This window comes from Malus domestica, chromosome 15 (assembly GCF_042453785.1).
Source record: "Malus domestica chromosome 15, GDT2T_hap1".
Taxonomy (NCBI): domain Eukaryota; kingdom Viridiplantae; phylum Streptophyta; class Magnoliopsida; order Rosales; family Rosaceae; genus Malus; species Malus domestica.
This window is the reverse complement of record NC_091675.1, coordinates 54954899-55099077: the sequence shown is the minus strand read 5'-3', so window position 1 is coordinate 55099077 and position 144179 is coordinate 54954899. Positions and strand designations below refer to the sequence as shown.

The window sequence follows — 144179 nt, the reverse complement described above, 5'->3', positions numbered from 1 at the left end:
AGATGGTCAAATAAATATTTGACTTTTTAATTAATTAAGTATACATCCCAATAAATGAATGGATGTTTGGACGGATGGAAGGATAAATGAAACGGTGCCAGTGGACCCTCGTATGTTTTCTTGATCGCGATCAACCTGTCAAGTCACCTTCCCAGTCTTTTGTTTTTTGTCCTCACATCCTCTGTTTGATCGGGTTTTGTATCAGTGTATGTATATGTGTCCGTAAAATGACAACAACAGGGTATCTAATCGCAACCCCCCACACTCACTGATCACCGCACAAAATCAATGCAGTCCAATTGCAGAGGTGCACTAGTTATTAGTCGGCAGATATTTACAGTTATCATTGATAAATAATTTATAAAGCTACGCCTGTACGTACATTGATGTATCTTAAAAGAGAAGAGACAACTACTACTACTGTGCACGGAATGCTTCCTCTACTGCATGCACATATATGTATGGCGATGAACTTGGACGTACGGATATATAAAGTAGTGATTTTAACTGACAAGTCTTTTTGTGTTCCAATAATTCTGCAGTTTTGTTGGCCATATGTGCATCCATTGCACTGTGCAAACACATATTTCAACAGCAGGTCTGGTCTTCCTAGTGGGGATCTCGTCACCGCGGTTGGATTGCGACTGCTCCAAGCTGTTGACTTTGACCACTGGTATTACCAAACTTCGATATATTAAATGCCATTATGATACTACCAAACTTCACCGATCCCTCCCCTTAGCAAAACTTGTACAATCTTTAATGGACAAAGGTTGGCTGTTACAAAAAAGCAGAGCTTCTATTCTTACTCAACAACAACTTGATAAGTGTTTAAAAAAATTAAAAAATTAAAGCTTGAACAAACAACTTGGATACTTATCAAGTTGTTATTGAGTAAGAGCAAAAGCTTCTACTTTGTTTTAAGCAGTCAAGCTTTGTTCATCTTTAATATCCAAAATATATTGCGAGCTTAGGGTTTTGGATTTCAACCAATTTGTTTCGAGTTTGAAACTCTCCTCTTATTTAAATTATTATAATAATTTCGAATTTTTCTCTCTTAATAATAAATTTTAAAAAATAAAAATAAAGAAAATACTGGGATTACAACCATACTTACACCTCTTACATCAATTGCACCGATGTAACGATGTTGTTGGCTATTACTATGCGATCGACGTGCACCCTCACTAGTAACATTCCACACCTTTTTTTTTTTTTCCTCATTTTCTTTATTCGCTTTTTTTTTTTTTTTTAAAGGAAAACTAATGAAAAGGGTTTGAAAACATTGAGTTTTAATGATAAGGACAAAATAAAGGATAAAGTGAATAATATCATGACTTACTTTTTAGTGTAAAAATGTGGTTTTCGTTAAAATAAATAGTACCATGAGTTTTTCGTTAAAGTTCATCTTTTTTTTCCTTTTTGAAGGAAAAAAAAATACTTACAATGAGGATTTTCTCTATAGATATGTCCGAACTTGTCAAAATGTAACCTGGAAGTAGGAATATCAATCCAAATACAAAATTGGCCATAGATATGTGCCAAATTACCAAAACCATATGTGGTCATGTTAGCTTCTCTGAAAATATAGTTAATCAAAAGAAATACGTCAGAATGATTTTAGTTTTAATACCATTGGGCAATTTGTAATAAACTCCCGCACATGTAGTTGTGTTGGAAAATATTATTATTTAGATTTATTTTAATGTTTGGTATTTTGGGTTTAGCTCATTTGTATTAGAGTTTCGTTTCCTTGTCTATTAGGGTTGCGTTAGTTTTTTATATATATGGTATTTTGTAACTCTATAGTAGGAAATCATTCACAATGTAACCTCTTGGGGTTTTGTAGCCGTTTCGGCATTCTCGTTAGTTTAATAATAATTTTATTATCATGTAATCTCGTTCGTTGCGCACTCTGATATTCAACTTGGTATCAGAGCAGGTTTGATCATTTGGCATTTAATCGGCTTGTTTGATATCCGTTTGTCTATCGCCTTCGGGATTTAATCTGCTTGTTTGATATCTGTTTGTCTATCGCCTCTGTTATCTCTTATGGTTCTAGTTAGGTTCATCAAAATTGTTTCTTATTGGTTTCTTTTTGGGCTTGGATTAGTCTCTTCCGCCTTAAAGCCGAGATCCCCCCGGCACATCTGCACCAACATCATAGCAGCAAGTCACATCACCAACCCCACCACCACCTTGAACCATGAACCCAGCTGACCTGCACCAGCATCGCCATCTAAATCTGCACCTGTTGAATCTACATCTCCCACCTGCCTTGACACTAGGGCTTGCATTTTCAACCCAACTCGTTAACCCGACCCGTTAAAATTAGTATTTGGGTGGGTGATAAACGGGTCGGGTGGTTAACGGGTCAACCCGTTAATCACCCATTAAATAACGGGTCAGTTTAGGTGAACCCGCGAAACCCGTTAGCCACCCTTTAACATCCGTTAGTAAGGACTTATGTGTAATTTCAATAGTTTACAAAACCCTCATGTTCCTAGCTCTCTCGCTAATTGCTAGTCACTGCTTCGCACGCCGTTCGTTAGTTCTCTGAGACTGAGAGATCGCTGTGCTCCGGTTATCTCCCTCATCTTCTTCCCTCAAACTGCCTCGCACGCCGTTCGTTAGCTCTTTGAGACTGAGAGATCACTGTGCTCTGGTTATCTCCTTCATCTTCTTCCCTCAAAATTTTTACTGAACTCCACCACTCTCTCTCTGGTAAGCTCTGATTCCCTTCCACCTTTTCTTTCATTTCGATTACTTTTCGTTTCTGCAGATTAGACTCATTTTTTTTTTCTCAGATTTTACTTGTGCTTGATTTTAGGTGGTCTCTGCAGATTAGATTCGACCCTTTTCAGGTTTTTTTTTTTTGTTGTGTTTTGGATATTGGGTTTTGCTTTTTGTTCATGGGTTTTGTGTAAAATTTGTTCATTTGTATATTCTCCAATTAAAATTTCTATTTTTGGGTAAATTGGAGCTGTTAATTCACCCCCATGAAATTAAAAGTATTGAGTTTGCTGTGTTTTGGTTGGTTTTTGGATTGGAATTGGGTTGTTATTTTTGCATTGTGTCTGTTGCTTTTGCATTGATTAGGTCTCTGCATTTTTGGGTAAATCGCAGGACTTTCTTGGATTGATTAGGTCTCTGCATTTTTTGGGTAAATCCAACAGTTGAGATAGGATGCAGTTGAGTTTGGAAGTCAAGTGTCAATAAGATTTAAGAGGGATATTGTTTCCCTGCCTGTTTGTGCATATGAATATGTAATAGAAATATAACCAAGAGAGTAATACAACGAGAGTAGGAATCAACGAACCAACTACTGGAATCATCAGGTCTTTATGACATTATGATTCCCAATCATTGTCGAATGCAGCTGCAAGCAGGAAGGATTTCTTTTACTTGACAAGTAGCGCGAGGGGCTGTATGGTTGACGATCTCAATTTCTCTAAACTTTTTATTCATTTTCATGCATCTCAATTTGAACATATTCCTTTCTTATGTATATTTTATTTTGAATGACTGTCATGATCTCGTTATCACTTTTTTAGCAGAAAACATATTTTCTCTATTGTGATATCTCTGTCTCTAGATTTAAGTTGGCTTACAAAACCGTGGTCTAAAAATGATGAATACGTATAAATGTGAGTTTCCGACAGCCCCATCTGAGGTTCTTTTAGAACCTCTATACTATATATAGAGCAGGTAAGCTGACAGCCAGCTGCTGACTCAATTGATAAATTTTTCCTTTCATCGATAAATTTTAGAGAACCGATTATGTTTAACGGAGGACTATTTGCTTAGTAATATAGTCACCTAGGCACTGCTAAGAAGAGGAATTTTTTTTGCTATGAGATTAAATTAGTTGGAGATAGAAGATGTTTCGAGACTCCAAACGTTTAGCATTTCTGATCCCTTATTAAAATTTAGTCTGGAGTTTGTTGGCGCGAACATCAAATATGAGGGAGGGGTCATCTCATCAAACCAGTTTTGTTTGCCTTATGTGATGTTTCAACGATGATTCCTATCATTACATGTCAATCACAAGGTGTATGGTGATTCTTATGGTTTTCATGTTAGAAAAGTAAGCTTTAAATGACCAATGTATTGGCTTTCTTTCCAAGCAGATACAAGATATGGTCAGAATTCTTAATATATAGATTGAATATTTGCTACTAATGTCATGCACATTGGTCTTGATTAAGTATGGTATGTTTTTTAACTTGTTCTTTTAAAGACATTTTTCTACGTAATCTGCATGTAATACTATCTTGTTAAGCTAAGGCACAATGTGTTAAAGGCTATATAGGTGATGAGTGAAGTGTAGTTGGAAAATGGCTATTCTCGTTCAACATTTCTCCATTTTCCTTATTGTTGTGTTCTTTATTATTGCAGTTGGAAAATGGCAACAAAGTACATTGTAGGATCTACCAAGTTTGCTAATTAGAATGCTGCTAATTTTGGCTTGGGAGGATCAACCAAGCAAATATCAAGGAACTTATCAATGGGAGTGTACTTGTAATCAGGATATAATTCTGAGGCCTCTAAGTTGTTTGTTGTGAGTTCAATCCTCATTTAACCTTTGATGAATACGCTGTAAATGATTGCCGCACGTACATTGTCTGGGTGAGGAAAACACATCCCTCCCGGTCATGTAAGTATTTACCGTGCCATGCACTTGTTCTCCAGTTGGTCGGTTGGGAATGGACCCATAATCTAATAGTTAAAATGCAGTGCTTCTTCTATTTGAGTTTTGTAGAAGTCCAGATTCTGTATGATCACAGAGGAGTTGTTTGTTAAAACGCCTCTTGCTCATATGTGTTTAGTACTCGGCATTAGGGAACCCCTTGTTTTTAGCGTGTGGTGGTAAAATATAGTAGCATATACTTAAAATAAGTTTTGCACACATGAGTTGACTTTCCTAGTAGCAGTTATTTATTTAGTACTATTTTTTTTTAACTGATATTGAATTTGTGATAGTTGAAGTAATGTGAGGAAAACATATTGACTGGATGAAATGTGTAAAAAATTAAAAAAAAAAAAACAGTAACGGGTTGGGTTTGGGTGACCTATTAGCTTAACAAGTTGGGTTTGGGTGACCCGTTAGCTTAACGGGTCGGGTTAAACACGACCCAAACCCAATAAACCCGACCCATTTACAGGCCTACTTGACACCACCTTCATCTACACCGCACCGTCTCATCAGCACCCTATCCGTTTTCTGCACCCGTCCGCAATAATCGCACCGTATCCGTGCCAATTGTTCTGCAATTTGAAATGGAATTGATTGCTGCATTGTATTATGTGATGAGGAGAAGACCCCAGGTAAAAAGAAAAGAAAAAAAAGGACAAATACAAAAGGGAAAAGTAAATTTGTTGACCTGTGAGGAGGATTGTTTTGTTGGACCATTTGTTGCATATGCAAGAGTTCTGTTGAACAAATGATCACTCGAGTGCTTGGATTGGTGACCACTTGAGTGATGTTGTGAATATGGTAAGTTGGATTTTTTGTTTGTTTGTTCGGAAATTGGCATTGGCATTAGTATTGGTATTAACATTGACGTTGGTATTGGCATTGATATTGGCACTAGCATTGACATTGGCACTAGCACAGGAATTTAGAGTCTTGCACTTTGCACCGATGGAATTCTGTATAGGAATTGGCATCAGAAGTTAGCATAACAAAGCTTGCATCCACATCGTCTGTTGGGAAACTCATGTCGTGTACCACCATGAGTTTGACAAGAGGTATTGGAAAATATTATTATTTAGATTTATTTTAATGTTTGGTATTTTGGGCTTAGCCCGTTAGTATTAGAGTTTTGTTTCCTTGCCTATTAGGGTTGGGTTAGTTTTTTATATATATGGTATTTTGTAACTCTATAGTAGGAAGTCATTCACAATGTAGCATCTTGGGGTTTTGTAGCCTTAGTTTAATAATATTTTTATTATCATGTAATCTCATTCTTTGCGCACTCTAATATTCAAGTAGTTGTGCATGTGGTAGTATGTGAGTTGAAGGACGATGTTGATGCCGATGTCCTCTGTCTCTCTAGAATCTTCACATATGCTTCTTACATGGTGAATTATAAAAAAAGGTTTATATGAGGCAACCTCAGGATCTTATCATTGTTCAACATCCAAATCACGAGTGTAAGTTGGTCAAATCACTCTTATGGACTTAAATAAGTACTAAAGGCTTGGAATTCCTAGTTTACTAGTCATTTGCCTTCTCTTGGATTTCAAGCTTCTCAATCAGATTCTAGTCTATTTGACAAACATGATGGTGATGATATGATAGTGCTATTACTGTATGTTGATGATATTACATTGACATGTTTCAATTCTTCCAAAGTGCACATAGTTATTCAAAATCTCAGTGAGGCATTTGAACTTAAGGATATGTGAAAATTGAAGTTCAATACAAGGAGAATGAAGACATATTTGTGAGTTAAGTTAAATATGCCAAAGGATCTAATTCAGAAGGATGACGTAAAAATTTCACCTTGCTTTTTACCAAAAATTCAAATTCGTCAGCCAAACTTTATTCCACCAATTTTTTCGTCAAAAATTAAACTAAGTTGACATGTTTAATTGACCTTTGCCCGGCTAGCTATCCTAGTTTGCCCGACCAAATTTTAAGGTTATGGACACGTGTCATGTTATAACACTAAGAGTCTTCCTTTTCTTCCTCTTCGCGTGGCGCTGAGCTCTCTCTTCTCTCTCTGCTCTCTCTCTCTACCAAGGAAGAAAATATCGGTAATATCGAAAATATCGGTAGTCCGAAAACACGGAAATATCGATGGAAATATCGGTAAAATATCGATATCGATAAAAATTACATGGAAACCACGGAAATTGTAAGAAAAACTTGGAAATTTTTATTGAAACTTTGTAGGATGTTTATTTAGTCAATTATATATTAGTTTATCACAAAAAATTGGAAATAAATGCATTGCATGATGGATTTAACATTATCAAGTTGATTATATAGCGAGCTGACAAACATTGTAAGTGTAGAAAATATGTAGTAATTAATGAAAGAAGTCTAAATACACCATAATCATTTATATATAATGAATTAGTACAATATTTTACACTTTAGTACCACATAGAGTTTCTATGAGGTTCAAATTTTTCACTATCTTCATCATCTCTACGTGTAGAATGAGTGTATTGTGAAGAGTAGTTATCAAATGATAAATCCCCAAAATAGTTTTGCATGTAATTGTTAACATGCCACCCATATGGATCCGAGATTGGTTGAGGTTGTCCATAAGAAAAATCATTTGAAGATTGAGTCTGGGATTGTTTCCATGAGTCGCTCGATTCCATCCCAACAGGAATGGGATATGAAAGGTAGGGAAATGGTTGGTTATGAGTATAACCATAGTTACTACTTCCCAATTCAACAGAGTCTGAAGTTCTAGATAACGAGTCATCTTCTTGACTTGACAAAATCCCCTTGCCTCTTTCTCTGCGAGTATAGTCTTTCCCTATGGCACTAATTCCTGGTCCTGGCCGCCTACTGCCATGGTCATCATCCTGTGTTGCATGCGTGAAGTTTGCCTCACCAGTGAAGGGGCTCATATATCCGGGAGGTGGTGGTCCATAATAGTTTCCATATCCACCACCACTACCTCCAGCTCCACTATGTCCTTCATCATTCCCACCTCCGGTGGTAGGTGTGTCTCCTGATCTTGTACTAGAGCTATCATTAGTATCAGCACGATGTTGTGGTTGTGTAGGATTGGAAGAAGGTGGAATTCCAGTGTTTCTTGGTCTTGGGCGCAAAAGTTCTTCCAAAGAGTCAGCGCTGCTAGATCCCACCTCCTCCTCTAATACTCTTTCTACATTTATCCCTTCATTACTTGCTTCTTCAGCAACTTTGGGAGCTGGGTTGCCTTCATCATCATCTAAATGAAGAGGTCTAATCCATTGAAAAAGTTGGTTACCCTCTGTATCATCATCTTCACCAACAATATCAAACACATCTAGTGGGTCCCCACGGTCAACATGATCTATTTCTGCTTCCTTATCTCGAATTTGAAGCTTCATGTTGTAGTAGCAATAAACTAATTTTTCCAAGCTACTATGAGCCAACTTATTTCTTTGCTTTGTGTGTATGAGTGCAAATGTGCTCCAATTTCTTTCACAAGCAGATGAGGAAGCTGTTTGTGATAATACTTTGATTGCTAACTTTCTCACAGTTGGTGCATCGGTCCCATACATGATCCACCATTCAGCTACAATGAAAAACAATGTTGATAAGCCTAATAACTCCAACAAATTCTATTATAAACTTAGAGTGAAATATGTTTATACTCACTAGGAGACATATTTGTTCGAGCAGCAACTGATGTTGGTTCTCCAAAAGTTCTTCTTGCATTTTTAAACCATGTTAGCTGAATTCAATAAATCGTGTTAGTTTAATCCAACAAAGTAATTATTATAATTTAAGTAATTGTCTACCTCATTTCCAAATTGGCCAACTGCTGGTGATGCAGGGTCTAATTTAAAGTATATTTTATGTACAGCACGTATAAGGTTACCATCATCTCCAACACCGGGTTTGTATTGGTATCGGGGATTCAAATAATATGTTGTTCAAAGAAACACATACTCTAATAAGAGAAATAATACTTATGCAACTAAAGAAACGAATTGCAAATTATGACATAATTTATACCTGCTGCATGCAAATCGTGGTATAATGTTTTATACCATCGGTCTTCAATTATCTTTATGACCCACCTTGCACCATGTTTTCTTTCCAATTCATCCTTCACTACACGCATCAACTCATATACTGCCCCCATAGTAGGATACACCTCTGTGTCAACGATCCGTAAAACTTTGTAAAGAGGTTCAAACACTTGGCACACATGTTCTGATTGAGTCCAAAATGCATGATCAAGCACTATACTTTCCACCATACGACCTGTATTTGAGCGGCTCAAATTGTGGTTGGCCCAATCGTCACTAGTGAATAGTTGCTTCAACCCTGCTTTCTTCTTGAGTATGCTGTCTAATGCAATATAGTTGGTGGCGAATCGAGTGGTAGCTGGACGAATAATTTCTCCTTTGTAAAATTCACGCATCTTTGCCAACAACCAACCGTGATTGTAAATATAATTTGTGATCGTTCTAGCTCTTTTGACCACAGTAGCAACATTCTCTCTCTTCCCCATTGCCTCAAACATGAGATCAATACAATGTGCTGCACATGATGTCCAAAACACATTATGATGCTTCATTAACTTTTTTCCAGCTTTGACAAATGCAGAACCGTTGTCGGTCACGACTTGGACAACATTATACTCTCTCACCTCCATGATTACATCCCTCAATAATTTGTAAATATACTTGTAATTCTTTATATGGTCTGAAGCATCAACAGACTTCAAAAAAATTGTCTTTCCCTTGGAGTATACCATGAAGTTGATGATAGACAATCTGGTCGGGCCGGTCCATCCGTCACACATGATTGTGCAACCATTAGTTTCCCACTTTGACCTCAACTTGTTAACATACTCGCCAATGTCTTTATACTCCATATCCAAATATTTGTTTCTTATCTCATAGGGAGTGGGAGGTTGTACTCCAACACCGGCCTGTTGACATCCCACTACCATATTTTTGAAATGATGTGATGATGCCTTCACAGCAGGGACATTTTCATAGATAAAGAACTTGCTAATTAGACGCCTCATTCCCTCCTTCACATTACCTTCAGTGAAATAACTCCAAACACTCTTTTGACATGCTTTGGATGACTTATATAAACTTGGGGCTATTGGTGGTGTTGGTTGTGATTCTCTAAGACTGCCTCCCCGTCTCATTTGTGCACCACCACTTGTCCCGGAACCTTGTTCTCTATTAGGAATTTTATGAAGGTGTTCTCTTTCCCATGCTGACTGTTTGGAGGCACGTAATGCTTGTTTCAAACTGCGTCGTTCTTTAGGTCCCATGTCATCATCACATTCGTCCTCATCGTCATCATCATCACTGTCAAGCTCTTGGCCATAGACTTCTCCCCGTAGCCCAACTCGAATATTTTCCATTCCCTGTGTTATCTTTTCCTTCTGCTGTTTTTTATTTTTTAATAATGTGCTGATGAATGCCTTCACTTCTGGGGGGACATTATCGCATCGTTGGACATTTTTTGCTGGATCTAATCCACTAAGATGGTACTTAAGTCGTGTCACTCCGCCACTCTTCATTACCCGACCACAATATTTGCAAATTGTGCCATGTTTGTTTCCGTCTATTGGGTATCCATGTTCCCAAGCTGGATCACGTTTAGTAGCTCCACTGGACATCGTAAATGTACCTACATTTATTTTTCAGGAAAATTAGACAAATATTTTTTGGCCAAAAAATATAGTAGTGATGACGGTTATATAAGAGAACCTAAATAATAAAGTTATTCTACAGAATAATTAAATATGAAGTAAAGAAAATGATTGTAAAAATTTAAGTAATTAAAAAAATAATATGGAATAATAAAACCTAATATTAATGAATAATAATCCAATTTGATAAAAAAAATAATCCTAATATAAATGATGAATAATATTCCTTTTTGATAATAATCCTAATATAAATAATCCTACTATAAATGATGATAATTATGTTTCATGAAAATAATCCTAATATAAAACATAGTGATGAATAAAATTCCTTTTTGATAATAATCCAATTTAATAATAATCCACTTTAATAATAATCCAATTTAATGAATAATCCAATTTGATAATAAAAAAAACCTAATATTAATGAATAAAAATCCTATTTGATAAAAAAATAATCCTAATATAAAACATAGTGATGAATAATAATCCAATTTGATAATAATCTAATTTAATAATAATCCAATTTAATGAATAGTCCAATTTGATAATAAGCCAATTTAATGAATAATCCAATTTAATGAATAATAATCCAATTTGATAATAATCTAATTTAATGAATAATAATCCAATTTGATAATAAAAAAACCTAATATTAATGAATAATTATCCTATTTGATAATAAAACCTAATATTAATAAAATAATAAATAACATGAAACATATTAAAATTATCCTAGGGAATAATTATACAACATTACTTAATTACTTAAAAAAATTAACATGTAATTGTTAACATTACTTAACTACTTACAAAAATTAACATGCAAGTATTAATTACTTAAAAAAATTAACATACGAGTCCACACAAATTTATTTGTTGTTGTATAAATTACAATAATATAAATATAAGTTTGTAAACTTACCTTAAATATGGAACCCTTTGTGTTCAAGCTTTGGAATGGAGCTGGAATGGCTTTGAAAATGGTAAGGGAAATAAAATAATAAATAACATTAAACATATTAAAATTATCCTAGGGAATAATTATACAACATTATTTAATTACTTAAAAAAATTAACATGTAATTGTTAACATTACTTAATTACTTACAAAAATTAACATGCAAGTATTAATTACTTAAAAAAATTAACATACGAGTCCACACAAATTTATTTGTTGTTGTATAAATTACAATAATATAAATATAAGTTTGTAAACTTACCTTAAATATGGAACCCTTTGTGTTCAAGCTTTGGAATGGATCTGGAATGGCTTTGAAAATGGTAAGGGAAATAAAATAATAAATAACATTAAACATATTAAAATTATCCTAGGGAATAATTATACAACATTACTTAATTACTTAAAAAAAATTAACATGTAATTATTAACATTAATTAATTACTTACAAAAACTAACATGCAAGTATTAATTACTTAAAAAAATTAACATGTAATTGTTAACATTAATTAATTACTTACAAAACTAACATGCAAGTATTAATTACTTAAAAAAATTAACATGTAATTGTTAACATTACTTAATTACTTACAAAAACTAACATGCAAGTATTAATTACTTAAAAAAAATTAACATGTAATTGTTAACATTACTTAATTACTTACAAAAACTAACATGCAAGTATTAATTACTTAAAAAAATTAACATGTAATTGTTAACATTAATTAATTACTTACAAAAACTAACATGCAAGTATTAATTACTTAAAAAAATTAACATGTAATTGTTAACATTACTTAATTACTTACAAAAACTAACATGCAAGTATTAATTACTTAAAAAAATTAACATGTAATTGTTAACATTACTTAATTACTTACAAAAACTAACATGCAAGTATTAATTACTTAAAAAAATTAACATACGAGTTCACACAAATTTTTTTGTTGTTGTATAAATTATAAGAATATAAATATAAGTTTGTAAACTTACTTTAAATATGGAACCCTTTGTGTTCAAGCTCTGGAATGGATCTGGAATGACTTTGAAAGGGGTAAGGGAAATAAAATAATCGAAAAGGCTCTGAATGGCTATGATACTCGACCTCTTGAAAGTATGCAGCTTTGAAAGAATATCACAATGGCTCTGATACTCCACCTTTTAAAACAATATCGGCACACGGTTTTGAATGAAACCACCATCCATGGTCTGAAAAGAATACAAATTATAATTGTAAAAGTGGTATGAAATTGCCAAAATAATTGTAAAACTTGTCGGGAATACTGAGTGAGTCTGTCAATTGTCAAAATAATTGTAAAACTTGTCGGGAATACTGAGTGAGTCATGTGTCCTCCTGACAGGAGGAACCCACACACACACACACAAATGACACAACGCACGCAACCACACACGCACACAACGCACGCACACAAACATCACACACGCAGACCACGACCTCAGTCTCTCTCTCTCTCGATCCTTCTCGATCTCTCTTCTCCCTTCTCCCACACACACACACACACAGAGATCTCCGGTCTCTCTTCTCCCTTCTCCCAAACACATACACACACACAGAGATCTTCGATCCCTCTTCTCCCTTCTCCCAAACATACACACACACACAGAGATCTCTCGATCTCTCTTCTCCATTCTCCGATCTCTCTTCTCCCTTCTCCGATCTCTCTTCTCCCTTCTCCCACACACACACACACACACAGAGATCTCTCGATCTTTCTTCTCCCTTCTCCGATCTCTCTTCTCCCTTCTCCCACACACACACACACACATACACAGATCTCTCGATCTCTTTTCTCCCTTCCCCTACACACACACCACGACCTTCTGCTCCTCAGTCCGACAATCTCGAATCCCTCTCGATATCTGGGTGTCACCGCCGTTGATCGTGGCTCTGGCGAAGTCAGAGTTGGTTCAGTCGTCTGTGGCGGTGCGCCGCTGAGCAAGGAGTTGGATCAGTCATTTGGTTCGTCTTCGACTCGAAGAAAACAAGTTTTCAGGTGAGATTCCATTGAAACCCTAAACCCTAAACCGACATCACATATGTTGAATTGTTTATTACCTCTTGCATGCGTGAAATTTGAAGTTTATATGTGAAATTGAAGTTAAAAATCGTGTTTTTGCAAGGTTTTTGGGACGAAATCGGCTAGGGAATAGGCACACCGTCTCCGGCGTTCTTCTCTGACGTTCAGCTCGGAGTCTGATTGCACCGTTCAAAAAAATATCGCGATATTTCCAAAATATCGCGATATTATCGATAATATCGCGATATTTGGACGAAAACCATTCGGATACCAATTAAAATATCCATGTCCCGAAAAACCGATAATATCGGCGATATTTCGCCGATATTATCAGCATTTTCTTCCATGCTCTCTACTCATTCTCTCTCTCTGCCAGCATCCAGCTCCACCCCGTCCTTCCTCCACCTCGAGAAACCTTTTGCTCTCTGTCCTTCCGTCCTTTCTCTGAAAACTTTAAGTCCCCTCTCTCCCTTTTGTTTGTAATTTTAATATTTGTAAGATAATTTATAGGATTTGCGAAATTAGGTGAAATTAAGAATGTGAAATTAAGATTTGTGAAATTTTAAGATTGTAGGATTAAAAGTAGGATTTTATGATTTGTGAAATTTATATGAAAACATGGAAATTTGTGTAGGAAAATAGGGAAATTTGTAAAAAAAAAATGTAGAAACTTGAGCAATTTATGTGAAATTTGTAAAAAAAAAATGTAGGAACTTGTGAAACTTGTAGGACTAATGGTAGAGTTTTAGGATTTGTGAAATTTATATGAAATTTGTTGGAAATAGGGATATTTGTAAAAATTATACAAAAATTGGAAAATTTGTAAAATTTGTACAAATTTATAGGAAAATAGGGAAATTTGAAAATTGTAGAAATTTGAGAAATTTGTTTGAAAATAGGGAAATTTGTAAAAAAAAAAATGTACAAATGTGAAATTATAGGAAATTTGTGAAATTTGTGAAAATTGTAGGAAATTTGTAAAATTTGAGAAATTTGTTGGAAATATGTGAACATTGTACAAATTATTATGTTTCGTCTTCATAGATGCCATCACAATTGATCACCAATGGTCGCCGCTCTACCTTCGCTTCGGGTTAGATTGACTCGACTACAGATACCTAACAGCCACTGCCGAGTTGGCAGCCGGCCTTGGTACATCTGATGCATCGTGGGTGCCTCGATCCATCAGGCGTGTTTACAATTGTAGACGACATGAGCCTATGGTATTCCCATCCCACCCTATTGACGTTGCGGAGGCCGATTTAGCGGCCATGCGATCGTAGGGAGATAGAGAACTCCTACTCAGGAAGAAGACCAAAGTATGGAGGATCTATATAGGCTTGGCCTCCAACCGGATCACCCGCTTATCGCGAAACAGGATCGTTGTCGATTACAGCCCACTTCATCAGCAAGCAAGCAAAAAGGTCAGCAGCTTGTTGACTCATGACATGGGTGCCACCATCTGCACCAAGTGCCCCATGCTCAACCCCTCATGGAAGAAGCTCTCCCTCAGGTGCATGACGATATGATGAGAAAGATTTCAGTGAAATTTTAATTTATGATATTTGAACTATTACTTATTATGTTTTTTTTTTAACTGTTACACTTGGTTTTTATTTTCTTTCTATTTCAGACCAACTTCTCCATTAATATAGAGTACCTAAGTACGAAAGAGTACATAAACCGATTGTGGGCTAAGCGGAGAGTGAAAGTACGAGCTGCATATATACTACAAGACTTATGCTCCTGCTAAAGCTCATACAGATCCACCCTCGAAGTTTAAGGAGAGATTGACAAGTGAGAGTGGTTGTGCGGTCATTTATGTAAGTATTCCGTTCAAAGTTTTAATTTCAAAATTCATTAAGCTTACAAATTTTGAAATTATGATCAATAATCTTAATTGGTTTCTCTTTTTTTTTTTAGGCTTCTATGTCGCAGAAAAATGTCGAGTTCTTCGTTATGGGACCATGATTTTCCAGGCCAGGAGTAAAACTGATCCGAATATAGTTACCTAAGAAGTTTGGTCATGTACTCACTAGCTCCAAGTAGAGATGTACTAGATGGAGTAGATGTGCCACTATAACTCTACTCCGGGGCACTAGGCAGAGTTCTAGTGACTCTGCTAGATGACCATGATTGTTTCGCAAGACATGTGATCTGATCTGAATATAAATACAATCAGATCCTATAAGTCTTTGAGTTCCTACAACCAAGTAGTTGGTTGCGCTGCAAGTAGTCACAACTCCTAAAAGCATGCAATATCTACTTTAAGATATCCTCTAGGATTCTCCCGGCTTAGAACAAGGATTCTATCCTAAAAAGGTTTCCCTTCCACGATTTAAATACACACATCTAGGGTTCATATATAGTAATGCAATCTAACCACTTGAATTCTCTTGCCTATTGCTTGAGTCTAAAATCATTCACTAAGTTAATCGTCGGAGAACCTTTGGTTGGTACACCCCCTCCCCGGGTCCTAGGCTTGTTCACGGTTGTTTCACTATTTTGTAGGTTGCTCGGATTTGCGCTTAACCACCGCTCACGAAGGTATGTGAATTTGGTTCTAACACTCGCCAACCTCTGCTAAAAGCAACCAAACACGCCAATTGACGAACTAACACCTGATCCTAAGGTCTCTCTAAAGTTGTTGATGGACAGGGTTAGGCAACGGAAAGGCAAAGAACTCCAAGGTTTAAGGGCGAGTAGGGTACGAGACCTCGGGGGATCTTCTTCATCCAGTTGTCATACTACAAGCGAGACATCTTCAAGACTATAGTAGTTGGAGATTGAGCTAGCAGTCATGTGCTACCGAGAAAAAAAAAGCGCCAATAAGAAGAAGCTAAGGAAGTAGCCGTCTACCAACGAGAGAAGGGCCTTTTGCAGTACATTGCTGGGATAGCCCAACCAATGTTAGCCTCTGACATTCACCTTCCCGATCTTCCGAGCGACCTTTAACCGCCATTCCACCAGCCACCTTAGTAGTTGTAGTTAGTTTAACATTTTTTTACATACAATTGTAAGAATATTTTATTTTAATATAATTAAATAAATTTCTTTAATATTGTATTTATTGTAGCTTTTTAAATTATCATAATTAGATTAAACCTTAAATCCTAAATGGTTTAGGGATTGACCCCCAAATATTGTTTTAATTTTGAATTTTTACAAATATCTAAACACTTTGAATGGTAAATACATTGGTTGAGCATGTATTGTATCTTTTTTTTTCTTTAAATTCATTGTTTGACGAATATTTCATAGGGAAAAATTAGAGGCAATAAAAACGTATTTGGCTCGACAAATTTGTTTCGTTCGGAAAGAGTTAGGTTTTTTTATTTTTTTTATTTTTTTATTTTTTGTGTTTGCATTTTTATATGCAGATTGTTGCAAGACTTCAAAACAAGTTTCCTACATGTGATAAGCACATGCCTACAACACGCCATGAAGTGGGGGTATTTGTAGACATGTAAATTTCGTTGCATGCAAATGATACATCACAAGGCTCCACGTGGCATATGACTCATCACAAATGGACAAGTCATCAATGACATGTGGCACAAATCAAGCAAAGGAAGCCCAAAAACATTTCTAAAATGCGGCAAAGGGGAAGAAATCTCCTAAAGTCAGCAAAGGGCCCAAATTGCTCCCTAAACCGGAAAGAAAGCTAAAGCATCTTCACAAAAACAAGCAAGAATTGAAGATTGCTCACAAAATAGGCAAGAAAGCCCTATAATTCGGCCAAGCAAGGGAAAGTGATTGAAAACAAGACACAAAACATGCCTAAATTCTCCCATGGACGAATCAAGACACAAATTAAAGCCAAATCCACCCAAAGGCATGGCATTGGAAGTTTATAAATATGAGGTCCCAGGACAAACAAAGGGTTGACAATTTCTACATTCAAGGCTAAAATTCTCACAAAAGGAGAACCTCTGCCAAATATTTGAAGACTAATACGCTGCCAAAGCTCTCTTCGAAGAATGCATAACCAAAGCTAAAGCTTTCATTTGACCGAAGCTGAAGCACTCCCTTGAAGAATCAACAAGCACTTGTATCGATGCCTTCAAGTTGCAAGCTCAAAACGTGTAACGACGTTCGATTCAAGATCAAGTCGCCATGACTCTTGAATCAACAAATTCCTACATCAAATCTACCTTTGCCACATCCCTAAACCTGAGGTGAAGACCATCCACACATTGTTTCAAGCTCAAAATTTAAAGCAATCGTTTAACCGTTCATCCGAGATCAAGTCATCGCGACCCTTGGATCAACAATCAACCATCTACATCAAATTTGAAGACTGAATCAGAGTAAAATTGTAAACAGAGATTGTAACCCTACAAATTCATTAATACAAATCTACTTTGTACACATGTTCTCGTTTCATTCCTTACAGAATTTTCATGTTTACACATTAATTGATAACAAAAACAATTTAATTTCAAATAACTATGAAAATGTACGTACAACAAGGAAAAAAAATTAAGTACGAATGTTAAAAAAAATAAATAAAAAAAAAACTACAAAACGAAATCAACACTATCAAGTCCATCGGTCGGTTGTGTTAGGTCAAGGGCCTGGGAGGTTGAAGGTGTATGAGTAAGAGGTGTGTAGCGGCAGGGATGTTGAAGCCAGACATCTAAAGCGTGGAGATGATTTTGGCCATCCTAGACTCCTGGGCAGCAATATAAGCATTCTGGGTGGCGATGTTGGCAATATGGGTTGCAAGGTGGTCATTTTGGGCCGTCACCTGCTACTGGAGTTCCGTTACTTGCTCTGTCAAAGATGTGACCTATCCCGAGGTTGAGGTGGAAGAAGAGGCTCCCATCTTACTATGACGGGCATTTTATATGCCCTAATACACCTTCCCTAGCCTAGGACGGAGTTTTCTGGTACAAGGTGTCTGTCATGATATGAAGACTTGCATCTTAGGGGAGGAAAAGACACCTCCTCAATTGGGGTGTCAGGGGGGAGCTGGGAAGCTAACTCCTTAAGGACAGTCTGGCTCTTCTCCACCATAGTAGCTTGTAATTATAAAAAACACGTTAATTAGTACTTGTATAACATTTATTTAAAATGAATAATAATTATAAATTTAAGAATTACAAAAACTTACATGGACCTCCTTCGTCAACTCATCCCCAGTCCACACATACACCTCCTTGAACGTATCAACCTCAGGAAACTTCGACCATGTCTGAATTAAAAAACAAGAACAAAATTTTTATTAGTTCTATAATAGAGAGTAAATCTAATAATTTTTTTTAATAAATGTGTTTACTTGACGTAGCTCCTCCATCCTATAGGAGAAGCGTCAAGAGCCAAAGCCGAAGTGGTGGAGAAGTTTCTTCTTCAACCTATTTATTACGTTGGCCATGTATCTTTTCTGTTAAAAAGAAACAAACCATTTTAGTCTCGATATTATTTACAAATTATTCAAATAAATTAATAAACATATTAAATTATTAATAAAATATTATTAACATAAAATAATATATATAATTCACTTATGAGGTATTTTTCGTCCTGAAAATGAGTGTAGAGCCACACCCAATCTTCAAGGTGTTTCAGCAACTCCATGGGGCACCCCTATTGTAGAGCGACAACAAGATCCTCCTATGTCTCGAAATGCTTTTGGAGGTCGCTCTTCCATTGAGTGAATCGACCTGTGAAAAACTCTTGTATGTACTTGGATTGATTCACATCGAGATCCTAGAGATCATAGTGATGCTGCAAATAGGAAAAATATTAATGAAGTTAAAATTTATTAATTATCACTACTTTATTAAAAATTTAATAACAAAAATCTACAATCGGTACCAATAACTCATGAAGAACGGAGGCCTTGGTCTTTATCCTTACGGCTCTCCAAGACTCCCGCTGCATTGGGCAGTGGTGACACACAACAAAGCCAATGTCACCCACCAAGCAGTTGTGCTGCTTCTTTGTTGTTAGCCACCCGATGTCATCCATCCCACGTGATCTTGATCAGCTCTTATGTGGTGCGCGTGTGCCGTGCCTATGAGTCTGCATGGCCCCTAGTGTTTTTACGAGCTGCAAAAGCAAATAAGTGAGTGTTAGAACAAACTAAATAATCTACGAAAAATTGGCCAGAAATTCCTTTAAAAGTATAACATTTCCCAAAACCTTCAAACAATAAGACAACAACAATTCACACATAAAGGGAACAATTCACATATCAAACCAATAAAAATGATTAAATTTAATAGTTGAAACTAAATAGTTAGGACCTATCTCAAATCCCTCTCCATCTTCGGTGGAAGCTATTGTAGACTCCTCTTGCTCCTCGCCACTCCAGGGCTGTCAATGAGACCAACAAACGCTCACTAATGGATGAGTCACTGAAGAAGCCGATGACTCCAACATAGAAGGCATCGGGGGCTTGGGCGGAGGTGACGAAGACCTCGATGTCAGGGCAAGTGCCGGTGGAGTGTTGGCAGCAGTAGTAGTAGATGGGCGAGGTGTCGGAGGGGACCTACTTACTGACCGATGCTGCCTAATCAACTGCGAAATCTACAAAAACTAATTGAATGACAAACATTTAAAATAAATTTTAAAAATTGAACCCTAAAATTATGAATTTAACACTAAACTTATAAAATTAACCCGTTACTTATAAAATCAACCCTAAAATTATAAGATTAGCACTAAAATTATACCTACAACTAAAATCTTAATCCTAAAACTAGCAAATTAAACTAAAATGCTAAACCTAGGATTTAAAAGTTAGCATATTAACAAAGGAAACTAATTTAACAAATTAATCCTAATAAGTAATACTTAATCCAACTTATAAAATTAACCGTAAACCCTAATGTTATATATAATCCTAAAAATATAAAATAATCCTAACACTAATATGTTAATCCTAACATTATCAAATAAACCCTAAAGTTACAAAATTAAAACAAAAAATTATCAAGTTAACCGCAAAATTATAAAGTTAACAAATTAAGAAACTGAAGTAATTTAAAATGTTAACATAGTAACAAATTGAAATTTTTCCAAATTAAACGTAATTTGCAAAAAATTAAGAAAATTAACAAACTAAACCCTACCCAACCCCCACCCCACACCACTGCCCCCCACCACCCATCCCTAATCCCCACCCCGAGCCTTAATCCCCAAATTGCCAAAATCCCCAATTTCTAAAATCCCTAAACCCCCAATTTAAAAAATCCCTAAATCTCTAAATTGACAAAAACCCCAAATCCCCAAATTGACAAAATCCTTAACCCCCAACGCCTAATTCCCTAAATACCTAATTAATCCACAATTAACATAACACAAATTTTGCGCTTAGAGAGGTGAGAGAGAGTTCGAGGGGGAGAGAGAGTTGAGAGAGAGAGGTGAGTTTGAGGGAGGGAGGTGAGTTCAAGAGGAAGTGAGAGTTTCTGGAAAATGAGAGAAAGAGAAGCCCTCTGTAACTCTTAATACGATACACTTTACCCGAGGAAGGTGTTTGTCGTGTAAAGTCAACATCCGTCATGCTTATTTAAACAATTTTCTAAAACCCACCCAAATTTTGGTAAATTTTGAAGAACCTTGAGAAGTGTTTCTGCACCAATTTTGAAGAACCCAAATTTTGGTAAATTGTGTTGCCGAAGTGTTTCTGCACCAATTTATGTCGAAGTTTCGAGGAGTTGGTCAGCAAAGTTGTCATCATCGTCATCGTCAGCTGGATCTCAGTCTGAAATATCATACACCTTTCTAAGATCAATCTTCTAAAGAACTTTCCATCTCCTCTCAACCTTTGGGTCATCGATGTAGAAAATTTGGTTAGCCATCGTTGTCAAAATATACAGGTCTTCACTATACCAACATCGGTTAGTGTTCACCGACAGTAAATCATTGTCCCGCTGAACACTCTCATTCCTACAAAGGTCTATATCGAACCAATGACACTTAAAAATGATGACTTGGCAACGATCTTGTAAAGCAATTGCACAACACTTATTAGTTTGCCATAGAAATCAATGTCTACAATATCCCCGTTCCTGGTACATGTCCCCTGCTGTTTTGAGTACACAGCTTGTCATCGTAATTAACTCCTACTTTATGTCGTTTACATGACATCCTGACTACAGTTCCACACTTAGAGTTCGATAGCCAAATTGTATAATTCCTCAGTGTACATGGGGAATTGGTTTCCTTCAATTTCTTCAACTAATTTATAACAAACATTCAACATGTTGGTTTTACCAAAATTTAAAAAAAAAAAGTGACATGGTATTATATTTTTCAAAATAACCTTAAAGAAAAACCTAAACAACTTACTTGTTCATGAAACCAACGAGGAAACAATTCACGGTACTTCACAGCATATAAATGCAAAGGATGTTCCCACTTCATCAACTCTTCATGCTCGTCCAGGTACTCCATTATCTTGTCACGATTATTAAGTACAAACCAATAGGCTACCTGCATGTCCCTTTCGATGAACGAATAACCTCGTACTGGTTCACCTGCTATTTGGGCAAAAACCAAAAGTTTTTCCTTTCGCACACCACCGTCATTATTGCACTATGGTCGATTGAACGTCATCTCAGCATCTTGTAGGTACATAGCACAAAAATTTTCATTCAAGCTTCACCCTATTCTTTACACTTTTCTTTAACTCACCAAGTAGTCTGCAAAAATAAAATTGTTATGATTCAGATAAGTTAAATCATCAATCGATCTATAATTAATAAATGACTAAGGATATTATACCTTTCTATTGCAAACTTCAATCGATAACTGACGGGCCTGGCAAGTGAATCATCAAGTGAATCATGCTTGTAAAGAAAGATGGAGGAAATATTTGTTCAAACTTGCATAGGAATTCGACAATGTCAGCGTGTAACTATTGAACATTGGAGTTTCGCAACTCCTAGAAGATAATTGAGAAAAAAATTCTCGCCAACAACATAATCAGCTTCACCACATCTTCTAGTAAGAGGTATCGAATACCAACCGGGAGCAGGCGTTGCAATATGACATGACAATCGTGACTCTTCAATCCAAAAAATTTGCTACTGTCGATGTTTGCTCATCGGCCAATATTTGAAACATACCCATCTGAAAACTTTACGAAGGATAAAAAGTTTAAAAATTCTTTCCGTTTTTCTAGTTTTACCGCAAAAGATGCTAGACCCTTTCTGGCTATCTCACCTTCCTTCGTCATCCATAAACGTGGCTCTCTTCCCATTCGCTCTAAATCGATGCGAGCTTTGATCGTGTCTTTCATTTTTATCCTCAACGTTTAATATGGTTCCAACCAGTGTATCAATCACGTTCTTCTTAACATGCATAACACCGAGGTTGTGACGCAGTTTTAATTTAGACCAGTACGATAACTCAACAACATACTCTTGTGTGTCCAATTTATATGGGTGTCTGGTCTGGTCTTAATTACCAATTTGCCAAACGAACCAAATTCCAAACGATTCAACCATGCCAAAATATTATCTCCGGACCATTCTCTATGTCTTGGTTGAATCTATGTTTCATTGAAGAATGATGTCTCATTCTATCACCACTCGTGGTTCCACAGCAACCATATATGATGCCCTTGGTAACAAACTTTCCCCGCATTCCAAGAAGACGTTGCATCCTCCTTGCAAACTAGGCATGCTAAAGAACCCTTAATACTCCACCCGAACATCATAGCATATGTGGGAAAATCATTTATAGTCCACATCATTGTTGCTCATAAGGTGAACATCTGCCCAGTTGCTTTAACATATGTCAAAACTTCGTTTTCCTATAAATCTTTCAACTCATCGACCAACAGCCGCAAATAAACATTGATAAATTTACTCGGATCCTCAGTTATCAACATAGTCATCATCATATATTATTTCTTCATGCATTTCCAAGGCAGCAAATTATACGAAATTACAAAGATTGGCCAAATGTTACGATTTTGGTTTAGAACACCGAACATATTAAATCCATATGTGGCAAGTCCCAATCCTACGTATGCGCCTCTTGAGCAAAATCGGGGTACAACCAATCAAAATATTTCCATGCCTCGCCATCAACAGGATGCCTTATCAAATCGTCATTTACCCGTCTGTCCTTATGCCATCTCATGTTGCTAGCAGTATGTGTCAACATATACAAATGTTGAAGCCTAGGCTTTAGTGGAAGATAACGCATAACTTTTTTTTGAAATCTTCATCGTTTTATTTTGAGCTGTCATTTTAAACCTCGACTCTTTGCATACAAGGCATTGATCAAGCACTTTATTCTCCTTATAGAACAATATACAATTATTTTTGCACACGTGAATTTTTTCATAGACCAATTCCACACCATTCAACACCTTCTTCACATTTTTATGATCTTTAGGCAAGCAATTGTCCTTTGGAAGCATCATCTAGAAAAGTACCAAAAAAATAATCAAAGCACTAGTTCAGCATACGAAAGTTTATTTTGTCATGCATCAACTCCACAATAGTTGTTAGTACCGAAAAGTCATTGCAAATAGGGGTATAATTTTTGTTTGGCATTTTTTAATGGTTTTTCATAATTTTCGAATGCTCCATTATCCATGATTGGGGAGACGTCATATCCCCCTTCCTAATCCAAATTTGTCAAGGAGTTTGGAAAAGCATCATCTAAGATATCCCTAATTTGTTTGTTTGGATCCACATAAGATTTGACAACTGATCGGGTCACGTATGAAGATGAAGCATGTACCAATCATTCCCCATGATGATTCTAAGTAGTATACGTCTCTATCATACCATGTCTTACTAAATGGTATTGAACATTTTCATAATACTCAACCACTGAATTGTTACATTTCCTACACAGACACCATGTAACCCTAGGTCGTGTGCCATTGCGAAATCAATAAATAGATTTATTTCATCTAGGTATTCGTCTGCACATTTGTTAGATTTTGTATCCACTGTATCGCCTACTAAAAAAATAAAATAACAATTATAACATGTCACTTTATGCCTCCGGTAAGGGTCATATCCCAATTAGGGATGCACACCTATGTGTCGTATTTTACGACTCTATCATATCAGATTTCGACGTCCGAAAATTTGGCAGCATATCCCTGTAGTTCTTCAAGTGCAGCACGTACGTACTAATTACAGTCGTAGCACTTGAAGAACACAAAGACATGCTACCAAATTTCTCACTATCAAAATCTAATCCGTGCACCGCAAACTACAACACATAATTATGCATTCCCAAACTGTCTAAATAATGGGACCATTCAAGGATTAATTGGACCGCAGTCGTGCTTTCGCATCCATGCGCGAAATCAAACTAATTCTTAAACGAGAATATAAGTTTTCATGACAAAAAAAACATTTTTTATACAACTCGTACAAAAATGTTTGCATACAAATAAATATATCACATAAATGCTAAAAAAAATAAATTAACTACAATTAATGTTAATGAAATAGTTGAAGAAAATATACCTCCTAATTCATTCCTCAATGATAGTTGTATAAAAAAAAAAACCTTATACACAACAAATTTATGTTTGTTAGTTTCATTAAAAAAATATTCAAAAAAAAATTGCTTGCCAAATGATATAGGTGATGAGTAGTGGGAGAACAAGAGGCGGTGAGCTAAGGGAGAGGAGAGACAATGAGCTGAGGGAGTAGAGATGCAGAGTTGCAATGAATTTGTAGTTTCTGTCTCTCTACGTTTGAGAAACTAAATTAAAAGGTCATCCTTAGCGCCAAATATGTGCTCCTTTACCGCATTTTTACCTCAACCTTGTGCGACGAACATGTAGCTGCGTAAAACATATGCATTCCCACATTTTGGCACTGCGCCAACTCGATGATCATTCCTCATGTTTTCAGATAACCTTTCCGCGACTATTTCGTTTCTTCGTCATGCTATTATAACGACAAAATTCGACATTTGTCGCGCAAACCGGTTTTGAATGGCCGATTGAATTTCGTCGCACAACAATTAATTTTGTTTTTTTTTCCTTATTTAAAAATATTTATTTTTCATTCATTAATTTATTCATTTTAAACCACATAAATATTTAATAAAGACATTAAGAAACCGAACCAAAATAAATCAACAAAATTTTAAATTAAAGCATTCATGCATATTTAATTAATATAATCATTTATTACAACTTTATTTCATTCAACAAAATATTAAGGGCATATTAAAAAGTACCATTCATAAATAAAAAATTAAAAGTCAAATGTCATTATTTTTTTTAAATGTCATTATTTAATTAATCATAAAATAAAATAAAAAACAACAATTATATTCTGCCATTGTGGTTCAGGTATTTGGTGCAGTTCTGTCTCATGTTCAGCATCAAACTTCCACTCCCAGAAAGAGAACTTGAATATGTTGTCAATGCACTTCATTAGATTTGGTCACTTTTGTCAATGTCCGTAATGCAAAAACTAATAAATTATAAATCTCACTAATATATTAATTTAACGAACATAATTATTATTTAACTAATTAATTAACATGTACTTCTAACTCATCAATCAAGTGCGTCTTTCTCCTCAGGGACGGCTCTCCAAGACTCTCAATCCACACCACACTTGTCAAACATTAATACCCCAATGTTGCACGTAAACCTGGTGCGCATATCCAACTTCTGAACTCCATTAAATTCTTCGGAAGTGATTTGGTAGCGGCTCCCACCAAAAGTATATCAGACGCGGGGCACAACTCTCTTCTTTTTTGTGTCTACCAACAAAATATAAATTTAAAATAGTAAAGCAAAATATGTACTTTATACAAAACACAAAATTTAGTATGTATGACCCTTTCCAAAAAATTCACCCTCGATTCTAGGGGTGGGTGCGGTTCGGTTTGGTGCAGTTTTAAGTGAAACCAAAACCAAAACCGCAAGTTTTTGCGGTTTGGTTCGGTGTGGTTTTGAGGCTAAAACCGAAATAAAATCAAACCATTTGGTTCGGTTCGGTTTGGTTTTAAACGGTTTTGGTTTGGTTTCATTGTTTGAAAAAAACTATTATGGTTACCTAGTTGTATCTCATTTCGTCCAATTCAATAAAAAAGTTTTGGTATTTGAACTTTTGACATTAAAAAACAAGTCCTTCGATAGCCCAAGTGCCACCATCGTACTTAAATTCAAATAACAGCTAGAATTGTAATCCGGAAAAAAGTAAAGCATTTCCAAAATGAATTGTGAAGAATAGGGACAACAAAATTGCATATTTAAAGGAAGTTTGGGGACCTTAAGCTTCGTCACGCAAAACCCTGCACTAAATATTGTATTGATTCCTCTAATTCAAAAGCATTGATTCCTCTGACTTAGAAAACTGACCGTCTGGCGTAAATGTTGACACTTGTTCGTCGCGCATTGTTTGATGCCAATAAAGGGCTTACCCCCAGTTTTTGCCAAGCGTGACGGGGTGGTTTATTCATCATGCAATGCTCATTTGCGCGACAAAACCTTCTGTCTCGCTATGTGCAACAGTGGCTTAGTTTCATCACGCAAAACACTATTGCGTGATGATTTTTTCTCCGTCGCATAAAGTGCACAAATGATTTTTTTTCGACTAGTGTAAGCACACCCAACCACTTATCAACCCAAAGAGAGATACTATGTCCATTCTCAATCACCCAAGGATAATTTTGAAACAAAATATGGAGAATGGAGTTTACGCTAGGCCATATAGATGATATCTTGTAGCTAGAAGAGCAAAAATGACCATGTAGCTGAAACCGCTCTTGAATAGACGCTTCATGGAGAATCAGAGATGAGAACAATCCATCCAAGCTTTAAAAGAGACGTATCATTTTGAGAGGGAAGATATCGTGAGCCCAAACAACTCTCCTTTTTCGATGCACAAACTTGAGACTAAGAAGCTGTTACAATCTATTTTGTCATCACTTCACCTGACCAAAAGAAGTTACAAGCATAGCACAAAAGAGACTTCAACAAGGAAAATGCCATTGGTAAACAAAAAAGCTATGCAAAAGCATGCTCAGAAAAATTGATTGAGTTAGCTGAACTCTGCCTGCCATTGATAAAAGTTTCCCCTTCCAACCTGCTAACTTAACATTAGCTTACTTAGTTTGGCTTTGTATAACTTACTATATCTCACCCAATTCCCCCCCCCCTTCTTATTCTTGATTCCAAACACAAAGGCAAAGAATAGTGTGAATCTTACGAATATTGTGAAGGGGTCAAAATGATTAATTATTAAGCTCTTTATTAACACTACTACGTTTAACTATTAGCACGAGGAAACAAGTTGGTCGCACAAAGTGTATTTCCATTGCACAAACATCTGCATGACAGAAACCGCATTGCGCAGAATCCGTCACATAGAATCTGTCGTGCAAAGATCGTGAAGAAAGACTTTGCGTGACGAATAATATATTGGTCACAAAGAAAAAGATGCGATGATTTGGCCTTCGTCGCACAAAATGCCAGGATACATACATGGGACAATGAAATCTGGTTAGTCGCTAGAATTATGCGAGACAAAGACGTTCATCGTGCAAAAAGAAAAATATTAAAAATTTATTTAAAATAAATATAAAATGTGTGTACAAGGAAAATGTTTAAAATGTAAGAGAGTAAAAAACTAAGAAAAGAATGTGGAATAATCGACGTGGTCATCATTAGGAGGCGGCTGGAAATCTTGGGGCAATAAGGTCTCGAGGGTAGGGACTGGCTCAGAGGTCGAAGGGGCAGAGTTCTGGGCATGCTCGGGTTGGAGGGGCTTAGACGTCGACGGGCAATGAAGATCCGGAAGACGAATGCCGGACTGACTCAGGGCATGTACGATCAATGACGTCTGGCTCTTATACAAGGTGAGCTCAATCCTAAGGCTGGCCACCTCTGCTGTCAAAGTTGTCACCTTGCCCTTCAACTACAATGAGGAAGAGGCTCTAGGTTTCCGTTGCTGGGCATTCCCCATCCCCCTACAATACGTCCCAAGCCTCCACCCAAGAGTCTGATCCAAGGTCTCTGTAACAATCTGAAACCCCACATCCTCAGAGGGATCCACAGACTCGAGCGGAGTCTCGGGTGGAAGTCAAGAGGCGGACTTCTAAAGAACCAACGGCCTATTCGCCATCATCGTCGCCTATGTAATATAACATGAAATATTAATAATAACATTCAAATAATGACCATGATACTTGAATGCGTAAGATAATAATTACAATTGAAGAATACTTACTTGAAATGACTCGGCCAACTCATCCCCGGGTCGAACATAAACGTCTCCAAAGACATCGATCTCCGGGAATTTTGAACCCCCCCAAATAGAGCAAGATAAAAAAAAAATGTTGGTACAAAAAAAATCAGATTAAAAATTGAATATGAAAAGCTTTATTATTACCTACCGCCGTGCCTCCATCCTATATGAAAAGGGCCTCAAACCCGAATGGTGGAGAAGAGTCTTCTTCCCCCGATTGATCTTGTTGGCTTTCGCCTTCTTTTGTTATACAAAAAATGAACGTATTAGTTCTAATTAAATGCAATATAATAAAAACAATAAACATTAGTAAGAAACGTATAATACTTTTAGACTTAATATAAAAAAAATGTACCACATAGCCGGGCTCCTGAAAATGACTACAGAGCCACACCCAATTATCTTCCCAATCCTCAAACTCCTTCGGTCAACCCTCCTCAAGAGTGACTTACGAATTATCAAATATCTCAAAATATTGGTGCAGTTTGTTCTTCCACTGCTTGTACCGTTCAACGAAGAGCCTGTTGACGTACACCAACATATCATCGTTGAGGTCATCGAAATTGTAGTTCATCTGCAATGTACCAAATTAATTACATACATTAAGTAATATAAATATATAAAATTTAAAGGAAAAGCAATAAAAAGGCAGGATATTTACCGACAAATATGAGCGCACCTTCGTCCTCACCTTGTCTGGCATCGCCTTCCAAGACTTCAATTGCATAGGGCAATAGGTCTGAACAACGTGACCAATGTCGTGGGCCAATGCGTTATGCTGCTCTGCCGTTGGTGTAGCCTGATGCCAGTTGTCGTATCTGATGTGATATGTTCGTTGGTCACTTGAGTAACCTTCGTCGTCTTTAACTGGCGATAATGTCCCCGGGTATTTTTCTTTGCTGAAAAAATAAAAAACAGTCAAACAAACACAACAGATTAAATCAAAATTTCGACAAAATCTCCCCTAAATTTATAACAATTTCCCAAACCCTGGACATTATAATGAATAATATATGATATCCAACAACAATCACAACAGTTGAATGCTTTAGTAGTGGATGCCAATTGAAATATTACATAGTGTATATCTAGTTTGTAACCTATCCAGAATCAAAAGCCAACTAAAAATTTTAATCTCATGAGGAACATTTAACTTCCACATTCTATTAAGTAACTCAGTTTTCAAGTTGTTTGTTGTTACATTATGTTGAATTCAAGTTGCAGGTTCGACAATATCATTTATATAAAACACTGATAACAGAATACCGCAAATTTTATTAGCAATATAAATATTGACAAAATTTAGCGTAAGAGATTTATTCGAGCAGTTATTGGAAATAAAATGACAAACTTTCAGGTTCCAATGCTTAATTGATCTTCCTATATAAGATGGAACAATCTATATGGAGAAATCACCAAGGCACTATAGAAAAAAAAAATCAGTTTTCAGCGTTTATCACATGTTTACCTTGTTGGGACCCCGAGGCATTAGTCATGGATGCCAATGTTGTGTCGGGCGTGCCGGGTCGGTGATGACCACGCTTAGAGCTAATAGGTAGTGCCACTTAAGAGGCTAATGACGCCGACACCTGGAAGACCCAGGAACCAACCAGATCGACCGGATTAACCGGCTTGTGGTCCATTTCTGCTGGAGCAGTGGCGGCTGAAGTAGGGAGCGAGGGAATCGAACGAGGTGCAATCGTCACTGCCTTACGACTTCTAATAAGCTGTGACATATGCACAATTAGAACATAATAAATTGCTCTGTGAGCTATTGGTTGTACAAGCAACTAGTCATAATCCTACTAAAACTTCTATAGTATTTATTTGATTAATCATATAAGCTTATCCCATTTATATTAGAAACTTTAAAAAATAATAAATAAAAAGAATAACACTGAATCAAGGACATAAGAAAAATTCTAGTTCTAATGGAAATTTGTGCAATAAACTTTTGTGTTAAAGAAGAAAACAGTGTATCGATTATGAAAAAAAAAAAAGGCATATAGGATTTAAGCCACAAAAGCCTACTTACTAGATGCATCCAAGTAAATCAACCATTTATACCTTGAGGAGGTTTTTAGGGGAAATGCTTACACAAGACTTTGAAACCTAGCATCATAGTAGTTTGAATTAAAATCAAGCAATTACAATAGTAAAAACAAGCAAACTAAACCATCAACTCCTTAAATTAAAATCAGCATAGTAGTTTGAATCTTAGCATTAGAAAGATGGAATGTCAGATCGCCAACTAAAATGACCATATTAACTGGAAAATCGCCAACAAAAAGTAGCAAGGACTTCCCTTTATTCTCAGTGTAGAGAAGTATGCTTCATGTATGACAATAAGTTGGATAAAGTTAATATAAGTATTAATTCTCTGATTACAATTCTAGTTCTGAAGCCTCAAGATGAAATTCGTACATAATTGGGAGAGTTCCACTTAATTAGACATACCTAATAAACACAAGTGAGAAAGAAGAAAGCTCACTTTATACTTTTTATCTTTTTTTCTTGTTAGGGAAAAATGTGCATAACACCGTTGGGTGTGATCATATAACGATGCACAAATATAACAAATGATGAGGAATAAAGCAACACGAAACTTTATTAAAGAAGCAACACGAATATGAACATGTATTTCATCCTTGTGTTCAATCAGTTAGTAGTATTCTTTGCCCAAGTGTTCAATCAGTTAAACTGAAAATATGACAATGCACGGATATGACAGCTTGTAAAACATGTATTTCATCCTTTTTGATAGGATAGCAAACCTTATTAAAGAAAGCAATTGCAATAAGAATTAGTTCGGAATCAAATCAACACAAAACAAACATAGCATCCTTATCTTTACCCCAATATACCTAAACACTAAAGCAGCCCTCTCTAATTATAATGCATAATGTAGTGGGACTCCGCACATGTTTGTACAATTCGTACACAAATGAACAGAACGACTCAATCACTACTGGAAAAAAATCATAACCACAGAAGAGTTTTGACCATGCTTAATAGTAGTAGCATATACTATATTGATTTCAGAATTAGTGATAGGCTCAAACTTTAACTCATCCAATCAATAATTACATTCCCAACAACCGACATCAAGAATTTTAACACAACTTATGCTTATTTACAATTTCAAAATCAACCTGTAAGTTTGATAGTGCTTGAACCATAAAACACCATTGAAATGTACAACAAACATCTCCCAACGTCCCCCTCAAAACAGGTAAGTTGAATTATAGCTCGAATATAACACTGTTACTGATGTTATCTTCACCGAATCTCCACTCTACTTGACAAACACAAAAATCATTATATCTCAAACTACTGTCAAGAAGACAAAATTTAAAAGAAAACTTAAATAAACCCATCGAATGAACAAAATTCAAGATGAACCAAGGTGGAAATTAAATGTGCAGTTAAATAGATTCAACTGGTTTGTGGACTTTTTGTATGTATGGCCCTTGCTTTATGTGTTGGCTAGTGTATGAGTGAGTGAGAGAGAGATTTCGGCTACAATGATTGTGTAATAAAGAGTAAACACAGTAAAATAAACACCAACCACATATATTTAGCTCAAGATTGGGGAAGACAATAGTAATTCGAGTGTACTGTCACAACCCAAATCTCTAATGTACAATACAAGTGAAATTTTTGTTTCAGATATAACATGTGTGAAGAATGCAACTTAGAAAAGGAAAACAAAAACAACAATAGCAATTCAAAATCAAACAAGAAATTGACCACAATAATCACTTTTTGTGCTTATAGGATTCTTAACCAATATCATGTTGAAAAGATTTTTATTTAATTTTGTATCGGAAGCATAAACCTACAAGATTAAAGACAGATAAAGCAAATTTACCAAACTAAGAATAACGAAATATAAGAAAATCATATTCCCCTACACAACTAAGAATGTTTAGTACATACTGAAATTCAGGTTCGTAGAGAAATAATGAATTATTCAGGATGAAAACAAATTTACCAAAACATATATAATTTAATATCTCATACTCTAGAACCCTAATTCCTAAATTTACTAGAGTTAAGTAAATTGAAAATTACATCAGAGAGAGACGGTTGTCGGAGGAGGAATAGAGAGGGCTGTCAGATGAGAAAGAGAGAGGGATGTCGGAGGAGGAAGAGAAAGTGCAAAGGAGAGTTAAGGGAGATGGTTGTCGGAGGGAGAGTTTACAGAGATGAAGAGGTGAGGAGAAAGTGTTTGTGATTTCAGTTTAATCTCGAGGTTCTTTCGTGAAGAATAGAAGATATTTGTTGTGCAAAAAAATTCAAATTTTCACAAAATTATTTTCATGCCTGCCAGAAAGTCAAAATTTTCAGCTCCTTGAGCAACGAAAAGGAAATTAATGGTTGCGCAAATATATTTGCGCGACGAATAGTTTCTTGTTTGTCACGCAATAAGCTGAAAATTTAATTAACACGAATCAATTTTTTTTTAATTTATATTTATTCAAATAAAAACAATTTATTTATAACATAAGATAAATAAATTACAAAAAAAATCATTTAATATGCTTTACATAGCAAGTCACAAATAAATTGCATTATTCATCATCCAAACTATAATAACTTTCGCTATCATCACTTTTGGTCTCCTAATCCTCCTCCTCAATAGGTACGTCACCATCATCGTTTAGGCCTAATACACCATCATATCGCAAAAGATTACTGAGGTCAATTGTAATTGACTGAATCGGTATTTCGATTGAAGCCACTCCTTGTATCCAAAACGGTTCTTGGATAAGATTTGTATCTCAAAGTGTTCCGCATCATTTTTCATTGAAGATTCTAAACGTTTGTCAGCAACATTGCCAATGTTGTCGTCAGTAAGATCTTGTTCTGGTATAGCATACACATTCCTCTTATCCATATTTTGAACAGCTTTCCAACCTCTACCGGCTTTAGGGTCATCTAGATACACAATCTGTTTTGCCATGTTTGCCAAAATGTAAGGGTCGTCATCGTACCAAGTTCTGTTAGTGTTCACATATAGTAAGCCATGGTCGATTTTAACACTTCCCTACCTATTTGGGTTTGTATCAAACCATTGACACTTAAACATGATCATTTGGTATCGATCTTTGTAAAGCAATTGCACAACAGTTGTTAGTTTGCAATAGAAATCATTGTCCGTACTTTCGCCTCCACCTGGGACATGGACACCGCTGTTTTGTGCACACAACTTGTCATCTCGTGCAGGCCCCAAAAACTTAATGTCATTTACATGGCAATCCAAGAACAATTGAGTGAAAATCGGGCAAAACGCCAAGTTATATAACTCTTCACTGTAAGTGGGGTAATTCGATGCTTTCAATTTAATCACCTAATATTATACAAAAACATACACCTGTTAGTTTGAGAAAATTAAATACTACAATATATATGTCAAATACAAAACATTTATAACTTACATATTCGAGAAACCACTGTGGAACAATTCTCGGTATTTCTTGGCATACAAATGTGATGGATGGTCTCGCTTCATCATCTCTTCATGCTCATCTAGGTATGTCATTATCTTGTCACAATTGTTCAGTACGAACCAATGCGCTACCTCCATGTCATTTTTGGAAAACGACTCGCCTCGTACATGATCTCCAAAGGGTCGTGCGCATTGGGCAAAAATAGAAAGTTTCTCCTTTCTCACACCTCTGTCATTATTGTGCTGCGACAATTGAAAGTCGTCTCCACATCTTTTAAATACATTCCACAAAATGTAAGTGACTCATATTGAACCCAAGCCTCTATAATTGATCTTTCAAGGTTCACCCTATTGGTACACTTTTTTTTCAGTTCCCCGAGAAACCTGCCAAAATAAAACAATACGATACTAATTAGTAAGCGTCGGTTAATGATGAATAAACAAATGATGAGGATTATATACCTTTCTATTGGATACATCCAGCGATAGTTAACAGGATCAGCAAGCAATGCCTCTTTGGGCAAGTGAACCATCACGTGGATCATACTTGTGAAGAAAGCTGGAGGGAATATCATCTTAAACTTGCATAGCACTTTGACAATGTCATGGCACAACTGATTAATGTTTGTCTTTCGTAACGTTCTTATCGTCAGTTGGGAAAAAAATCTGGATTACAACATGATTGGCTTCATAACATCTTCCCGGAATAGGTGTCAAATACCCACAAGAAGTAGGCGTTGCATAAACACATGGCAGTCATGCTCTTTAGTCCAGCAAATTTACCCCCATCAACATCCACACAACGTGTGGTATTAGAAGCATACCCATTGGGAAACTTTACAGACAATACAAACTTTTAAAACTCTTTTTTGTCATTCGGTTTCATGGAAAAAAATGCAAGATCCCTTCTGGCTTTATCATTGTCCGTATTCATCCATAAACCCCACCTTTTGCCCATTCTTTCCAAATCAAGACGAGTTTTGATCGTGTCATTTGTCTTGCCTTCGATATCTAGAATGGTGCCCACCAATGTGTCAAATACATTTTTCTCAACATGCATAATGTCGAGGTTGGGTCTTAATTTTAGTTTCGACTAATACGGGAGCTCAAAAAATGTAGACTTATCCATCCAGTTCTTATGTGTAGAAGGTTTGGTCCTACTAAATATTTTCCTGAACTGAGCAAAATCCAAACGGTTAAGCTGTTCCAAAATCTAATCACCTGACCATTCTCTAGTTCTGAGGCGATGCTCTGTTTTCCCTTCAAATTCTTTATCCTTTTCCCGCCACTCGTGGTCTCATGGCAACCATCTACCATGACCAAGGTAACAAACTTTTCCAACATGCCAACCAGATGTTACATCATCCTTGCATACAGGGCATGCCATATAACCCTTAGTTCTCCACCTAGAAACCATTACATATGTGGGAAAATCATTCACATTCCACATAACTGATGCCCGCAAAGTGAACATCTTCCCAATGCACTTATCGTACATGCGCACACCGTTTGTCCATAAATCATGTAGCTCATCAACCAACGACCTTAAGTAAACATCGGTTGACTACCAGGATTCTCAATTATCAAAAGAGTCATCATCATGTCTTTTTTTTTCATGCATTTCCAAGGCGGCAAATTATATGGGAATATGAAAATCGGCCAAGTGCTGTGGTGTTGGTTTAGAACCTCGAACAGATTGAATCTGTCGGTGGCAATTCCTAATCTAACATTCTGGGGATTGGTAGTAAACTCAGGGAACGTTCGATCAAACTCTTTCCATTCCTCCCCATCTGCAGGATGCCTCATCACATCATCGTCTATCCTGTTTTTCCTTATGCCATCTCATGTCGGTGGCCTACAATCGCTACAACCTAGGTTTCAAAGGCAGATAACGCATGACTTTTTTGTGGGATCTTAGTCATTCTATTCTGAGATGTCATTTTGAACCTCGACCCATTGCATACAGGGCATTTATCCAATGCTTTATTCTCTTTGTAGAATAAAATACAATTGTTTTTGCAAGCTTGAATTTTTTCATAACCCAATCCAAGACCATTCAACACCTTTTGCACATGTTTATGGTCTTTCGACAAACAATTGTCCTTCGGAAGCATTCTCTTGAAAACCCCCAAAAGGCAATCGAAACACTGGTTCGACATATGATATTTTATTTTTTCGTGCATTAGTTCCACAATGGCTGTGAAAACCAAAAAGTTCTCGCACCTCGAGTATAACTCTTGGTTGGCATTTTTTAATAGTTTTTCATATTGTTCGAACTCTGCACTGTCCATTGGTGTAGGCACGTCATCTTCCCATTCCTGATTGGTGTTTTTCGATGCAAATGGAAATGCATCATTTATAATATCCATGACTCATTCATTAGGATCCACAATAGGTTCAACATTGTCCACTCTTGTGGCATTTGAAGATGAAGCATTGTCTAATTGTCCTCATGATGGTTCCAAGTATTATAGGTCTCAACCATTCCATTACTTAGAGCAACTCCACCCATAGAGCCTTTCCCCCTGGCAATCCACTATTGAATCCACCATTTTGAACAGTAATTGCCTTTAATGAATAGTAACTGCCATTAATGAACAGTAATTGCCATTTGCATCTCCACCCTTGAAGCCCTCCCCCTGGCAATAGGCAATAAAATATTTTTTTTTGTTTGTTTAAATAATACAAAATAAAATTATTTGTAATTTCGGATAAGATTTTTTAAATCGTTCTCGTTGCGCCACGTGTCTTTTTATAAAAAAAAACAATTATTTAGCGATGGATTTCGATAAGATTTTTATCCAATGTCATCGTGCCACGTGTCGTTATTTTTTGAGAATCTTTGACGATAGATTTTGATCAGATTTTAACTCGTTCAAAATTGCGCCACATGTCATTATCCGAAAATATAATTATTGGAGATCGATTTCGATAAGATTTTTATCCAATACGATCGTGCCATGGTCATTATCTTTTCAGAATCTTTGAGGATAGATTTCGATCAGATTTTTAACGAATGATGGCATGCCACGTGGCCTTATCTACAATCCAATCCTTTCTGAATCGTCCATATAATCCACTTAACCATTCTGTGGTGCTAGGATCATCTTGTCTTGTTGTGCTAGGACCATCTTGTCTTGATCTCGCTTCTCTTGCACGCCTCCTTTGCACCACATCCGCTTTCTCCGACTGCCAAAAATATTTAGAATTTGGAGACATCCCTTCTAAACGCGTGTTCATAATGTCACAATCTCGTTGTGCAATTCTTTCTTCTCTAAGCAACTCCCTTTCTTTCCTAAGTAGATCTCTTTCCCTCTCTTCAGCTTGAAATGCTTGTTGAATAGCTGCAGCTTTTACCTCATCTCTAGCCTTGTCAGCCTCATATTTCGCCAATTCCCGCGCCAACATCAATTCACCTTGACGAGCAAGTTCTTGCATGTACTTTCCATAATCATTCTTGGAAACACTCCCTTTCCTCTTTGAAGCCTTCTTACCTAGAGGCCTAATTGGATAACGGGTCGACCCCGACGCTTGTTCAGGAATGGGCGTTTCAGGCACTTCTTCTCCATCTTCTTCGTCAACATGGGAGCCATGATCGGGTTTAGAGTGTGGAGGGGTGCTGTGTACAAAGGTGCTGTGTAGAGGGATGATGTTCATGCATACTTCTGGACCAACAGGCACAACTTTGAATTTAGGACAATCTTTAACAATATTCCAACATTCCCACCGGGTGAATGATTTGTTTCTTCATTTGATTTTGGCACCATACCATGCTTGTGCTTGAAGTTGCTACAAATAATAATATTGAGACTATTAGGTAACAAATAAATAATAATAATAATGAAATTAGGTAACAAATAAATAATACAAATAAATAATAATAATGAAATTAGGTCACAAATAAATAATAATAATGAAATTATTAGGTAACAAATAAATAATACAAACAAATAATAATAATGAAATTATTAGGTAACAAATAAATAATACAAACAAATAATAATAATGAAATTAGGTCACAAATAAATAATAATAATGAAATTATTAGGTAACAAATAAATAATACAAACAAATAATAATAATGAAATTATTAGGTAACAAATAAATAATAGAAACAAATAATAATAATGAAATTAGGTCACAAATAAATAATACAAATAAATAATAATAATGAAATTATTAGGTAACAAATAAATAATACAAACAAATAATAATAATGAAATTAGGTCACAAATAATAATAATAATGAAATTAGGTAACAAATAAATAATACAAACAAATAATCTTACCTCATCCGCATAATTTGTCCCACTTCGAACATTACTACTAGCTTGTGTCAAGGCATCTCTCCACGTACTAAAGGAATGGCAAAGTATTTTCCAACGACTGGACATCGATTCTTTGGTTCTTTTCCCACTCATTTGCTCAAGAAATTTGGTATGAATTAAACTCCACATTTCTCGCAATTGCATCTCATTACCCGTAAGGGAATTATGAGTAACTTCAACCCAGCTAGTGCACAACGCAACATCTTCAAGAAGCGACCAATTTGTACCTGCATCAGTAGTCATTTTGTGGAAAAAAAATTGGATGGAAACTTTGAGAGAAAGATAAGAATTTGATTGAAATTGGTTGAGAAAATATGAAATTGTGGTGTAAGGTAGATGGAGAAGAAGTGGTATTTATAGAAAAGTAAAAACAATTTTTTACAATTTTTTTTTTCAGATTTTTTAAAATTTTTTCGGATTTTTTCCATTTTTTTTTAATTTTTTTTCCAATAATTAATTTATGCCGTTGGATTTAAAAAAAATTTGAATTCCAACACTCCAGATTGTGTCACGTGTCACAACGATAACTTTTCTTAATTTTAAAACTATTTTTTCTTTATTTATAAAGCATATTAATATCGACCGTTGATCTCAGATCGAACGGTTGATATTAAATCAGATTTTTTTTACCGTTGAGATCCAACGGTCCAAATGAAGGAGCCGTTGAGATCGAACGGACCGTGGGAAGCCACGTGGCTTCCCAACGGTAACTGACAGCTGCTGCAAGTGGCCTGATTTTTCTGAAAAGGTGTCGGGCGACGCGCCCCCACGCGCGAGTGGGGTGCACGCGCCTGACAAAAAAAAAATAAAAAAAGGGTTGAAGCTCGGGCTGCTGGGCTATCACAAATTGACAGGCCCCTTGCTCGGGCCTTCTTCAAGAGCTCGGGCTCTTCATGGCTGGAGGTGATTCACAGGGCCTCGGGCCCTTTCTTCTCCCCTGTCCCCCGGGCTACCAGCAAGGCTGGACTTGCTCTTACTAAATGAAATCGAACATTTTCAATTGTGTCCCTTAACGTGTTGTTACACCTCCTACAAAGACATGTGTATGTGCAAAGTCAATAAAATCCTCAATTCCATCCAAGTATTCGTTCACACATCTATTCGGGTTATGTATCCACATTCTATCCATAATTCCCGCAACCACAATAACAATAAAACAATCATGACAACCTCATACAAATGATATTGTCACCTTATGCCTCCGGGGCCCTATCCTATTCAGGAATGTAAAGTTATGTCACGTAATTTACAGCTACATCAGATTAGATTTTGACGTGGATGAATTTCGGCAGCATCTCGATACAGTTCTTCAGATGGACAACATAGATATGAAATACCTATGTGCCACCCAAAGAACATATAGAGATGACACTGAAATCTCCACAACTGAAACCTAATCCTTCAACCATAAACTACGCGCCATAACTGTGCATTCCCAAATTGTTCAAATAATGGGACAATTTAAGAATCAATTGGACCACAGTCATGCTTTCGCATCCATGTGCGAAATCCAACTAATCCTCGAACCAGAAACAAGGTTTTACTAAAAAAAAAAAAAAAACAAGTACGAAGTTAATTACAATTAACTTCATACATCACAATACATATTTGTACGTCACGTACAAATTTAACAACATAATATAAATATGATTTCACAACACAATATAAACATAACAACATAAGTTCAACATAATTTAATTAATTTTATATTTTTAAAAAATAAAACAAAGAAAATACCTTCTCCATCATTCTTCACCAATAGCTAATCACACACAATATCCCTATAGACAACGAAATTCATACAGTTAGTATGAATTTACATTAATACTTTTACCCCAACAAAAAAAAAACGCTTACCAGATACACCGAGATAGCTCGATCGACCTAGAGAAGAAGATGGAGGGAGTATTAGATGATAAAATTGAGAGAAAATGGAAGTGACAGATGCCGAAATGAAGAAAAACAAAGGGGAGGAGTGCAAAGGCTAAATTTGCAGTTTTACTACAATTTTGCCTCTGCACAGCTGAACCCATATTATAAAGTTAACTTTTGGACAATGATTTTGCGCGACGAACATAGTCTTCATCGTGCAAATACCCTTTGCGCGACTAACAAAGTATTCGTCGCGCAAATACCCTTTGGCGACTAACAAAGTATTCATCGCACAAATACCCTTTGAGCGACAAACAATTTTTTCGTCGCACAAGTTTACAATTTTTTTCCCTTTACTTTATAATTTATTATTTTAATTTTTTCTCATGTTTTTCCGTTTTCTCTTTATGTAATGTAAATTTTTATTTTAATCTAAATAAAAAAACTCAAATCTAATTAAACATTACCAAATTAATTAACAAAACTGCTTTATTATCCCAAATACATATTATAATTAATGTAAATATTAATATTCATCCACATAATATAAATTTATTAATTAAAATAAATATAAAGTCCACAAAATCTTATTTAAAAAAAATTACAATTCAACTTCAATCCTCCTCCACCGAGGCAATAGCACCTTGTTCCGCATCCCACAACACATCAACCTTCCACTACTGAAATGCTTCTTGAAAAGCCCATCTAGATACTTCTGCTGCTTCTCATCGGTTTCATCAATATCCCAATGAATCTACACTAATGCCAATAAGAATAAATTAGTTATTTAAAATATACTACTTTTTAACAAAAATAATTATACATTATTTAATACAAACTTATCGATAACTCCCCTAGCATGGACTTCTTCAACTCCACAGGGACCTTTTTCCAAGATTCAAACTCAGCAGAACATTCTCTCCACACGAAACCCCCAATATCATACCTAAGTTTGGCCTACACGTCAGCCATAGTTTTGTCTTCAAAATAGGGCACTTGCTTACGTCGGTACCTCTCTACTCGCAGTATAACTTTCCTATCGCGACAACTTTCCCCAAAATCGGCCATTGCTTTTGAAACAAAAAAAAATTGAAAATTAGGGTTCTGAAACTGTGTTTATATAGCACTCTGCACACTTTGTGAGACTAACCCAGTCGTTGCGCAAAACGCGTCATAATTGCACAATAAATGGCAGCGTTTGAATGCAATCTGATCGTTTCATTTATTCGTCGCGAAGTATTATTGCACAACGAAAATTAGTATTCATCACACGAAGTATTCTTGCACGACGAATATTGTCGTCGCGTAATATCTTTAGCGACGAATGTGAATGATTGTAATTATGAAGTTTACGTAAAAATATGTTTACGTAAACTTCATAATTACAAACAAATATTCAGTTAAATATTTATTCTAAAAATAATTAATACCTTAAATAAATTGAATTAATCCATTTAATTATTTAAAAAACCAAACAGGAAGTAAAGCCTAATTAAGTCCAAATACATAACTTACAAAAAAAAAACCTTAAATTTAATATTGTCCTCAAAAACATAAATTTAAAGTTACTGTTTCGATGGTCCTCCATTCTGCTCCACGTCATCACGCCATCGCTTGAAACCTCCCTTCAATGCCTCCTCCATCAACTTCATCAAATCTTCGTTCGTATCATCATCAAGAGTATGCTTACATTGTTACACATATATGCAAATAATTAATTCCACCATATAACAAAAAATGTCACAAAATTAATTATTCATCCATCAATAGTATACTTACTAATAATTGATCCATCATCGCCTTCTTCACATTCTCGGGGACATATTTCCAAGAACACCACTCGGTAGTAGGACAATTATTCCGCATGGCTAGACCTATCACATGCGCGAACTCCACATGTTGCCTCATATCATACGGGTTGGCGGGCACGCTATGATCCTAGTTTTTATCATCCATCCCAGCATGAACAGAATTGTGAAGAATAAGGAGAGCAAAAACGCATATTTATAGGAAGGTTAGGGCCTTTGCGCGAGAAGGCTTTGTCGCATGAACCTTGCGTGACGAAGGTCTTTGTCGCGTAAACATCTGCACTAAATATAGTATTGATTGCACTAATTCACATGCACTGAATGGTTTGACTCAAAACTGACAATAACTTGAGTGACAAAGCCTTTGTCGCACAAAGGTCCCCTACTTCGTCACTCAAGGTTTTCACGCCAAAAAAATTATCCCGTATTTTTCTTACTGACTTTGCGTGACGACAATAAGTGTTCGTCGCAGGAAGTATTCATGCACGACTAATTTCTTCGTAATGCAAAAAAAAAAAAAAAAAATTCTTTCCTGCCTTTTTTGCACAATGATGATGTTTTTTCGTCACGCAAGTACCTCTTATGCGACGAAAAATGTATCATCACCCAAGCTGTTTTTCTACTAATGTAACTTACAAACTAATTATCACTTAATCAATACATTGTGCGTATATTTTACCTAAAATTGTGGAGGTCTCTGACGGTGAAACTTAGCATTAATCATGCATGTAAGCCTAAACCCTAAAAGGTGCATGACACGCATTATCATATTTTCTAACGTCTTACCTCTCGTTGGGAGCTTTTTGACATACATTGTCATGTAGTTGTCAAACTTAAAATGCAGTGGTAGATATACATAACACTCCTATGACCTTTGATTCTTTAAGAGGAAAGAGGGGAACAAAAAGAGGAAAACAGTACATATAGACTGTAACGTGATTTTGTTTTTGTTTGTTTTATCGGGTAGCTGGCAGGACTCGAAGAGCAATGACAAATCATGAGCGTCCTGTACGAAAGCAGATTGGGCAGACGGTTAAGCCAAAACCCTAGAAAAGACATGCAGCCCCGTGCATGCATTTTCATTCTCATATATATGGTCGGTGATTGATGCGTTTGACTTTAATTTTTCATTTATGTTTATGCATCAAACAAATAGATGGTTCATTATTATGAGTACTTGTTAAAATCGTTGATTGTTTGACACATATAGATAAATGATCTTCAAATTGAATTATTTTTTGCATGTATATATAGTTGTTAGATAATGATAAAGAAAACGAATGATCTAATTATTATGATCGTATGGTAAAAATACGTTAATCGTTAATAGATGAACAAGTAAGTTCCCTCGCAGAAGAAACACAAACATTATCCTAATTAGAATTTGTTGTATGTGTATATATACACACATACATGTATACATAAAGACCAAGTTGTGGTTTGTATATATGGTTTGCACAAATATGATATATGCATGGCTCTCCAGAATCTCGGTGGTGACATGCCCATCCAAAGAAGCGGGTTGACAACCGCCAAACTGGTCCAAACCACAAGCCACGAGATGCCTGTGATGTCAAAATTAATGATAATGTACCCTCAGTCGTCACTAGTCAGTCCCAAGAAATAACCCCGAATGGGTCCATGCTCCATAAGGTGGCCCCATAACTAAGCATCAGCTAGTTGCAGGCGCGCAAAGGCGCAGCCGCAGGCCTAGCTAAACCTAACCTAAGCTAGGAGCACATAATATGTGGAAGATGAGAGAGATCTAGCCACTCACTTGTAATCGATTTGTATCCTCCTCGAGCCCTCTTTTACTTTTGAGTCTTTCATCCTTTCACACGGAATGCGCTAGACATATAACATTTTTCTATCAAGTTTGTATATGATTGTGGCTATTAATGTGTATATATCATTTCAATTAATGAATTTATCTCATTAGAAATTGGTTATGTGAATCTTATTTGCCACATTATGTGATACATACATAATTAGTAAAATGCGGAACGAGTACAGTACATAAAAAATATGTCCATGTATTGTTCAACAACTTTGCTAAAAAAATATTTTGAAAAACTAAACATTTTTTTATTTTAATATTTAATTATTCAAAATGATCTTCTTTTTTCTATTTCATCACTAAAACGTTAAAAAGACGTATAGAAAATGAGAATTTTTTATGTATTATTGAAAATTGTGTGAAAATAATATGTATTAAACATAAAAAGTATGCGCATACGTGTATAATACACTGGAGTTCTATGTAATTTAACGAATTATTAAGACATGTACAAAAAATGAAAGTATTTTGAAAATTTATGTATGTACTTGTTTAATTCGTTTATTATACATAAATTTACTAATTATGAATACATAAATATAGTATAAAAATATAGTATGCCTATCATTACTCTCTATATTATAAACATTGTATGTAAGTGTGATTGTGTAAATTCTATATTAGATTTGATACTAGTTATTCTTCCCTATTAGGACTTGTATTCCTTGGAGGAGAAGGATTCTTCCCTCCCTTATTACTTTAATAAATGCATTGCGTAGTGGGAATAACACATCATCTACACAACCCTACAAACACATCTCTCTACTCTCTCTCTCTCTCTCTGTCATGCCCCCTCTCTCTCCCTGTCAGATTAAAATAAGCCACAGCACGCTCCTACCTCTGCGTTTAGGAATCTGATCTGGAAGTTTTCTGCATCAAACCAATTCACCAATATCATCACGCAATTAAGTTCTTCCAAAACAACAATTTTTGTCTCGATATTTTTGCAGCCTTAATAGCATGAACATTCACCATAATGCATGACCCAACTTTTTCGAATTTTAGATTCTACATAAATTGTGTATGCATTATATCCATAATTGTTGAATTATGTGAATTGATATTGCCATGAATTGCATCAAATATATGTCCATGCATTGAATTATATGTTGAATATGCAATGAATTAATCTAGAAATTGAAAAGAAATTGAAAAAAAAAAATTAAAAGTAAATTTATAAGGTTCTTCGAACCAAAAACCCAAGCCAACCCACGGAGCCATCAACTCCACCTGGAAAATGGGACACCTATGGCGTCAGACCCATAAACCCTAACTCACCTGCAACGAGACCACGGGCTTGCTGTGTGTTTTTCTAATTCAATACACAGTGTCGTGATTATGCACCAAAATCATTGAAATTCCAAAAGAATTTCATCGAATTTGGGTGAAATTCGAGATTGAATTTCACGGGTTTTTCTTTCCTCCTCACCGACGTTGAGGTATCTCCCTCCGTCACTAGGATTGGCTCGCCGTCGAACCCACAGTTCTGCACCGAGAACCATGTCCCAAAACTCAGCCACCTAAAATAGCGATGCCGGTCTCCTTCCCTGGTGACACAATCCAGCACAGCCTTGGGGTATTTTGGACTTGACCCAAGCCCACATGAGCTTTGATTCTCTCGGCATGCATCACAGAGCCCAATTGGGCCTTTGTAAACTCAGCCTACGACAACAATCTTTAGGGCTACAGTGTCATCGTGCAACGTATAAGATTGCGTCCCCCTGGGTTCATCTGCCCCCGCATCGCACCAAAGCCCAGCCCTTATGTTAGTGCACATGTGTCTGCACAGCACTGGATCAACCCTTGCATGGGCTCTTGCTAATTTGTGCGTTTAGGCCTTTTATCACTAGGCTTATGTCTGCAGCCCCATTTTGTGTGACGCTGGGCCTACCTGCAACTAGGCCCGTGCCCCTTCTAGCCTAAATTTTAGGCCTAGGCCGCATGACCATAATCACTTAGCCCACCCATGGGCTTTGGTCCACTGTTTTGGCCCCGTGTTTAAATTGCCTTTTTTTAGACAATTTGGGCTTTATAATATTTCACCTACACTTTAATTTTGGCCCGAGTTCCAATAATTCAATTATAATATAGACCCTGAAGATCTATTTGCATATTTACTTGTTGCATATTTTTATATATACATTTGTGTTTGTCTGGAAAAACATATGAACCTGAAGTTCATAATTCTTTTGAAACCCAAAGTTTCCAGAAACATGTCTTAATTCGAAAACCTGAAGTTTTCCTTAAAAACATCACCCATGAAAACTCGAAGTTTTTCCATGAAACTTTAAACCAATATATGTCTGCAAACCAAGTACCTTGCTGAGGAAGATCCACGAGCACTTTGGGTCTTTTTGGCTGATCAATTTGATCACCAAAATGACATTTTCTTACCTGAAGTAAAACATGACTGGCAGCATTTACGCTTCCAAGACTTTCTGTGAATGAATATAATTCTGAAGTTAGTCGAATCTGATCATTTCTCAAGTTTTGTAATGAGAACTCGACTAAAGATGATCTCTTTGAGAATACCTATTTGACCTTCTCTACTACCAATATTGTCTTGCAACAACAATATAGAGCTCAAAAGTTCACTAAGTTTTCGGATTTGATCTATGTTTTACTTCTCGCTGAAAACCAGAATCAATTGTTGATGAAGAATCATCAAGCTCGACGTAATGGGGCGACTGTTATGCCTGAAGCACACTATAGCACAAACCAGTGAACAAAATGCCAACGTAAACATGGTAGGGGCGGCCAGAAGCCACCCCATCAAGGTCAACAGAGCCAATGTCCATCTAGGGTAGGAAACTGAGCTCATAAGCATTCTAACCTCACTCCCAAAGCCCTGAACTTCAAGAATAAAGGTAAAGCACCTGACACCATGGATGCAAACATGTGCTATCATTGTGGTTCAAATGACTATTGGTCCCGTATTTGCCATGCTCCCCCTATTGTTGTAGCTGAATATCATTCTCGTCATAAGAAGTTTGAATCAAACTTTGTGCAAGTGGATGGACCGAAAAATACCAAAATGGAGGTTTCTGATTTTCAAGAGATCATTACCCCTATGGAAGATTATAATCTTAGACATGAACTATTTTTAGTTGATTTTAGAACCTTAGGGGCCGAATTCCACCTTGTGGCCGAACCCCCCCCCCCTTTTGTTTTTTGTTTAAGTTTGAACAATTTTCCTTTATATTTGGATTATTTGTTGGTGATTTGTTTTTGGATATTCAGTTTTTTTTCATTACCACCCTTGAATACTTAAATTATTTTGAATGGATATTTATTTTTGAATTTTATGCATGTGACTGATTCAAATTAATTTTTAGGGCTAAACTCTGTTTACTACCCTCATATTTCATGGTTTTCAACATTTAGTACATCAAGTTTTTTTCATCCCAGAGTCATACCTAAAGTGTTAATTTCAGGACAATCTCATACATCTGTTGGTCAAACTATTAATTATCCCGTTAAGTGATGACGTGGCGCCCATTGTCCACATGGGCGCCACATCATCACGTAACAGAGGAATTAACAGTTTGACTAATGGATGTATGAGACTGTCCCGAAATTAACACTTTAGGTATGACTCTGGGACAAAAAAAAATTGATGTACTAAATGTTGAAAACCACGAAAGGGTTGTAAACAGAGTTTAACCCTAATTTTTATTTCTAGGTATGACTAGTGGGAAAGTTAGTTGTCAGGCAAATAGTGCAACCACGCACACCATTTTGCATGAACGCATCTATTTCACTAACTTTGTACCTAAGAATGCACCTCTGACAACCCTCTCAGACTCATCCAACTTGATCGAAGGATACGATAAGGCATGTATAATGTTGTCCAATGGTACAATCTTAACCATTGAAGAGGCACTTTATTCTCCACGTTTCGGCAAAACGTTGTTGAGTTTTGAGGACATTAGAGATAATAATTACCACATTGAAACCTATGTAGAAAATGAAGTTGTATTTCTATGCACCACTTCCTACGAATATGGCCAAAAGCATATTCTAGAAAAGATTGAGAGTATCTCGAGTGGTCTGTATACTACAACCATACACCCTATAGAAAGCCACTATGTGGCCATCTACCTCAAGGACCGCGCACAAAATTACACTTTGGCATAATCGTTTGGGACACCCTGAACGAACAGCGATGCACCACATCCTTAAATCTTCACACAGGCATCCATTAACCCGAAGTTATGTTCGATTCAAGGAATCGCATGTCAAACCTGCTCCATGGGAAAGGTTATTATTAAGCCTTCGTAGGACAAGATTCGTTCGAATCTTCCTATTTTTTCTACAAAGGATTCAGGGGAACATTGGTGGATCGATTCACCCTCCATGTAGACCATTTAGATATTTATGGTACTGACGCTTCCACACGTTGGTCACACGTGTACTTGTTGTTCACAAGGAACGTTGCATTCTCCAAACTATTAGCTCATGTTATCAAGCTCAGGGCTCACCACCCTGATTATCTAATCGAACTTATTCAATTGGATAATGCTAGAGAATTCACATCTAACACTTTTGATGACTATTACATGTCGGTTGGGGTTAAAGTTGAACATCCAATACTCCATGTTCACACCTAGAATGGCCTGCCAGATGCATTCATTAAGCGTTTATAAATGATTACTCGATTGTTGGTCATACGTACCAAACTCCTGATCGCTTCTTGGGGCCATGCAATATTGCACCCAGCCATCTTAGTCCATCTGAGGCCTGTTACTTACCAAGACCCGACATATTGCATCTGCGTGTTTTTAGTTGTGCGGTTTATGTGTCGATTTCGCCCCCCCTTACATACAAAAATAGGGACCCAGCAAAGATAGGAATCTATGTCGGATATGATTCTCCTTCAATTATCTGTCACTTATAACCTTTGACAGTAAATCTTTTTATCACTCGTTTCATAGATTGTCACTTCTATAAGACAGTACTCACGTCATTAGGGGGAGATAAGAATGTCACTGTTCCTAAAGAACAACGCGAATTATCGTAGATGACTCCCATTTTGTCTCATTTAGATCCCCGCATTGCTTAGTCTGAAACTGAAGTGTAGTGCATATTAGATCTTCAAAGCGTAGCTCAGAGCATGCCAGATGCTTTCACGAATCTAGCACGAGTGACAAGATCACATATTCCAACTTTCTTGGATGTACCAAATTTACAATGGACTTCCCTCATAGAGGCCCAGGATGCCACTTTGGCCAATCCACGTACATTACTGGCTTGCCAATCCTCTGCCCCTACACAAAAGCATGGCAGACCACTTGGTTCAAAAGATTCACACCCCTAGAAGAAGAAACCCACAACACAAACTGTTGAGCCTATTATGAATTTGACTATCGCTTACTCATTCTATCTAACTCATGAGAAAATTATAGATTACGAAAGCATCCTTGAACCCGATAATCATGAGATTTTGGGCCATTATGCTAGCTTGGATGATGTTTAATGTAGAAATAAGATGACTATCGACGATGCATTAGCATATGCAGTAGTTACTGAGATCATGTTGAGCAATGACATTGAACCCCGTTTCATTAATGAATATTGACGTAGAACTGATTGGTCAAACTGGAAACAAGCAATCTAAGTTGAACTCAATTCGCTTGCAAAATGTAAGGTATTTGGACCTGTAACCCCTACTCTTCCACATGTGAAGCCATTTGGCTACAAGTGAGTTTTCGTTCGGAAGCATAATGAGAAGAACGAAATTGTGCATTACAACGCTCGTCTTGTTACGCAAGGCTTCTCATAATCCCTCGAGATTGACTATGACAAAACTTATTCACCCCTTATGGATGTGATTACTTTTCGCTACCTTATCAGTTTGATAGTTTCTGAAAAAACTGAGTATGCAGCTAATGGACATAGTAATTGCATATCTATATGGGGATCTTGATACGAAAATTTATATGAAAGTTCCTTAATGACTTAAATTGACTGGATAAAATTTTTCCAAACCCCGGAACACATCAATTATGCTAAAGCATTCACTCTACGGTTTAAAGTAATCCTGAAGAATATGGTATAACCGTTTGAGTGAGTATTTGACTAGTCAGGGATATGTGAACAACGAATTATGCCCTTGCATGTTCATTAAGAAGTCACAATCCGGCTTTGCAATAGTTGCAATTTATGTCAACGACATAAACCTCATCGGAACTCCTGAAGAGCTTAAGAGAACTGTCTCGCACCTGAAGTTAGAATTTGAGATGAAAGACTCGATATTATCTTAGTCTTGAGATAGAGCTCCAATTGGATGGAATCTTAGTACATCAATCGAACTACACCCAAAAGGTGTTGCATCATTTTAACGAGGATAAATGAAGCCTTAGAGTACTCCTATAGTCGTACGATCGCTAGATGCAAAACGAGATCTCTTCAGTCCAAAGGAGGATGATGAAGAGATTTTGGAACCCGAAGCTCCTTATTTAAGTGCGATAAGCGCTTTATTATACTTAGCTCAATTCATTAAACCCGACGTCTCCTTCCCTGTTAATCTTTTGGCAAGATACAGTAATGCACAAACGCCCAGACACTGAACTGGTGTTAAAGACATCTTTTGTTACCTTAATGGTACTACAGATCTAGGATTGTTCTATCCTTACGTATCCTCGAGTGATTCTGCATCCCCCTTATCTCGAGTTGATTTCCGCCTTGTTGGTTATGCCGATGCATGATATTTATCTAATTTGCACAAGGCACGCTCGCAAACGGGTTATGTCTTTACTATTGGAGGCATCGTAGTTGCCACTTCGTCTAACCATGCTGAAATTATCACCTTACACGAAGCTACTTGAGAATGTTTATGGTTAAGAGTAGTTATGGGCCATATTCAAAGCTCATGCGATCTTTACCCCGTCGTTGATGTCCCAACGACGATCTATGAAGATAATACAGCATGCATCGAACAGCTCAATAAGGGTTACATCAAAGGAGACAACACCAAGCACATTGCGCCAAAGTTCATCTTCTAACATCAACAGCAAGAGCATCAAAAGATTGAAGTCACGCAAATCCGTTCACAAGACAATCTGACCGACCTCTTCACCAAATCACTACTGAATGCGGTGTTTCAGAAGCTTATTTAAGGAATAGGTATGTCAAACTCAGGGGAAGTATCCTAAAGTATACTTGCTTGATCTTAATGTACTTTTTTTTCCTACTATTATAAGCATTTTTTCTTTTGGGTTTTTACTACCTAACGAGGTTTTGACGAGGCATCCACCTTGGGTTATCTCTGATGACATCCTATATATGTTTCATTTGACTTTGCATTCTCTCACGCATTTTTCCTTAGACTATGGTTTTTGTCCCTACTTGGGTTTTTACCATAGCCATTGGGTTTGTTGTGAGACTTAGTTCCATATGCAAGTTCCTACTTTACTTGGGATTAGCGTGTTCCCAAAATCAGTGCCGATGAGTCGACTTCCTCAACTATACATGATGCTAAATCTACATGAGTATTTACACACTCAAAAGGGAATGTTATAAACATTGTATTTAAGTATGATTGTGTAAATCCTAGTTAAGATTTTATACTAGTTATTCTTCCCTATTAGGACTTGTATTCATTGGAGGAGAATGATTATTCCCTCCCTTATTACTATAAATAAAAGCACTATTATTCCCTCCCTTATTACTATAAATAAAAGTACTGCGTAGAAGGAATAACACATCCTCTACACCCTACAAATACATCTCTCTCTACTCTCTCTCCCTGTAGATTAGAATAAGCAACAACACAATATACATACTAATAATAATACATTACAATTGCCATGAACATTTACATATAGAGGATATTTGGGTTAATCTCAGTTTATTACCCTAAAGTTTCTTGGTTTTCAACATTTCATACATGAAGTTTTTTTCGTCCCATTCGATACCTAAAGTCATAATTCTAGAATCAAGCTTCCAGTCAGGAACTGACTGCCTAGAACTCCTTGCCTGATTACTTACCTGACATTGCTCTCGAGTACTCATCTTCAACATCTTATGCTTCCAAAGAAGATACCACATATGCCTGAGGAACAGATAGGGCAAGTGAGAAGGATACAAGGAAGCATGTGGAGACAAGTGTAACAGAACACGTACCGATACATCCACTACTTTGTCAATAGAAAAAGTATCACATATCATCAGGGTCGAACATACTCTAGATTTGATGGACTTGTTTTGACCCTCAAATTCTTGAGTCGGCCTTATACTCTGGAGGAAACCAGAAAACCCTCCAGCCCAATTCAAGAATAAGCATGTGGAAAGTTACTTCTTCAAAAACAAAAGTATCTCATATCATCTCTTCTCAATTTGCTTCTCCTTATCCTTGTTGCTGTTTACGACACAAGGAGAAGGAGAACAATCAATCGAAAACCGAAGTTGAACCTCCGATCCAGGTTGCTTGCTTGGAAGTCCGATTGCTTACCGTGTCTATTACCTCATTCGGCAAATCTCCTAGCTCGGCGACTTGGGGAACTCCTACTATAGGGTTTGTATCGCACTTGACTAAGCCCAAAACTACAAGTAAGCTTCAAGTGAAATTGATACATTACCTTGTGCATCTTCATCGGTTAAAGATACCACCCCTGGATGGAGGAAAAGTACTTCCAGAAAAGATGCCACATCTATATATGAAATAGATAAGGCAAGTGAAAATGATACCACACTTCAGTACTTAAAAGTTTCGTGATTATTCAATGGCTTGGAGCTTGCAAGTCCCCAACCGAGGAGCTTCCCTCACTCGGGAACTTAGGGGAGCATTGTTTGTTCCATACTTGACCAATCCCGAAACTACTGAGCACCGGTCAATGTTATACCGTCAAGGACACATAAGAGTTTCCCTCCAACCAGAAGGCTAATCAAAGCACGACACGTGTCGACATCAGAAGCCAATCATAGCGCGACATGTGTCAACATCAGAAGCCAATCACAAAATGACACTTGTCAATATCAGAATGAAACTAGAAACTCTCTTCTATAAATAGAGATCATTCTCTCACAATATTTTCTAATGTCATTTGTACTAAATCATTCACTAGTACTCACTAAAGGAGAGCTTGAACCTATGTACTTGTGTAAACCCTTCACAATTAATGAGAACTCCTCTACTCCGTGGACGTAGCCAATCTGGGTGAACCACGTACATCTTGTGTTTGCTTCCCTATCTTTATCCATTTACATACTTATCCACACTAGTGACCGGAGCAATCTAGCGAAGGTCACAAACTTAACATTTTCTGTTATACCAAAGTCCTCACTGATTTTGTGTATCAACATGGGTATTACAAATTAAATAAAGAATTAAATAAATAAATAAAATGAAATAATAAAAATAAAAACTTTTCTCTTCCCCTCCCTCTTCTCTTCCGGATCTCTTCCATTCCTCCCTCTTCACCTCCTTGACCTGCCTTCTCCCTCTCATCCACCCTCTTCACCCCCTTCCATTCTCTCTCCCTATATCAACCCTCACCCACCCCTTTTTCTTAGAACCATTCAAATGACACCCTATATAGACCATCCCAATCTTTTCCCCTCCCGAAACCCTCGCCAATCACCACCCTATTTCCTCACACCCTCTATCTCTCTCTAGAACCTTCATTTTTCTCTCTCTAGAAATGATAGGTTTAGGAGTGGTTGTGGTGTACGGAAACAACGCAATCGCTAAAAGCAAGAAGTCATCATTCTCCGTCAAAGTGGGCTCGCCCAAATGTTCCGCAAGAATGTGATTATGAACATCGTCAATGACCAACAAGCCTAGGTCGTGGAGGAGGCCAGCGCATGTGCCATCATGGCCCTAAAGCTTGTTCCCACCGACATTCGCGACCAAGGCGGCATCGCCCTGATGTCCGACCCGCAACTCATCAAAGAAATCAAGCAGGCTATGACAATCCCCACCATGGCCAAGGCTTCCGATCAAGGCATTGATCTCTTCGTTGGTGGCGAACTTAGCAACGCCATTGATTTGGATTTGGAGGGTCTAGATTTAGATTTTGAGGGTTTGGATTTGGATTTGGATTTTGAGGTTTAGGGTTTGGGCAATGGCGGTGATGAAGGCGATAGGGTGGCGTAGTTTAGGTTGGGGTAGGTGAAGGTTGATCTAGGGAGAGAGAATGGAGGGGGTGAAAAGGGTGGTGGTGGAGAAGGAGGAGGTGGGTCAGGGAGGTGAAGACGGAGGAATGGGAGAGATCGAGGAAGAGAAAAGTTTTTTTATTTTTAATTGTTTAATACCCACGTGGGCCCATATTGACATGTGGCGCCCAGTCATTGTCCATGTGGGAGCCACATCATCAATTATGGAGGTTCTGATGGAAAACTTAACATATGTATGAAATGTCCCAGAATTATGAGTTTAGGTACCAGACTGGGACTAGAAAAAAACTTCATGTACCAAGAAACTTCAGAGTAGTAAACTGAGATAGCAGATGACGACGCGGTGACTCCCATAGCATGGCGATTCGATGTATTTAATTTTTACAATAATATTTATATTTGTACGTAGCGAGCTCATGACTTGCAGTTACCTAAGTTAAGGGCCACATGCAATTTGACTCTATACCACGTACTAGAAGAATTCACCACGAGAAACATATTTCTATATTTATATATTCATATGCATATTAATCAACGTGTAAGTTCATAAATGACTAACTGAAAATAATGTTAAATCCAAAAGTAATGTTATATCATGATGATAAACCTTCTGACTTGGTGTTTCCGTCCATCATGCATGTAGGTGAAGTCAATATCTTATATGTGTATCTGAGATTCTGAAATATCTAAAGCGTCAAAAGGAAAAAAGAATCATAAAAATAAAGTTAAAAATATATAAACAAAGAGGTGAGAAAATGCGAGGTCAATGGTATGGATCCGGAAGAAATTAAACAAGTGGGCAGCTAGTGCTACACCTTTCCAGTAAGGACTAACTAAGGAGGACAATAAGACTTCATACATATATAACAGAATGTAAGATTAATTATCCGAATAGGGAGCCAAATGGTCGGTCCATCCTGAAAATGACTCGCACGCATGTTTATTATCTATTATAATACATATTATAGTATTAGGTTATGTATATTATTAATTCGTGGCATTAAGACAAAGTCAATGTTGATCGGCTTGGTGATGTATATGATATTGGAAGTGGGTGAAAATTATAAGCCTAACTCTTCATTTTTGTCAAATTAAGCTCATCACCTACCTCATATTTGATAGCCTGTATTAACAAATTGGTAACCAAATCTTTATACCTATGGATTCTAGTTGGAATAATAGGCCTCTTACCACTGTGCTTTTTGCTGATTCGTTAGCTAGGTTTGATCAGCTTCTTCCAGTACTGTATACAATGATAATAATCAACAATTCGTTAGCTAGGTTTTTTTTTTTTTTTTTTTGTCGAAACATTCAATTTATTAAATTAGTAAAGATACAATTTGTGATGCAAGAGCCCAAGAAGCAATGTTTGAGGGAAACTTGATAAGAAATAAGAAAGTACATTGCCAAATGCCACAAACCTTGCATATTAGGCTTTACTTCTTTAATATTAAATGAGGAGGTGGCAGAATGTATTGTCCAACATTAGATTATCTTATAACCGCTCTCTTTTTCAACGTTACATCTTAGAAATTGGCGTACTTCATTAGTTACTAGTTCTTGGAATCCATACAACTTTTATTAAAGATAATTAAGTAAATTCATTTAAGTAACTTTGTACCAACATGACAGAGGGGGCGTTGGGGCTAGCGAAATGCGCAGTCGCACAGGGCCCCAAATTTGAAGGGACCCCCAAAATTTTTGCCATCTAATGTTATGTAATAGGGAATTGTTATTAGCACTCCAAAAATCTCATTTGGCACTCCAAACTTTCTATAATTAGAAAGAAAAATACACTTGTGAGAAGTGTAAAATGAGATTTTTGGAGTGTTAATAACAGTTCCCATGTAATAATGTTATATATTTAGAACATTGCTTCTGTTAGTACTTTAAAATCTCATTGTGCATTCCTTATAAGAGTATATTTTTTTTTTCCTTTCTAAATATAAAAGGGTAATGCTAGGGAGACTAAATTTGTAAACTAAATGATGAGTCACTAATAAGAAATGATCACGTTTATCAATGTTTAAGTAATAATCCAATCATCAACTTACATGTCAATTAATTTATAAAATTTTGTCTACAAATTTGGCATCCCTAGCATCACTCAATATAAAAATTTCGAGTACAATGAGATATTTTGATTGTCAATAATAACACCCTAAAAAACGATAGTTTTCCAATTTTATTATATAATAAGGTTATATATTTAAGTGAACTTTAAAGTTAGTGTGTTGAAGTTTTTTTTCATGTTTGGTTGTTTAAGATTGAACTGCTTTTGATTATCTAGTGAAGGTTATGTTTGTAACTTTTTTATTTATAATTAATGACATTTATAAACTTGCAATCAGTGAGTGCTAAAGTTTATTTTGATTTAAGTAATTGTTTTCTAACATCAATACATTGCTTTACTTTTTTTAATACTATTTTAAGGAGAAGCCCTTTTATAAATTTGGCACATGGTTTCCAAAATCTCATAAACGACCCTGCAACATGACTATAGAAATTTTACTATATATGGATATGATTGTTATCGTTCAAACTAAAAGGTCGAAAGATATATATATATATTTTTTTTTTCTTTTAAAGGGTATGTATATACATTGCAGCCTCCCAAGGATCCAAAGAGTCAAAGTGATCTTTCTCGAAGGCGGGCATCATTAGTTTCTTTCAACCCATTTGAGACTTGGAAAGAAAAGGACAAAAGTAAGCGCGCCAGTCATGTCACTTGTATGCCTAAATGCACGGTTCCATTCTTCCAGATGAGATAACAACACCTCTAATTCCAAGAATTCTTCACTTCTTCACGCGTTCAAATTTGTTGGTGTGTCTACTACTATCCAGAGTAACCTTAATTAGCCCTTTCTTCTTTTTTCTTGGATTCCACCGGACCCATTTTATGATGTATATAGGCCTCTAATACGACACAATTTGGCTTTTACATAGCAAAGCTAAAACCAAAGACCCAAAAAGTTATATTTACAAAACTTAATTGTAAATGACTGGCTGCATCCACTGGAGAAAAAGAGATGGTGATGTTGACGATGACAGGATTGGATGAGAACGAGGAGTCATCATCATCCAGTGAATTCAAAACTTGTCAACAAATTAAAGTTAGCTTCTAATGTTAATTTAGCAAATTTTTGGACTTGGACGAACAAACGGTAGGTATAAAAGGATGTGAGACCACTCCTACATTCCCTACATTTGTCTTCAAAATCTTATTCATCGATTTTTTTCTTACAATTATTCGTTGATTCTCATCACGTAACGTGTGGTTTTCCATTTTAGATCTTGTTTATCAATAACTTTGAGGTGGCAGAGAGTGGAGTCTCACTTTTGAAAAAAGTTCCCTTAGCATTCATTTGAATTAGAATTCAAGAGTAACAACTATGCAGCAGAAGTGAAGGAAGAAGCAGAGAGAGCTAGGAGGACAGCACGAAAATGGCAGCTGTAAAATATCTTTTATTACAGAACTTAAGTGTCGGTCATGGAGCAGGTTTGGCATGCAATGTCTTGCTGGAACTCGCCTAATCTTCTGGTTAGCGGATGCTCGTGAGAAGATTTGAAGATACAGCGCATCACAACTTGTTAATGGTATCCCAAATGGTCATGCCAAAGAAAAAATTGGTGTACAATCTCTAATGTGGGGCTGGCCACATAGTGGTTCTCTATGGAGCTGATGGTTGTAATTTACAAGCCACTCAAGAGACTCTCCATCTTCTCTAGAATACACTTCTGGCCATATTTATAGAAGTGATGCACAGAAATTCAACTCTGTTTTCTACAAAGGTTTCAACGCGATAATTATTGAAAAGGGAAAGATGTGCTCAAGCATGCGAATAAAGCTCTTCAGATTGAAAAATAAAGAAATAGTTAATATATTCAAGATAATTACATATTTACAAAATATTGTCTCAATAGCTTATCACAGTTCAGAAATTCATATACGTAAGGGCCCCGGCCGAAGGTGCCTTAGGTCATATCTCGAATGTCTTTAAAGCTCAACAATGTTCTTCTGGAACTTGGAGAATAAAGAGACTCTTTAATGGCCAATTTAGTGCCATTTGACAACACTATATAGGCCTATATGCATCATTCTATCAGGTTGATGTGCCTGAGAGGATTGTTAGAGGTGCATTCTTAGGTACGAAGTTAGTAAAATAGGTGCATTCATGCAAAATGGTGTGCATGGTTGCACTATTTACCAAACAACTAACTTTCCCACTAGTCATACATAGAATTAAATTAATTGAATTAGTCACTAGCATTCATAAGTTTAAAAACATAAATTTAATTGAATTAATTATTCAATAAAATAATCCATTAAACTTAATATCTAAAATTAAGACAAACACCAACAAATTATCCGAACATAGGAAATTATTCAAAACTTAAACCAAAAAACATAGAGAGGTTCGGCCACATAGGGAATTTGGCCCGGTAAGGGTAAAATTCAGCCAGTATATGAGCCCATGTCTAAGAATCTAATCTTCCATTAGAGCAGGTGCCTCCTGAAAGTGAGAAACCTCAATCTTTGTATCCTCTAGTTCCTCCACTTGAGCAAAGTTTGATTCAAACTTCTTACGACGAGAATGATACTCAACTTCAATCTTGGAGGGAGCTCGAAAAACACAAGGCCAATTGTCCTTCGCACCACAGCGATAGGACATCTCCGCATCCATGATATTGGCTGCTTTGCCCTTATTCTTGAAGTTCGACGCCTTTGGACCAAGGTTGAATGCTTTGAGGCTCTATTTCCTCCCTTTGATAGGCATGCACTATGTTGACCTTGGTGGGACGGCTTCTAGCTGCGCCTAGAACAATGGTTCAGTAGTCAATTCTCGTTAATATGTGTTTCAGGCACAACGGTCGAGCCAGTAGGTCAAGCTTGATGATTCTTCATCAACAGTTGAGTCTGCTTTTCAACAAAAAATAAAACTGAGATTAAATCAGAAAACTTGGTGAACTTTTAAGCCCTATATTGTTACTGCAGAACAATATTGATCATAGAGAAGGCCGAATATGTCTTTTCCAGGAGAACTTGTTCAATCAAGTCTTCGTTACAGAACTCAAGAAGTGATTGGATTCGACAAACTTCATAATTGTATTCATTCACGAACTTAAAGACATGGAAGTGCAAATGCTACCAGTCGTGTCTTGTTTTAGGCAAGAATATGTCTCTTTGGTGATCGAAACGATCCGCCAAGCGACCCATAAAGCTTATGGATCTTCCTCAGTGAGGTACTCGATTTGTAGTGCGTCGTGCATGTGTCTTTGTATAAAGATCATGGCGGTGACTTTGTCAACTTTGCCAACCGCGATATCCGTCTGAACTTCTATGGTTGCTCTAGGGCTTTTAGCAATTCGGTGGAGTTTCATCTTGGACTCACTTTAGGTAGTTTCTTCCAAATACCTCTAAAACGGTAAAGTCGAGTTTGTTCAAATTCGACATATCCCTAACACAAAATAAATGGACAAAATTGTGGTTAGTACAATGGAGACAAAATTATGAATCCATCCACATAGAAGTAGAACATTCGGGTTCTATTAGACATGTATTGGTTTAAATTTTCATGAAAAACTTCGGGTTTTCAAAGCTTATTATTTGAAACTTCGGGTTCGAAACTGTATGAACTTCAGGCTCATGTGTTCCTACAAACGCAATGTATACAAAACAATATGCAACATATAAATGAATGTAGTTCTTCAAGGCCTACGATAATAATTTTATGAGTTGACAATTGTTTGTTATTGAGCTTCTGCCAATAAACAGTGATGGGCAAAAATATTAAAACCCAATAATGCCTAAAAAATCAAGCATTGAAATCGATGGTCCGAAAATTGAACCAAAGTCCATATGGAAAACTATTTGAACCGAAAAGCCCAAGCCTAAAAATTGGGATGGGTTTAACTCAGGCTATGTGGGGCAAGAAGAGGTTGCAAGCCCTTCGTGCGGTTTTAGGTTGTAGGGAGCAAGCCCATACGGGGCAGAAGGCAAACAAATCCCACGGGGGGTGATCTGCTACATAGCAGAGCATGGGAACACCATAGCCACGAGCTGGTATTCACGGCCCTAGCAAAGGGGAAGTAGTGAGCGGGCCCAAAAAAAGAATCTCTTTCACTGCAAGTCGAGGGGATAAACACCAAAGCCTAAAAGGTTGGTGTTTGAACCAAAAAGAAACCAAGCCCATCTAGGCTCGAGATTGGACCAAAGAACACCCCAATGTTGCTAGGTGAAGTCATCGGATAGGGGAACCAGCACTGCCGCTTCTAGCGGCCATGTTCTGGGTCGAGGACCTTCGGTGCAAGTTGGGGTTCAACGAAGAACCTCGAGTGTGACGAAGAAAAGGTATCTCGACGTCCACAAACCAAAAACCTATGGATTCAAAATCAGGGTTTCGAGTTCCATTGAGATTCTAAAAAATCTCGATCAAGTCTTCGTCGATGATGACTGCAAGTCATCAGAGATGGCTCGACATCACCAAAAACTGGTGAGTCACGGTGTTTTGGGTCGACTTGAGGTGAGATCCACATTGATGGTTGCAACACTGCCAAAACGGCATCGTGTCTCTGGTTCTGGTTTTGGAGCCTAATTGGCTCCATGGTCTTAGCTTGCTCAACAGTGCAGCTTCGAGCGATTGCTCGATGGGTGGGTTTTTCGAAAACCCTAATTTTTTAAAAAAGTTTAATGCAATTTCAATCAACAATATCAATTCACATAATCGCAGTGTTATGAGTATAATGCATAGACAATTTATGTAGATTTTAAAGTTCGTAAAACGTAAAGTTGGATCATGCATTATAATGAAGGTTTGTGCAATCATGGTTGGAAAAAAATGTTGAGATTAAAACCATTGTTTTTGGAAGAACCTGATTGCATGATTTTATTGGTGAACTAGTTTGTAGCAGAGAATTCCCCGTTAGATTCCTTAGCGCAGTGAATGAACGTGATGTGGCCTATATTTAACTGAAAGGGAAAGGGGAGATGCGGCTTGAGAGAGTATGGTGAAAGTAACTTTAATGGGAAAAATAGAGATCATGTATTTCATAAAAGTAACTTTAATGGGGAATAAAAACATGACCCCGAATAAGAGTTTGCTTGCAAACAAAGACGTGAAACTACAGCATAATCAATTAATAATCTCAGATATAGCAATAAAATGAAAGGGGAAGGATCTATAGAAACCAATACTCTAGTGTTAGAAGATCATATGAGAGATGAAATTCTCAAATCAATTGTGGGATCAGAAAATATGACTCTACAAAATATTTATACGAACGGATTTGAACTTAGATTGCAAAAGTTAATACTAATCAAACTAAGATACAAGTCGCTTGTGATAACTCAATTATTATTAGATTTTGGTTTAGAATTATTATTATTAGATTATATACTGTAATTTTCAAGATATGAATGTACAAAAGCAACAAAACAACAACCACTTTATGTGATTATCAGACATAAGAAAAAGAGAATGGTCACGGGTTCCTCTTGACTCACCTATGCACTCAGCATGTCATCATAGATAACTACGTATAATAAAAACATATATATATATATATATAAACACACAACCTTACATGCATATAGAAGTATATATACTTCTTTTGAGATTATGAATCTCATATCGGAAAAAGAAAGGACTTTATATTTGTTTATAAGTAGTTGAGTTACTTCTCATATAACTAATTGTTTTATGGTGAAATCTTAACTTTCTCCATGGTATAAGAGCAAGTTGTCACATATGTGAAACCCAATGACTACATGTACTTCATGACACTCAATTTTTATTGTCCACGTATTAAGTTTGAAATTCGCCACACGTAATGATGCATATTGAAAGTACGAATTTCATATTAAAAATAAAAAGACAAGAACTCATATTACATGTGCTTATAAATAGTTGAATTGCTCTCTATATTGCCAATTTATTTACCCACGTAGCCAAATGTTTTGAGGCCTAGAATATATGAAACGTATCTATGAGTCAATATATAATTGTAAGTTATCACCCACATTATGAACCTCCTTATATATACATGTTCCAACCCCAACCTATAATGCATATGCATGCGTTACTCCTGTCAAGCCCCACATCACCACCTCCCAGCCAATTACTTTCATACAAATTTGGATGCATGAAAAGGAGATAGATTCCTTGATTATTCTTAACATGCATATGTGTTCTTCCTAATGCATGAATACATGTGTGCGTATATATGGCTATTATTTTCAGACACGGGTTAATGATATAGAAACAATAGACTTCACCCCTTAAAAAAAAAAAAAAATCTTGAAACTTATCAATTTTATTTAAGTAAATATACATAAATGTTTAGTAACTTACTAACCAGTTCTTAATTCTATTGGTTTTTCCTTTCCAAATTGTAAGAGATCTCAAATTTGAATCTTATGTTTCTTGTTGAACAAAAAAATTAATATTTTGCCCTTTTATAATTCTCATATTGCAAAAATGAAATTTACATAGTGGATGACGAAGAAAAGGAGGGAGGTAATTATCATAGTGATTAAATATGATTAAATTTTTACACGATCTCTCATTTTTTTTGTAAAGGAGGGAGGTAATTATTATCAAACGGTCCACTTGTTTTGACCTCTTAAAAGCTGTGATAATTTTTTATTGTTTGATGAAATTTAGAATATCCAGATCACTTGATTCGGTGACTTTGATGGAAGAGATCCGGAGATGATCTCTTTCCAAAATAATACACCCCTAGCATCGCATCACTGAGCATGTTCAAGTGTGGAGTGAAAAATAGGCCTAGGTTTGAAAATTATAATAAGAAACGAAAGCAATTTATAAAATTAATTTTTAATGATAATGAAAGAAAAGTCCAGGGGCACCGCTAAGGGGCTGTGGCCACCCTGTCTTGTTTTCGAAATGTCACTTTCTCATCTTAAACACCGAGCATACCTCTTCTATGTAGGGCCTCAAAGCTTTGTAGATCTTTCTATTAACTACGCTCTACATTTTTCTTTTTCTTCTCTCTCTCTCTCTCTTTCTATTTTTTTACTCCTTGTTCCTTTCCTCCCTGTTAAACTGGAGAGAGAGAGAAAGAAAGAGAAGACAAAGAAAAAAGAGCAATATTATTCATATCATATTTTTGTACCACATCATACCATCTTAGGTAGCATTTGATGTGGACAGACACATTTGAATTAATCAGACTTTTAAATTTAATTCATTATTTAATAAACTAATAATTAAGAAAAACTAGTTAATTAAATGATGATTGTAGTATACGAAGAGTCTTTCTCCTCCATTTCCTTTGATTTTGCAAATGTTTCAAATGATGTGGTTATCCATATCAGATGCTACCTAAGGTGGTATAGCAATGTGATATAAAAACATGATATAAATAGCATTACTCAAGAAAAAAAAACTTTTAATTAAGGGCATGGAATGACATATTAACCTTTCTCTTACCTCGCCTACCACTTGCGCGCAGTTGCATATACCAGTTAATAACCTTCCAAAATAACTGTTGTTGAGTGAGTTTTTGGTATAAAGAGGGCAGCGGGATGCCCAAGCTAGGTATATGAGGAATAACGAGTACAGACTAGTGCTTGACGAACTAGCTAGCTTTAATTAATTGGTTAGTTTCTAATCAGTTTATGGCAATTGCAGCAACAAGAACAACCACCTCATCATCATCAACAATGAGCCACGACGACTCCAACAAGGCCGATCATGATCATGATCATGAGCATGATGAGCATGTTGATGAGCATGAGCACGACATGGTGATGCCGGGTTTTCGCTTCCACCCTACTGAGGAGGAACTTGTAGAGTTCTACCTACGCCGTAAGGTTGAGGGCAAGCGCTTCAATGTCGAACTTATTACTTTTCTCGATCTTTATCGCTATGACCCTTGGGAACTTCCAGGTATATATATTCACTCACTCCCCACACACAGATCGATCCAAATAATCATTTGGATTCGCCATATACAAAGCAGTACATATATGTGAAATTCAACTCACCTTCTTTAAGATAATTTTATTTTATCTTAACTTGTATGAATGATTGTGTGCAGCTATGGCAGCAATCGGGGAGAAGGAATGGTTCTTTTATGTACCAAGAGACCGCAAGTACCGCAACGGCGATAGGCCAAACCGGGTAACTACTTCTGGGTATTGGAAGGCAACTGGAGCCGACCGTATGATCCGAAGCGAAAACTTCCGCTCAATCGGCCTCAAGAAAACCCTAGTCTTTTACTCTGGGAAAGCTCCCAAGGGTCTTCGAACTAGTTGGATCATGAACGAATATCGCTTGCCTCATCATGAAACTGAACGATATCAAAAGGTACATATATACATACATAGATTAAAACTAAATTATCAAACTCATTTGGAAATGATTAGGCTCTTCGGGATTTCTTCTTTCTCAATTTACCCAGAGCCTTTGGGACTTCTCGAGTACTGATGGTGAGCGAGTAGGACTGCTGCTTGTTATACCTCAACTCACAATCTTCAACATATATGAGAGAAACTACATGAGCCTTATGTCTTCACTACTGCCTAAACTTTGATCAGTTCACTATATATACATAGCTTAATATAATTAGCTAGTCTCAGTCTCCAGATTATAGATCTTGAGTTTATGTTAATTCTTTTGTATATATCATAGACAATTTGGCATAAGACGTACAAGTTATTAGCAAAGACAAAAGATAAGAAAACTTTTAAGAACACGGACTAGCTAGTTTGACATGCACTAGCTAGTTTGAAACGGATCATGTATTTTCTCCAAATAAATCAATATTGCTTCCTACTTATTCAACATATGGATTGATCCTTTGATTCTGCTTTGGGTGAATCGATGTCTAATTTGCATTAATTTAATTTTCAGGGAGAAATATCACTATGCCGAGTATACAAGAGAGCAGGAGTTGAAGACCACCCATCACTCCCTCGTTGTCTCCCGGCATCCAGGGCATCCACATCTAGATCATCAGTACTAGTAGATCAATCGACGACCATGTCAGACAATAAAAAGCAGCACACCAATAATACCAACACAATTGATACTGTGATGGAAAAAATCCAAGCTTTCAATGAAGGCCAATCGCAGCAAATTCATCATGATCATGAACATCAGATGGATCAAAAGATTAGCATCGAAACTGAAGGTAGTAGCGGAAATTCTGATGTGACAACAGTTTTGGGACTTTCGAAGTATAAGGTGTACCATCACGGCCACCACCAGCCCCACAACATTGAGAGTAGTACTAGTACCGCTGCCGCACTTGGACAACTGGGTACTCCAACTCATCATGTGGATCAGGAAGAAGGGATGCCTACTTTCTTGCACCACCTAACAAACTCAAGGCAAATTGCTGCTAATTGCTATTCGGGGATCTCAAGTACTGGCAATTCATGTGCAGCGCTCTTCACCGGTGGTTCTTCTTCTGTTTCATCTTCCAATATGAATGCAATTGATGATCTTCATAGACTTTTGAATTACCAACCTGTACACGTACAGCAGCAGGCCACCTCCAATCATTACCAACAGCAACAATATGTACACCATCATCTAGTACAATACTATGATCATCACCATCATCATCCTCCCCAACCCAACAACTTTTTCTCCACAAATTTACCTGCAGCAGCGGCAGCACTATCAACTATACAGCCACAGCCGCAGCAGCAGCTCCCCCCCAACGCACTTCCAACTGCTTTCTCTGACCGCCTATGGGACTGGAATCCAATATCAGAGCCAAACCGGCCGGACTACAACAATCCGTTCAAGTAATCAATCAATTATATATATATTGCTAAAGTACTGATGACCAATGTTATTCTTACATATAGATCGATAATAGTTCTATCGATAAACTTCTTAATTAGTTATGCTATTAGCTATCTACTCTCATGAATGATTTATCTAGCTAGCTAGCTAGCTAGCTTACCCTTAATAAGTTCTAAGTCTAGTAATCTAATTGCATAATGTTCTAGCTCATTAAGCTCATATATTACTTTTTTTCTTTTAATGTTATGACTAATATGTATCTTGTTTCATAGTTTCTCTTCCGGGTTTTTGGTTAAAGTAAGTCTAATTGAATTATTCCCAACTGCCTTTTGTTTATGGCCACTGTATATATAACATGTGATAGCGCTAGGCTTAGAACTGTGTTGGATGAATATATGAGCACTACGACTGCATGCATTGGTGAAGGTGCTTAATGAATTCCTAATTAGGGTTTCAAAGTAAATCGTATGGGTGAATCACTGAATCTTCTTTTCCTTTTGTGAACGTCGTCTCTTATTCTCTTTATGATTTCAAGTAGTTCAGAGATCCTACAAGAGATCAAGTGCTGATTAGGGTTCCCGGTCATGTGTGCTGATTAGGGTTCCCGGTCATGTGTTATTCTCTAAATTCCTCAACATCACTTCTTTTGTGTGTGTGTGTGTGTGTGTGTGTGTGTATTTGTAAGCATTATTATACATACTATATGAACATGTGAGGTACGCGTATACTTTGTACTGAGTGCTGAACAGAGAATGGAGGAGCGAGGATAATCTTAAATTGCATTGGTTATTTTTAGAAGAGTTAATCAAGGTCGATAATGTTTATATTCCAGTATAATACTCTTATATTACAGAGATTTTTTTTTTTTTTCCAAACGATAAACTGATTTATTAATTATGGAATACGAATCGAAATATTAACATAGCCTCTAGGATGTTAAAGAGCCAAATTGGCTCCCAATCATTCCAGTGAAACACACCACTTAAAAATATAAGCAGCCACCTCAATTAGAGGCGGCTTTATTACACTTCAGAGGAGAAAACCTAAATGCAACGGACCTCAAACGGGAAGCCAGAATATGAATGTGATGGACTATCCTAAACCCTAGATATCTATCACCGCCTTTGCATGTGTCTCTACCTCCACCATATCGAAACCCCACTCCACACAGGCCGTCAACCCAGCACGTATGGCCTCGGCCTCTGCCACGATGCTATAAAAATCTCCTACACCACCAGCCGTGACTGTACATAACAAGTTTGATTTTATTTTGGTGCTGTGACAATACATATGTGTTCAGGCGAAGATTTCTTCGAAGAGGGCACCTCGACACTCAGCACAGCTCCCCAAGGGATTGACACTTTGGATGTGTAGTCGGGCTCTTGCATGCTAATGTGCTGCATGAAGATGACAGAGTTAGTTTTGAAAGGTGCATTTGTGGGGCCTTAGGTGTAGGCCTTGAGACTCGCAATCAAAACTAACCAAGTGATAGGCATGCCACTACTATCTCAAATTCTCAGTATAGTAGATGTAGAACAAGATTGTGTTTAGTCGATTCCTTGCGCCCCAAGTTACTCGAACTTCTTCTTATCAAAGGATTGTCGTAGATGGGTTAAGTGCACATTAAGTTCTTTTTCTTGCCTTGCGAACAATGACTTTTAGTTCATAGTCTTATATGTTCGAATGAGGAGAGTTCAGATCCCTTAAGTCATTTGTTTGGTTCTTGATTGGTTTTAAATGAGAGCATATCCATTAAACTAACCGGATCCAAACACAAATAAAACTCTTAAAGTAGGAAAACAGGCGGATATGACTTGAATACATACTGGAGAATGCATTTAAGTAATAGATCTACAAATTCAGAAAGCAAACACAGAGTTTCGGGTAAGATTTCACCTTGTCTGGCAAGGTTGAACCTCTTGCAATCGCTCCTCTTTGAGTTTACAGAGGTTTTTATGCAAAAAAAAAGGATGGATGGTAAACCATCTTACACAAGGGAATTGATACTATGCCACTAGGGGTGATAGCAGAGCTTCTAAACAAGACAAAACTGAGATCTAGGCTGATTATAGCTTTTAGATGTAAATCTGGCCTGAGAGCACAGTTTGTATGTTTGTTTGTTTGATTGGTTGAGTGTCCTTGTCTCTGAGGCTTCTTCCTCCTTTTATAAGCAAATTAGCCCGACTGCAGTGACTTTGCTCTTACCCAAAAGCATTTAGAGGGTAGTGAGTCATCAGCTTTTTACTTGTATTGCTACTAAAAAGTGTTTTTTGGTTGATTGTGAAGTCCCCATCACTTGACATTTAAATCATAGGCACATGGCCTATGCATTAATGGGGAGGCGCCAATTTGTGTCTGGGCATGATGTTGGGTTTCGGGCAAGTCTTCTTTTAATTTGCATCTCTAGGCTTCCACACACTTGCAGCCTAATGTTCAAATATTAACTCAAACAGTATGTGCATGCGCATGTGTATAAATTGTAAGGGGAAGATGTAAATCAAACATTATTTGATGGATCGGAGTGGCATGGATGAGGGCCTGCATTCTAGTGCAACTCCAAGCCGCCAATATTCGTCATGTTATAATAACTTCTTAGACTTTAGGGGTGCATCGATGTATTGTTCTTCATGTGATATATACAGGAAGCTGGATGCAGACCTCTCGCGGTACACGCACACTACATTCGAAGCATGGGAGAGGGGGGGTAGGCACCAGTATTCAGTAGCCAGCATTCTCAATGGGATTACTAGAGCTGCATATTTTAGGGTATAACTGTGAATTAGTAGGTTGGAATATTAATTATTACTTCTGAGTCTCTGACAAGTCAATGAGACCTGCATCGCATGTGTGCAGCTTTGCGGGCAAGTACGCGTCATGCTGAGCTCGGCTTTCGTGTATTGTTTGAGGAAAAATATTAATATGACACGGTTACAGTTTTACAATGACTTTTCATGATAATAATGCAATAATATGTTTTAAGGTTTCTTCACATATTATTACATGATTGGCATAGAAAAGTCGCTGCAACGATGTACCGGTGTCATACAATTTATTTTCTTGTTGTTAGAGAGACTAGTCCAAGGAGGTCCATGCTTATGATGGTTTTGCCACACTAGCTAGCTTTGTGGTATTGGAAAGTGTTATTCATATTTCTATTTTACTTTTCACACTCTTGTTAATTTTTTGCCATTGATTTTCTTCAATACATTAGATCCGAAAATAAAAAATTAAAAGAAACGTGTAAGAAGTAAAAACAGATATAGCACTACCCTTGCACAATGCCCAGCACAAATACAAAACAATGCTTGTGGTTGTTTGCCAAAAAAAAAAACAATGCTTCTAGTTCTTCACGTGACCTAATTAGTTGTTGGCCTCTCTAGTTCTTTGTAAATTTCTTGGCCAAAATGTCACGACAACAGAAAAGTCCTTCTATCACACCCAATATGCGTCATTGGACGCATTCATTTAATGGAGAAATTTTTTATTGTGACAGGAATACAAGTGGTACATCACGTGTTTTAATACAAGTGGTGGGAAATTTTATTTTTTAAGTTATTAACTTTTTAGCACACATATTTCATCATTTGTATAATAACACATAGTGTACTATCCTATGCCCTGGTTTGATACTGAGGTGATTCTGAAAAAAAAAAAAAAAGTGGCTATCAAAAAAAGCCAGCTTTTTTTCACAGTTTTTGGTGAAAAAAAAAGCCAAAAACACAAAGCTACAAAACCCAGCTTTGAAAAAACTAGTTTTTTTTCACATCTGTTTTACATAAAAATTTATCAAACACTATAATACTGTTTTTTTTTTTCAAAAGCACTTTTACAAAAAAAAATTACCAAACACTCTGCTGCTTTATTTCATAGCAGCTTATTCTCACAGCACAGCAGAAGCAGTTGTTTTTCAAAGCACAGCAATACCAAACCAGCCCATATGTACCGGTCACAATGAAAAATCTCTCTATTTGATGAAGCGGAGAAGGCATGATAGCGCTTGTTTTTTAAAAGGGGTATGAGGTGAGATGATATATTTTACTAAAGAGAAATCATTTTTAAATGAGAAACTCCAACAGTACAAGGTGATATTTTATTAAATAAAACAATAAGAAATTACAAATAGTCAAGAGGAGCCATAAACCGAACCCTCATAACAAAGAAAAATAAATATTCATGTTTCAACGGGCTAGATGTCATCCTTAACTTTCAACGGCACATGTTGAATGTTACACATCTATGTAATTCAAAAGACACTATTTACAAGCTATTAGATATTATTACTCACCATTTTCCGCCCTTAGTAGTATTTTGCAGCTTTATTAGTATTTTTGCGCCATAAGAACTACATCAAAATACATTTTTCTTTTAGTCATTACAGATAATTAGATTGCACATAATTTATTTAGAGACTGAATTTAAGTTGAAATCTTGTGGAGAGCTTTTTCCCCTAGTCTTTTGGGCTAGTTTTATATTTTCCTTGGCATTTCCAAGGTTCTGCTTTTCGTTCCATAGTTGTTTTAGGGTCTTCTCTTTGGTGCTCTTAGTTGATATTGGTAGATCTTAGGCTTAGTATGGAAGCTCTATCATAGAACAAGGCGAGGAGGAGATGCTAATAATCTTGGTGGCTTTGTTTATTGTTCGTGCTTTGGCCATGCTGGTGGATATGAGGCGTCTGGACCTTCTTTGGTCTTCCACAATGTTTAAGCGGTTGTTTCCCCTCCTCATAGAGGCGTTTTTCTTATTGGCATTGCATTCAGTAAAGCCTTGTATGAATGCTTGATCGTCTTTGGTGAGTTTGGATAACATGTGAAGGAAATCTTTTGAAATAATTAAGGTTTTATTTGAATAACTCATGCTTTTAACAAAGGTTAGGCAACAAAAGCTAGATCATCATATATTTATAAAACAAAACGATTTTCTCATTATCTTCAAGGCATAACGAATCTAGTTTCTAAAGAGATAAGGGAGAAAAATCATTTAATCAAAATCCACACTTTGGTTCTAAAACCAAACCCTACACTTTGGATAGAATGTCTCCAATCAAAGCTTCTCTATACTTTCTTTGAACCATGAAATGATTCTCGAAAAGTCACCAAGGGAGAAGAGATCTAAATCTCCATACGTACGCCAAGTTGATTTTCAAAGAAGATGATGAATCTTGAGGAGACAATGATGCTAGCAGCTTCTCCTCAACATTAGTGTCGTAATGGAAGAGGAGAGATGTTCTCTCTACAAGAATGAAACACTAAAGCCGCAAGAGACTTAAAGTCCTTTGTAAAGAGCTTACACTCGTGCGAAAACTCTAGCCTTGCTATGTATGGCCGCGGGTTAAGTGTTATTGAGCATTTTTGGGATGTGTAATGGAAGTTGTCATGCACAACAATTTATAAGCTCAATTGGATTGGAAATTCAAAACTTATTTGAAGGCCCAATAAGACATCTTACAGTCATACGATTAATTAATTTTATAACAAGAGTGGAAATATGTTTGGTGAAGGCTCATTCAAGAAAGATTTTGCAATTTTTGCTCAACATAGAGTATGATGGCTGATTTTTTTTTTTTCTAAAATAAGACTTGATTACTTGTGTTGTGTATTTATATTTATGTGTTTCATATTGTACGTAAAATCGGATAACCTCATCTGGATGATGTATAGTTTTGTTTGGACAAAATATTAATTGATACTCAACATGTTCTAAATCTTAGTTCACTCCCTAACTCAAGAATATTACGACCTGTTTGATATGCTACTTAGAAACTCTAACTTTAAAAGTATTATTCTTTGTATAAAGATATGTTTTTATTAGAAAATTTAAAATAAAAACTATCTGGTATAAAAATGAAAATTATTTTTAAATCTTACGAGTTTCCAAAAAAATATACCTACACCCACAAAGAACTCCCATCGTACCTTTCCTCTTCTCTCAACCTCCCATATTCTGCCATTTCTCTTGAAGTCCATTTTTTTCCAACTTCCCCTTTGCCACGACCTCCCTTTTTTCCTTAGCGCTAATTCACTTACAAGATCCATTGGCACTCACACACGACCTCATTTCTCCCAAAGTAAAACAGAACATATATATATGCATTGGCAAACACAACATAATGCTTCCCATAGAGTAGTTGTATTCGGCTAGGAGTTTATAGAAGATCTTGGTGTTGCCGTGCCCTGCTTGTTTTCGTGTTCAACTTTCATAGCCGCCGTTGGAATCAGGTCAGTCACTCATTCTTTTGTATTTTAATTGTATAACCTTATAAGGCTAACAATTGGTATCAGAGCAGCTGATTATATGATTAAGGGGTGGTTTGGGAGTAAGGTGCTTAAAAAAAAAAGCACCCATGAAAAAAAGCTGGGAGGGTTTTAGGTGTTTGGTAAACTGAAAAAAAAAAGGCTTATTTTGGAAGTTGCTGTGAGAATAAGCTGAAATCAAAGGAAAAAGCTGAAGCTGTTATTTGCAGCTTTGGAAAACTGGCTCTTTTTCAAAGCACACGGAGCTACAATGCTCCTTTAATGAAAAGACCCACTATCAGACTGCTTTTTTTTCCAAAAGCACTTTTACAAAAAAATTTACTAAACACTCTGCTAATTTATTTCACAGCCGCTTATTCTCACAACAGCTTTTTTTCAAAGCACAGTAATACCAAACCAGCCCTAAAATCTATTAAGAAAAATTGATTTTAGAGACTGAAAGAAAACAGCTTAATCAATAATTGATATTTGGATAAATGTTGAAAGTCTACCAATCACATATGAAAACATACAATGGAAAAGACATGAAGGCATTAACATATGGATGGGAAGGTTCATATATATACATTGGCATATGAAATCCTGGTATAACCTTTCCTTTTGGTCTCCTCGTTTAAACAAGTGCTTTACAGTTTCTTTTAACTAGCAGCAGATCGTTAAGTAATTTTTGCTCCAAATGTTAAAGTTTTAGATGGGGGCTCCTTGACAAATAGACCAAATCTGTGGAAATTAGTATGTCTGGGAAAAGTTGAATTTTTAAGGCATACCCAGAAGCATACATATAAATGTGCATATATATCTTGTTTGTTCATGGCTATTTTGTTAGTAGTACATGAGTGAGCCTATTGGCTGGCCTCATCAGCTCCACCCGCAGTTTCCAGGGTGAACAGACGCAAAGGGGACACTAAGCACCCCCTCAAATGCCTCACGGACATGTTTTGGAAAACACCCCAAATCCTTATTGCTTCTTATTTCTATGGGTAAAATAAATTTGTGCAAATCAATTTTTTTAACCAGTTGTCTTAATGTGTGGGACATATATATAGACTGAATTGGATTGCCATGTCATTGGTTGTTGTGGGAAGTAATCAATATGGATCAAATTTTAAATTTGCAAATATGTAGCAAAATAGACATATGGTGTGTTTTTATACAAGGATTGGGTGGTCATATATCGCTTTAAGCTTGAGATGATCCCATACAAGACACAAATATATGTATAATATGGCAGATACGCAATAGTTATGTAGTACTTTTGTTGCTTATGGTCATAGTGATATTAACACATAAGGAATATGTACAATTTTACTTTCATATCTTGGTATAGTCAATTGTATATGACTAGTTAATTATGAAATGGACGCATAACTTGTGAATTGACTGAGAATGGCAGAAAGCATTCGGTGGCAAGAGCAAGAACAATATACAAATAAAATGAGGTTTGTCGTAATTATGTGACAATTCTCATTTGTATTTTATCTATTTATTATTTGAGAATTGTGGTTGGTCATGTGATTATAAATATGTTTATAAAGAAGTGGTGAACATATGAAGGTTTATAAAAAAGTGGTGAACATATGAAGGCATAAGGTATGTATTTCATTCAGAGCATGTGACTAAATTGATAAGCATAAGTCTTCAAACTTGTATATAGTTTATTAGTTTTTCCCATGCCTAAAGAATTTAAACAATGCTTTAATCAGTCAATTTTTATGTGCCATAAGGGGAGAAGAAAATAAATTATTCAAGGCTAATGTATGGCATTGTTTAAGTCTTATGCTTGTAAATCTTTTCAATTTGAATTATGATGTCGGTTTAAAGGATGAAATTTGACTACTAAAGTTTCTTTTGGACATCGAAATTGAAATGATATGAAATTGAATTTGTTATGGATGTATAAATTCATGATAGATGCATATAATTGTTTCTGGCAGATTGCGTGTCTTGATTTTAATCGGGTGAATGACACGTCTAATGGTCACCAAATGACCTGAATTTTGGATATGTTCAACATATAGATGTCTAATATGTGTCTGAAAATTTTCGTAATTTTCTGCCATATATTTTAATTATGGTGAATTCACTAGTAATCCATGCTCGTATAGACAGTTACTGGCAGATTATGTTGGTTTTTTTTTTTTGTTTGAGACATGACTTTAGACTACTATGTTGATCCAAAACGGCTCTATATTTTTATTTTATGAAGATTAGTATGTCTATTTTGATCAGTATAAATTTGGTAGCAATCAAGCTTATAAATTAATTATGATTAATTCTAAAGTAAGTGTAACTCGTTGCTGAAAATTCTGTTTGACAACTTTATGTTGATTGTAGTATCTATTTTATTATGTCTAAAATATAAGGCAATTTTCTTTAGGTACATCTTTGAAAGAATATATTAACAAGTGTTTGCCCAAGTGGAAGAATTAGTGAACGAAAATTGGGCTTCACACTCATTAACTTATTTGCAAGTATGAACTCTGAAAACTTAGTGGGAATTGTTCTAAAATTTTGACCACTAAGTGGACTTGCATGAATCTATTAAAGCATTATTCTATCTTCCATGATTTTGTGTTACTTGAATGTCTATAATATGTTTAAGTTGCACGAATGGATACTTGGTATATGCGTACATTTTCTATTACTTGCAATCATTTGGATTTCTCGGTTGATCATTTGTTTTGGGGCTCATAAGGACTTAGCATGAATGTGGACTTATTAATACATATAAGATGGTTGTTAGATGCAAGTTTTGTGTAACAGTGGTGAATGCTTTCATGTTTAGTTGTACCTTTCATTAAGGTAATATGCATTCATTGATTGAGTAAGGCTATTCCCAAAGGCATATTTTCAAAAGTATGATTTATGTATTGATTTGCAAATTAAGTAATGATGTTGCAGATCATTGGGAGTTTGAGTTTCATGTTAGTAATACCTTACATTTGCAGATGACCTATAAGGTATGTATAGAATCCAGGTATTCATTTTAATCTCCAGTTGAATTCATTAAGTCACATTTTTCGTGTGCTAATCAATTATCTGATGAAATATATATCAGATATCAAGTTGTTATCAAATTGCATATTAAATGGCATGACATGGTTTATGCACTACCTCAGTTGTGAGGATTTCCATCTTGCCCGCAGGTGTTGGAAATCACTATGAAAGCAACTGGTATGGTGCATAAATCAATGTCAAAAACATATTAATTCATCTTGCTCACAAGTGTTGAATTAATTTGTTTTATGAAGTTTTTGGGATATTTTACTTGGACATGTGCCTATTTGGTATTTTCAGTTGTGTCCGTTGGCTACAAACATTGTTTGTATTATTACTAATCTAATGAAAGTGATACATGATTGTTTTGGAAATGTATTCACACCTGCAGGTTATGGTGGCTTCATTAGATGAAGGATATCTGCATTGGCAAATTTAAGGCTTCGAAGAAGCATAAAGTGTAACTTGTGAGTTACAATAAGGTGGACCTGAGATGATATAAAGTAAGACATTTTGGTTAATTTAAAGTTTCATCTCTTGATCATAATTTGTGTTTCATGTGAATGAAGATTTTCGCATGTGTGATTATGAAGGTTTTGGGTTGTGTCAACCCTACAACCTTGTTAGTTCCATGTTAAGAAATGCATTTGACAGAAATTGCATTAAGGACGAGATGTAATCACTGTTACATGGCCACTAAAGTGACATTAGTCTCCAATCTCAAGTATAAACGTGAATATTACATTTTGTACACAAGTGGGAGAATGTTGGATTTATCCAATAATCAACCTTTTAAGTGGTCTACTACATGTAATAGGAATGTAATATTGAAGAATAATGTTAATTGTGATTTGATTTCTTAAAGATATCAATCCTATATAAGGTGTCTTATATTGGAAATAAGATTGATGGAATCCTTAATTGAATATGATTATGATACTTGACTTGGAGGCTAATAAAGTAAGTTTAGGTTTCCTTTATGGATGGAAACCCTAGCTTTTAGCCTATATAAAAACATCAGTCCCTATAAGCCCTAAAAAACACAACATAATGCTTCCTATAGAGAAGTTGTATTCGGCTAGAAGTTTATAGAAGATCTTGGTGTTGTCGTGCCCTGCTTGTTTTCGTGTTCGACTTTCATGGCCGCCGTTGGAATCAGGTTAGTCACTCATTCTTTTGTGTTTTAATTGTATAACCTTATAAGGCTAACAGCACCCTCATATGCAAGAAAAGGTTGCAACGGAAGTTCGAGAAGTAGCAAATTTGAAAGATGATTCCAGCATTGTTGAACTTGCAGATTATCTTAATGAAGATGCCCTTAATAAAATGCAGTATCTCTTAGCAGCTTTGACTAAGACACAGACGCTCTACCCTGCAATTCCACTGGTAATTTGACTAACATCTTAACTAAATCTAATGCATGCATACTGCAAGGGAAATGATTTCAGTGCGCTCCCGTTTATTTTTCTCACTTAAATTTCTTTTGATTTATTCAATTTAAGGATAGAAATACTCCACGAATTATCTTTTATTACTTTTTAATTAATAAAAACACCGCTATATAAACCATGCACTATAGTCAATAGCATTGATCTAAGTTTTGTCCATTAGAGAAAATGGTTTGTGTTAATTTTACATATATAAAATAAATGGGTAAACGGTTACCCGTTTATAACTGCGGTTAATACCTATAACCACTCATTTAAATTTCACAGGTAAACGGTTATACCCATAACCGTAACCGTGAAGTTTAAATGGCGGGTAACCGCGGGTATTTTGCGCATCCCTAGCTTGAAGTGGCTAGTAAACTCCGGTGTGGGTGATTCAAACTGGATCAAGTTCACCGAACCAAATTGTCGAAGCAAATTACTTTGGTATGCTCCAAATTCGTAGGCGAGATTCCTTTCATCAAGAAAGATCTACTTATCCTCCATGAAAGGAAAACCTAATCAAAACTTGATTAGGGAAATCCCTCGAGTATTTAAAAATTCTTATTGTAACGAGATTGACATGCGTCTCAAGCAATCATCATCCTAAGAGGAAAAGATTTCCTCTAGGATTCACCTAGTTGACTAAAGATTACTGTTCTTAAAAGTTATAAGGAGTATTCCTTAACTAGTATATACTATATATAAACCCCATAGGGTTCATATCAAATGTAGCACATATGTTGGAACTAAAATTTTGCACCACTGCTAATCATAAAGAATGCGAGAACGGCCACCTACAGATAAGAACAAACAACCATAGTTAACTAAAGTTGTTGGGTGTGGTACCGCCAAAGGATTTTCGAAGGTCAAGTTAGGATAAAATCTTATAACTTAAGCAATAGACAAGAGACTGAAGTGTGTGTTATGTGTGTCACCATAGATGAGCCCTAGATGAGTGTATTTATAATAGTCGGAAGATAGTTTTTTCAGGATATAGAATTTGTATTAAACCGAAAGAATCCTAAAGATATCCAGCATAAACAAATTGCTTCATTTGAGGATTGTAACTACTTGCGAGTATGCGGCACAAGCCAATCTCGAGATTGTATGAATCTCGAAAAATACAGGAAACCAATATGATCCTTAGTTAGAGCAGGTTTTTGTATCTTGCAGAGCAAGCATGGTCGATCTCAACGAGGCTTGCTGGTTCACCTACCATTTTGGAATCCAACTAGATGTGGTGGCATCGTTGATCCGTTTAGCCTTTACTCCGGTCTCAAAAAATTATGGTCCCACATCATACTATCATTCTTGAGCCTACTATCTAAGTTTTAAAGACACTCCTACTGACTTGATCGTTGGAGAAACCTTGACTGGTACCATGCCGGTGCATAGGTTCTTTATGATCTCTACTTTCTTTTGCATGTTACTGGTGATGGTTCTTAAATCTATGGAGGTACGGAAGTTTAATTACAACAAGAGGTAGATCGAATGTATAACTAGATTTTGTACTCTGAGATTTTGTTTGGGTTGGAGGACAATTCCACAACTGAAAGAAAAAAATTAACTGTAAAAACACATTTTTTGTCTTTTCAAAGAAATAGGTTGTTTAGTATCTCGTAAGTTTGGACTTTTGAGATAGGCTTACCAAACAAGGATTTTAAATTTGTGGCTTAAAAACTGTTTTTAACAAGTTGGTGTCAAGAGCATACTCGAAGGACTACATTTTTTTAATCAATTTGAAACCCTTTTTTTTTTTTTTAGCAAGTGTTTGGGTTAAAAACTGAACTTTAGGCCCAAGGATGGAGTCGGCCCAAAAGAAGGCCTGGAGGAATAAAAGATCAAAGCCCAGCCGAGACTTGGGAAGGCAGGAAAGGGCCTTTTCTGACTTGATACAATTCACAAAGGCCACTTGCCTACCTACCCAAGGACCAAGTGGTATAGACTGATCAGACTGCACAGCCCATAAAGTACTTTATGGTGGCATTACATGTAATAAAGCTGATGAGTCATCACCCTCAGACTGCATTCGGGCAAAGCTGTTGCTACAGGAGCCAAACCAAGTAGTCTATAAAAGGAGGAAGAGAAGGCAGGAATAAGGACACTCAAACAAACAAACAAAAGCACAAACTCTGCTCAAAAAGCCAGATTTGCCTTCAAACGAAGCTGTAGTCAGCCCAAGCTTTCATCCCCCTCGGGATAATCTTTTCTCCTAAACTTTGTAATAGCTCTGCTACCTTGTTCAAACTTGTTGTAGTATCGATTCACCCTTTTGTATTCTCCTTTCCCCTCTCCACCTAAGCTTTCAGACCTGTGATAGAACCACAAAGATAGGGACCTGCAAGACGATCAGCCTTAATTGATAAGGTTTAATCTTGCCCGACCTGCTTTGTTATGTCTTTGTCTTTTCTTTCTTTAAAGTCTAGCGATATGTTGTATGTTTTTAGTTATATGCAAGTTGTTCCTAGCAAAATCACGATGACAAAACTTTCTCAACACTTGGATTTGATTTAAATATATCTTCAATGCTTAAATTAGATCCAAGTCCTAAGCCCGCAGGCATGTAAATCTGATTAGTTTAAAAGTCCTTGGCCTCAAGGCATAAAAAAGAACTTTATGTGGACTTAACCCATCCACGACAATCCTTGATAAACGAGAAGTCCGAAGTTACTTGGGGCGCAAGTAATCGACCTACCTTCTAGTTTTCTTTCTATTATATCATGATTATCATAGAACGCTTAAGCATGGGATGGACTCTAATGGAAAGCCTCAAGGCCTACACTTAAGGCCCCACAAAGGCATCCATTTGGATTCATCCTATTCAGCGATCTTAAGAGTCTAAGCATAAGAATGAACTCTGATGGGAAGCCTCAAGGCCTACACCTAAGGCCCCACAAAGGCACCCATTTGGGTTCGTTCTATTCCTTGGATTCGGGTAATCAGAAATATAATAGTTAGAAGATTCCTACAATCACAAGAATACATATGATGCGTTCGAGTACTGGTTTAGTTATGTACGGGAAGCCTCAAGGCCTACATTTAAGGCCCCACAAAGGCACATGTTATAACTAAACACGGTTTCTTGGATTCATTATATATATACAATGAAAGAACAACAACCATTTTACATCTGCCATGCTAAAGATGGCAGTGGCACGCCTGAGCACCTAAATGTTAACCTTGATTGTGAGCCTCAATGCCTATACCTAAGGCCCCACAAAGGCACCTCTCAAAGTTAACTCTGTCCTTCTCTTTCAGCCTTGCCCGAAGAGCCTTGCCCGACGAGACTTGCCCGACAACGCCCAGAAACGAAGTAAAAGCCCGACAGCAGCCCTCAACCGATGCCAACCTCCAGGGGAGCTGTGTGCTCGTCGGCCAGGAAACATCCCCAGCGGAAATTCCTGCCACGAACATAGTTTTGGCACGCCCAGTGGGACCCAAACTTCCAGATCTTGCATGTCCAAAAAGAAGAACCATAAACTTGATAAAAAGAATCCAAATGAAGGTCTTCTCCAAATGGCAGAACAATCAGAAAATCCTTCTTCCCCATCCGGACAGGTGGTTCCAGATAGCCCGACTACATCTGAAAGATCACAAGGAAAGGGAAGTAATGAAGAGCTACAAGCTACAATGATCCAAGTGTTAAAAAGCATGGAAAAGATCTCCCTAGAAACAAAGGGAGAAGTAAGCAGACTCTGTATGCTCACAGGGAATTTACAGAGAAGGCTTGATTTGGAGTTCTCTACTCCAAATGATGCTCAAGGAAGTGGAATGAGCCGGGTTATCACGAGAGATGAGCCAATCATTCCCTTATTTCCACTACTAGAAGAAACAGGAGATAGGGGAAAGAAAAAGGTAATTCTTGAGGGAAGTCAACCAGCGATGGAGCCGATCCCGAAGACAGAGTTTCTTAGTTTCCCATTATTATAATTTAATAATAAGGGAAAGGACGAACAAGAAAGGATGAGGTACGGAATGCCAGGTATGATGGGAGAAACTAGTGGAAAAGAGACTACCACTACTACTACCACTACTACGTCAGATAAACCTCCACCCTATAGACCGCCCCCGATGGTCAATAAAGGTGGAGGATCTAACTGGAGGAAACCCAAACCAAGGAGGGAAGCGAATGCGGGTAATGACCGGAGCCCGAAGATTGGATCAGCTATCCTCGATCATAATGATAATTTAGCCACTCAACAACTAAGGGATGAATTGGCTGAGTTAAGAAGAACGGTGACTCAAAATGCCCAGCCGCGGGCTCGCCCAGTGTTCAGGATTACTTACCAGAAGCCGTATCCTAAACATATCGACTAGCTAAATCCATTCCCTCTCAACTTCAAGATGCCCGCATTCCCCACCTTCATAGGTGAAGACAGCAGTGTGTCTTCCAGAGACCATATTTTCAAATTCTCCAATCACTGTATGGCGTATGAGGACAATCCAAACTACAAATTGAGGTTGTTTGGAACTTCGTTGGCAGGACTGGCGTCTCAATGGTATTCTCTATTACCCCCCAACTCTATTGCCAACTGGGGGCAAATGGAGATGGCTTTTCATGAACAGTTCTACAGGATAGAGCCAGAATTGACCATCAATGATCTAGTGGAGGTAAAACAATACGATCATGAATCCACAGAAGACTTCATGATGAGGTTCAGGAGGACCAAGATGAGATGCCAATTCCCCATCAACCAAGCACAGCTCATATCTATTGCTCAAAGGGCTTTAAAATTACCTTTGAGAAAAAGGTTATATGATGCACAGTTCAGTGAGCTGCAAGAACTCGTGATTGCTGCCACGAAGTACGAGAGGTTGTTGCAAGAGGAACAGCAAGTGAAGCACACTTCCAAAGTCCCTCATTTCTACAAAAACAAGGCTATTATTCACCATGTGGAGGTAGGAGAAACCAGGCCCGAACACGAGGATGGTCGTGAGGAAGAAAATATAGAAGTATGTGCTGCTGAGATGACTACACCCTTCAAACCATTGACGATCAAAGGATTAGTCCAACCTGTCAAGGATCAGAAAATCGTGATGAATGATGGTGGTTTCGTCCCCATGAAGCCCCCAAAGTATCAGAGTTATTCGTTTGATTTAACCAAGGCACCAGAGATCTATGAAGAGTTGGTACGGGCGAGAGTAATTTTGCCCGACAGTGCCAAAAAGATGCCCAAGCCCGAGGAACTCAGGGGGAAAAAGTATTGCAAGTTGCATTATACCTTCAACCATTCTATAGTTAATTGTGTCCAGTTTAGAGATTGGGTACAAGACCTTATAGTGAAGGGTAAGCTGCTACTTGATTCACCCCAGGCCAGTATGATGGTGGATACTAACCCTTTCCCGGAGGCTCCTATCAGTATGATCAACCTCATTTTTAAGGAGCCGGGGTCATCAGCTGAGTAAGAGTGCCATGAGGGGACCAGAGGACCAGGGACAGATTCTAAGGTTGTCAACCATAAAGGTGGAGAAGAAAAGCAAGTAGACAAGGGGGCAAAGAATTGCCCAAGGCCAGTTCGAACAAAGCAAAGCAGGAAGCAAATTACATATCCATTCCAATATAAAAAGGGAGTTACAAATCATTCTATTCTAAAAACTTTACATCTTTACAAAGAGTGATTATTCTAGAATGGTATGTTCGCATGATGGTAAAAATTCTATTAGGTTCAGCTAAGACAGTATGATTGTTTACAAGTTCGGACTTGGCTTGTTCTAATTCCGAAGATGCCTTTTCTACCCCTTCGATTTGAAGTTCAAGTTTGTCTAGAAGAAGTGCTTGTTCTGCCTTAAGGACAATCAGTTGCTCTTCCAGTTTCTGGATTTCAGAAGAAACCACTTTAACTCTTTCTTTAGTCTGCATGCTTACTTCCATCAGTCGGTTAACTTGGGTAGAAGAGTTTGATTCTTTTTCCATAAAACATTTTGCCCGGTTAGCCTGTCTATCCGCTCTCTGGTATTGTTCCCTTAGAGCCCTCAGGTTCTCGAAGAAAGAAAGAAAGGAATCATGCTGAGGCTTGGACAAACAACCAGTTTTGAAAAATTCAGTTATGACCTTCTCAAGATCACAAAGAGCATTGAGACTAAATGACGCGGTGAATTCCTTCTTTGCCCATTCCTGAAAGATTTGCTGTTGCTCCGAAGACATGAAGGTTGCTGAAGGCTGCGTTGAAGATTTCAACCGTGTCTCAAGTCGCCCGAGTGCTTCAAAGAGTTTGAGCAGCTTGGCAGGATCAGAGGATGGGAAAGGAGGAGGGTCTGGCGTGATAGTTCTCTCCGATGAAACAATGCCTATTGAGGGGGTAATCTCTGCCTGTTTAGTCTGCTCAACTTCAGAGGGGGAAGTACCAATACCTCCAGAAGATGAATGAGGATGGGGGCGCTTTGATTTACGAGCTAATGGAGGAGGGGAAGTTTCTTTTGAAGCTTGCTACAAAAACCAAAAGACTCGGTCAAGATAATCTGAATACAGGTTAAAGCAAATGAGGTTCTGGAGAAAAGAAGTTTACCTGACTCAGCCTCGGAGTTTCACCAGAGAATGTACTAACCCTTGGTTGGGGAGGAGGTTCTTCACCACCGGCAGGAGGGGAATGAGCTGCGCCTGAACTTGTACCTGCATCCTGGATATATCCAAAGAAATGAGTAATTATCAGCAAAAGGGTCACCAGAGGAAGAAGCAAGAAGAAAACATTCCAGTACCTGAGCCTGATCTGAATGAGGAGAAGAAGGTTCATCAACTATCGGGCGAGCAAACGCCTGCGAAGTCGCTACATCTGAAGCTACAGGGATCTCAGGAACTATGGGTTCTTTATCCGAGACCACTAGTGAGGGAGGTGGCTCATATACTGAAGATGGCTGCAGGAAACATAAAAAAGAGTTAATTGGGTAGCAATGCGCAGAATTTCAAGGAGGAAATAATAATTTACCAAGGGATCATCCTCATCCACGAAGTGCAATACAACTACTGTGGACGGATCGAATTGAGAGGAAGGGGTCGCATCCAGAGCAGTGGAAGAAGTCATAGATCTCAGAGGGGGTCCATGACTAGGCAAAGAGGCAGATGCACCAGCCTAGGAAAACAAATAGAAAAAAGGAAAAGGGCTTAGCTATTAAATCCATAAAATTGGAGGTTTAGAGGTAGGGAAAGTACCTCAGCAGGATTGGTCTCAGAGGGGGAAAGATTTTTCTGTCGGGCAGGTCGTGGAGAAGCCTCGGGCGAAGAGAGCATTTCATTTCTCGCAGCCTGATCAGAGTAATCAAATTCAGGGTTGTATGAAAGTAAGAAAGTATACAATAATATCAGTCATACCTCGAGTTCTCGAAGGGCGGTGTCTCGCAATTCTTCGGCCTTTTTAAGCATAGCAGCCCGTAGTGGTTCCTCCTTGGAAGCAAGGATTGGCCTTTTAGATGCTTGAGGTTCTGTTGATCGATGAAAGGGACAATTAGATAAAGGAGGAAGACAGCAGTTCGATATAGAAAAAGAGAAACTCACTCGAAGATTGTTGTTTCTTTCTGCCTGCTTCAGGAACTGGAGCAGAGGTGACTCCTGATTTAGAAGGAATAGTAATCCTTGCCCGCTTACTCTTTCGAGTAGGAATTGGTCTTGTGGTTGTCGTAAGAGGTGCTGGATCAGGGTCAGAATCTTTGGCCATGACCACTTTCTTTCGCTTAAGGGCTTTAGTGATTGCCGTGGGTGTTCCTTCAGCCCCTGAATCCCCAATGGATTCTGAGATGTCCGTCCCTTCCCCGGCTTCTCGTCTCTCAGCCTCTGCAGCAGCACCATGAAGAATTGCAGCATCAGCAGAGTCATCTTCGGATTCAATGACTTCCAATTCAACATCCACTGGAGCTGCAGAAATCAGCAAAAGTAAGAATAGAAGGACTTCAGAAGGGAAGCCAAAGCAGGTTGAAAGAGAAGTACCTATCAGAAGTGACCGGTTTTTTTCTTGAATCATCTCCTTCCAATTTGCAAGCTCGCCCGAGCCAGGATATGATTTAAGAGAAAGCTGGCTGAAGATGCGATCGTGATTCATCTTCAAATCTCCTCCATACTTTTTAGTCCATTTCTCCTCCCACCAAGAGGAGAACAGCGAGGTACATTCAAAATTAAGAACAACGGGATGTCGGGCTGCTTGACTCATTACATCCAGGCTACGTCGGGGGGCTCGGAATGTCACTACAGTTGGGGTTTGTAACCGGAATGAGGTGCCACAATGGACAGAGTCGAAGAATGAGACAGGTATAGCTTGCCTAAATCCTAACTGCCGACTGCAGAAGTTAGGATGGTACACCTCCAAGCCTCGATCATATCTATTGCCCCGAACCCCCCAGGCCAAGTCTCTTGGTTGAATACAACTGATAAATTTTTCTCTACAAAAGGAGGTAGCATCCTCACCAGGGGCATCTTGGAAGGCTTGGTCAGAGAACCAAGGGTATCTTCTCAAAACTGACGCACCCCATTCCAAGTCTGATCGAGTCCTGCAAACTCTGAAAAAGTAAAAGCAGGCGAAGGTGGAATGGTCTGTAGGAGGAGCTTCTGCTAGAATTCGAGCAGGAGCCACACCCTCTGGAAACTCTAGATTGGCAGCCCGAAATTCTAGAAAATACCATTGCAGCCAGATTTGTATCATCCAAATTGGTCCATTCAAGTTGGTCTCGAAGGGCTCATCCCGAGTCATTTCAAAAAGAAGGTGATAAAGGTGGGAGAGAAGAAATGGACCTGTGGCTACATCATCAAAATTATGAAGAACCTCCACCAAGGGGATCCATTCTACCCTCACTCCCTTGGATTTGTTGGGGAAGACATGCTTATTGAGCCAGTAAAGGAGAAAGTACATATGCTCTTGATTTTTGTCAGCCCGAGGGGAGCCTACTCCAAAATTTTCCTTCACAAAAAGGATGAATCCCTTAAAGGAGGTCCCATAGCTCTTGAAAGTAACGGAGTTATAGCTCAGAGGAAGGAAGGTTGTGGAAGAACTCGAGCTCCCGGTGGTAGAAGACGGGACCCAATCTTGAGAAACATCTACTATCCTGCCTGACGGCCTCAAACCGAAGACCTGGGCCATATCAAGAATGGTGGGAGACATGGGGCCCATACGAAAATCGAAGGTATTTGTGCCTGTATTCCAAAAGAGGAGAGCAGAAGCAAGCAATTCGGGCTTAGGGACAATGGAAGTCTTCGAAAGCTTGACCAGTTCATAAATACCGTTATTCATCCATTTCTGCTTGAAGAAAGGCTCTAATTCGTCAACCCATTGGGCCCAGGTGGGATCATTCATCAAGGGAAATCCTCGACGATATGATGACCATTTCGAGGAAGAAATGCCCGACCCAGCCAGATAGGGATTTGGGGAAAACCAGTTTCCCCTGGGCATGTTGTCTTCCACTACTGAGGGGACCCGGGAAATCCAAGCGGGACCCAATGATTGTACCCCATGCGTCTCAAAGAAAAGCTCAGAATGCAAACCTGCCCGCGGGCGATGCAGCCCGTTGAGTAGACGGCGTAGGGTGGTGATTCCGTCGCCAGACTCATAAGATGGTGGGGTTTGGCTGGATCCTGAAGCCATTTGATGAAGATAGAGAAAGAAAAGAAAGAAAGAGGATAAAGATGCAACCTTGTCGGGCAACAGAGAAAGATAGTGGGGAAGTAGGAAAGTTTTTTTTTTCCCGCAGAAGGATTCCTTTCGCAGAAGTTCAATCGCAAGGTATTCGTGGGTTTAATAGGGAATCTCTTTCAATTAATATTGGCGCCTGGAATTCCAGGTTTAATATCAATTGAAGGGGGCACTGTTTGGGCTAAAAACTGAACTTTAGGCCCAAGGATGGAGTCAGCCCAAAAGAAGGCCTGGAGGAATAGAAGATCAAAGCCCAGCTGAGACTTGGGAAGGCAGGAAAGGGCCTTTTCTGACTTGATACAATTCACAAAGGCCACTTGCCTACCTACCCAAGGACCAAGTGGTATAGACTGATCAGACTGCACAGCCCATAAAGTACTTTATGGTGGCATTACATGTAATAAAGCTGATGAGTCATCACCCTCAGACCGCATTTGGGCAAAGCTGTTGCTACAGGAGCCAAACCAAGTAGTCTATAAAAGGAGGAAGAGAAGGCAGGAATAAGGACACTCAAACAAACAAACAAAAGCACAAACTCTGCTCAAAAAGCCAGATTTGCCTTCAAACGAAGCTGTAGTCAGCCCAAGCTTTCATCCCCCTCGGGATAATCTTTTCTCCTAAACTTTGTAATAGCTCTGCTACCTTGTTCAAACTTGTTGTAGTATCGATTCACCCTTTTGTATTCTCCTTTCCCCTCTCCACCTAAGCTTTCAGACCTTTGACAGAACCACAAAGATAGGGACCTGCAAGACGATCAGCCTTAATTGATAAGGTTTAATCTTGCCCGACCTGCTTTGTTCTGTCTTTGTCTTTTCTTTCTTTAAAGTCTAGCGATATGTTGTATGTTTTTAGTTATATGCAAGTTGTTCCTAGCAAAATCACGATGAAAAAGCTTTCTCAACACTTGGATCTGATTTAAATATATCTTCAATGCTTAAATTAGATCCAAGTCCTAAGCCCGCAGGCATGTAAATCTGATTAGTTTAAAAGTCCTTGGCCTCAAGGCATAAAAAAGAACTTTATGTTGACTTAACCCATTCACGACAATCCTTGATAAACGAGAAGTCCGAAGTTACTTGGGGCGCAAGTAATCGACCTACCTTCTAGTTTTCTTTCTATTATATCATGATTATCATAGAACGCTTAAGCATGGGATTGACTCTAATGGAAAGCATCAAGGCCTACACTTAAGGCCCCACAAAGGCATCCATTTGGATTCATCCTATTCAGCGATCTTAAGAGTCTAAGCATAAGAATGAACTCTGATGGGAATCCTCAAGGCCTACACCTAAGGCCCCACAAAGGCACCCATTTGGGTTCGTTCTATTCCTTGGATTCGGGTAATCAGAAATATAATAGTTAGAAGATTCCTACAATCACAAGAATACATATGATGCGTTCGAGTACTGGTTTAGTTATGTACGGGAAGCCTCAAGGCCTACATTTAAGGCCCCACAAAGGCACATGTTATAACTAAACACGGTTTCTTGGATTCATTATATATATACAATGAAAGAACAACAACCATTTTACATCTGCCATGCTAAAGATGGCAGTGGCACGCCTGAGCACCTAAATGTTAACCTTGATTGTGAGCCTCAAGGCCTATACCTAAGGCCCCACAAAGGCACCTCTCAAAGTTAACTCTGTCCTTCTCTTTCAGCCTTGCCCGAAGAGCCTTGCCCGACGAGACTTGCCCAACAACGCCCAGAAACGAAGCAGAAGCCCGACAGCAGCCCTCAACCGACGCCAACCTCCAGGGGAGCTGTGTGCTCGTCGGCCAGGAAACATCCCCAGCGGAAATTCCTGCCACGAACAGCAAGCAATAGTGATAATATGTTAAATGGTTAGTTATAAGGAGAAGGAAAAAAAGTGAAAATTGAACTCACCCAAACGTGGATAAACATGATTAGTTGTTCTCGTTGCGGTAATCTCCGTGTGGAATCATTTGAGAGACAAAAGTTGATGAGTTTCTAAAACATGGACCATTTGTTTGATAAAATGAAAAGCTGTTTTCGGAAACAAGAAAGTGTTTTCGGAAACAGAACCAAACGGGCCCTTACCACTAGCATTGCAAATTTGCGAGTAAAACCCACCCAAATATGAAATATCAACCCTTCCTTAAATCCTCGCATCCTATCCGACTCGTACATTTATATTTCTCTTCGATTCTGTCTCCGCTTGCTTGCAACACCTTTCTGGCTGTCTAAAACAAAATTAAAATTTATTTATCAACAGCAACAAATAATTAGAATCCCCAATTCACCAGACCAGCAAACCCTAATTTCCTAATCAGAAGAAAAAAAATCCAATTCAATTCCACCACCATGTCCCTCTGATTTTCCCGGGCGACCCATTTCTCTCCAATAGGTAGCAGTTGAGATTGAGATTGAAGAAATTGAAATTGAGGCAGAGATAGCATAATGGAGGGCATACCGCACCCAATACCTCGAACAGTGGAGGAAGTCTTCAGCGACTTCAGAGGCAGACGCGCCGGCTTGATTAAGGCCCTCACCAATGGTTTGCCCGCTTCTCATTTTTTGTTATTTTTAACCTCTTAATTCTTTTGCATATCTCTCTACTTTCGTATGTGAATTTCCTTTCATGGTTTTACTAAATTTTTTGGTTCATTTTTGTAGACGTTCAGAAATTTTATCAACTGTGCGATCCTGGTGGGTTCTCTTTTCTCTTTCTTTTTTTACGTTTATGTTCTCTGTCTTTTGAGTAAAAGGACCATCTTTGTGGTTCTTTTCCATTCATATGTTTGTTTGTTGTAATTTCTAACTGTTGAAGCTTGATTTATAACGTGAATTTGCTGCACCATGAGCATGGATAAAAATACTCAATCATTTCAGCTGTGTTTTGTGCTGTATACCAAATTAAAATATATATGAAGTAACTGCTCTTGTGCAGCACTTTAAACACAAAACATCCTCATATGCCCGTTTTCGGTTACTAAAATACCCCATTTTGGCATATAGAGGCTAAGGCACCATTCTTTATAATAAGAAGTTTACTTACCAAAAATTAACCTGTTTGAAGGTGCATTGAATTTTATGACCTCCTAGACCCATTACACTGGCCAACTGTTGTGGAGCGATGGTGCCAAAGGAAAATGCTATAAATTTCCTGGTTGCTTTAGGTTGTTTGACTTCTTCTTGCTATGGTATTGCAAATGTTCTATAAACTTAAGTCCAAAAGTAGGTATTTTTAGATTTATCTTGCTTTTTGGATGGGTTTCTGTATAGATGGAGTACCTACTTTTCAAGTTGATCAACAATCAGGCTACTAAGTTCATGGCCCGTAAATCAATTATTAGATCATTGGAGGAGAATTTTCCACCTTTGAGGTTGGGGTTCACTGTTATTTTTGTTGTGTTTTTCTCTTTTTTTTATTTGGTTACATTAGTGTAGACATTTAATTTTTCAGTGGATCTTTCTGCGTCATGCTTTCTTAGTGGATGCTGAGCAGAAAAAAGAATTTTCCTTTTCTTTTGGACCAATTTATGCACTTTCCTTACCTCATGTATTTGAACTTTGGAGTTATTAAGTATTGATAAAATTAATAAATAAGTTTTGATAATTATCAAGTTTGCCTCTTTTCTTCAAGTTTGAATGAAAATTCATTCTATATTCCTCTTTTAATTTATAGTTGAACACATAACCAAAATAGGATTTGATGGATGTGGAGTCACTTACAAGTTACAACGCGGTTAAGATAGATTGTCTTTCCTTTTGTTTATTTCTTTTAACATATGTTGTGCTTGCAGAGAAGGAGAACTTGTGTTTGTATGGACTACCAAATGAGACATGGGAAGTTAACCTGCCTGTTGAGGAGGTTCCTCCTGAACTGCCCGAGCCAGCATTAGGTATAAACTTTGCTAGGGATGGGATGCAGGAGAAGGACTGGTTGTCACTGGTTGCAGTTCACAGTGATTCATGGTTGCTTGCTGTTGCATTCTATTTTGGTGCACGCTTTGGGTTTGGTAAGAATGAAAGGTACGAACTTGGTTTTCCTCTGTATTTGTATAACCTATATTGTAAAATTTTAATTAAAACAACTCACCTCTTAAACATATCCTATTATCAATTGGGAAATGCACAGGCTGTATTGATGAGTTATCTTCTTTTTGTTATCATATGTAATATTTCTATGTAGCACCTAGTATAGAATATAATTATTCATCCTTAGTTATTCTTCTGCAAACATATTGAAACTTTGTTTAAAAATTTATCCATAGTCTGTAGTAATGAGATCACGCTGTTGTTTGGTGTATTGAATTTTATATCTTAGTTCTTACAGAATTTTTTCTACTTTAACAACAGTTGTAGAGCCCCAATTTATTATTATTATTTTTAAATTTCCGTATTACAATCTCTAATGACAGTTTTCAAAAGCAGTAGGGAAAAGATTTACCTGCCATATGAAACATCGAGTCAGCACTTTCTGTTGACATATCTATCAACTGAATACTATATGTCTTTTTAGTATCAGTTCGTGCAGGTTGTGGTATCTTATTATTGATAGTTACCTTGCATATGATGTGCTAAGCTGTTTACATATTTTGTATGCATGTTTGAATAAGTTAGTTTATCCATGTATGACATTATCTGGCTGGTTAAAGTAAAGAAGATCAAGAAGTTCTCTTTAAAGCTAATTCATAAATTTAATGCATATACTTATAAAAACCTAGTTTTCTACCTCCTCCTTTTTCTTTCTAGGCTATTCCAAGGAAGATGCTTATCATTTGTTTGCTATCCTCAGGGTTTATATAGCCTATCCGTTAAATACTAGCATTTGATTATGTTGAAGAATCAACTAATGCTAGGTATGTGGCAATACTGATAGATTTCTTGCGTGGACTGTGTTCAAGCAGATGAAATTGGAGGTCCCTTTCTGCTTCCTAATATTCTGCTCTTTGTTGTACAGAAACGTCGTTTAATATAAGATATCTGCATACACTTTAGGTGGTGCTTTTTTCACTGGTGCCACTGCAAGGCCTCTTTTAGGCTGCATTGGAAGCCAGGGAATTTCTTTATTGCGTGGTCTACAAAGGTTGCCACCGTATTCCTTGGCCTAATTAAGTATTCCTGGTTGTTTCTTGGAGCAATCGGCTGCCTCTTTTGCCACCTTTTGATTCAGGATGCTAAAGCGGTTTTAACAATCGATAATTGGATTTTTCAAACAACCCTTCTGCGGTTCTGCAACCAAACTGCTTAGAATAAGTCTCACTGTCCTTTCATTTATGAAGGCTTCTATCTTTTTTCTTTTAGTAATTTTCAAGGCTTTCCAGTCTTCATATCTAAGTAGCCTCACCTTTATGCTATGATCTACCTGCATTAGACAAGTGCTGACATGCGAGAATGATAGACGAACTGAGAAGAGATAGTTATGGTATTTTTATCTGTACCTGATGACATTTATGGTTTTTTCTTCTGTTGAGAAGAGATTTAATTTCTTATGATATAGGAAAGAGTAATGCTATGTAGATCAACATTTTAGACCAAATTTGCAAGCAATGTACTGTGTCACCAATAGGAAATAAGCACGTTAATGAACACTTAAGTAATAATCCAATCGTCAACAACCACATCATAATGGTCTACGAATTTTGGTCTAAATAATTGGTCTCCCTAGCATTACCCTATAGGAAATTGGTGGCTGGGATTCAATTTGGCTTGACCTTCTCAGAGATCACTGTCTGAGAAATTTCATTGCTTGGCTACCTGAAAATCCTTAAATTACAATTGTTTTACTGTGATATCTCGAGATATACAAGCATGTGTGTGTGTGTGTGTGTGGATGTGTATGTATAGGTATGTATTCCTGTATGTGCAGGGAACTTGGGGGTTTAGTTAATTTGCGTAACTATATCGATACTGATTTCAGATAATCTTACTCCGTCTACTTCCAATCTATTTTCCTCATTTTTGGCTGACTGTCATTGAATATTCCTCTGGATACCTTACAGGCCTAGCCTTGAATCTTGTCTGAAGAGTGAAGACACATAGTTTGATGTCTGCATTGTTATGAATTATTTACCTTAACATACATCTGTGATGTTTGGCTATTGTCTACAATCATGTTTGCTTGGTAATTATGGGTATTCTGAAGATATCCTAGAGATTGAGAATGCCATAAAGAAGTGTTGTGCAAACTTCTTTTTCTTGGGTCGGTGGTGTGGGAACTGATTGCAGATGAATAAATTATTGGGATTAAAGTTGACTTGCAAAATTATAATTTCAACTTAATAATTTTATGATTAATAGTTTCAATTCAGTACCAGTTGTATCTAATCCCTAAGGTGTTGGATGAGTGGATTGCTTTGTTATTGATGGGATTGAGAATGTCAGAGTAGAGCCGTTCATGCTGTAGGATAAGGAAATATACCCTTTCTGCAAAAGCCAAGTGATGGGAGCTAAGTTTGTCTGAAGCTTTAGTGGATAATATCATGTGAAGGTGGTTCTAATTTCATGTGGCTTTGAAACTTGCAGGAAGAGGCTTTTTCAGATGATAAATGATCTCCCCACCATATTTGAAGTTGTGACAGGAAACGCTAAGCAACCAAAAGACCAGTCTACTCCTCCCAACAACAGTAGCAAGAACAAATCCAGTGGAAAGGTGGTAAGCAGTGGACTAGTTTGCATGATATGATTTTGTTTTTGTGTTTATACATCTTCCTTCTTTAGCCTTTGTTTTCACCTTATAATTAATCCTAGCTCTTTCTTTGTTGGTGCTGCCTTTAAGCAGTCTCGGCAGTCTGAGCCCCTGCAGAGCAAAGGAGTGAAAATGTCGCCGCTGCCCAAAGAGGAGGATGAAAGCGGGGAAGAAGAAGAAGAAGATGATGAACAAGGAGCGACTTGCGGGGCATGTGGAGACAATTATGGGGCTGATGAGTTCTGGATTTGCTGTGATGTGTGCGAAAGATGGTTCCATGGAAAATGTGTAAAGATTACACCCGCAAAGGCTGAGCATATCAAGCAGTACAAGTGCCCAAGTTGCAGTAGCAAGAGGGCTAGAGTTTAAATGTAGGTTCCGAATGTGGAGAAGAAACACCAATCAAAGAAAGCAGATGAGGGTTTACAACTATCATTACAATTTGGAGTAAAATAGAGTCAGTTGTCTATCTTAGTTGATGAATTTGAATGATTGGAAATGGGATTCTTCTAAGTTTTGCTACTCCTTGCTATTGTTCTGTCAAGTTTTCTCAGGAATTTGTTTCTAATATGAATAGTAAGCTATACATATGTCCGTGCAGTCTCCTGGTTTGATTTTTGATGCATCTATTGGACGTGTTTATTTATGCATGATTACGTGCTGTTTGCAGTGCAGCTTACATGCTTTGTTGTCCTTGCTGTTTTCTAATTTTCTTGGCTAGTTTTATGTTTTAGTGGTACTAGTACAATAACGTGTTTTATAAGAAAGCACAGATGTTGAGCGAGTTCTTTGTGCAGTCGTGGAGTATCTGTGAATGCTGCCCTTCGGGTAAGTTTCTCCAAGAAATCTAGTTGTGCCGGAGGATTTGGCTTGGTTGCTGCTGCACCCAAGTCTGGGGAATGAGTGGATGTGCCACATTTGTATCATGGTTTTAAGAAATTGCTGTGCTGAGTCGGGAGTGAAGGCTTTGGTTGTTGCAAACAAGAGGTGCTCCAACGTAAGGATCTCCTAGTGTGGCTGGAAAGGTCGGTCTTTGATTAAGCAGTTTCTCTTGATTGAGCAAGTGACGAGCGAGCGCAGATGCATGCTTCTCCCCGTCTGACTGAGGAAGGCGGGGTGGGGTTGGGGCTCTACACTGAATCGCCGATGAATTGAAGAGAGTTTCTTGTTTACCAAAGAATGAAAAAGAGACGGACTCGGTTTCTTTTATTTTTTTTCTTTTGAAGTTGTGTGATGATGAAAGGTATCTCTGTCTTTGCACAATTCAGAACATAGGGCCCTGTCTGATGCAGTTCAAAATTGCACATATGTTTTCCTTTTTCCTGTGTTGTCCTTTCCTTGTAATTATATGCCTAAAACCCATAATTTCGCGTGCACGTTACCATATTACGTTGTACATTTTAACATTGAACACCAAACAACAACGCAGGCACTCCCTTGGTACTATTTAATTAATTCGCATGCACCACTCGATCGCATTCATTCCATAATGGCATCAATTATCAATCAATTATGGATGTTAAAAGTCAGTACAGCGTTTTCGAGTAAACATGCGTTGCGTGCAGCCATTTTCTTACTAATACGCAATCCTCAACAAACTAATACACACCCCGGTGTGGTGCCACAATGGCTGTACCCCTCACCAGTCCGTCACCAGCGTAAATGCCGCCTAATATGAACACGTTGGTGATCCTCGGCGAAAATCCATGACAACCAGAGTAGCAGCGCCATGTGCAAGTGCGCCTAGCACAACAAAGACGTGGAAGACCTGATGGCTGTGCCCTACAACATCAAACTTGCCCGGCTTCCACCGTTCTGGTATCCTAGTCACATAGAATGCTGCTCCTGAAGCATATAAAATGGCCATAGCAAGTTCATATGCCAGAGCAACGATTATATGTTGATGGCCCCAATTGATAACTAGGGCATGAAGCGCAGGAATGACTCCGGAGAAGCCCATCGAGAGGAAAAGGGTAGCCCTAAAAGAGCGGAAACGGGGTGCAGAGAGACTAGGGGAAAGAAGGGTAACGATGACAAGGATCCCGAGCAGAGATATGGAAGAAAGGTAGAAAAAGCGAGAGTAAGGGTTGCAGGAGAAGGCATAGTAAATGGGAGCAAAGAAAGAAGAGACGATCATAAGAGAGATGCCGGCATAGTCTAGGCGCCAGAAGAAAAAATTGAAGCATTTAGAGTGACAAGCCAAGAGGTGGGAAAGGGAGCTGCAAACCAAGCATCCCATAGCCCCACTTAGGAACACAAGCCACGGCCACATTGGAAGTAGAATACCATCGTAATCAACTTCTTGCTTCGCACTCGCATTCACATTCGCATGAATGATTGATGATGCATGTCTCTCTGAGTCCTGCCTCCCAAACAACAAAAAGACCACACATATAAGCACATGTTTAAAAGCGCTTTTAAATAACTTATGCAATTTCAGGAAGCACTAATAATGAATTTAACCTTGGTCAATTTGACTTCTTTTTTTTTTGTCTAATATTCTAGTTAACCAAGGGTACATTTATTTTTGTCTTCTTTTACAAAATATGATTAATGAGAAAAGCAATAATAATGAATTTAAAAAAGAACAATACGATAATTGTAAACTAGTTCATTTTAGGTTATTTCGGTATTTACCATTTTGATCTGCTAATACTAATTGCATTTGTATGCACTCTAGCATGTGGTACTTCTCTCCATAAATCTAAGTAAGAAATTTGAGATTTAGAAGTCTACTAAATCCAAATAATGATTCCTATTTATTTATGTTTACCTATATATAAAGCCAGAGGCCCAATTTGGGGTCACGGCTTCGACAAAACTGATATGACCAAATTACCCCTCAACCAAAAAAATCCAAATGCAATTCAATATAATATATCAAATAATGCAAGGGTGATTTGGTAATTTGATTAGCATAAAATATAATATAAGTTTAAGTAGGAAGAGAAAAGAATAAAAAAATGGAAGAATGATTGAAAGTTGATGTTGCCCGAAAGGGAAAGAAAAATATAATAAAAAAATAAAGAAAATCATGAATATTGTGTTCAAAACATCTTAACATAAGTATAATGCCGGTTATAAAAAAAAAGTGATTCGCACGCAAATAATAATGTGATTAAATAAGTTATCAAATGATTATTTTTTTTTTTAACAAACGATATTATCTATACTAAAGAGAATGTGGGCTTAACCCCACAATAGACTAGCAATAATGTAATTCAATCAATTATTTATTAAATGTAAATTATATAGAAAGGATTATGAGGGATTTCTTCTAGCATAATTCAATAAATACATTTAAAACAGATAAATCACGCATATGTCGTGATTCAAAAAATGCCTTCTGCACACAAATGTGCGTGTGCACGAAGACTAGTTTATTGAATAAGAAAGCACAAAACAAATGGAAGCGTATAGAAAAAAAAAAACTTTTGTACGCACTAGCAAAGGGTACAGACTTTGTGAGACCCACACCACGCGTCGTATTGATTATTTTGATTCCATTGTCGCGTGAAGGACAAAAGTTATTCCCAACTCCCGAAAACAAATGTTAAATAATATTTAAAAAGAAAAAAGAGACTGACCGGCGAACAAGGAAGAAATGCGTTTACATTGTGAGAGGAGGAGACATTGATCAAGGGTCCAGGAACCGCAACAGCCCTGCCATATTTACCCACCAAACAGAAAGCAGCAGCAACAGTGAGTGAGTCGTTGTCCGTCAAGGTGATGAGCGTCAGTCCCAGGAATATGAAGAACCCCACCAAGTGGCTGCAGCACAAGTAATTATAAGTAGGCCAATTTCTTAATGAATTCAATATGATGACTAATTTGCAGGTAGTTGGGCAGAACTAAGTAAGTAATTGAGTTAATTGAATAGAGGATGATGACGATATATAAATGAGGGAAAATGAAAGGAGGAGGGAGAGAGATGCGTACGTACGTCCAGATGTTGAGGGTTTCGTTGTGGAAGGCAAAGACGCTGAACAAGAGATCCTTCAAGGGCCACTCGCATCTGTAATGGTCCAATATGTACTCGTTGTCTTTCATGTAGGGCGGAAGCTCTTCCAACTTTCTCAACCTCGTCGTCTCGGTCGTCTTCTTCTTCCTGCTATTACTGGTGCTACTACTGCCCCACCACTCCATTCGCTTCCCGTGATTGCACATGAAAACACACACTCTCTGTCTCTCTCTTTTTTCTTCTTGTTCCAATTTCGTATTTCGTGTCTGGCCTCTCTCTCTCTTTCTTGTCCGATTTATATATGGATTATACGGAATTGGATTCAATCGGATTCTCACATTTTAATCATTTATTATCGTGAGTTAAAAATTATTTGATTTTTTTATTTAAAATTAAACATAAATAATATCTGACAAAAATTAATTGTAAAATATACGATAAAGGGTTAAAATGTGATCACAAAATGGATCCGGAGACTATCCCTTTCCGGATTATCCACCTCCAAGTAATTTTTTACTTTTCTTTTGTAAAAGGGAGTAAGTAAGAGTAAGGAAGTGGGTGGGCTGCTTTCTTACGTGTCACTTGGCTGGTTAGACTTTGAATTCAAACTAAACCAATGTCAAAGGAGTTGAGCTAGCTCTGCTGCCCTACTCTCTAGCTTTGCAAAAAACGTGGAATTAATTACCTGGAAATCTATAAAACGTGGAATTAATTACCTGGAAATCTATCTGTCTATTATTATTATTTCTTATATTTTATTCCATTCGCATCAAATATTATTCAAATTTGGTGCAAGGCGGAGAAATGTAATTTGTGTGATCATGACTCATGAGCATATATATATATATATATATATATATATATATATATATATATATATATATATATACACACACACATGATATTGAAGCCATTTTTCTTTCTTGGTTGCGTGCTAACAAATATATGCACCCAACTGACAAGTATATTTTCCTTATTCAACACAACTTTCAAATGCATTTGGATTCTAGAATCATATGGTATGATTGCCCTCAGGAGCGATGTTAGAAAGTTAGTTCACGGGACCACAACTAAGCAATGATGGATATAGGTAATGAAGAAAGAGAGAAATCATATATAAGAGGGCAGTGCAACATTTCTGAAATAGCATCAGCACACTGCTTCCAGCAACATCCGGAAAAGCACTTCTGCTGAGACTTAATAATAATTTTAAATCAGATAGATTGAACCTTGGGCAACAACAGAGAGACCTTCACAAATGATAGACACTCCTGTTGTGTATAATTATGGTGACTTTCTTATTATTCTCGACTCACGATAGAAAAAGAAATAATTTCGTCTTTCCTTCCCTCCTTCCCTGGTACTGTGAATTTAACTTCCTTCTGGATCTTAGGTATGGGTGTCACAACATTACATGACCAACCATTTAGTTTAAACTTCTCCTGCATCACTACACCCAGTATACAAAACATGTCCAAGCCAAGAGCCAATGCATTTACAAGGAGGGCAGGGCAAGGCAAGAGAGCAAAACATGTCTAAAGCATAAAGTTTCATTCACTTTATAATCCTTGTTTTAACATTATTCATCCAATTCAAAACAGTATCCATCCATCTCAATTCTCAAGGGATATGACTAAAAAGCATTGTACACTCTAAAGACAATCTAATACATGGTGTTCACAACTAATTGGACAACTTACTTGGTATCAAAGCTTCTCTCCTAAATCAGAAAAATTCCCCAATTAGGTTGCTGAGAATGAGAGTGCAGTAATCTACCTGTACAATGCAATAGGCTGGCCGAAAAGCCAAAGATATTGCTTTGGCATGTTGCCATGTTGGCATAGTTGCCCAGAGCATTAGCAATTTGGTTTGTCAGTGTCCTCATTAGCATGAAAATGACAAATTAACGAAACCCATTACCAATAGTCTCTGCAAGAACATACCCCATCACTGCAACAGTGGAACCTGTTATTATCCCTCATATTGAGGGCTGCATGGTGATCCCAGCACACCCTCAGATTCTTAACCACCCTAATCACTGCCTCTGCATCTGTACCAAGAAGATGAGTATTCTGTTTACTTAGTAGCTGAGTATTTTCTTAGTTACTATAAATAGGATTCTTGTAAGAGGAGAAAGGCTATTATTGTAGTCATTTCTGAAATACAAGGTTACTTTTACTGTACAATTGAGAAACAAGTAGAGAGGGTCTAACAAGTAGTATAAGAAAAAAGTTAAAGATCAGTAGTGGTATATTGAGGTCAAAATTTCATGACGTCCGACTATTAACATGTATTCAATATTTTCAAACAGTGCAAGTGGCCCTTTACCACAATGGTGGAAAGGTGTTGAGCCCTTGCACGAAGGCATGGGTTTAAACCCCGTTGGTGGCTAATCTAATAAAATCTATCGTTTGACCAAAAAAAATTCAATCAGTGATATGTCGAGATAAGTAGCACCGCCTAAACCATAATCCATAAGGAACTCATCAAACACATAGTACACAATGTACTTGGCTGACCTAACAACGGAAGATATTGCTTTGGCATGCTGGCCTAGTTGCACAAACATATAAAAAAGCATTGTCATCTGGTAGACTTGGAATTAACAAAAAAAGCCGTAGTTAAAGATGATATAGCATTTCAATTCATATTCCATTCATACACAGGCAAATGTACATGAAGATGAGAATTTGATGATCAAATGGGGAATATAGGGAGGTAAAAACATGGTATCCAACAAGACTTACCCTCATCCTGCCCTTCCCTCAAGCCAAAAGAATCACCGATACGTTTTTCTCTTTCACTAGTCTAGACTCTGCTTTCTGCATTATCAAAATCATCATCTCCATAACTGAATTGTAAATAATAATTGAACAGAAGGAAAGGTAAATTTGAAGATTTTACATCATTATTGGCAACCTTCGCAGAGAAACAAGTGAAGGTTGAGATTGCAATTCTAGCTACCTTAGCCTTGTGCCTGAAACTGAAGCTGAAATGATGACCTGAGACAAGATAAACATAGGCAATTAAGCAAACAACAACAACAACAACAACAACAAAGCCTTTTCCCACTAAGTGGGGTCGGCTATATGAATCCTAGAACGCCATTGCGCTCGGTTTTGTGTCATGTCCTCCGTTAGATCCAAGTACTCTAAGTTTTTTCTTAGAGTCTCTTCCAAAGTTGTCCTAGGTCTTCCTCTACCCCTTCGGCCCTGAACCTCTGTCCCGTAGTCACATCTTCGAACCGGAGCGTCAGTCGGCCTTCTTTGCACATGTTCAAAATCACCGGAGCCGATTTTCTCTCATATTTCCTACAATTTCGGCTACTCCTACTTTACCTCGGATATCCTCATTCCCAATCTTATCCTTTCTCGTGTGCCCACACATCCCACGAAGCATCCTCATCTCCGCTACACCCATTTTGTGTACGTGTTGATGCTTCACCACCCAACATTCTGTGCCATACAACATCGCTAGCCTTATTGTCGTCCTATAAAATTTTCCCTTGAGCTTCAGTGGCCTACGACGGTCACACAACACGCCGGATGCACTCTTTCCATCCAGCTCGTATTCTATGGTTGAGATCTCCATCTAATTCTCCGTTCTCTTGCAAGATAGATCCTAGGTAGCGAAAACGATCGCTTTTTGTGATCTTCGCTAGATTGCTCCGGTCATTAGTGTGGATAAGTATATAAATGGATAGAGATAGGAAAGCAAACACAAGATGTACGTGGTTCACCCAGATTGGCTACGTCCACGGAATAAAAGAGTTCTCATTAATTGTGAAGGGTTTACACAAGTACATAGGTTCAAGCTCTCATTTAGTGAGTATAAGTGAATGATTTAGTACAAATGACATTAGGAAATATTGTGGGAGAATGATCTCGTAATCACGAAACTTCTAAGTATCGGAGTGTGGTGTCGTCTTGACTTGCCTTATCTGTCTCATAGGTAGATGTGGCATCTTCTCTGGAAGTACTCTTCCTCCATCCAGGGGTGGTATCTTTAACTGGTGGAGATGCACAAGGTAATGTATCAATTTCACTTGAAGCTTACTTGTAGTTTCAGGCTTGGTCAAGCGCGATACAAACCATGTAGTAGGAGTCCCCCAAGTCGCCGAGCTAGGGGGTCTGCTGAAAGAGGTGACAGACAAGGTAAGCAATCAGAGCTCCGACTGATTGTTCACCTTCTCCCCATCTTGCAGCAGCATGAAGGATAAAGAGAAGAAAAATGAGAAGAGATGATATGAGATACTTTTGCTTTTGAAGAAGTAACTTTCCACAGGCTTATTCTTGAACTGAGCTGGAGGGTTTTCTGGTTTCCTCCAGAGTATAAGGCCGACTGAAGAATTTGAGGGTCAAAACAAGTCCATCAAATCTAGAGTACGTTCCACCCTGCTGATATGGGATACTTTTGCTTTTGACAGAGTAATGAATGTATCGGCACGTGTGCTGTTACGCTTGTCTCCACATGCTTCCTTGTATCCTTCGCACTTGCCCTATCTGTTCCTCAAGCAGATGCGGAATCTTCCCTGGAAACATAAGATGTTGAAGATGAGTACTCGAGAGCAATGCCAGGTAAGTGATCAGGTAAGGGGTTCCAGGCAGTCAGTTCCTGGCTGGAAGCTTGATTCCAAGTGCTGACTGATTGCTCTCTTTCTCCTTGTCTTGCAGGTAAAAACAAGGCCAAAAGAAAAGACAGGGAAAAAGCATGATATGGGATACTCTTGCTTTTAACCCTGATGATATGAGATATTCTTGCTCTAGTATAGCTTGTTTGCAGAGGTATTATCGGGGGGAAAGAAAGCTGAATATTTCGAAAGGCTTCGTTGGGAGTGCCCTCTCAGATATGATGAAGGGTTGAGCATTTTTGCAGGTCTGCCTGTCCGTTGGGGATGGAGGTCGACATATATAGGAGTCTCCCTAACAACAAGTAGTAATGCTATTCCTTTACCCTGCTTGGTCATAGCACGGTAGTGGGAGCTGCCAGTTTCACATGTTTTAACTCTGTCAGAGCACTTTGAAAAAGTGGTCTGTGGTATCTGGCTCTCGAGATTCGGAGAACGATGCCTCTTCGATTTTTGAGAAAGCAATCATGCTGGGGGTATGACTCTCGAGATTCGGAGAGCAATGTCTCTTCGATTTTTGAGGAAGTAATCATGTTGGGAGTCTGGCTCTCGAGATTCGGAGGGCGGTGCCTCTTCGATTTTGGAGCAAGCAATCTTGTTGGGAGTGTTGTCTCGAATGTGAGTAAAGGTTGGGCATGTTTGCTAGTCTACCTTGCCACGAAGCACAAAGGTTGACACACAGGGACTTTCCAATTATCCAGCAATGGTACTGTTCCTTTACCCTCTCTTCGATTTTGAGAAAGTAGTCATGTTGGGAGTCTGGCTCTCGAGATTCGAAGGACGGTGCCTCTTCGATTTTGGAGCAAGCAATCTTATTGGGAGTGTTTTCTCGAATGTGAGTAAAGGTTGGGCATGTTTGCTAGTCTACCTTGCCACGAAGCACAGAGGTTGACACACAGGGACTTTCCAATTATCCAGCAGTGGTACTGTTCCTTTACAGTTGTGGGTAATAATATGGTAGCTAGACCTTCAAAATTTATGTGTCTAAACTTTTGTTAGTGCTGTTTCTTTGCTATTCTTTTACCTTTCTTGGTCAGAGCGATGTAGTGGGAGCTGCAAGCTTCACGTGCTCAACTTTGGCAGAGAACTTTGACAAAGTTATTTGTGGTACCCATGAGCTATTGTTGCGTGTGGGAAGTGGGTGATTGAACAGTAAGATTCATGTGCTTTCTACTTCACCAGAAGTCTTCGACAGAATGCCCATAATTTCTGCAAAGCAGAGTGTGCGTGTGACAGGTGCTGACAAGGCTAGAAAAGTAGGTGCCTCTTCGATTTCTGAGATCGGCCCTCGTGGTCTCTGAGCAGCCCAGCTTTTGAGAAAGCGAGCGCCTCTTCGATTGATTCGGAGAACGATGCCTCATCGATTTTTGAGAAAGCAATCATGCTGGGGGTCTGGCTCTCGAGATTCGGGGAGCAGTGTCTCTTCGTTTTTTGAGAAAGTAATCATGTTGGGAGTCTGGCTCTCGAGATTCGGAGGACGGTGCCTCTTCGATTTTGGAGCAAGCAATCTTGTTGGGAGTGTTTTCTCGAATGTGAGTAAAGGTTGGGCAAGTTTGCTAGTCTACCTTGCCACGAAGCACAGAGGTTGACACACAGGGACTTTCCAATTATCCAGCAATGGTACTGTTCCTTTACCCTCTCTTCGATTTTTAAGAAAGTAGTCATGTTGGGAGTCTGGCTCTCGAGATTCGGAGGACGGTGCCTCTTCGATTTTGGAGCAAGCAATCTTATTGGGAGTGTTTTCTCGAATGTGAGTAAAGGTTGGGCATGTTTGCTAGTCTACCTTGCCACGAAGCACAGAGGTTAACACACAGGGACTTTCCAATTATCCAGCAGTGGTACTGTTCCTTTACCCTTGTGGGTAATAATATGGTAGCTAGACCTTCAAAATTTATGGGTCTAAACTTTGTTAGTGCTGTTTCTTTGCTATTCTTTTACCCTTCTTGGTCAGAGCGATGTAGTGGGAGCTGCAAGCTTCACGTGCTCAACTTTGGCAGATAACTTTGGCAGATAACTTTGGCAAAGTTATCTGTGGTACCCATGAGCTATTGTTGCGTGTGGGAAGTGGGTGATTGAACAGTAAGATTCATGTGTTTTCTACTTCCCCAGAAGTCTTTGACAGAATGCCCATAATTTCCGCAAAACTGAGTGTGCGTGTGACAGGTGCTGACAAGGCTGGAAAAGGCTGGAAAAGTAGGTGCCTCTTCGATTTCTGAGATCGGCCCTCGTGGTCTCTGGGGAGCCCAGCTTTTGAGAAAGCGAGCGCATCTTCGATTTTTGAGATCGGCCTTCGTGGTCTTTGAGCAGCCCAACTTTTGAGAAAGCAAACGCCTCTTCGATTTCTGAGATCAACCCTCGTGATCTCTAAGCAGCCTAGCTTTTGAGAAAGCAAACGCCTCTTCGATTTCTGAGCAGGCGCCTCTTCGATTTCTGAAGCTTCGTCGAGTGCAGATTTTTATAGGGGCTGGCATTAAGTTCCAAAGCACACTTGAATCTCCACCAGTAGAAGCTTCATTCTTGCACTTCTAAGATCTTGATTTGTCCGACCTCTTCTCTCTTCAACACCTTTGAAAATGTCTGGCCCCTCCGACCGTCGTTTTGACTTGAACCTTGTTGAAGAGGCAGCCCCGCCTTCTCCAGACAACATATGGCGCCCATCCTTCGTCTCCCCTACTGGTCCTCTTACCGTTGGGGATTCCGTGATGAAGAATGATATGACCGCTGCGGTGGTGGCCAGGAACCTTCTCACTCCCAAAGATAACAGACTACTTTCCAAACGGTCTGATGAGTTAGCTGTTAAGGATTCGCTGGCTCTCAGTGTTCAGTGTGCAGGTTCTGTGTCTAATATGGCCCAACGCCTATTTGCTCGAACCCGCCAAGTTGAATCATTGGCGGCTGAAGTGATGAGTCTCAAACAGGAGATTAGAGGGCTCAAGCATGAGAATAAACAGTTGCACCGGCTCGCACATGACTATGCTACAAACATGAAGAGGAAGCTTGACCAGATGAAGGAAACTGATGGTCAGGTTTTACTTGATCATCAGAGATTTGTGGGTTTGTTCCAAAGGCATTTATTGCCTTCGTCTTCTGGGGCTGTACCGCGTAATGAAGCTCCAAATGATCAACCTCTGATGCCTCCTCCTTCTAGGGTTCTGTCCAGTACTGAGGCTCCAAATGATCCCCCTCCGGTGCCTTCTCTTTCTGGGGCTCTACCGACTGCTGAGACTTCTCCTAAGCAACCTTTGTGAAGGCTCCCTCTTGTGTGTTTATTTTGACTCATGTATATATACATATTTGTAGCTTATCGGGGATATCAATAAATAAGCTTTCCTTCATTTCAACGTATTGTGTTAAATACACCAAAGCCTTCTTCGCTAAGCTCTTTGAATTTTCTTTTGTTGAAGCTTGTATGTTGAAGCTTTCTGAGTGGAGCATGTAGGTTGGGGTAGTGTTCCCTTAATTTTCCGAGTGAGGAAAACTTCTCGGTTGGAGACTTGGAAAATCCAAGTCACTGAGTGGGATCGGCTATATGAATCTTAGAACGCCATTGTGCTCGATCCTGTGTCATGTCCTTCGTTAGATCCAAGTACTCTAAGTCTTTTCTTAGAGTCTCTTCCAAAGTTTTCCTAGGTCTTCCTCTACCCCTTCGGCCCTGAACCTCTGTCCCATAGTCGCATCTTCTAATCGGAGCGTCAATAGGCCTTCTTTGCACATGTCCAAACCACCGTAACCGATTTTCTCTCATCTTTCCTTCAATTTCGGCTACTCCTACTTTACCCCGGAAATCCTCATTCCTAATCTTATCCTTTCTCGTGTGCCCACACATCCAACGAAGCATCCTCATCTCCGCTACACCCATTTTGTGTACGTGTTGATGTTTCACCGCCCAACATTCTGTGCCATACAGCATCGCCGGCCTTATTGCCGTCCTATAAAATTTTCCCTTGAGCTTCAGTGGCATACGGCGGTCACATAACACGCCGGATGCACTCTTCCACTTCATCCATCCAGCTTGTATTCTATGGTTGAGATCTCCATCTAATTCTCCGTTCTTTTGCAAGATAGATCCTAGGTAACGAAAACGGTCGCTCTTTGGTATTTCTTGATCTCCGATCCTCACCCCTAACTCGTTTTGGCCTCCATTTGCACTGAACTTGCACTCCATATATTCTGTCTTTGATCGGCTTAGGCGAAGACCTTTAGATTCCAACACTTCTCTCCAAAGGTTAAGCTTTGCATTTACCCCTTCCTGAGTTTCATCTATCAACACTATATCGTCTGCGAACAGCATACACCAAGGAATATCATCTTGAATATGTCCTGTTAACTCATCCATTACCAACGCAAAAAGGTAAGGACTTAAGGATGAGCCTTGATGTAATCCTACAGTTATGGGAAAGCTTTCGGTTTGTCCTTCATGAGTTCTTACGGCAGTCTTTGCTCCTTCATACATATCCTTTATAGCTTGGATATATGCTACTCGTACTCCTTTCTTCTCTAAAATCCTCCAAAGAATGTCTCTTGGGACCCTATCATACGCTTTTTCCAAATCTATAAAGACCATGTGTAAATCCTTTTTCCCATCTCTATATCTTTCCATCAATCTTCGTAAGAGATAGATTGCCTCCATGGTTGAGCGCCCTGGCATGAACCCGAATTGGTTGTCCGAAACCCGTGTCTCTTGCCTCAATCTATGCTCAATGACTCTCTCCCAGAGCTTCATTGTATGACTCATTAGCTTAATACCCCTATAGTTCATGCAATTTTGTACGTCGCCCTTATTCTTGTAGATAGGCACCAAAGTGCTCGTTCGCCACTCATTTGGCATCTTCTTCGTTTTCAAAATCCTATTGAAAAGGTCAGTGAGCCATGTTATACCTGTCTCTCCCAAAAGTTTCCACACTTCGATTGGTATATCGTCTGGGCCTATTGCTTTTTTATGCTTCATCTTCTTCAAAGCTACAACCACTTCTTCCTTCCGGATTCGACGATAAAAAGAGTAGTTTCTACACTCTTCTGAGTTACTCAACTCCCCTAAAGAAGCACTCATTTCATGTCCTTCATTGAAGAGATTATGAAAATAACCTCTCCATCTGTCTTTAACCGCGTTTTCTGTAGCAAGAACCTTTCCATCATCATCCTTGATGCACCTCACTTGGTTTAGGTCCCTTGTCTTCTTTTCCCTTGCTCTAGATAGTTTATAGATATCCAACTCTCCTTCTTTGGTATCTAGTCGTTTATACATATCGTCGTAAGCCGCTAACTTAGCTTCTCTGACAGCTTTCTTCGCCTCTTGCTTCGCTTTTCTATACCTTTCACCATTTTCATCGGTCCTCTCCTTGTATAAGGCTTTACAACATTCCTTCTTAGCCTTCACCTTTGTTTGTACCTCCTCATTCCACCACCAAGATTCCTTTTGGTGTGGGGCAAAGCCCTTGGACTCTCCTAATACCTCTTTTGCTACTTTTCGGATACAACTAGCCATGGAATCCCACATTTGGCTAGCTTCCCCCTCTCTATCCCACACACATTGGGTGATTACCTTCTCTTTGAAAATGGCTTGTTTTTCTTCTTTTAGATTCCACCATCTAGTCCTTGGGCACTTCCAAGTCTTGTTCTTTTGTCTTACTCTTTTGATATGTACATCCATCACCAACAAGCGATGTTGATTAGTCACGCTCTCTCCTGGTATAACTTTGCAATCCTTACAAGTTATACGATCCCCTTTCCTCATTAGAAGAAAATCTATTTGTGTTTTTGACGACCCACTCTTGTAGGTGATCACATGTTCTTCTCTCTTCTTAAAGAAGGTGTTGGCTAAGAAGAGATCATATGTCATTGCAAAATCCAAGATAGCTTCCCCATCCTCGTTTCTCTCCCCAAAACCATGGCCACCATGAAAACCTCCATAGTTGCCTGTCTCCCTGCCCACGTGTCCATTTAAATCTCCTCCTATAAATAACTTCTCCGTCTGAGCAATTCCTTGCACCAAGTCTCCAAGATCTTCCCAAAATTTCTCCTTCGAACTCGTATCCAACCCTACTTGAGGTGCGTACGCACTAATCACATTGATAAGTTCTTGTCCTATTACAATCTTGATTGCCATGATTCTATCTCCTACCCTCTTGACATCTACAACATCTTGTACCAAGGTCTTGTCCACGATGATGCCAACACCGTTTCTCGTTCTATTTGTGCCCGAATACCAAAGTTTAAACCCTGAGTTTTCTAGATCCTTTGCCTTACTACCAACCCACTTAGTTTCTTGTAGGCACATAATATTTATCCTTCTCCTCACCATAACTTCCACTACTTCCATAGATTTTCCCGTTAAGGTTCCTATATTCCACGTTCCTAAACGCATTTTGCTCTCTTGAACTCTACCCTTCTGTCCTAGCTTCTTCACCCTCCCCCGTCTAATAGGATCAAAGTACTTCTTTTGTGTGTCCCGGGTAAAGTTGATAGGAGCATATGCTCCCAAACAACTTTGAGTGGAGTCGTTCGAAAAGAAGTTTCTATGGCCCCCTTGCTCATTTAACACTGCATCCGGGTGCCGATGGAGATACAGCGACCCTTGCTCACTTATCACTGTGCTCAGGCCACACAGCGCGCCACTTACGGGTGACGCCCTAGCTTTAGCGCGATTTTGTTCTGGATTCATTTTCATAAGGATTCGACGTGATCATGGAGTGCCGGCTGTCGACTACCTGACGCCCTCCCCCTCCTCCTTTATCCGGGCTTGGGACCGGCCATGTAAGACATAGGCGGAGTTAATTAAGCAAACAATGTTTTATTTTGAATTGAATGATATGAAAAGAGAAGAGCTTTGGTGTTGACTTGCCTGAAAGTCTAATGCTAGAATTTGAAAGTGCTAGAATTCGGAGGTTATAACTTGAAAAGGCTGTGTGTGAAGAAGACTCACTGGTCCAACCCAAGAACACAAGGCACCATCTCAACCTTGACAACTCAGAGCTGACACTAAGAGCCAAATTCCAAATTCTTTGTACCTGTGCAGCTGTTTTTATTCTAAATTCCAACAGATGAGGAGTCTAAATATTCCATGAACTTGAAGACAAAACACCACCGATCCAGTTGTATATATTTTTTATTTGTCCTTCAGTACTTTAAGGCTAATAAATGCTTCTTTGGTGAGAAATAACACAGAGGAGCGGCTATGACACATCGTATGTTTAAGTTTAATATCTTACCCTCACCCTTCATTCAATGCTTTGAACCAAACTGGAGTATGTAATTAACAAGGTTATGCTGCACTCCCACCTTGATCAGTTGACTCAAAAGCTTCACAGATTCTTCCAAATTTCCTTGCTTATAAAGACCATTGATCAATGCAGAGTAAGTGATAACAGAGGGAGCAATCCCTTTTCGAATCATCTCATTCCAAAATTTAAACGCTTCCACAGTATTTCCAATTCTGCTGTATCCACCAATCATTATATTGTAGGTAACATCATTAGGAACTAACTTCTTTCGGTTAAGTTTATGGAAAAGCCTCTGTGCTCTATCCAAATTTCCTGATTTGGACAAGCCATTTATAAGAGCATTATATGTGGTAATGTTAGGAACAAGATCCCCTTTCAGCATTTCATCTCGTAAGTTGAAAGCCTCAGTCACATTACCAGCAGCAGCCGTGGCATTGATTAGGGTGCAATAAGTAAAGTTGTCTGGAGAAATACCACTGAGCAATAATGACGATATTAATTTCCTTGCATCAGCAACTTTCCCTGATCTGCAGAGCCCCAAGATAGCAATATTGTATACAACCGGGTTGGACAGAGAGAAACTTTCAGCACTTTCATCAAGAGAATCTGCAAATTTTTGAATTTCTTGATTTCTACTGCCAACTTTGCAAAGCTTCGAAAAACATTGCTGATCTGAAAAAAAATCAAAATCCAATAGCTTCTGCAACAGACTATTTCCTTCATCAATCCTACCAAGCCTATACAGAGTACTGACAACTTTGCTGCAAATAATTAAATTGGTGGTGAACCCTTTGTCAATCATCTCAAAATATGAACTCAAAGCTTTATCCAGCATCCCTTCATTGCACCAACCAGTGATCAGGGCTCCATATGTAACAATATCCGGGGTTAATCCCCTTGTCTGCATCTCAGCAAGAAGACCATTCACTTTACTTAATTTCCTGGACATAAAGACACCATTGATGAGAGAATTGTACATTTCAATGGAAGGAAGTATTGCTTGCCTTTCCATCAAACTCTTAACTTTGAAAGCTTCTTCAACGTTCCCAATTTTACAGTACCCATCACTCAGGGTTCTATAAGTCATCTCATCAGGTAAACATCCTAGCTCCTTCATCTTTTCGAAAACCTCTTCCGCTTCAACCATTTTTCCCATCTTGCATAACCCATTAATCATTGTATTGAAAGCAAACTTACTTTTGGTAAAACCCTTTGCTAGAATATCTTTCCACAGAGTTATAGCCCCATCAAGATCTTCCTTCTTCAAAACCCCATCAAGCAGAGAACAATAGCTAACCTCGTCAGGAGCCAACCCTCTTTTCAACATTAGATGCCAAAGATGCAAGGCATCATCAAAAGCACCCGCTTGACATAAACCCTTGAGAAGCGTATTATAAGTTATAACAGTGTGATGGATTCCTTCCTGAAGCATCTCATCAAAAAGCTTCAATGCATCACTTGTCTGACCTTTCTTACAATACCCATCCATAAGGGTATTATAACTATAAGAATCAGGGTTTAAGTTCCAATATCTCATCCGCAACAACACTCCCTCCGCGTCACGAACTTGACCGACCTTGCAGTACCCATTGATCAAGGAGTTGCAAATGAAAATATTCATACTTAAACCCATGGTCAACATCTCATCCCGAATCCTAATAGCATCATCAATTCTGCCAGCTTTACAATACCCATCTAACAAGACGCCATAAGCAAGTTCATCCACAACCACAAACTCGTCCCCCTCCTCCTCCTTCATACCTCGAAGCACCTTCTCCGCTTCCTCCATCTTACACTGCTTGCAGTAACCCTTAATCAACAGTGTATAACTCACCACATTTCTCTTAATTCCTTTCTCAGACATCAACCCCAACACCAATCGGGCTCCTTCAACATCTCCCGAACTGATGTACCCATTAATCAAACTATTGTAAGTCACCACATTTAATTCAAAACCCAAACTTTCCATCTCTTTGACAAACTCCGCCGCTCTACTCAGCCTCCCCTCCTTACAATACGCATTCACCATTATCGAACAGGTATAAACATCGGGAACAATCCCCAACCTAATTATCTGCTCATACACAAGCAATGCATTGAAACATTCACCGTTTCTGACCAAATTACTCAACAATGAATTACAAGACCTCAAACTAGGAACTCGACCGCACTTACCCATATTATCAAACACATGAAGTGCACACTTGGTCATGCCCTTCTCAGCAAACACCTTGAGAACCATGTCGAAAACCGTTGGAGAAAACGTAAATTCCCTGTAAACGCGAACAAGCTCATCCCAGACCACGAATGCTGAACAATGGTTGTTGCAGAGACGGACCAACTCGTTCAAATACGCTCTGGTTTGGTCGTGCATTCCAGCTCTGGACAAGATATGAACAATCATACAGTAAGACTTGAGGTTGGGCCTGAACTTGTGCTGCTTGGAAGCCAATTTGAAAAAGGCTAAGCAGGCGGCGGGGTTGAGCTTCAGTTGGCGGAGGACGGTGCTGAGGAGGCGGTCGGAGAAGTCAAAGGAGAGCTGGTGAAGGGCGTCGTAGCGCTGGAGGAGGAGGAGGCGGGATATGCGGTCGTGTAACTGGGGGCGGGTGAGCTTGTACTCGTCCCGGAGCTTCCAGTGGGGTGTTCGGGACACGTGGAGGGACCTGCGCGCGAAGTAGCAGATCATTTGGTTCGGCTGAGGACGGAGTAGTCTGGCGATGGCAATTTCACTCCCTAATCGCTCCCCGGCATTTCGTTTGAATTCAGCTTCTTAAATGAAACGGGTAGGTTGAAATTTTTTATTTTATTGTTTGGTTAGGACTTTTAATATTTAATTTTATATAACACTAATAATTTACTCTAAATTCTCAACCCTGAAAAGGGAGATCCGATCTCGGGTGCATAGGGACCGAGCAATGCCACTCTGATCATCAACATCTCTTGGTACACAGTATTATTATTCAAGTTCAATTTCAATTTCAATTTCATTAGAAATGATATTCAGCTTCTAATTACACACATAAGCACTTTTAGGGGAAACATGCTTCAATTAATCACATTAGTACATACTACACTTTTGTATAAATATGATACAACTTATTTATACCGGAAGAAGAACAGAACTAGAAGCAGTGGCACAAAATCTCATCCCCTTCAATGACCTTTTTTGAACTTAAATTAACTTTCGGCTTTAGTTTGGCCTACACAAAGGAAAGGAAAGAAAGCTTTACCAAAAAAAAAAAAAAAAAAAAAAAGCAAAGGAAAGAAGAACAAAACTACAAGCGCTGGCACAAAAACAGTATACGGAGACTATTCGGGAGAAGACTGTCCCGAGTTCATACTCAGTATTCTTTCCGCAAGTAATAAATCATCCGGCGTTGTCACCTGCAAAACCAAAACACCAGCATCGTTGCATTACATAGTATTAACCAACTTTCCAAATACACCGAGAAACGTTTACGTCCGACGTTGGAACTGGACTGCTTAACATTGCTTAACAGTCAAAGAATCAAGCTTGAATTAGGATACATGTTTCACTACCTTGATGTTGGTATAAGATCCTTGAGTGATGTACACGGGATGCTTAAGGTGCTCAACAATAGACACGTCGTCAGTCACTTCAAGCCCTTCTCTGCGGTAAGCACAATTTGTTCAGGATTTGTATACCAATCATATTTAAGTTGACGGACAAAGATACTTACAAATTATAATTAGGAGCCCACATGAAAAAAAAGTGAAATATGGAGAAAATTATAGATGGCCGACAGAATATTAAGTTTCACTCATACACCGACGACAATTTCAAAATAACATAAACAACAAACATCAGCCTCTCAAGGGAACGCTCTGATATATTCAGTGCCTCAACATTTATCAACATGGCCTCATTATGCTAGTTTGGCATTCTTTAACAATCAGTATGCGACTAAATTGTGCACCATGAATTAGTTAGTAGTTAGTACCTATTGACAAGCTCAAAACCCTCTCTGAGCAACTCAGGTTTGATGACCTGTAGGAATTGATCAGCATTCTAAATTAGGTCCTCAAACGATCAACTAAGATATATAAGTTAAGGAGCAAACCTGGGGTGTCTGCATTTCCCAAAGTGTTCTCCTGTCAAGGGTTTTGACTACAAAAGATTCACTGTTTGCCTGCATATAAAAATGGAAAAGAAAAATAAAGCACACGAATAAGCTCATCAAGTTTTGGTTCAATCTAATCGATTGACGAAAGTCAAGTTATTTGGAGGACTGACACGGTGAATTGCTCGTTGGTGTAGCAATGTGTAGTTAGACTGGAAAGTAACAATAAAACAAAAGGTTCTGCTACCCCCAATTAAGATTGCAATTCCATACATTTCCAAAGTGCACTTTCCGAAATCTAGACATGGTATTATTTATGTGGTCTTCAAGTAATGGCCATCACAGAGTCAAGGAAGACCATTTCAAAGTCAATTAATGGCGATCCTCTGAGGAATGGAGCATCGTAACATGGTGACAAAAGATGGGAACAGAAAACTACCACTAGTTGAAAGAATCTTCTGTAAGGTCTATGTCACACTACTATGTCAAATGTGGAGTTGAACTGTTGAGTAAAAAAACATAATATCCTTTGATACAACCAAACTACAAAGGAAGCATGAAACTAGGAGTTTCAAGATACGTATTAAATGTGTTTCACTGAAAAGAGACCAAAGAGATACTAAACGGACACAGCTTTAGCATAAATATTACTAAACTGAAGGTAGTACCTCTTTGATTGTAGCTTTTACTGGAACACCAAGTACGGCTGCACCATTTAAGCAGCCATCTTTGAGAACCTAAAGGCATACAGTTCCAACTCTAATCATTCTTTTAAATATCCAAGGGAAGAGTCCGACTTAAGAATACAAACAAATAAACAACCATGCATAAATTAAATGTTTTACCGTACATATAAATGCCTAAATCTAACAACTAGAACCCACATAAAAATTTCCATTTCTTTTATTCTTCTTTATATATTTTTGAGAGAGACCAACTATGACTGGACATATTGACTCCAGCACTCAGAATGTGCAAGGAAACGGCCAACTGTGACAAACTATTTACAAGTATCTAATTAATTCAGACAGTGATTTATTTCAATAAGTAGAACTGCTCTATACCAAACGATGTACTAAGTGTGATATATTTCATATGTGTTCTTTTACATATTGAACTCAATTGGTAGCACTGGTCTATAACCTCCAAAACCATAATCCAGAAGGAACGCATAAGTACATAGTACACTACATAATGAAAGTCAATGCACCATTAAGTACGTATAGTCAACAGACAATAAAAGCCAATGCGCTAGATGTGAGCAGGGAAAGAAATCTGCATCTCAAACCTTTGCTGCATCTCCTGATGCTACCAGAGGTCTAGCAGAATCATGGATACAAACAAGCTCCGAGGTCAAATCAATTGCCTGTCCACAGAAGAATTGTATTCAATCATAAGAAGATAAGTTTATGCTCCCAATAATAGTCATACATCAGCTTCATAATTAAAATATAAAATAAAAAATAAAAAAGCACCAAACGATCAATGCAATTGTATATATCAATGCGATTTCAAAATAAATAAGAAGAAATCATTGACTTCTGTCTTGTTACTAACCGGTTACAATGTGCAAGACAAATACAGAAAAATGGAAGAATATCTGTTCATAACAACAACGAACAAACTTCAAAATAAAAAATAGAGAATAGGCCTAATGGCACTATCACTCCAGAGAGTGTCGTTACAGAAGGATTTTTTGGTTGCCCTTGAAGAAGATTTCAAAATTCATCTGGAAAAAGTTAAATTCAGGCTTCGGGCTACCTATATCAATCTCACATTTCTCACACTGAGGCTTAGGGATTAAAGTGAAAAAGCTTCCTGCAAAATAGGATAAAGTTGCATTCCCACTGAGAAGAAAACTTTCAACAAACTTCAATGATTGAACCAAAGTTTCATTACAGAAGCGTTGTCCCGAAAGAACAATAGACAGCCTTCTCAGTTTCATATATCAAGTAAGGTAATGCAACAGACATTGAGATAAAGCAGAGCCAAGACTTCATTATAATTTTAAATCAGATAGATTTTGTTTCTATATAGAGCCTTTGGCAACAAATGAGAGGCCTTTACAAAATGAAAGAGGCTTTTTAATTCTTGATTAACAATGGAAAAGAAAGAATCTCTGTGCACCTGGAGTCCACTGTAAACCGAATCTTGTCTTTCCTTCCCTGGTAGTGTGAATTTAAGTTCCTTCTGGATCTTATGTTTGGCGTCTGAGAACATGACCAACCAAATTAGTTTAAATGTCTCCTGCATCACTACACCGAATATATAAAGCATGCCAAGCCAAGAGGCAATGCATTTACAAGGAGGGCCAGAGAGCGAGGATTATAACCTTCAAAAACATCCTTGTAGGAGGGATCACAAACTACAATTATTTCCTTGACTTCAATCATTTGGGAGAAAGTGTAGAAGCTGCATGGAATCCAAAATATCATTCAGAAGAGCATAAGATTTGTATCCGCGGAAAAAAAAAATAAGAGAGTAGAAAGTCAATTAATATTTCCACGTGACATGAATAAAAAACCTACACAAGAGAATCTGAAAAGGACTATTGCAACTAGAACTATAAAGACACAAAGAGGTCAGGTTTCAGTCACAAAAGAGTAACTGTGTCTAGAAATTGGCATCCAATAATCCACCAACTCAAACTTGGTATTGTAGGAACTTTTGGCATCTACAAGCAACTGGGTCTTGCAACCAAATAGTCCAAAGCACCAAGGTTCATTCATTTTATAATCCTTCTAAAGTTACAAAATGAAAGTGCTTATTCATCATTATAATGAACCAGATAAACATTCAGCTAATTAAACAAAATGACGCATTGTAGTTGGTTTGATAAGTGGTTTGACTGAGAGAGTGTGAGTCAGTTACCTGTATAATGCAATTGGCTGGCCTAAAAGGGGAAGATATTGCTTTGGCAAGCTGGCCTAGTAGCACAAACATAACGAGAAAACATGATCATCTTGTGGGACTGGAATGACAACCAAATCCATAGATGAAGGTGATGGGGATTCTATTTCATCCATATGCATTATGCAGAAAAATGCAGATGAAGAAGAGAATCTGACGATCTAAATGGGGAATGTGAAGAACTTACACCCATCCTTTTGCCCTGCCCTCCAGCCAAAAGAATCACCGACACGCTCTTCTCTTTCACTATTGATCTAGTCTCTGGTTTCTGCATTATCAAGTAAACCATTTACAAAAGTGGTGGTGATAATTGAACAAAAAAGAAAGGGAAATATGAAGATACATCTTCATTGGCAACTTTCGCAGAGATTCTAGTATGCAGGGCCTTAGCCTTAGCCTTAGCCTTGTGCCTGAAACTGAATTGTTTGCCTGAGAGACAATAGAAGCATGCAAGCATATAGCTAATTAATTAATTATTAAACAATTAAGCATACAAAACAAATGTTTGAATCAATGAATTTGAAAGGAGTAATTTAATGAGATAAAAAAGACAAGAGCTTTGCCTGCATTCCCAATGCCTGCTTCTGCTGCTGCTGCAAGTCTAAGTCTAAGGCCTCCTCCTCCTCCTCCTGCTAACTTTGAAAGTGGTGGGATTCGGAGGTTATCATTTGAAAAAGCTGCTGAGGAAGACACATTGAGACTGAGGACGTCCATGTCTCAACCCACAGACCTCAAAACCTCACCCTTCCTTCCTTCCTTCCTTCCCTCCCTGTGCCTCTCTGTCTCTGCAGCACCTCTCTCTTTTTTTTATTCAACACAAGAGATGAGGAGGATTCTGTCTGTATATTCCCTCAACCTGGAGACAAAATCACCACTCATCGCTTCCTGTATAATATTTCTTTTTTTTTCTTTTTTTCTTTTTTTTCCTCCTCAACCGGAAACAGAATTATTGTGTATTTACATACGGCGGGTCCGTTGGTAGACTAATGATCGCTAATGGGCCTCCATCGAGTCCCAGTATTTCATCATATTAAGCCCAAACTAAGCCCACCCCTACCCACCCTATGACAAAAATGATGAGAGAACCCAAGTCAGGAGAGAAATTCTCATTAAACAGAAAAACAAACAGGAAAGAAGACGAAGGGGTAATCAATCGAGAGAGATACGGAAATGGGTGGGAGTAAGAAGGCGCTGGGGACGACAGGGGAGTTCTTCAGGAGGAGGGACGAGTGGAGGAAGCATCCGATGCTCTCTAATCAGCTCCGCCACGCCACGCCCGGCCTTGGCATCGCTCTTGTTGCATTCGGCGTCTACCTCGTCGGCGAGCAGGTCTACGACCGCCTCGTCGCTCCATCCCCCTCCTCCTCTCATCACGCCCACTCTCATTCCGTCTCTTCAACCTCCGCTACTCACTGAAGAAAGAGAATTCAGCGGGTCAGGTGAGGTCAGTCTCCAAGATCCAACCTTTTTCTTTTCTCAGTTATCAATTAGGGTTTCTTTTTGTTTGTTAGGGATTCCAGCTGAAAATGGAATCAATGATTCCATATAGCAGTCGTTTCTAATTTCTAAGTTTTAATTCCAAATCAAAAATTAAATCTTACATATTTATATTGCAGTGTTCATCAAATTGGTACTTAGATTTGAATACAACGTATTTACGGGATCATTGTCCATTTGGGTTTTCATTATTGCCCTACATTACTTTTCAAGTCATCGATGCCAATTTTTTCTGTTTGTTTTGTAGTTTTGGTCTTTTAAGTGGTCTTATATGCATGTGGGACTTTCAATTGAACTTTGAAATGGGAAACAACTACTTGTAACTTGTAGGAAAGATGGTATGCATACACCTATGATTATGTAGTGTATGCATCTGCATACTTGAGATTAAACAAACTACTTAACGACTGGCAGGTGCAGAGATTGTTGTCATCTCTCGGGAAATTTGTTTAGCTTCCTTTTAGTGGCAATTTGATTAGGATACTTCTGCATTGGTTTGTTAGTTTTTGTGGTTGTGAATCTTGCAACTTGTTAGTTTTAGCGGAAATTTGTTTAGCTTCCTTTTAGTGGCAATTCATTACTTCTTAACATGAAAAGTTCATATTCTTTGACTGAAATTTGCTCCTTGTAAGTCTGGACTAGCACTTTGTATGTAAAACTAGAATGGCGTCCAGGTATTTTAATTGAAACCTGATAAGGCTAGTGCTCGCAAGCTAAAGTTGAGACAGAATGTATTTGTTTTCTCTCCTGCATTCCAAAAAGAGTTTTTCTATTAAACACCATTTTTTTCTGAGTTCACTACAGTTTAACTCAAAAAGTGTTAAAAACCTTTTAATTGTGCAAAACAGACTATAGGACATATTGAGAACAAAGAAAAACACTCGTCCAATGCACATCCACCCGAATGGCACCACAAACTAGCCCACAAAGTCCCAATGGCGGCGGCAGTGCTGCCATCGGCTCCAACTCCAGCGATCAATTGGTCAATTGGCACAATATGATGATGATGCTATACGTATACTCTTGTTGATTGGGGATCATAATATAAAATTAGGTATATATCTAACAGGGCTTTTGGGTGTTTTTAGGGTTCTGTTAATTCAATGCTCAGACTTGCAATGGCCTTATAGAAGGCAACCTGAGTAACTGAATCTTTTGTTCCCTGCTTGGATTCTTTGTTTGAAACAGTATTGACAACTCCATAATAAACTCAGGGCGTCATATTGATATCAACATGCACAACTAAAACTGAACACAAGAAAGTGTCTTCTTAGGTTCTATTTAATGAAGGCTTGGTGGGGGTGTCTGTTGATGTGTTGGTGGGTGTGATTTGGTGTTTAATGGGGTGTAAATAGAAATTGGGGTGAACTTAGATCAGAAGTGGTGTTTAAATAGAAGAACTCTTCCAAAAATATGTATGGTCCTTTTATGTTCTTATTTGATAGTTAGCTGATCTTGCAGATGGGTGCTCGTGGTCAACAGGAGTCAGCAGGAGGAAAAAGTTGTGGAGTTTCTTATATTTCTGTGCCCTTTTCTGCTTGATGTTTGAATAAAATGTTTTCACTTCTCTAGGGCCTTAACGAACTTGAAGGCTGTAAGTTTTATTTGTGCAGAGTTTTAATCTGCTGTCGCTACTCCCAGAATGTCTTACATTTGAAGATTGCATCATTTAAAGTTTGTGTTTGGTTTCTATTCGTATATTCCTTTGAATTGCATTTTTCAACTTCTAAACTAAATTCATTTTAGGCCTTTAATTAAATTTGGTTATGGTTTTGTGTGTGGTCATTGCCATGGTTCCTAATGCAGCCTTTGGGAGTCAAATTGCTTATGAAGACTGAAGAGCGGACGGTGTTCTTGCCTTCTTGGATGGCAACTAGATATGAAACCTAAGCCTTTTTGACTAAGTAGCCATGTCTAAGTTCAATTAATAATGAGATTATGAAAACAAGCCTTTAGTGTTTAAAACGGTGTCGGTGTCACTAGCCTTTTCCATTTTTAACAACACGGGAAAGTTTTGTGTCTGTTCATGGCGTTAAGCAAGGATCATTAGGGGCAGAAACTATGAAGCGCATCAAAGATATCATTCACTTTTTTGTTCATTGCATTTTGCACAAAATGTTTGGATACAAGTTGGTAAGACATCCTCTGTGTTTCTTTCTTTTTTTCTCATGACGATCGTATTGCCTAGATTAAGAATTTGTCCCCTTTTATTAGTCATAACTTGAAAGGGACTTTTACAGTCTGTTTGCAAATTTGGAAGCAGAGAAATAGGTTAAGTTCTAATTCTTCGTTTTCGTCTCTACCCTACTCTACTCAACTGAGAGACATATCTACTTGAATTTAGCATCCCTAGTACTGACAATACGCCTGAGGCTCTGAGGCTCAGCCAAGCAGCAAGCAGCCCCGTATATATTTGCAACAATCTTGAGATTGGTTGAAAACAAGTCTAACAACAAAAACGTCTTCTGTCATTACTCCGTCTCCGTTGTTTATTTTTCATGACAGCTATTAACAAAACTTACTTTTCATGAGAGCTATTAACAAAACTTAATGGCTCGTATGGGGAAGAAGATCCTCTCCAGATCCTGTTTGTGCGGACCCTCGGGATCCATTGATCCTGGTCGTTCAACACAGATTGAATGGTGAAAAAAAACACACCATCTAAGCGTGCCGTCGCAGCTGAAGGACCTCCAAATCCATGGACGCAATGTCTCATCCACCTCCTTTCTCTTCTCCACGGCTTTGCCCAACCAAATGTTGTCTCCAATCTGCTCGCTCATCATGCACTGAAGCACATCGTCTTCTGTCGCAAACTTGTTCCATGAGCCAATTGAGTTTACGACGAGTTGATAACATGCCTTTGTCGTGAACTCGTTCCATTTGGGAACAAGAGAAGCCAAGCATTGAAAGGAGAAAGAGAGAAGGCAGTGAACAGGAGGTTGGTGGAATCGTAGCTGTTCGATCTATGGTGAACGACCATGATCTATTTATCCTGAGGCTCCGCACGAATAGGATCTGAAGAGGATCGGATCCTGTTCCGCGGTATGGTATGGTCAAAGATTCAATAATTTTATTAATTTGTAAAAGTAGACTTTAATTTTGACTTTACAGGAAGGTCACGAGCACAAACGCTTGCCATTGCCAAGCAATTCCTCTTTTTTATTATTATACACATCGTACGTAACGTGACCGACTGGAAAACATTGACTCGTTCCGTTCTACAAATATATGTATCTTTGTTGTAAATACTGGGTATGTATGCCCAAATGTATATAGTAAATCTTTCACAAGTTTAATAGTGTTTTGTTTGCTTTTCAAAATGTTTGCTCTATAAATAGAGCATTACAAGTGCAGAGCCAAAAATAATCACAAGGCGACACGTAGATTGTTAGACAAAAAGGACCAAAATACCCCTGAGGTACACCGGGATCTCTACGCGCAAGCAGTTAACAATCCTTTTTCAACAAAGTCAAAGATGCTCCAAAAGAGGTAAACAATTCAAAGTCTATCTCATCAAATTCCATTTTGCAAGGTAACCTCCAAATTATTATGTTAATTGGTTAATTAATGAATTAATTACCCAATTAATCCATTAAATATCAATTAAGTCACCATTTAATCCCAAAACCATATCAATGGCCGGCCAACCCCATCCAAGAAAGAATCCATCATATTTTCTACATTTTTCTATCATTTTCTCCTTTTTAATTACACTAATTAGCTAGCTAATAAATCCCATAAACACCAAAACATTCCCCTTATGTTTAATTAGCCAATTAATCATAATAAATTGGCTAATTAAACCAAAATTCATGCCAAAAAACCAACCTATGGCCGGCCACTCTTTTCTCCAAAGAGGACCGGCCTATCCCTATATATAGGCTCTCATTTTCACCAAAAAGCCATTCCAACTAGGGGTGGGCAAACGGGTACAGGAAACTGCGGGTCGGGACGGGTAATAGAGATTCGGGCCGGGTACGGGCCAGGTCCTAATTTTGTAAAACAGAAACGGGGCAGGGCGGGGCGGGCCGTAGACATTTTCAGTTCGGGCCGGTTCCAAAAATATAGAAAAACGGGTACCCGGACCGGCCCATTTGTAATTAGAATGGACAGACAAGATTGAAGATCATTTCTTTATCCAATCTTAACCGTTCATTTTAGGTTTCCTCGTCCTATCGAATTCGACTCTGTCACTCTAATCTCTCACTCGAGTCTCTCTCACCGTCTGTGAATCATCCCCTCCCTTCTACCACCCCGACATCACGACGGTCATGGCGACCACCACGACAGCCCAACAACTTCGACGGCATCCCAGACTTACAGAACCCAGTCACCCCACCACCCATCTTCTCGATTTGTCACCTTTCTCTCTCAGTCTCACAGGTAAAAACCAACATTTGTGTATATAACTGATCTGCATTTCGAGCTCTCTGCTTTATTTCAGGTGTTAAATTCCTAAATATTATGTGGGTCGAGTTTGATTTAGTTGTTTTTCTGCATTTCGAGTTCTCTGATTTTGAATCACCTGTTGTGTTTTTAGGTCAATTTTATGTGATTAGTGCCAGCATTTTTTAAGGATATGAATCTGGTACTCAGTCTCTATCTCACAGGTAAAAACTAAAAACCAAACCCCCATTTTCTTCTATGCTTTATCAAATTTTGTTTTAAAATCAATTGAATCTTAGCATTACTTCATCTGTTTTTTTAGCATTACTTCATCTTGCCCTTTGGGTGTGAGATAGGTTGCGTGAGTCTATCTGTGTAATGTGATGTTTTATAGCTTATGTTATTGTTTATATGTCCTAAACTTCTAAAGTTCATTGAAGGCTGCCTAAATTTTGTGATGATCGGTGGTGTTATGCAAGACTTGTTCTTTGCCTTTTCTGGAATGTAATAGTTGTTACTACGGCATGGATTAAGGGGGGAAGGTGCGTGTGAAAACATACTTGGCAACTATCCTGCATGTAAACAAGTTCTCATTTTGGATCTATCTCATGTTGGGTGAAATTGATCGTTTCCTGATCTTTGGTGTAGCGGTAAAAATTTGGTTCCTTGTTGTTATCTACTTCATATCAGGGGCTCCTGGATCCTATGTCTTGTGGTACCGTCCATTGTACCGTGTTTTCAGGTATATATTGCCCATTTTTATTGAATCCTGCCAGAGTCCTACTTCTGTATACCACTTGTTTATAGCCAAAAGGAACTTTAAAGCTTGGACACCATGTGAGGCAACAAAGAACAAGTTATGGAAGATTTAGGGAATAAAACTTATTGGATTTGGGGTAATATGATAGTAGTATTGATGATTGTTATGAGGAATTCATCTGGTTAAAGCATATGTAATTGTTTCAACCATGAGGAATATAGCTGCTTAATTTGTAGCTAGTTATAGTATTGGTTTGAATTCTCTAATTTTATCTTCTTGCAGGTCCGAGAGTGCTTTGAAGTATGGACGGTTTTTCTTGTTTTGAATTACTTGATTTTTGGAATTTGGTGTCTTGGACTTTTGGATATTTTGTATGTTGATTTCATTTTTAGATGTTGGACGATGTAATATTGTTATTTTGGATGTATTGTTAATTTATGAACTTGGATGTTGGTCTTTGTATTTAAATTGGATGTGAATAATGGTGAATTTGTGCAAAATCTGCATAAATACAGTATGTGATATGTGATTCTATGCAGTTGCAATCTGCGCAAATCTGTGCAGTTTCCAATCAGTGCAGTGCAGTTTGCAATCAGTGCAGTGCAGTTTGCAATCAGTGCAGTGCAGTTTGCAATTTGTACAGTGCAGTTTGTAATCTGTATTATGTACAAATTTGATTATTTTTTTTTTCAAAAAAAAAAAAAAAAGGACCCATGTACCTTGCCCGAATCGGCCCGTTTCAACCGGGCCGAGTAATGTCTGGTTCCTGTATTAGAAAATCCAATACTCGCCCCGGCCCGTTTTGTTTAAGCTCCGGTTCCTTCAAACTTAGGTTCAGCCCGGCCCGGCCCATGCCCAGGCCTAATTCCAACACTTTGGCAAAAATTCCAAAATTCTCTAAACATCTTTCTTTCTAAATTCTAACTTTGGCATCAGAGGTTCTTCGGCCAAAGCCCCCCCTCCATTCATCATGGGCGCGTGAGGCTCTTGGCCTTAACCTAAGGTGTTAATTGTTTTGTAGGTGCAAAATTGTCCAAGATCAAGGAGGAAGAAATTTGCATCCACAAATGGGTGCTTTCAATGAGAGTTGAAATCCATACTCATAGAAGACTCTCGCACAAAAAGGTTTTTTCTTTATTTTCTAGTCCATTTGAATATTTTTCATACGTTCTTATTATTAGAATTTTTTACTTGCAAAGGTTCTTTGAAAAAACGTATAAGAAAAAATATAATGGCTAGAAATTTAGAAAATTACACAAGTGAAAATTCTAATATTCAAGAAATGGGATTGCGGAGATTCGTAAGGCTAAATGCGACAATAAGTGGAGCGGCACCACCACCACGAGTTTCTACCACGGGAACCACCGCGGTGGCGAGGTTCATGGTGCCTTCACCACGGCCCGAACCGTGCCATCCAAGGCTCACGGCACCAAGGCCACGACCCAAGCCATGTCACTCCAAGCCCAACATGAATTCAACGGGTTGTCAAGCCAAGCTCAAGCCTCGCACCCATGTGCATCACACTCCGAGCAGCCTGCTCTCGTGCTCCAACCGAGCAGCCCATTCCTATGGCCCAGCCTGCTCCCGCCGAGCAGCCTACTCTCTCAGCCCAGCCTGCTCTTGTGGCCCAGCCTGCTCCTGCGGCCTAGTCTGCTCCTATGGCTTTCCAAACAGCCCAAGTCGGCCCAAGACTATCTCAACCATTCGGACTTACCATCAAGCCGGGGGCATTCTCACCACATTTATTCGTGAATTTGACATTTCCAACTCAAATCTCGCGCCCGGAGTCTACCACCCTTCTATTGCCCAAGGAGGCACATTCCTTCCAAGCTTTTCCATTCCAAGTGGCGAACAACCTTGGTGAACCAGCTCTTGCAGCGCACTGAGATGCAACGTGCTTGGTGAACCAGCTCTTGCAGCGCACTAAGATCCAACGTACCCCAGACGAGGTATCCCGAAGTAGGATAAGGGCAAACAAAGAACCTCTTCAGCAACGTCTCGGCAAGCAATCACTCGACCAGCCACAAACCAAGCATTCAAGTAGTGTACACTCCCGATTGGGCCCTCAAGATAGCGTATACTCCCGTCTCAGAGCGCGGAGAAGCGTGCACTCTCGATTAGGCCCACAAGCAAGCATACATTCACGGTTAGGGTCACACTCCGATAGTCAACATGAGCAACCTTCCAGGCGAAGTGTTCATTCGTAGCTAAGCCCGCAATGAGCATCCTCCACCTCACATCGGAGTAGGCAGCACGACGGACGAAGAGAAGTAGTTACTCAATCTGGCTCAAGTTCAACAGGCAGCTTGCGAAAAACTCGCTCTCCTGCTAGGAACACACCACACGCACCATATCAGTAGCATAGATGAGCCAAACACATGGAAGAGCAGCCTAGACCAATAAGTCACGGCTGGAGGCAGCCGAGAGCTCTGCTACCCCAACAAAGGCAAATTCAGGAAGAAGTAGAGAGACTCTTGACCAAGCGATTGCGTAATTTCCAACGCAATGAGGTCACTGACGAGGCACTACGACGGAACATGACCAACATAAGCAGGTCACCCTTCACGGATAAGATCGAGCAGGTAGAACCTTCACGTGAGTTCAGTATGCCACATTTCACATCTTTCAAATGGGATGAAGACCCGGAGAGACACTTAAAGAACTACCGAATCGCAATGATCCTCTATCGAAACAACGATGATCTCATGTGCAAGATATTCGCCACCACTCTACAAGGCGAGGCGAAAGATTGGTTCTACACCCTGCCGTCATAATCTATATGGAATTTTGACGAACTTTCTTTGGTTTTCACCAAAGAATATTCATCCTATCGCTCGATCAAAAAGAAGTCCGACAATTTGTTCGACGTCAAGAAGAACCCAAAGGAGTCGCTTCGTGACAATGTGAGGAGGTTCAAACCAAAGAAGGTAAAAATAGTCAGATGCAACAACTCAATAGCTAAAGTAGCCTTCCAAAAAGAACTTCCAGCAGACCACCCAATGTTCAGAAAACCGATAATGAAAGAAGATCTAACTCTGGTAGACTCTTTCGCTCTAGCAGAAAAGCATGCACTTTGGGACGAAGTTCGCCGATGCCCATTTAAAGTAAATCTAAGCGATCTTGAATATGAAGTTCCTCACTACTCTAAAGGAGATTCAAAGTCTGACTGGACGAGTAGTCGCATCTGAAGCAGAAATAAGCTCTACCATCATACGAGAAGAGCTGGGGGGCCGACTACCTATATTCCACAGTTTAAAAGCTCTCATCGATGCTATCAGTTGTATTCCTTAGTTTAAAAGCTTTTATTGATGTTATTAAGAATTCAAAAGCTAACTTTGGCGATAGTTGTTGTAACCTAAAAGCTCAAGTTTTACCTTCAAACGCACGCAGTCATCATCATGATGCACTATTCCGTCGAATCCAGACGCACGACGATAAATGAGTAGACCTTAGTGGATGCAAAGTTTTCTGACAAACGCAACAACTCAACCCAAAAAACACACCAAGGGCAGACGAACACTGGAAGGAACACTCAGAAGCAAGTTTTATCCTCGTCATCCTAGAAGATTTTACATAAGAGCAACATGTACCGGCAGTTGAGCACTACCTCCTACCGCACGTCACACGGCTCTAGCTAACCCTTGCTCCATTATTCAGCTCTAGAGTGGCCTAATATCGAAAGTTAAGCATCTCCTGCTATATGTAACATGACCATAGCTCCACGGCTCATTGCCACGCCTTTACGCCTAGCCTTGACAACGTAATAGAGCAACCCAACGACGCCCCGAAGGCAACCGAGCACACTTTACTCGCACCTACTCCCTCAATGGAGATTTCTGGCATTTGCATGTTGATGGCGCATCCAACTACAAAGGCTCGCGAACAGCCGTGGTTCTTGTCACCCTAGACGGTTCAATGCTCGAGCAGGGGATCACTCTAAGCTTCAAAGCATCTAACAACGAAGTATAGTACGAGGCCCTACTAGCAGGCCTCTGAATGGCAAAATACTTGGTAGTGAAGAAGCTCGTAATTCATTTTGATTCCCAGCTAATCACCAGCCAGACTACTGGGGAGTACACGGCAAAACATCAGATGATGGCGCAATACCTAGAGAAAGTACGCAAGCAACTTGAGGCATTGGATAAGTTCTTCCAAGAATATGGCATCAAGCAGCACATGTCCATGCCGAGATATCCTCAAAGCAATGGGCAGGTCGAAGCATCCAACAAAATGATCCTCGACTGCCTCAAGAAATCCTTCACCAACAAGAAGGAAAAATGGCCAGACAAACTCCCCGGATGTCTATAGGTATATCGCACCACCAAAAGACGAGCAATCGACGAGACTCATTTCTCTTTAGCATTTGGTTCGGAAGCAATCATTCATCCCAATGTCATCAAGCCAAGTATCACCACTCTACTACCAAGCATTAAGAAGAACAGTAAGGAGATGGTCACAAGCTTAGATCTGGCAGAGGAAAAGCGAGAGCAGACTAGCACCCGTATTGCAGCCTACTAGCAGCAGCTCCTCTCCAGCTACAACAAAATGGCTAAGATCCGGCAGTTCTAGCCCAGAGATCTAGTCCTAAGAAAAACCTTCATCACTGCAAAAAGATGGATCCCATATGGGAAGGTTCGTACAAGATCAACAGAGTACGCAGCAAGAGTAATTACACCCTCGCCATCATGAAATGACAAAAAGATCGAAAAGCAGTGGAATGCCTACAATCTGAGGAAGGACCATATGTGACCTCCCGCTACATCAAAGCTCGAAGACTCAAGCAGCTCGACGGGCACCACCTCACAAGCCGATGAATATCCAGTTGTTATGCAGTTCCTACCTTACAACTAAGTTCTCGTTCATTTTACTCGTTTTTCAATGAGGAATTCAGAAGTAATCACAACTTGGTTCAACTGTATGTTTACAACAACTTATCACTCCTGCACTTTAAAAGAAGATTGCGCCCTTCTCAGGGACTCATCGCAGGAATTGCGCCCCTAGAGGGACCAACCATGCTCTCTAGTGCGAGAGGGTAAACTAATTGCTCTCCAGTGCGAGAGGGTAAACCAATTCCCCAACACCTATATGGATCAGCTCTTTAAGACGGGAGGATAAACTTTACACTCCGAATATCCAAACGTGGATGAGCTTAGCTACCCTAGTATAACTAGATGCACGATGGCTTGCGTCTGGATTCCTAGAAGTAGTCACAATGGTCTTTGTCAAGGCTTAGCTAATTGAAGGATTTTTAGTCTCTTGGCCTAATCCGTGGGGAACCGGGCCCTAGAGACGGAGGAGGCACATTACTCAGTACGCTCTACAAAGGGCTGCCCTGGAACCCTAAAGCTGCTACTGAGTGCACTAAGGTAGCCTACGGTTTCTGGAAGACTGCTTACGGCTTGCCTTTCGAGCAGTAAAGCCGCGCTCGACTTATACAACCGCACATTCTTGTGAAAGGTTAAACAAGCTAGCGCGCATATACGAAAATTTATCCACTGCCGACATGCTACGTAGTCGATTAGCTTCACCTCTGCCAAGCGTGGAACAACCTACACCAAGTCTTAAAGTGTTGTGATACTTGCTACACAACCGACGAAATTGGAGAAAGTCAAGGTTAACAACCTAGTGGTTACGTAGACTTGTCTGCTTCTGTAAGTAAGGCATTCAGCTGCCAACCCTATGGCTAACAACTTTGCAAAGTTCTACACCAACACCTACAGCTGCATAGGCTACGCGAGCTTGTCTGCTTATAAAAAAGTAACATGTCTGCTACTGGTCTATCAAGTCTAAAGGTTAGGGCATGAACAAAAGAAGTGAAGATGAAGAAAAGCGAAGGAAGCGTGTTTATAAATAATTAGCAAAGGCGGAAGGAGTTCAAGCAAAATAAGAGCTACCAGGAAAAACAAATAAAATCCTAAAGGCTACTTAGAAGACTACAGCAGCTTGGACATCCCACGACTACTCGGTCACCATATCTTCAGCAACCGCGATGCTCTTAGCAGCGGCATCATCCGGCGTTTCATGCCCAGCTACCCTTGCCTGGGCACTAACTTCTCTAATTACTTCACCAATGGAAGCCTCAAAAGTAAAAACAAGCAAGTCTTCCGGAGAAATAGAGAAGGTCTCGAAACCTCAAGCTCATCCTTCTTACCCTTCAGCTGCTCATTCTTCTCAAGCAGACCAACACGGATGCACTGCAGCTCATTCACCTCATTCTTCAAACTTTCGTTGATCTTTAGTACACCTTGAAGTTCCAACACTTGGGGTTCAAACTTATCGACGATTCTCTTGAAGTGGATCACTTGATTATAAGCAACAATCAACTCTTCATCCTTTGCATAAGCAGCGAAACGAAGCTCAGAAATTGCAAACTCAAGATCTTGAATCTGAGGTATGTAACATCCAATCTCATTCTCTGCACTTTCATACTTAACTTGGATCGCATCAAGCCTAGTCTTCAAGTCAACAATCTCTTGGCGAGCGGTCTCAAGCTACAGAGAAATGGGGGTAGAAATATTAGACCCCTTCAAAGCAACGAGCTCAAAATCCAACCTCTTGATCTCCTCAGCCGAGGAATAAGCTTCAGCTGTCATAGTCTTCGCCATCTCCTTGGCAGCCTTGTTACATCTGCATCATAGCAAACAGAGCAATCATTTTATATTGGGTCGTATGCTTCGCAAAGGAACTTGGGTAAACAACATTTCTAACACCATCAACAAATTTGGCACAAGCATCCATGTCTTCAAGCAGATATGGTTTTAAAAACACATGGGTCTCAGCAGCCTCCCCAGAAGCAAGCTTAGTGGATTTCTCACAGCTGCCCACTCGAGTAGTCTCCTCTTTCCCAACAGGTGAGTCAGACTTTGCAGCTGAGGGAGTGGGCCTTAGCGCCACTTTAGCAGCAGAGTTTACCTTATCACTCTTCATAATAGCAAGCCTCTCCAAAGGTGAACCAGACTTAGCTCACAATGGACACTAGGGGCACGACATGACCTCTACGCTGAGCAACCCTATCAGCAATCATACTAGCCATTCTCGATGGCAGGCGCCACATGCTCAGATCTAGCAGCCTTATTTTTCTTCCCATCGAAAGAAGTCATACCAATCACAGACCTCTCGGCAGCAGGCAAACCCTCACGAGCAGTGGAAAAGTCTTCAGTTTTCTCTTAACCAGCATCTCTTGAGTAGGCGGGGAAGATCTCTTCTTTCCCCCTTCATTCATAGTAAGCTCTACGACAATGATCAAACGAGCTAATACATCTGCCTTGATCCTCTTTACCTCCTCTTTGGGAACAGTCCACCTTACTTCCAGCAAAGAAGACTAAGCAGCCAACATCATTCACGGTACTGAGCAGAGAAGATCAACCCAGCATTCTAGCAGGCAGGAAGCCTGCATGCCCAACATTCCAGCAACCCATGAGGCCCACGACCTTCTCATTTCTGTCAGTCGCCAGCCTGGCTCGAGTAAGGTCCAAGAGCCCAAAGGACATGAGCCATGTGGCTCGCCTAGCACTGCGCCCCTACGCCACAATCCGTAACCCCAGCTGCATAAGCTGCCTTTGGCTCTAGCCAAACCGATCAGCCTAAAGTCGTGGTCCCTGCCACAACACCTCCTCGACCCATGCCGAGCTGAATCCTGGCTCCTGCCAGCCGACATGTCGCACCACCTCGACAGTTGCCTCGTGACAGCACTATCCAAGAAGAAGACAACAAAAATTAAATTTTTCTTACATCGGTGCGGCACGGAGAAGACGAAGAAAGCAACGAAAGACAGTCCTTTGCACGGGCAAGATGTAGAAGATTGCTAGATGAGGGAGACCAAATATCCTCTATGCTCTCTCTCTCTTGGAGGGTAGAATAAATTGTTCTTCAAAGTTGATTTAATAACCCACTTAAGATGGAATTAAATAGGCTTTGAGAGAAATTTATTTTCCCTTTCCTAGAAGGATCTAATTTCCTATTAAATAGAGAATCTACATTAAAATAGGAAGCAGTCCTAAGTTTCCTAAAGCAAGAAGATGTCTACACCTACTGCCCTTTTCTACGAGCAGCCCAATAGGTGTGGGGGCATTTGTGGAGCCAAAAATAATCACAAGGAAACATGTGGATTGTTGGGCAAAAAGGACCAAAATACCCCTGAGGTACACCGGGATCTCTACGCGCAAGCAGTCGACAATATTTTTTCAACAAAGTCAAAGATGCTCCAAAAGAGGTAAACAATTCAAAGTCTATCTCATCAAATTCCCTTTTGCAAAGTAACCTCCAAATTATTATGTTAATTGATTAATTAATGGATTAATTACCCAATTAATCCATTAAATATCAATTAAGTCACCATTTAATCCCAAAACCATATCAATGGCCGACCAACCCCATCCAAGAAAGAATCCATCATATTTTCTACCTTTTTCTATCATTTTCTCCCTTTTAATTACACTAATTAGCTAGCTAATAAATCCCATAAACACCAAAACATTCCCTTTATGTTTAATTAGCCAATTAATCATAATAAATTGGCTAATTAAACCAAAATTCATGCCAAAAAACCAACCTATGGCTGGCCACTCTTTTCTCCATAGAGGACCGGCCTATCCCTATATATAGGCTCCCATTTTCACCAAAAAGCCATTCTAACACTTTGGCAAAAATCCCAAAATTCTCTAAACACTCTTTCTCTCTAAATTCTAACTTTGGCATCGAAGGTTTTTTGGCCAAAGCCCCCCCACCCCCCATTCATCGTGGGCGCATGAGGCTCTTGGCCTTAACCTAAGGTGTTAATTGTTTTGTAGGTGCAAAATTGTCCAAGATCAAGGAGGAAGAAATTTGCATCCACAATAAGTGTTCAAATGGTGGTGATAAAAAGGAAGAAGAGAAGATGAAAGTGAAATACTCACGGGAGAGAGAGGAAGGAAGAAAGGAAGAGAGAAAAGAAATGAAGAGGAGAGGAGATAATAGAGAGAGTTATCTTTGTACTCCTATTATTCCAAATTATAATGAAAGCACCACTGCTGCCCCGATGACGTACTTCAGTCACACTGACTGTATAGGAACCTCGTAAATTTTGTGTCTTATTTATTTATTCTACTGCACCCACCGTCGATTTTACAACACATTATCAGCACGAGAAGCTCTCATGCCAGTGGAAAGCACAACGCCACAAATCATGTTCACCTCCTTCAGCTGGAATCTCACAGATAAGAAAATCTTTTAATTTCATCTTCAAATCTCTGTACAATTGATTTTCTTGAAGCAACTATATATATTGTTGTATGATTGTATATCATCCTTTGCAGAAGCAAAAGAGTACAGACTCAAAATTCGTAGAGAATCTGACAACCATGTAAACAGCCTTAGAACTCCAACTTACGGACCTCAGATTGAAATACTTTCTTCTTGAAAGTTGTTCATCCGCTCAGTATCTACAACATATCAAAATTTCAGAAAACTTTAACGGTGCGATCGTCGCAGATGTCTAAACCAGTTTCCACTTTCTGTACCACAACTACCTTATGAGTACCACAACTCCATTTCTGTAGCTCAAATTGAAGTTGTTTCTTCACTAAAGTTGTTTGGTATCCTCTTATCCATATCATACTAAAATTTGAACTAAATCTAACAGTTTGATCTTCTCATAAGTTGCAGACACTCTTGACTCCAAAACTTATAGGAACCGTTTCGACTTTTTCGAAACTCACCGGAGGAGGAGCACCAATTGGAACTTATTGTTACTATTATTTACTGAGTAACCAAAATGACTTCAGAACTATGAAATAAAAATAAAAATAAAAGGAATCAAACAAAAGAAGTGACAAACCAAGAAAAAGAAAAAGCAAAAGATGAGGACTTAATCATTGCATTTTCTATTTTGGCATATTTATGTGCATGGTGTTGGTTTAATGCCCATGTCACAAGTTCTATTTACTTTAAAGCAATTTATTTATCATGGACGGTTTTACCTCCTACTGCTTTAAGTTTTGATATTTATGTGAATGGTGCTGAATCAAAGCCCTTGTCACAAGTTTTATTTACTTTAAAGCAATTTATTTACCATGGACGGTTTTACCACCTATTGCTTTAAGTTTTGATTTATGTAAATGGTGCTGAATTAAAGCCTTTGTCACAAGCTTTATTTACTTAAATGCAATTAATTTACTATGGCTGGAATTATCGCCTATTGCTTTAATTTATTTATTGTACTTATCTTTTGTTACGATGGGTATAACAAGGACCCGAAGTTCCTTGATTAGATCAGAACCTACAGTTTCTTGATCCTCAACATATAAAAATGATTGGACCTGAAGTTCCATCCTGCAAAAAGATCGGGCATGAAGTTCCTTGATCCTCAAGATCAGGACATGAAGTTCCGTGATGAGTACTGTAAGTTTGAAGTGCCACAGTGCCTTAACTTAATTGTAATAAAGGCCATAAGAGTCTCAGTCCACAGACTATTTAATAAGGACCATAAGTTCCTTATGTCCATACTCAAAATGGTTTTGCAAAAGCACTTATTAAGCAGATGAAATTGATTACCCGCGTTCTGCTCATGAAAAGGAAATTACAAGATGGATAAATATCATTTTACATAATTCATTATTAAGTTCGGTTAAGACCAGTTGCCAACCATCAATATTTCTCGGTACAACTCGTGTTTGGGCACTAGCCAAACATTATACATTTACGATTTTTTGGTTGTGTTGTCTATGTGCCTGTAAGACTACCACAACGTACTGAAATGAGGCATCATCGCGGATTAGGCATTGATGTTGAACACCATTTATCATTCAATATTTGGAACCCTTGACTGGGGATATGTTTACCGCGTGGTTTGTAGATTGTCATTTTGATAAGACAATTTTACCACCGTTAGGGGGAGAAAATAACATTGTTCCAGAAGAACGATGAGAAAATATCATTCCAGAAGAATGATGAGAAAAGACCGTTCCAGAAGAACGAAGAGAATTTGTCTTATTTTGATTCACGAAGCAATCAACATAAAAATGAAGTAAGAATAATTGAATGATGCAACGATATATCAATCAAATGCCAGATGTATTTAATGATGCAAGAAAGTGATGAAATCACATATATTTGCTGCAAATGTACCTACAAGAATTAATGTCCATGTTGGACAATATAGTGAGGTAGTAAATGATTTCTCTGTTGCACGCCTGAAGCGTGGCAAACCTTCAAACTCAAAAGGTTCAGTTATTCGAAAGAAGAAGAATATGGCACTACCGAACTATTACATTCCCGAAGTATAACTGTTGCATGCCAGAAGCATGACAGTCGCCGCATGGATACACGTCCCAGAAAGGACAATCCGCAGATATGAGAATGATGAAGCATGATTGACGTATAGGTTCTAAATGACTCAACTCCTGGAAGTGGAGATTAAAATCCAAGCTCTATAACGCTCAAGAATTGGTTATGATCCGCATTCTCTAAACTATGATTGTCCTGAAAGAGACAGTGTAATACCCTTGAAGAGGCAATGGACATCCGAAGAAATGAAAAACTTTTATGCATGCACATGAGAATATGGGATCACTGATTGATGATAACCAATGGTAATTTTGGTTTTTACAAGTAGCTACTAAATTCATCAAATGAGCTGTGTTGATATTGAGTCCCGTTCTTTTTCCGTCAACAAAATTATTGGCCAAAAAATGGAGAAAGGCAATTCCATTACAATTTTGTAAGAACGTGGAAAAATAGACCTATATACTTGAATACAATACAAATAGCCAAAATATGTTGAACCAATGAGGTTACATATAGGCATTTGTAATACAATGAAATACACTCACATGATTTGACACAAGGTACTGAAACCTAATATTATACTCTTACAAACGGGTTCATATGAATAAAGAATTATATACGAAGGGTTGTGAGTCGCCCATATCATATCTCCATAAGTAAATCCCTCAATTATACATAGGAGCAAGTTGCTCTGTATAAATTCTAAAGGAAAATGTGTCATGAAGTGTAGAAAATCTCTGAATGATTCAAATTGCTTGAAGTAAGCCCCCGAAGGGTAAAACATAAAATATGTACTCAATATCAATGGATGGTATAAATTGCCTTAGTGAATACAATCATTATGATATTGTTGCAACATACTAAAATCTCTTGCAAGAGTCAATGACTTTAAATTAGAGCTCCTGAAGAGTTGATGATATTAAATTGGGACTCCTGAAGAGTCAAGAAAGATTTAAAATGTCTGCCCCTTAGCCAAAAAAATTCAAAACCTGCCCAAAATAATATATCAAATTATGCAAGGGTAAGTTGGTAATTTGGTCATCATAAAATATAATATAAATATAAATGGGAAGAGAGAAAAGAATAAAAAAATGACAAAGTTGATGGTGCCCATGTGATAGGGGAAGAAAAATATAATAAAAATAAGAAAAATCATGAATGTTGTGTTCAAAACATCTTAAGATGTGCGTAACGCCGATGATAAAAAAAGAAAATAACGAAATAAAAAAATATTGAAGCAATTCATGCATATAAATACATTTAAAATGTATAAGTCATGTGTAGCGCGCTGTTATTCAAAAAATGCCTTTTGCACGCGGTTGTTTATTAAATATTATTTCTCAATTTTTAAACACTTAAAAGGTGCGTAGTGTTACATCCCGGCCCGGGCCCCTACCACATCCTGGGCTTCGCCTCTGCCGTAACACGATATTGTCCGCTTTGGGCCTCGACCACACCCTCACGGTTTTGTTTATGGGAACTCACACGAGAACTTTCCAGTGGGTCACCCATCCTGGGATTGCTCTCGCGTGAACTCGCTTAACTTTGGAGTTCCGATGAAACCCGAAGCCAGCAAGCTCCCAAAAGACCTCGTGCTAGGTAGAGATGGGAATATACATATAAGGCTTACAAGATCCACACCCCTAGGCGATATGGGATGTAACATTCCACTCCCTTAGGGGCCCGACGTCCTCGTCGGCACACTTCCGGCCAGGGATTGGCTCTGATACCAAATTGTCACATCCCGGCCCAGGCCCCCATCACATCCCGGGCTCCACCTCTGCCGTAACACGATATTGTCCGCTTTGGGCTCCGATCACGCCCTCACGGTTTTGTTTCTGGGAACTCACACGAGAACTTCCCAGTGGGTCACCCATCCTGGGATTGTTCTCGCGCAAACTCGCTTAACTTCGGAGTTCCGATGGAACCCGAAACCAGTGAGCTCCCAAAAGGTCTCGTGCTAGGTAGAGATGAGAATATACATATAAGGCTTATAGGATCCACACCCCTAAGCGATGTGGGATGTAACACGTAGTGTCAGTTATAAAAAAAAAGTCTCTCGCACGCACATAATAATGTGATTCAATTAGTTGTTAAATGATCATTTTTTTAACAAACGATGTTATCTACACTAAGGGGAGGGAGTAGGCTTGGCCTTACAATGGGCTAGCAATCAGTTGTTTATTAAATATTGTTTTTTCTAATCTTAATGTAAATTCAATAAAATGTAGATAGAAATTGAAAGACTGCTTTTATTAATATGGATTCAGCTGCTTTGATTAGCTAAAGGATCGCTTTAATTAAATGTATTTATTATCATTTCCATCTACATTAATAAATATATTTAAAACATGTAAATCGTACGTAGTACGTCATAATTCAAAAAATGCCTTCTGCACGCACGTGAGCGCGTGCATGGAGGCTAATTTATATAATATTTATGTATGTTGTGGTTCGTTAAGTTGAGTTGAGCCCTAAAAGAAGAAGCAGAGTAGCATTCTTTTTTATTTGCTCAACAGTCTGTTTAAAAATATTGGGAAACTTTGATATGAGGTTCCAACAACTCCCATGCATGTATATTTTTGGGTTAATCTCAGTTTACTACCCTGAAATTTCTTGGTTTTCAACATTTGGTACATAAAGTTTTTTCGTCCCAGTCTGGTACCTAAAGTCATAATTCTGGGACACTTTCATACATCCATTAAGTTTTCTGTCAGAACTTCTGTTAACTGAAGACGTGGCACTCACATGGACAATGATTGGGCGCCATGTGTCAACATGGGCCCACGTGGAAATTAAAAAAAAACTAAAAATTAAAAAAGAAATCTTTTTTTTTCCTCTCCTCTGCAACATGCACCACCCTCCCTTCCACCCACACCCACAGCCACTTTCCCTTCTCTCCTCTACAACCTACACCCACCATCCCTTCCCTCATCTGCAATCGCTCCCACCCTTCCCGCACACCTAACCCAACAACATGCCAAGGAGAAAGAAGAACCGAAGCATTGAAGCAAGGGAACCACCAGATACCAATGGCCGTCCTTCTTTATCTTTCCATGCAACTCAAGTCACAAGACATAGAACCTTCTGTTCACGGCCATCGAATACTACTTACTCAACGCAGGGGGGCGGCTTGGATAAGCCTTTGAAGTCTAGTTTGAAGATCCGTGGAAAATGGATTCGTTTGGGATATGAGAGCCTACCCCAGGTTTGTTTTCATTGTCGGATAATTGGTCATGATCGAATTCATTGTGTGGCTGGTCTAGGTTTGGTTGTTTCTAAGGTTATGGAAGAAGGCAATGGTAACGTGAGAGTTAATTGCACGACAATGGGTTCTGGTACCACTAAGGGGGTTTAGGGTTAAGGGGAAGTGGCGGAGAGGGCTAGGAATGCTCAAGAATCGGTTAGGAATTGCGAATTTATCCAAATTAGGGATTTAGGTCAAGTGGGTTTTTGATATATTTCATAAATTGGAAGGGTTTCCTAGTAGATTTGAATTATTTTAGGTGGGATTTTGTTAGGTCGGGTGTGCGGGGAGGGTGGGTGCTGGTTGTAAAGAAGAGAATGGAGGTGTTATGGGTTGCAGAGACAAGAATGAAGGGTCGTGAGAGTTGCAAAGGAGAGATGGGAGGGAATGGGTGGGGAGTGAGGTAGGAGACGGGTGGGTAAAAAAAAAGGATTTTTTTCAAATTTTTAATTGTTTTTAAATTTTTATGCGAGCCCATATTGACACATGGCACCAAATCACTATCCATGTGGGTGCTACGTCATCAGTTAACGGAGTTTTTGACGAAAAACTTAACGGATGTATGAAAGTGTCTGAGAATTATGACTTTAGGTACCAAACTGAGATGAAAAAAACTTTATATACCAAATGTTGAAAACCAAGAAACTTCAAAGTAGTAAACGGAGATTAACCCTATATTTTTTGGTCGCCATCTCATGTCATTTCGGTACTGTATAGGGAGCGAAGCTTGACTTTATGATGGATTTACGAAATTTTGTGGTTTTTAATTAAAACCATTTATTTTATAAAATTATTGTAAATTGTAAAAAAATAATTAAAAGTATGTTTAGTCAATGAACTGTAGTAAACATATAGACATATCTTTTATGGGATCCCTTTTTATATAATTTAATGACTAAACGATCTCAATTTTTTAATTTTTTTTATTTTTTTGCAAAACTCATCTTTTCAAAGTGCTTTAGAATATGAACGGTTCCAATAAACATGGAATTTCGAAAATCAGTCACATAGCCAATTAAGGAGGACTTCCTCATTCGTTTAATTCATCAATAAAATAAACTAAAAGTTGTCACTTAATCTTACAATCTAGTGATATTCTTATTTAATTATTAATAAAAAAATCTTATGTTTGTTGCAGTCCTATTGGATTATGACTGTGATTGTGTAAATCCTAGTGTATCTAGGAATATCTTTGTATATTCCCCTTAGTAGTTAAATTTCTATTAGAGTTATAATCCTATTAGGGTAAGAATTTAACCTATCCTACTACTATAAATAATAGCACAATGAGGGTGATACTACACACACCTCAAAATTACATCTCTCTCTTCTCTCTCTGTTGCCGCCAGCCCCTCTCCCCCTCTGTCCTAAATAAGTTCAGTCAAATAGGCCTACAACACGTTATCAGCACGCTCTTGCCAGAAGCTAAGGAACTGAAGGATCGTGGATGAGGCTTTCTTCTACAACATCAAAGGCTTTCAATTATTTTCTACCAATCAGGTTCTTTTAAAATAAATTAAGATATTTGAAATGACCTTGAAGCATGAAACATTCCCCATGATGCATAAACCCTTTATATTTATATTTTCATTTCAATTATATATATTGTATATATGTTCATATATCTTGTCAATAGATATATTTGTTAATGCAATACGCAATTATGCTATGTGGATTTTGAGTCAAAGCATCGAAATTAATTTAGCAGCAATTAGGGTTTTTAACCCTAGAATTCGAAAAAAAAAATGGAATTTTTTTGCGGCTGCGCCGCCACTGGCACCAAGCCGAGTTAGCTGGCCTGCAGCTATGCCACCACATTAGGATGCCATCATTTCGACACCATAAACCGCTCACAGTAGCCCTTTGGGCTTGCTACCACTACACTGCAACCAGGCCTTAGCCTAGGTTGGATCATGAACGGGCCTGAAGCCTTGAGTCCACCAGCAAGCTTGAAGCCTTGAGTCCACCAGCAAACTTGCAGCTTTGCTGGGCCGCAACATTGCAAACTGGCCCAATTTGCCATCAAGCCTTGTGCTTGCTAGGCTTTGCCTTAGCCCCGACCTGCGACCAACACAGCTAGCCCAATAGACTGAGCTTGTTCCCTCGACCCAAAACTGAAGCCAACTTATGCTACGCTTCACGTGTACCCACATCCCATGCCAGCCTTGTGTTGGGCCTGTGCACCTGAGCTCTTTTTGGACTAAAAGCCAGCAGCCTTGCTGCTGGGCCTATCCCAGATTTCGGCCCTTAGACTGCTCCGCAACCATCTGTGGCCCACTATGCCCTTTTAGCGCTTTGCCCTACTCACAGCACCCAAGCCCACCGATAATGGACTATGGTTTTTCGAATCCAATGCTATTTTTAGCATTCTCTATAATTTTAACCCGAATGTTATTATTATTCTTGCTTCTACGATCGACCATGTATGGTCTGATCTATTGAATTAATTAAATTGACCAGCAGTCCATTAATCAGACAATTAATCCAAATTTATTTGCATGAAGCTCACTTTTTTGGCAATTAACGATTCAATAAATTATTTCATTTCTTTGAACCGTTGACTATCTTTCGTAATCCCGAAGCACTTACACTTGGGTTCCTGAAGCAACCACAAATCCACGACTCTTTATTGTATATGGTATTTCGTGTTCTTGCAGGTACCCCTATATGAACGAAACCTTCATAACTAAATCGAACCTGTAGTTTTGAATTTAGTGCATTTGAAACTCAAAGTTTTCATTCAAAACTTACCACATGAAACCCGTAGTTTTCATGCTTAAATTAAACCAATATTTGTCTATAGAACCGGCATGTTCTACGATATATGTCTATGGTTTTTCCATACGACTAACCACATTTGGGTGTACCCTCTGTTTTAGGGGCATGTCAAACTTGAATAAGCTCGATTTCACCACTCTGGAAGTTTCTGGAAGAAACTACCTGAAGTGGTTTCAAGACGTGAAGTTCCATCTTACTGCAAAGAGTCTTAAAGTTACTATCGAGAAACCTATCGACGATGAACCCGTCGACGAAGCTCAAAAAGCTACTGCTATGATCTTCATCCAAAGATACATCCATGATGCACTGCAGACTGAGTACCTCACAGAGGATGACACAACCTAACCTCGAAGGTCGAAGCATGTTGGCCATCACCGGATTATGACGTAACCATAAGAGTAAGCGATGTGAAAAAGTGACTGAATTAAAACCAAACTATGACTAATTTAGACTAAACAGTGAAAGAGTGCGCAGTTGTGGGAATAACCCACTGCAATTATTTAGAGCATAATAGCCAGTACAACTACAATAAAGTAGTCAAAGTAATTAAAGTACACTTATTAAGTTCATACTTTTAAACAAAGCTAATATCAGAACTGCCGAAAGTTCCTCGAATGCCACAAAGAGTACAACTACCTAGGTCCTGAAGGGGCGAAAAACAAAGTTGAGTGGGTCAGCAAAACAACGTTTGTAAGAAAAACCTTTAGTTTCAAACATAGTAACCCCTCGCTGTAAAACAAGTATAGTTTCCGTAAAACATACTATGTAAGTATGTAAACAAAAGTACAATAGCAATATAACCAGAAATATGTCAAGTCATGATATATCAAATGCCGCAGTAATATAATCATGTGATAATCAAGTATAAACAAGTGCTCATCCATCTAAGCTGACACACAAGTTCGTAATAATTATTTCTGACACGAACAGGACTGTGTGTAATCAATACGCTCTAATACTACGTTCACGTGAAGGCTGGTGCTGAAGCACAGTCACATACGAGTCGGAATTGCCTAATGCAATATGTACGACAGGACTGACACCTAACTTGGATCCAAGGCGAGTGAACGGTGTGGATGTGAACATACACGTAAAGGACTGGCCCTAGCCCTGGGACGAGTACTAATACCGGGGTGCAGCAATGATGAGCATGTATAAATATGCATGAATGTCATAACAGTAATATCCCAACCATATGGCAGCATTTATCATATTTAATATCACAATAAAGATACTTGGCAATATAAGCGTAAAAAATGGAGTAAATACGCATTTATGGAAACTATAACTATGTATAGATATAAAAACAAACTGCACATTCACAAATACATCGTCAGATCGTAGCCTTCGAGCCTTGTTTGACCCCATACGTCATCAGGATACGTTTCCCCTATATGTGAAATAACTATTTTAAATTAATTAATAACTCATATATGAAAACTTAAATAAAACCCCTTATAGTTTGCTCAAACCTAGGGTTTAAATATACAAAATCGATCTACTCAACGTCGCGGACCTACATAAATTAACAGAAGGCTCGAAGGCTACAAAATCGATCCATTCGGCTTATGCAACGCACCTGCCACTTTCCAAAGATGTATGATAAGTATATTCTCTGATTTTGTTGAGAAGATTATTGAGGTATTTATGGATGATTTCAGTGTGTTTGGGGATTCTTTTGATAATTGTTTGGATCATCCGACCTTGATCTTGAAACGATGTGTTGAAACTAACCTTGTTTTGAATTGGGAAAAATGTCATTTTATGGTTAAACAAGGTATAGTTTTAGACCATATCGTTTTAGAAAAAGGAATTGAAGTAGATAAATCAAAAATAGACCTTGTACGTCACTTACCCTCTCCTACTTCGGTTAGAGAGGTTCGTTCTTTTCTTAGCCATCGCTTCATCAAGGATTTTTCCAAGATTTCCAACCCCCTTTGCCGATTGCTTCAGAAAGATGTGCCCTTCAAGTTTGATGAGGAATGTGAATTGGCATTCAAGCAACTTAAGGAGAAGCTAACTTCAGCTCCTATCATTGTTCCTCCTGATTGGATCCTTCCTTTCAAGCTTATGTGCGATGCATCCGACTATGCACTAGGCGCTGTTTTGGGGCAAAGAAAAGGCAAGCAGCCGCATGTCATATACTACGTCTCTCGAACTCTCAATGATGCCCAATTGCACTACTCCACAATGGAAAAAGAACTTCTTGCTGTTGTCTTTGCTTTAGATAAGTTTTGGTCTTATTTCATTGGCACTAAAGTGATTGTTTACTCTGATCATGCAGCTTTGAAGTACTTACTAACGAAGAAGGAAGCAAGACCTAGGCTTATTCGTTGGATGCTTCTTCTTCAAGAGTTTGACATCGAAATCCGAGACAAGAAATGAAGTGAGAATGTGGTGGCTGACCACCTAAGCCGAATAATCCATGATGAGCATGCCGTGCCTATCCCAGAATCTTTTCCCAATGAGCAGCTGCTGTCCATTGAGGTAAGTGAACCTTGGTATGCCGATTTAGTGAATTACTTAGTGACTAAACAAGTTCCAAGCACTCTCACCAAGCACCAATGTGATAAACTTCAAAAAGATGCACGATTCTATGTTTGGGATGATCCCTATTTGTGGAAATATTGTTCTGACCAGATTTTGTGTAGATGTGTGCATGATTATGAATTTCATTTGATTCTAAGATTCTGTCACACTTATGCTTGTGGTGGACATTTTGGTACCCAAAGAACGGCATTAAAGGTTCTTGAATGTGGATTTTATTGGCCCACTTTGTTTAAAGATGCTAGAACTTTTTGTCTAACCTGTGATCGTAGCTAAAAAATGGGAAATATAGGTACCAAAGATCAAATGCCGCAACAACCCCTATCATTTGTTGAAATTTTTTACGTTTGGGGTATTGATTTCATGGGTCATTTCCCTCCATCTTATGGTTTCACTTATATCTTGCTAACTGTTGATTATGTTTCGAAATGGGTGGAAGTAAAAGCCACCCGTACTAATGATTCTAAGGTGGTTGCAGATTTTGTGAAAACTAACATTTTTGCTAAGTTTGAAATGCCTAGAGTTCTCATTAGTGATGGAGGTTCCCACTTTTGTAATCGAACCATTGAGGTTTTGCTCAAGAAGTATAATGTTACGCATAAGGTTTCAACACCTTATCATCCTCAAACCAATGGGCAAGCCGATGTTTTAAATTAGGAGATCAAGTAGATTCTAGAGAAAAGTGTGGGGCCAACAAAGAGGGATTAGAGCTTGCACTTGGACGATGCATTGTGGGCTTATTGTACGGCCTACAAAACTCCCCTTGGCATGTCACCTTTTCAGCTCATCTATGGTAAGCCATGTCATTTGCCCGTAGAGTTAGAACACAAGGCACATTGGCCTGTGAAGACCTTCAACATGAATATAGATGTAGCTGGGTTGCATAGAAAGCTCCAATTAAATGAACTCGAGGAGATTAGGCACAAGGCTTACGAGAACGCTCGCATTTACAAGGACAAGACCAAGGCATATCATGATAAGATGCTTTGTACAAAGACATTCTCCAAGGGGCAGAAAATGCTCCTCTTTGATTCTCAACTTCGGTTATTTCCCAGTAAGTTACGTTCTAAGTAGATTGGACCTTTTGTTGTTACTAATGTTTTTCCTTATGGTGCAGTCCAAGTTCAAAGCTTGAAAACCGGCCACGAATTCAAGGTGAATGGGCATCGTTTGAAGCCCTATTACGACTTGTTTGAAGAGCATGTAGTGGAGGAACTATCCCTCTATGCCGTGGGCTCCAAGGAGGCTTGAAGGATGGTATTCGTCCGGCTGTATGATATTAAAGCAAGCGCTTCGTATGAGGCAACCCATGTCAATAAAGAGCATCTAGATTCAGCTCTAAATCCATATTTGCTTTCTTTCAACCTTTCTTTTTGCTGCCCTTATCTTTCCATGTTTATTTGTTGCTTGTTTGGTTGTTTTTATGTGGGTTTATGTTTGAAACATTGTCAGCTAAACAAGATGTTTTTACATTTATTTTCGTGGGAAAGGAACATTAGGAAGAAAAGTACAAGAATGTGCAAACAGGAAAGAGCCTTCATTGGTCAAAAGGTGCCTCAGCACTCGATGAAGCTCCAGAAAGACGAAGCGCTAGAGTTTGATTTTCCGGAGCCTCAACACTTGGTGAAATGTAGATGATAAAGGCAAAAGTTGCCTCTGGAGTAAGGCCACAAACTTTTGATGATCACTCTGAACCCGAACTTCAGACTCCTGCAGCTGGTCAAGCTTCCTCTTCATACTCATTGAGTAACTAGTTGCGAGCATGTGCTACTCTTTATTCTCGTGCCTGAGCCCTCTGATCTTTTACCGAAAACTAGCCACCCTAGCCATCAAAGACTCAACCTGACGGGATCGAGCAAGAATGTGTTGGCCCAAGTTTGATACTGAGCCTGCACATTGGACGCTGAAGGCCAGAAAGTCCTGAACTTCCAGCTCATCGGACCACTTGGAAAGCATCATACTGTCTCTTGGAGTGAGAAGATTTCTAGCAACCACCATAGCCATTGTATCGTTCTTCATCACAAAGTCCCCAACTATAAGAGGACCATTGGAAGATAAGAATGACAAATGCTAAATGTTGTCTGGAGAAGACATGTTAATATCTTCCCCGACATTCAAGTCAAGATCTCAGAAGTGCAAGAATGGAGCTTCTACATGCGGCAATTCAAGTGGGCTTTGGAACGTAATGCGTGCCTTTATAAAAATCAGAAA

The 144179-nt window shown here is 38.4% G+C and overlaps 8 protein-coding genes and 1 long non-coding RNA gene across 22 annotated transcripts; 6 read left to right on the top strand and 3 right to left on the bottom strand.

The window, feature by feature from the left end:
* Nucleotides 1-53337: 53337 nt before the first annotated feature.
* On the top strand, nucleotides 53338-54400 carry LOC103416355 (pyridoxal 5'-phosphate synthase PDX1-like 4). Its single transcript, XM_008354612.3, is given in 2 exon segments — nucleotides 53338-53566; nucleotides 53569-54400. Coding segments are annotated over 2 exon segments (411 nt in total). The 5' UTR covers nucleotides 53338-53490; the 3' UTR covers nucleotides 53904-54400.
* A 9057-nt stretch (nucleotides 54401-63457) lies between these two features.
* Nucleotides 63458-66014, top strand: LOC103402468 (NAC domain-containing protein 35). Its single transcript, XM_008341222.4, has 3 exons — nucleotides 63458-63876; nucleotides 64028-64296; nucleotides 64843-66014. The coding sequence occupies exons 1-3, from the start codon at nucleotides 63606-63608 to the stop codon at nucleotides 65746-65748; spliced, it is 1446 nt and encodes a 481-aa protein (XP_008339444.2). The 5' UTR covers nucleotides 63458-63605; the 3' UTR covers nucleotides 65749-66014.
* A 14834-nt stretch (nucleotides 66015-80848) lies between these two features.
* LOC114821452 (uncharacterized) lies at nucleotides 80849-81829 on the top strand. The gene has a single exon (XM_029093574.1). It carries the CDS (start codon nucleotides 80849-80851, stop codon nucleotides 81827-81829), a length of 981 nt encoding a protein of 326 aa, XP_028949407.1.
* A 6203-nt stretch (nucleotides 81830-88032) lies between these two features.
* On the top strand, nucleotides 88033-93281 carry LOC103402467 (PHD finger protein Alfin1-like). Of its 3 annotated transcripts, none has more exons than XM_008341221.4 (5): nucleotides 88033-88554; nucleotides 88674-88706; nucleotides 89804-90032; nucleotides 92529-92655; nucleotides 92785-93281. In XM_008341221.4, the coding sequence occupies exons 1-5, from the start codon at nucleotides 88458-88460 to the stop codon at nucleotides 93058-93060; spliced, it is 762 nt and encodes a 253-aa protein (XP_008339443.1). In that variant the 5' UTR covers nucleotides 88033-88457; the 3' UTR covers nucleotides 93061-93281. The 3 variants fall into 3 exon arrangements, with proteins under 3 accessions (XP_008339443.1, XP_008339442.1, XP_017178599.1); XM_008341220.4 differs by having other exon boundaries at nucleotides 88041-88554; nucleotides 92529-92658; XM_017323110.3 differs by having other exon boundaries at nucleotides 88061-88554; nucleotides 92529-92658; nucleotides 92782-93281.
* Nucleotides 93282-94181: 900 nt separating this feature from the next.
* LOC103402466 (heptahelical transmembrane protein 2-like) lies at nucleotides 94182-97217 on the bottom strand. Of its 2 annotated transcripts, none has more exons than XM_008341218.4 (3): nucleotides 96635-97217; nucleotides 96279-96462; nucleotides 94182-95053 (listed from the first exon to the last, which is right to left on the bottom strand). In XM_008341218.4, the coding sequence occupies exons 1-3, from the start codon at nucleotides 96856-96858 to the stop codon at nucleotides 94361-94363; spliced, it is 1101 nt and encodes a 366-aa protein (XP_008339440.2). In that variant the 5' UTR covers nucleotides 96859-97217; the 3' UTR covers nucleotides 94182-94360. The 2 variants fall into 2 exon arrangements, with proteins under 2 accessions (XP_008339440.2, XP_008339441.2); XM_008341219.4 differs by having other exon boundaries at nucleotides 96306-96462; nucleotides 96635-97043.
* Nucleotides 97218-98184: 967 nt separating this feature from the next.
* LOC103402463 (putative pentatricopeptide repeat-containing protein At1g19290) lies at nucleotides 98185-111350 on the bottom strand. 9 transcript variants are annotated; one of them, XM_070814277.1, is made up of 4 exons: nucleotides 108121-111350; nucleotides 99557-99654; nucleotides 99400-99474; nucleotides 98185-98702 (listed from the first exon to the last, which is right to left on the bottom strand). In XM_070814277.1, exon 1 carries the CDS (start codon nucleotides 111183-111185, stop codon nucleotides 108501-108503), a length of 2685 nt encoding a protein of 894 aa, XP_070670378.1. In that variant the 5' UTR covers nucleotides 111186-111350; the 3' UTR covers nucleotides 98185-98702; nucleotides 99400-99474; nucleotides 99557-99654; nucleotides 108121-108500. The 9 variants fall into 9 exon arrangements, with proteins under 9 accessions (XP_070670378.1, XP_070670379.1, XP_070670383.1 ...); XM_070814278.1 differs by having other exon boundaries at nucleotides 99572-99654; XM_070814282.1 differs by having other exon boundaries at nucleotides 99617-99654.
* A 176-nt stretch (nucleotides 111351-111526) lies between these two features.
* Nucleotides 111527-116384, bottom strand: LOC103402516 (2-C-methyl-D-erythritol 4-phosphate cytidylyltransferase, chloroplastic-like). 3 transcript variants are annotated; one of them, XM_029093503.2, is made up of 13 exons: nucleotides 116055-116384; nucleotides 115835-115920; nucleotides 115679-115759; nucleotides 115453-115508; nucleotides 114914-114993; nucleotides 114709-114791; nucleotides 113870-113947; nucleotides 113250-113318; nucleotides 112582-112650; nucleotides 112462-112508; nucleotides 112040-112130; nucleotides 111841-111883; nucleotides 111527-111699 (listed from the first exon to the last, which is right to left on the bottom strand). In XM_029093503.2, exons 1-13 carry the CDS (start codon nucleotides 116203-116205, stop codon nucleotides 111677-111679), a joined length of 957 nt encoding a protein of 318 aa, XP_028949336.1. In that variant the 5' UTR covers nucleotides 116206-116384; the 3' UTR covers nucleotides 111527-111676. The 3 variants fall into 3 exon arrangements, with proteins under 3 accessions (XP_028949336.1, XP_070670387.1, XP_017178601.2); XM_070814286.1 differs by having other exon boundaries at nucleotides 111644-111883; nucleotides 115835-115914; nucleotides 116049-116384; XM_017323112.3 differs by having other exon boundaries at nucleotides 111644-111883.
* Nucleotides 116385-116566: 182 nt separating this feature from the next.
* Nucleotides 116567-118680, top strand: LOC103402462 (uncharacterized). Its single transcript, XR_011576423.1, has 2 exons — nucleotides 116567-116935; nucleotides 118450-118680. It is a non-coding gene; the product is annotated as an uncharacterized lncRNA (long non-coding RNA).
* A 24146-nt stretch (nucleotides 118681-142826) lies between these two features.
* On the top strand, nucleotides 142827-143219 carry LOC103402515 (uncharacterized). Its single transcript, XM_008341264.1, has 2 exons — nucleotides 142827-143022; nucleotides 143086-143219. The coding sequence occupies exons 1-2, from the start codon at nucleotides 142827-142829 to the stop codon at nucleotides 143217-143219; spliced, it is 330 nt and encodes a 109-aa protein (XP_008339486.1).
* Nucleotides 143220-144179: the final 960 nt, after the last annotated feature.

Excerpts from the sequence above, each read along its gene's own strand:
- LOC103402468 (XM_008341222.4), top strand. The coding sequence starts at position 63,606 with ATGGCAATTGCAGCAACAAGAACAACCACCTCATCATCATCAACAATG. Across the intron at positions 63,877-64,027 it reads TGACCCTTGGGAACTTCCAG|CTATGGCAGCAATCGGGGAG; the intron begins GTATATATATTC and ends GATTGTGTGCAG. Across the intron at positions 64,297-64,842 it reads AAACTGAACGATATCAAAAG|GGAGAAATATCACTATGCCG; the intron begins GTACATATATAC and ends TTTAATTTTCAG.
- LOC114821452 (XM_029093574.1), top strand. The coding sequence starts at position 80,849 with ATGGCGTATGAGGACAATCCAAACTACAAATTGAGGTTGTTTGGAACT.
- LOC103402467 (XM_017323110.3), top strand. The coding sequence starts at position 88,458 with ATGGAGGGCATACCGCACCCAATACCTCGAACAGTGGAGGAAGTCTTC. Across the intron at positions 88,707-89,803 it reads TTATCAACTGTGCGATCCTG|AGAAGGAGAACTTGTGTTTG; the intron begins GTGGGTTCTCTT and ends TTGTGCTTGCAG. Across the intron at positions 92,659-92,781 it reads ACAAATCCAGTGGAAAGGTG|CAGTCTCGGCAGTCTGAGCC; the intron begins GTAAGCAGTGGA and ends GCTGCCTTTAAG.
- LOC103402466 (XM_008341218.4), bottom strand. The coding sequence starts at position 96,858 with ATGTGCAATCACGGGAAGCGAATGGAGTGGTGGGGCAGTAGTAGCACC. Across the intron at positions 96,463-96,634 it reads GAAACCCTCAACATCTGGAC|CCACTTGGTGGGGTTCTTCA; the intron begins GTACGTACGCAT and ends CTTGTGCTGCAG. Across the intron at positions 95,054-96,278 it reads CATTTCTTCCTTGTTCGCCG|GACTCAGAGAGACATGCATC; the intron begins GTCAGTCTCTTT and ends TTTGGGAGGCAG.
- LOC103402463 (XM_070814277.1), bottom strand. The coding sequence starts at position 111,185 with ATGATCTGCTACTTCGCGCGCAGGTCCCTCCACGTGTCCCGAACACCC.
- LOC103402516 (XM_070814286.1), bottom strand. The coding sequence starts at position 116,205 with ATGGACGTCCTCAGTCTCAATGTGTCTTCCTCAGCAGCTTTTTCAAAT. Across the intron at positions 113,948-114,708 it reads CGGTTTACAGTGGACTCCAG|GCAATTGATTTGACCTCGGA; the intron begins GTGCACAGAGAT and ends TTCTGTGGACAG. Across the intron at positions 112,509-112,581 it reads GGGAAATGCAGACACCCCAG|GTCATCAAACCTGAGTTGCT; the intron begins GTTTGCTCCTTA and ends CAATTCCTACAG.
- LOC103402515 (XM_008341264.1), top strand. The coding sequence starts at position 142,827 with ATGAATATAGATGTAGCTGGGTTGCATAGAAAGCTCCAATTAAATGAA. Across the intron at positions 143,023-143,085 it reads TCAACTTCGGTTATTTCCCA|TCCAAGTTCAAAGCTTGAAA; the intron begins GTAAGTTACGTT and ends CTTATGGTGCAG.